The sequence below is a fragment of the Schistocerca piceifrons genome, chromosome 2 (assembly GCF_021461385.2).
Source record: "Schistocerca piceifrons isolate TAMUIC-IGC-003096 chromosome 2, iqSchPice1.1, whole genome shotgun sequence".
Classification (NCBI taxonomy): Eukaryota; Metazoa; Arthropoda; class Insecta; order Orthoptera; family Acrididae; genus Schistocerca; species Schistocerca piceifrons.
Genome location: NC_060139.1, coordinates 435,358,133 through 435,502,311, shown reverse-complemented (window position 1 = coordinate 435,502,311; position 144,179 = coordinate 435,358,133). Strand labels below are relative to the sequence as shown.

Here is a 144,179-nt window from a genome sequence, read left to right as displayed (position 1 = left end):
GCTCGGATGCGTCGGATACGTCATGGGATATCATCGATGAGATCATGGAACCAGCCTTGGTCGAAACTGTACCACTCTTCAATAGCGATTCGGCGTAAGACGCGCAGCGTACGTGATCGTCGTCGATGTCCAAAAACAGCTCGTTTCAATCGAGCCCTGACGTGGTTCAAATGGCTCTGAGCGCTATGGGTCTTAACTTCTAAGGTCACCAGTCCCCTAGAACTTAGAATTACTTAAACCTAACTAACCTAAGGACATCACACACATCCACGCCCGAATCAGGATTCGAACCTGCGACAGTAGCGGTCGCGGGGTTCCAAACTGTAGCTCCTAGAACCGCTCGGCCACCACGGCGGGCGCCCTGACATGTCCGATTGGGTTCATGCCTGGGGAATAGACGGATACTCCGATCTGGCTGGTAATCCCATAATGTTAAAGAAACGTGTTCACGAGAACACAACGGTGAGCACGCGAATTATCATTCATAAAAACGAAATTCTCACCAAAATGTTGGCAGTACAGTAGCACTGTTGGTTTTTGAATCTCTTCCCTGTACCGTAGAGCTGTTAGATTTTCCTCAGCAATCACGAGAGGTGTATGGTGGCACCATGTAATGGCACCCCAGAACATCAGTCCAAATGTGTGTGAAATCTTATGGGACTTAACTGCTAAGGTCATCAGTCCCTAAGCTTACACACTACTTAACCTAAATCATCTAAGGACAAGCACACACACCCATGCTCGAGGGAGGACCAGCCGCACAGTCCGTGACTGTAGCGCCTAGACCGCTCGGCTAATCCCGCGCGGCAACATCAGTCCACCACGAACTTGTTACAAATGTGTGACACAGATTTGGAGGCGTCTGATAGTACAGCACTGTCTCCAAACACGTTGTCTGTATCATATGGTACAACACACGTCGATTATCCTTGGGGGTCCGCTCTGTACAGCTTCTTGCCCATCTGTAACGGAGCCCATGGTGTTGTGGTGTACGACGTAATGCTCTCCGTTGTCTTCGAAAATGGAGGTTTATGTCATGCAATCGTCTACTAATAGTTTGACGGGATACGTCATGTCCTGTAGCCTCTTCAAATGTTGTATTCAGTTCTGGAGCACTCAGCCCACGGTTACTTTGACTCAAAAGTCATAGATATCGATGGGTCGTGTGCAAAAATGGTTGAAATGGCTCTGAGCACTATGGGACTTATCATCTGAGGTCATCAATCCCCTAGGACTTAGAACTACTTAAACCTAACTAACCTAAGGACATCACACACATCCATGCCCGAGGCAGGAATTGAACCTGCGACCGTAGTAGTCGCGCGATTGCGGACTAAAGCGCCTAGAACCGCTCGGTCACCACAGCCAGCTGGATCATTTGCACCTGTCGAACGTGGACAGCCTGTGCAGTGTAAATCCTCTACTCCACTTGTCAATTGGAACTTATTCCGTGTCCGTGCCACATTACTCGGACTACGGCGCACACATCGAACAGCTTCCCTGGTTGACAAGCCTTCTAATATATAACGTCATGATGACGACTCAATCACTGGTCGCGACTGTCTTTCATGACATGATGGATGTTAACTCTACTGTTCCACAGACAGCTCTAATGTGTCACTACTAGCGAGTAGGATGTTTTTGTAGGTTCTGGACCACTAGACCAATCTTATAAAAAATAAAAAATTACTCGTTATCACTCGCAATTTTTTATTTTCCATAAGATTGATCTAATGATCCAGAAGCTACAAAAACATCCTACTATCCCTTTTACCTAATAACAATATAATATAATATAATAATAACTGTAATAAAAAATCATTTATCTTGCATACATTTCCCATAGGTGAATGTAATGTAAATAAATAAATTAGGTAATTAACTATTATCTTTTAAAAAAGCACTTTTATAACATTTTCTTAGACCCAAAATATGTCCTATTTTCGATTTTTGTGAAAAAATTTTTTTAAAAAATTATATTAAAGAATAAGTATATATAATTATTTACTTTCTGCTTTACCAGCCATAAGATTATTATGAGCTGTTGTTTGTAAATGGTTTTAGAAAGGAAGATTTATTTACAGATCTACCACATTTACAAGTAACAATTAATTAAAATGTATTAGTTAACAAAAGTCAATTTTAGTAAAATTATAACTGGACAACAAAAAATGGACTACAAATTATAATAAACAAACGATTTATCTAAAATACAACACAGTCTATCTAAAATATAATACAATTGGTAGCACAATAACATGTATTGGTTAACAAAATTAACTTTCAGTAGAATATAAATGGTCAAGAAAAAATGGACAACAATAAGAAAAAAAATGAATCAGTTAACACAGATAAATTATATTGTTAATGTAAGTAAAATGTATTAGTAACAGTGGTATATTTTAGTAAATTATAAATGGACAACAAAAAGTGGACAACAACAAGAAAATAAAAAATGAATTAGTTAACACAGATAAATTGCATTGTTAATGTAAGTAAAATGCATTAGTTAACAAAAATAAATTTTAGTACATTATAAATGGGCAACAAAAAAATGGACAACGATAAGAAAATAAAAAATGAATTAGTTAACAAGGTAAATTGTATTGTTTATGTAAGTAAATTGTATAAGTTAACAAAAGTAAATTTTAGTAAATTATAAATGGACAACAAAAAATGGACAACACTATTATTTTTATATGCATTAAATGGAGAACATATAGCAAAACAAATGTGCTAAATGCTGTACAGTTAAAGACATTACAGAATATGGAACTAAGTTAAATAAACCAAGATCAATTTGTAAAAAGTGTATAAATAGTGATCAACTTAATAGATGTTGTTCAAATAGAAAAATCAAGAAAGATAACACATTGAACAGTACAAATTATGTAAAAAATGTGCTAAATGCGACACAGTAAAAAGTGTAACGGAATATGGAAAAAAATTAGGTAAACCTAGATCAATTTGTAAACAATGTTTAAATAATGATAGTATTAGCAGATATTCTATTAAATTGGCTAATATGCAGAATAGTATGGACGAAATGCAGGACAGAACACAACAAAATTAACAAAATTGTATGGACAACAAAGAACAAAATGAACAAAATTGTATGGACAACAAAGAACCAAATTGTATGGACAACAAAGAACAAAATGAACAAAATTGTATGGACAACAAAGAACAACTTAAACCTGTCCAATTTATTTATTTATTTATTTATTGATGCATTTATTTTACCTGGAAAGATTAGGGCCTTCAGGCCCTCTCTTACACCTAACCAGGCATACTCAGATTGAGTAAATTTCAGTTTCTACAGAACGTTAAGGACATATAACATGTTATACAGTATTAATGTTAAAGAAAAAAATAGAGATTATAACAGTAGTACAATGATAATTATAACAATCAAAAAATAATTATAACAATCACTAATAATAATATTAGTAATGACTATGTATATGAAAGTAAACATATTTTTCTTTTATGAATGTCAGTCCTATTGCTAGTTGGGAATTTTCTCGTTATATTCTTGCAGCTTGTGAGTTATTCTCATCTAGCAGAGACATAAGACGACAGAATGGGGTGAAAGAGATATAGAAGAGGTAGATAGGTTAGAGGAAGAGAAATAGTATGGTAAAATTCGAAGCTATAATGGAGAGGAGAAAGAAAGAGATGAGAGGGGCACAACAGTGGTGGCTATACTGTCCCTAATACGTAAGTTTTGAGTTGCCTCTTGAATGTTGAGTAGTTCTGGATAAGACGCAGATCACAGGGGAGTGCGTTCCATAGTCGTATGGCTGAGATGGAGAATGACACGGAGAAAGATTTTGTGTTATGTAAAGGTACAGCCAAGATGCTAGATGTATCCGATTATGGTATTGCGGTTGTGGAATGATGATAGGTGTTTAATGTGAGAAGATAAGTATTGGGGGCACCAGTGGCTAAGAAATCGATGAAGTAAGCACATCGTGTGGAGATTGCGTGCCTTATGTGGGCGTATTCAACCTAGCTGGGAGTATGAAGGACTGATATGATCATACAAATGTATATTGCTCACGTATCTAAAGCAAGCATTCATCACTAGCTCGAGGCATCTCGAATTTTCACTATTTGTGCCATGTTGAACTACATCACAGTAGTAAAGATTAGGCAAGACTAGTGTGCCATGTTGAACTACATCACAGTAGTAAAGATTAGGCAAGACTAGTGTTTGGACTAACTTTTGTTTAATATGGGTTGGAAATATTTTTCTAAATTTTTGAAATGCATGTAGGGAGGAGAGCGATTTCCGACAAGCTGCGACTGTTTGTTCTTCCCAGTTTAGGTGTTCATCCAAGATTATTCCAAGGTCTTTTACTGTTTTTTGGTATGGGAGTTGGGTAACATTGAGGAGTATTTGAGGGACTGTTTCGCGAAAGTACCGGCTGATTAACTTTGGATGAGATATAAGTATGACCTGGGATTTCTTGGGGTTTAGTTTCAGACCTAGGTATGTGCCCATCGAGAAACAGAGCAAAGATCTGCGTTCATACTCGCTATTGCGTCAGCAGTTTTCTTGGGGCTTGCACTTATGTACAGTTGGATGTCGTCGGCATATAGATGGTAGTTGCAGGTGTGAATCACTGAGGAAATTACGTTAATGTACAGTGAGAAGAGTAATGGACCAAGGACAGAGCCTTGCGAAACTCCAGAGCGCACGTTTCTCCATGATGACTTTTCCGACCCACAAATGACTTGTTGACTTCTGTTTTTGAGGTAGCTGTCGAACCAGTGTATTGCGCTGTTCGAGAAATTCAGCTGCTTCCTTTTAATTAGTAATATATCAAAGTCAACTGTATCAAAAGCCTTGCTAAAGTCAAGCTATGTTAGGATGGTAGGTTCTCGTCTGTCCATAGCATGTTTAATGTCATCAGTTACTTTGATTAATGCAGTTGCTGTACTATGGTGCTTTCAAAAGCCTGACTGATATTTGTCATGGATGTTATGAGTTTTGAGGTAATCCGTCAGCTGTTCATGGACGATGTATTCTAGGGCTTTAGATATTGCAGGTAGTATTCTGATCGGCCTGTAGTCACCTGGCGCCTTAGGGTTTTCAGTCTTGGGTATAGGTTGAATTAAACTTTGCTTCCACTCAGTAGGATATGTACTACTGACAAGAGACAGGTTGAAGATGTCTGTGATAACTGGAGTAATAGTGTCTACGATGTTCTTAATCATGCCAATGCTCACTCCATTATTTCCTACTGCCTCAGAAGAGATTCTCATAATTGCCTTGTGTACTGTGCTGGTAGTGACATGTTTTAGGAAAAACTTGTCTCTCGAGTGATTGATATCTTGGGGCTGGTAATTTGTCGCTGTGTGGCAGTTTCAGCTGTTGAGAAGAAATCGTTTAATTCTTCTGCAGACGCTTGATAAACAGCGTCAGATCTTCGCTTCCCTATACTGAAACTGCGCAGCTTTTTCCACAGTGCAGCAGGTTTTGATATGCTACATACGACAGAGCGGGTATGTATGATTTTGGCATTCCTCACGCTTTGCTTGGTTCTGTTTCGGAGTTTCCTATAAGCTTCGTACGCCTCGGGAGTTGGGTAACGCTTGAAGGCCCTATGTGCAGCATCACGTTTATTGATCAACTGGCGTAATGCAGTGGTGAGCCACGGAGCGGGAGCTCTCTTTACCTTGACAGTGCGCTGAGGAGCATGTTTATCATAAAGTGCAATAATTTTGCGACATAATTCCCGAATTTTTCCGTCTAAAGTCGGTTCATTGCTTATATCATGACAAGGGATGTCTGAGCAATCCTTTTGAAGAGCGTCATGGTTAACATTTTTTAGGTTTCTGTAGGTTACCAAGTGAGATTTTTCTTTGGTAGTATACACTGAGTAATTTAAGAATGTCACGTCATGAGCAGAGAGTCCCGGAGCGGATGTCTGATTGGCGCGAATTATTTTATCTGTTCGCTTTGTTGCTATTATATCTATGAGTGTATGGCTGCGTGGCATGTGATGAGTTGGGTCCAGCGGTGTTAAACTCATATCATTGGAGTGGAACAGTCTCCTTAGTTTTTCTGCAGAGGGAGATTTTAACTGTAAGGCGATGTTTGTGTCGCCCATAATGATTATGTGTTCATGCAGTGTCACGAGCGAGCACAGGGCAGACTGAAACGAGGACATTGCACCGACGTTTGGAGGTTTATAGATTTCTCCAATTAGCAGTTTCTGATTTGATGCATTTATTTCGAAAAACAAGAACTCTGATTCTCCTTCGCCCTTTGCATCCGATGTGCATAGTACAATAGGTCTCAGATCAGAGCGAACATAGGCACCCACACCACCCCCGCGTTGTGTTTCACGATCTGCCCTTAGGAGAGAGTAACCAGTGATTCGGATAGCGTCGGAAGAAATGTTTGGTTTCAACCAAGTTTCAGAGACGAGGATAATATGGAACAGCAATTGGCAGAACAGGTCACAGAACTCGTCGAAGTGAGCCGTTAGCGACTGTGCGTTCGCGTGGGCCACAAAGAGCCCACTGCCAGAAGCGGTCCGTCCCATTGTGGCCGCCTGTAGGACTGAGCGCACTCCGTTTACCTGCTGGTCGGAAGAGGGACAAAAGCTGGATTTCATGGGGAAGACATATTTACAGGTGTGCCCAAGGTCGTGACTGACTCAAGCATCTGTGGGCTAAAGGTGAAACACAGGCTGGAGGTATCGGAGAAGGGAGCGAAAAGAAAGATGGAAAGTGGTAGTAGTGGTTACGAAAATACGAAGACGTATTAAAAAGGCAAAAAAGTATATATTTAAATAAATACATCTGTATCCTTAATTATGTAAATGAATACATCTGTTTCCTTAGTTATATAAACAAATACATCTGTTTACTTAGTTGTATAAACAAATACATCTTTAGGTATAATTAACTTACTTAGTTATATAAACAAATACATCTGTTTCCTTAGTTACGTAAAACTCAAAGATAATTGTATACAACAACAATAAATTAAACACAGAAAATATACCAGATTGTTATTGGTTGGAAGAAGAAATTAAAAATAAAAATGTAGATATAAATTACAAGATTAAAGTTAAACTAGATAAAATTAAAACAACACCAACTAAGAATAAGGAAAGACTTATGTTTGTCGTTTAATCTATATTTATCTAAACCCGGTAAATTGCTGGGTTTAACTTATAATGAAAAAAGAACAATATTTGTAGACAAATACATCTGTTTCCTTAGTTATGTAAACAAATACATCTGTTTACTTATTTACATAAACAAATGCATCTGTTTCCTTAGTTATGTAAACACAAAGATAATTGTATACAATAACTACAAACATTAAATAAATTAAACATAGAAAATATACCAGATTGTTATTGTTCCAATTATTGGTTGGAAGAAGAAGTTAAAAATAAAAATATAGATCTAAATTACAACATTAAAGTTAAACTAGATAAAGTTACAATAACACCAAGAAAACATAAAGAAAGATTAGTGTTTTTTGTCTAATTTTTATGTACATGTTACAAATCGTTGGTCATTGACCGACAATTAATTTGTTAAATTTTTAATGAATCTATTTTAATTGTTTTGAATTTATCTGAAATAACTATATTATTCTGTTTAAAATAGTCTATCATTAATGGTGGATATTTGTAATTAAGTCCAACTAAACTTGCTATGTATTTGCAGATATAATAATTTTCAAAAATATAACAAGGTCGAATTAAATTTCCATCTTCTGCACAATAGATATGGTAAACATTATATGCTAAATAACTAAATAATAACAGATACCATTCTTTTTCTATAGTTTTCTTAGTTATGTAAATGAATACATCTGTTTCCCAAGGAGCAACATCTTTAGGAATAATTAATTTGTCCATTTAATCTAAATAAAGATTATTTAGAAAAAGTAAAATATGAAGATGTTAAAATATTATTAGGAAATCTTAGACCGTCGAATTTGGACATATTAAAAGGCAATTAAAAATACGTTATTTTTATTAATGAATCTGGATTATATTCTTTAATTTTAAAATCAATCTTTCTCCAACTATTTAAAAATCTCTAGTAGTAAATGAAAGAAGACAGAAATGCTAAAATTATAGATCTATTTTTTCAAAATGAAATGCATTACCAAGAAACAAGAGAAAAATTAAATAGTTTATTAGATGAAGAATACCAAATAGAAAGTTTAGATTTAGTTTTACTTAAAAATGGTTGTGCAAAAATTACAGTTTATGACAAACAAAAAGATGCTTTTGTAGAATTAAAAGATTTAAATAAACAAAGTAGAAACAAATATATAAACAAGATTCATAAAGCAATTAATAAATGTTATTTGGAAGAAAACGATTTGGATTGTAGTGAAGAAAGCGATGAAGATGTCGATAAATATTATAAAGATTATTTTCCACATAAAGAAGTTGTAAAAGAACACAATGGTGGACGAATTTACAGAAGACGGTTTTAAATTTTATAGTGCTACAAAAAATTTTATATATTTTGCGATATTTCAGGTAGTTCGTTATAATTATTTGTCTATTTAAATGCATGCTATGCAATAGCAGTCTTTATTATAATAAATTTTTAATGATGTTGGAGGAAAATAACGATAAATAAATATGAATTTGTTTATATAACTAAGTCAATTAATTATTTATTTATATAACTAAGGAAACAGATGTATTCATTTACATAATTAAGGATACAGATGTATTTATTTAAATATATACTTTTTTGCTTTTTTAATAGGTCTAAATTGGACCGGTTTAAATTTTCTAATAATTTTTTTATTATCTTCATCAATATGTTTAAAAGCTTTATGTGTTAGATTATATTCCAAAATCTCAACAATAAATTTTGTAACATTTTTAGTTTAATATCTTTACATTGGATTTGTTCATTTTCTGTTAGACAGCTGGGAATTATACCACAACAAAAAAACCTAGATTTAGGTAATCTATTTTAGTATTTTATTTTCTGGCATTCTTAATTTTCTACAATCTCTACAAATTGATAGTATCTTTCCATGATTCCTTGCAAAACAATCTAAATTCTTTTTAATATTACATAAATTGCATATTTTTAAACTGTTGTTGTCCATACAATTTTGTTCATTTTGTTCTTTGTTGTCCAAACAATTTTGTTAATTTTGTTGTGTTCTGTCCTGCATTTCTTCCATACTATTCTGCATATTAGCCATTTTAACAAAATATCTGCTAATACTATCATTATTTAAAAATTGCTTACAAATTGATCTGGGTTTACCTAATTTTTTCTATATTCTGTTACACTTTTTACTGTGTCGCATTTAGTACATTTTTTACATCGTTTGTACTGTTCAATGTGTTATCTTTCTTCATTTTTTGTTTGAACAATATGTATTAAGTTGAACATTATTTATACACTTTTTACAAATTGATCTTGGTTTATCTAACTTAGTTCCATATTCTGTAATGTCTTTAACTGTACAGCATTTAGCACATTTGTTTTGCTCTATGTTCCCCATTTAATGCATATAAAAATAATAGTGTTGTCCATTTATAATTTACTAAAATTTACTTTTGTTAACTTATACAGTTTACTTACATTAACAATACAATTTACCTTGTTAACTAATTCATTTTTAGTTTTCTTTTTGTTGTCCATTTTTTGTTGCCCATTTATAATATAATAAAATTTACTTTTGTTAACCAATGCATTTTACTTACTTTAACAATGCAATTTATCTGTGTTAACTAATTCATTTTTTATTTTCTTGTTGTTATCCATTTTTTGTTGTCCATTTATAATTTACTAAAATTTACCACTGTTAACTAATACATTTTACTTACATTAACAATATAACTTATCTGTGTTAACTAATTCATTTTTTATTTTCTTATTGTTGTCCATTTTTTGTTGTCCATTTATAATGTACTAAAATTTACCATTGTTAACTAATGCATTTTACTTATATTAACAATACAATTTACCTTATTTAACTGATTCATTTTTATTTTTTATTGTTGTCCATTTTTTGTCATCCATTTATAATTTACTAAAATTTAATTTTGTTAACTAATGGATTTTTCAAACATAAACAATACAATTTACCTTATTAGCTTATTCATTTTTTATTTTCTTATTGTGTTCCATTTTTTTTGTCCATTTATATTTTACTAAAATTTAATTTTGTTAACTAATACATGTTATTGTGCTACCGATTGTATTATATTTTAGATAAATCGTATTGTATTTTAGATAATTCGTTTGTTTATTATAATTTGTTGTCCATTTTTTGTTGTCCAGTTATAATTTTACTAACATTTACTTTTGTTAACTAATACATTTTAATTAATTGTTACTTGTAAATGTGGTAGAACTGTAAATAAATCTTCCTTCAAAAACCATTTACAAACAACAGCTCATAATAATCTTATGTCTGCTAAAGTGGAAAGTAAATAATTATATATACTTATTCTTTAATGTAATTTTTTAAAAATACGTTTTTCACAAAAGTAGAATAGGACATTTTTTGGGGCTAAGAAAATGTTGTAAAAAATGCTTTTTTAAAAATAATAGTTAATTACCTAATTTATTTATTTATATTACATTCACCTATGGGAAATGTATGCATGATAAATGTTTTATTACAGTTATTTTTATATTATTATATATTATTATTAGGTAAAAGGGATAGTAGGATGTTTTTGTAGGTTCTGGATCATTAGATCAATCTTATCGAGAATAAAAAATTGTGAGTGATAATGAGTAATTTTTTATAAGATTAGTCTAGTGGTCCAGAACCTACAAAAACATCCTACTCTAGTGCTTTACTTTCAGCAGAAACACTGCAATCCATTTGAGTAAGGCATTCTACCCGTAGGTAGCGTTCATGTTAACTATGTTTATATTTACAGAAAATGTCAGTGATGACTTTCAAATTAGTGCTGGAACAGTCACAAAGCCAGTAGACCCGAACGAATTATGAGGGTGACGCAACACTTTTGTTGATGTTTGCATTTAGATAAAATCTATTCAGTACCTTAACAGTGGCCTTACACAGCAGTGACTATGTACCATCCTTACAGCATCTGCCGAGTACACAGAAGAAAGGGAACTGTTGTTTAGTACTGAAAAAGAGAGACGATGGAAATATGCTTATGAAGAACCGCTTCCTATAGGATCGCTGTAGCTGTATTACTCTTTATTTGAAACAGTGTTATTTGATTTCCACCCAAAAGAGTGTTCTGTCTCCAACCTGTAGAAAAAGTCCAGAAACATCACACAGCATGTAAATTTAGTTCCCTGTCACCAGTGCATTGTGAACAAGTTGTTACTAGCGTTTGAGAGTGACTTTGTTATGTTACCAGCCGACGACACATTAGATGCACTTGTCGTATAGATAATTTGTCGCTGTTTGGTATGTTAAATAGTTTTTAAACAATTACCATTACACTTGTTTTATGCAAAATGTTTTTGAACTGTGGTTTTTAGTGTTGAGAAAGACTATGACTGTAAACTGTCCTTTATTACATACTCGTCAGAAAAGAAGAAATTGTGTACCTTACAATATTACGCAAAAATTACGTGAATCTACAGGATTCTAGTTCTAACGTTCTTGACAATTTGGCCGAGTATAACGCAACTTTTATGCTTATAATGTGAAAGATTTCAGATTTTTTGGAAGTTTCCCTCAGAACAACTACTCTCCATAGTTTTTAAATTGGGAAAAAATATTATAATCAGGATGCTACTAAACAAACTGCCTTCTTACATTAACATCACAAGGCAAATCGGCTGTAACCTGAAGAGTCTAACGTTAATGGATCTTCATTAATTTGCCGCCAAGGTTACAGAAGGGTTTCATGGGAATAAAGTATGGGGAACATTCCATACTAGGACAGAAAAGTCTAATTTAGACATAGAAACCATCAGTGACGCCAATGGACCTCACAAACATGCACTCCTGAAGCACTTACTGAAATCAGTAATATCTCAGGATTTACTCACCAGCTTTCTCGATATGGAGAACCAGATATTCTATCCCTTAGCCTTACACTTCATGTATGAAGGGATTTGTGCTCTTCAAAAGTGTAGATCGCAGCCCCAGCAACGTTGAAATAACCCTGACTTCAGGACGAAGGATCAACGGTAACCCTTCACTAGGATGCTGGACACAGCTCTAAATGTAACGTGCATCAGAACAACAGTAAACAATCAACGTTAATACAACCAAAGAGTTGTCTGGCTGAAACATTCATATACTGTGTATGTAGCGCTAGACAAGTATTACTAAAATTAGAATTGAAACTGGATATAGCTCAAGTTCTGTTGGTAATTTGTCAGAATCGGTCGCGGCTGTCTTTTCGCCGTATTGCCACAGTATCAACATATACTACATGAACAGAAAATTAAGAACTTTCAGCCTGCACATGCATGCTTAGTCAGTTTGTGTTTCAAGGGTCACTTGCGTGCTGTGTTGTAACAATGGGAAACAAGTCAATTCAAAGGCTATTAGATGAATTCGTGTTTAATTTTGATCGCATGCAGATAGTTCACACAACACGAAAAGTTGCTTAATTTAGTAAAATAAGTAAATATATCTTCTTTATTAATAAATAAGGGGCGAAATCCTCAATAAAATGTCTGCTGTGGAACAAAACAGAGGTCCAGAAGGAGCATCGGTAACTTACTTTTAAATGTTGATTTGCCTTCTGTAATATATTTTATGCCATTGAGCAACTGTTCAAAAATTTTTGAAGTGACATTGTTCTTAGGTAAAGACAATTGAAATTAATTTAATGGATACTATTTTCTCTTATAATACTGTAGCCTAATAAGTAACCTCAATAGTTTTTAAAAAGTTAACAATCTTTTACATAGAAAACTTCTTGGGGGATTATAAGCTCTGAAATATTGCGACTGAAATACCTAACAGCTTAAAAAGGTCTTTTCATAATGACCATAGGCGAACGCTTTGTATTATTGTTATTATTATTTTGACTTCTGTGAAATGAGACCAGTTTGTCTTAAATACACCTTTCTGAAAATGCAATTTCGTAGCGCGTTGTTAAATACGGATTAAATATCTGAATGAATGCTGATTTGTTCTTCTCCAGTATTTACGGTGATATGATGTTCAAACAAGGCTGAAATGCTTCCTTTTTAAAAGCCCCTAAATTTTTGCTTCTCTTAGATTAAATTTTCAACACTGTACAACATAAGAAAAAATATTTAAGTTTTCGTCTTTCTTATAAACTAGTCTTCATGGTTTAACTTTATAATAAGTATTGTAACTCTTCATGTGCAGAACTGAAAATACTACAAGAATTGTAGAGTGAGAATATTTTCTAGAAACTGCTTTCCTAGGTACTTGACATACAAACTGGGATAGCGTGAGTGTAATTCTGCCTCAGAAAGACTCTTACTTTTTTAATCGCATTTTATACGTTTAAACCCATCGTTTGCGTTAATTTTCGAATGGAGGTTGATAATCTCCTTACAGTTACTTGTCTACATAGTCGCTAGACATTTGTCATAGCATTGTATCAGCATTCCAATATCCTCTTCACAGAAGGCAGCCGCCTGTGCTTTCCGCCCATTGTGTACGCTTTTCTACAGCCTGTTGTCTGTGTCAAAAAGTTGTCTTCATAGCCAGCAGTTCATGTGAGCAGAGATGAAACTCAGGATGAGCCAATTACGGGCTTTGTTGTAAGTGATCAAACACATCCCATCGAAAATGTTGCAGGAGTATCTTCATTACCCCTGCAGAGTGCGGCCGAGAATTGTCATGAAGAACGAAACGCGTGACAGTTATGTCATGTGGGCTGCAAGACATCAGGCGAAATCTCTTACCAGGCCATCATACTTGGCGGGAGACACTATTTTCTAGGCATCTTTAAGCTTTCACTGTGCGTTCAAAATTGAAAAAAAGTTATGTGCCGTTATCGACGAGCATACTAGACACACTCCCCAACACACCTGTGCAAAACTTCATCGAATTTTCACAGTGGTTTTCATTTGGGAATAGATCGGAATTTACTTTCCGAATAGCCCTCGTATTAACTCCTCCGCTATCGTTTATCTTTTAATACAGTTTAACTGTAGTATAGTTTTAACTTTTTTTCGAAACTACCCTGAATTAGCGATGCACTACATATTTCAGAAATGACATATTAGAGAATAGCTCTTTAGTATTTTACTGGAAAACCCACCAACTCCTTATGAGCTATTATTTTAAGAGAATTTATAATTTTCTTACAATGAGAAGGGGAATGGATCAGAATTTCAGGTTACTTAAGTATATACAAGTTTCTCCCTCAATGTTCTTTTTTTTTTTTAACTACTTGATTCTGTTGGCCCTACTACACCTAAGAAAAGTTTTAATAGGTACTGTTTATAAGTTCCATTTAAGCCCTTCGGGCTGGTAGTATAAGAGATCGTTATATTGATGATCAGAGTTTGTGGTAGCGGAATCAAAAACTACGGGAAATAATTCGCACACACAATGGCCATTTGGATCTGAAAATTCATTTAAACTGTATTTTATTTTACTAGTCACACTACCTTAGTTTTCTCTTTACCTTTATATGAAAATGAGAGAATGAAAGTGAGATTGTTTTGGGTTGTAGAAAAGATAGGACTAATCAGTAATGACTAGATGGTAGTGGTTTTGCCAGGGGAAATCTGTGGGCGAGTTTGAGCAGAGAGGTATGCAGAGGTTTCACAATGCATCGATAGTTCAGAGGGGGTCAGGAAGCAAAGCCAATGGAGGACATCTTCCCCTCAGTGCTTCAAACTATAAGACGTTGGCCCTGGGGTGCGCCATTTTTAGGCACTGAGTAACTGGAGGAACCGGCCGGAGTGGCCGAGCGGTTCTGGGCGCTACAGTCTGGAACCGCGCGACCGCTACGGTGGCAGGTTCGAATCCTGCCTCGGCCATGGATGTGTGTGATGCCCTTAGGTTAGTTAGGTTTAATTAGTTCTAAGTTCTAGGCGACTGATGACCTCAAAAGTTAAGTCCCATAGTGCTCAGAGCCGTTTGAACCATTAACTGGAGGACCGAGAGTGCGGATGGCTCTGCGTCGGGTGTACTGGTATGGTAACAAAATTAGGTGAAAATGTGATATATTGCCTCGGAACACGTTCAAAACGTATTATTTAAGTCAACATGGATAGGGAAATGCTCGAGGACGTGGTAATATTCGTGTTACAACAATTTAGACGATTGTAATACTGTAGCCACGGCAGTGTGGTGCTAGCTCTCAGCGTGGCACTTCTGTATTTGGAAATCAGTAGTTAAAAATTTTTCAGTTAAGGGAGCGGGTAAAGTGATTCATTCCTACGAATAGTTTTATAATTGTTACTTGGTTTTGATGATCTTTTCCTTGTGCAGTAGTGCTGAGTGCACTTCGGGCTGAACATATAAACAAGCTTTAAGCCATAAATTTTCAGTGTCACAGACTATTATCCACTGCTAATAATAACATACGTTTGAAGGTTAATCCTAATAGTTTAACGGTATCAATTTTAAAATGTAGTGGACTTTCTTTGTGACTCAATGAATAATGGTTTCACTCCTGGTTGTAGCGGGGGCTAACTTGAAAAATCGCTGTATTTATGTAAGGGCATTTTTTTGGAACAGATATAGACAGACCTGAGATAATTATACGGTATTATTTTGCGAATTTGGGATCGTTTCTTTGTACTAGCTTTTCAACCATGTGTTTCGCGACAAGTTTGGAAGCCAGTTTTCAGTAGTCAGTAATCACTTGTTTACTAATGTCCAGTCATTGCTAAGGAAAAGAATAGCCCAGAGAGTGTAATTTTATTGATTGTTGGTGATTATTTCTCGTATTTTCCTTGTGATAGGTGACGGTATCACATGGTCTGCCCCGTGTAGCTACATACGCTCTGTGAACTGCACAGAGGTTCAGAATGCAATATTAGTTCAGTGAATATCAGAATCGTTATACTTTGGCTACGCAGTCATTATTGTGAGGCGAATTTTGCTTGAATTCTGAGTGCTTGAATTTCAGTTTAATTTCAAAATCGTGGAGGTAGTTCACATAAGGCAGAATTTTGTAATGCTTGTGTCAATGAAATTCGATAGATCACCATAGTAAATTTTCTAAGAATAGTACGCACACGTAACGCAAATTAGCTATTTTTAACATGACTCACGAGAGTAATCGTACAGCCAATTCATGTTTGAATACTTTCTCTCAAGTAATTACTAAACTTAAATTCCATGCAGTTTCTTGCTAATGCAGTCAAGAATAGTTTTCCATTAGTTCATGTCCTCTTTAATCATTCAAGTAGCACGAAAGAATTTTGAGTGCAGTTACGTTGTAATGAGATCTGACAGTCAGAGCCGTGCTCTGCTGACCTCCGATACTCAATCTCCCCACTGCCAGTGACAGTCAGATCGCAGTAGTTAATAGAGAGAGTATCTTGGATGACAGGGAGAACTGTATGTTGTGAGACGAGATTATTTCTGTTATACGAAACCTTCCCGCTACCTAGCAGTGTGACAATCGTTTAGTAGCCCTAGGACTCCAAGATTAATCCAACTGGGATTGCAGAAGTAAGAGTTCAACTTTGAATGGGAGAAAATGATTGACAATTTGAGAAATAAATTCTGTGGTGCTTTTGATGAAGGAAGCCTTTATTCATTCCGAGCCAAAGTAAATTACAGTAACTGATTGTGTCTGATTAAGAAAGATAATTAAATAACTAAGAAAATTAAGGCCAGAATGATAAAGAATCATAAAAATTTATGGACAAAAGCAAATCTCTACTCCCCCCCACCATACTGATTGTGCTGGCTGATGACAGTGTCAGACAGAGTTATCCGTTGTGTATTATTTCAATTAATCTGATTGATGAAAGTTAATCAGTATTATTCATTTAATTAGGCCATAACTGGAAAGATATGTCCTTTGGTTACTAGCTGTAGCATGCAGTCAGAGGCACTTCAGGCTATAACCATCGAGAACTATTAACAAATTAGACAGACAAGTGCCCGTAGTTAATATGCATCAAGCCCAGGCTCAGTAGTAACAGATGATAAAATCATATAAGAAAGTAGCGCTGAGTTTCCAAAGTTATTAAAAATATCTGCGCTCCCTTAATAATCCCTTTCGATTCTTTCAGTTCAAATAAAAACACTTTTAACATGTTTCTTGTATACTCTGTTTACCCTTGACTCTATTATCTGAATTATTAATTCCTGATATAAAATGCACATGTCTAGAATTTTTGATGCATATCTAAATATATTCAAGTAAGTTTTACAAGATCCTTTAGATGTTTACATGTTACAAACTTCTCTTTACGTTTTGAAATGTGCTCTGATTCTACTAATTACTGGCATTTTGTTACAGTCAAATTTCCTCTCAATTCGTCTCTTATCGACAGAACCCATTTTCTTCCAGAGTTATTAATGGTGTCTTTATACTGTGCGCTAACAAGTTGTGTATACTAACCTTTTTTTATCTGTTACAGATAAGTCAATGACACTGTTCGCTGTTTCAACGAACGATTCTGTGTTAGCCTACCCATGTACTGAATACATTCAGATAGTTTCATATTGATCCATAATAATTTGTTACTGAGCGGTGGACTCGCATTAGGCCGTGCTGATGCTAGTTTGTTTCTGTAGTGTCCCTAAAGGTAAAAGGTAAAAGTTCTGGGATGGTTTTTTTCAAGAAGGACATGGCCAGTTTCTTTATCCATCCTAGTCTTATCCCAGTTTGCGCTCAGCTTTCAACGACTGCGATGTCGACAGGACGTTAAGCGATAACCTTCCTTCCTTTTACGTTTTAAATTTTCCCTACATATTTGTTGTAATTTATTAATAATAGAGGTATGCAACCTCTCCCCCCCCCCCCTCCACTCTTCCTCACAACCAAGCGCACAAAACAGAGGGTGGAGGAAGAGGGATGGGAAGAAGGAGAGGGGGAGAAGAAAACTTTCATTTGATTTAAAGTGTTGTGAAATGATGCTTCAGTCAGAAACGATTGTATATTTTACACTGTGGCCATACTGACGACAAAATCGAGTGATAGCATGATGGCTTGTTGTGAAACCTCTCATCACCTCTCTCGAGAAACAGTTAAAGTTCTAACGGTAGACAAGCATCTAACTCGTCACCTGAAAAATGACTGGTCATAAGATAAAATGCCAAAACGTTGAGACGGCAGGGGTGAGTTTCCATCAGTGAAGATGTTGCGCGTTGTAGGTGAAACAAAACACACTTTACCAAAACAGGCGTATTCTTACGTTGTCCTGATATAAAGGGCGTTAGGAAATTTCCGTTACAGACTTCTAGGATTTGTAGAGCGGTGTCAGTACATAATATTTTGGATAGGAACCCATGACCGGAAACGTACAGTTTCAATTCAGGTATTTAACTTATCCACTTCTGCTTGAGGAACTGAATTACCCACGACGCAGTACAATTATCAGGCAACAATTCGAAAGGAAACTTACGAAACATCCATTTATCACGTAAAGACATTTTTTAGACTCTTAAATGTTACCTGTTTGCATTATTCCAAAACAAAAAATAACACAGCATCCTGTACGTACAGTACAATACTAATGCGTTACAACAGAAGCTTGATGTGGCGACCACCAACGGTGTTAGGTGTTACAGACATTGTACATGGTACAGTCACTCCATCCCACCTGGTGTCTTTTCAGTTTATAGTGTAGTGGCCAGAACTCGCGCCACCAGATCTTCTCCCGTCTCTACAGGAGTCTCGTAAATTAAACTTTGCATACGACCCCTCAAGATGTAGTCCGTAGGAATTAAATCGGGCGATCGCGGCGGATCCATCTTTCGCCACATCGTCGGCTGAGATGTCTCCGAACCGCACGTAGGTAGTGAGACAGTGCTGAAACCACATTTCCTGAGTGGCACAGCTTTCAAGAACGGGTCCAATACGTTTTGTAGCATGGATTAATTAGCTTGAGTGGAAGGAGGTATGGTCCTGTCACGTGACCGACCAGGAGCAAGGCAGAGGTTAAATGACATCAGATGATGTCTACCCTACTGCACACCAGAATAAGCAACTCCGAGACTTTTCTCTTTCCCTCAGCAGACATGGATGCGTTACACATCTGAACTGAAACCGTCGTAGAACGGCAACAGTACGTTTACAGAAATGGGTTCCTATTCAAAATATTATGTACTCTTTCCCCCGTGTTCCCGCACACCCTGAACAACAACCCTTGTCGCTACACGTGCGTCTGTTAAAACACAGGCGCCACGCCATTGGTTCGGCAGCTTTGTGCGCATGCGTTTTTCTGTTCGAGAGGCCTGACTGTAATAGATTTCGTTACTTTACCTAACATGAGCCAGACACAGATCGAATCCACGTGGCAATTTAACGACCGTCCGTCTGGTACAACGGCCAGTCTGAGAGGAGTTTTTAGACGGTTTTCGACGGTCGTTAAGGCAAATACTGGTCTGGTCCATGGTCTCCGCCTCAGAAAAGACGATATGCAAACAGTGAAATAGCGACAAGACACAGAAGAAAATGTACACAATTGACAGACAGATGACGTAGACCACTTCCTTTCGTTACGTTACCTTGACGACTTTGGTGTCAGGAAGAGCATCCGTCCACAGAGTTGAAATAAAAGTCCTAGATCAGGAAATCAACGCACCCCGCACGATGGGTTGAACTCTAGGAGAGGGAGAGCCAATATCTAAACGGCTAACCTCGTACACAGTGCACAGTCCCTGTTGCAGGTTCCCTACGTAACGCCATTCAGCGGCAACAAAAATTGGCTTTTCAGTATTTCATACATTATTGAACGAATTTAAAAATTTAAAATGCTCTCATAATCAATTCGTTAACGGGCACAATCTTATGTTAAAAGTTTAATATCTTAAGGCAAGTATTGTAGTTAGTGACTATATGTATATCTAGAGGGAGAGTAACTTACAGCGCGAAAATTACCCAGGCTATATTCATGCAGTGCTTGAGAATAAGAGCACGTAGCATCTTCGAACAAACTTTATACATAATTTCAAACATTTACGAAACCTTACCTCGTTGGCGTTCCCCTCAAAATGATGAAAGAAAAGTAGTTTCTTTCTTACTATATTTTCACTCTTTATGCAACAAAACTTCAGCATCATTACGTCTTTATCCCTAACTCTATTCGAAACACATTTTCTAGACTGTATCCACTTGTAATACTGAATGTACCTGCAAAATTATATCGATGCAAGATACGTAATTCAGGAGATATGACTGAGATACGTGGAAAACTTCTTTTGCTTAAAAAGGAGCAAAAGTTACTTAGGCTATATTGCACTTAGTGACCTCCAGCAAACTTTAAAATTAATCTGAAACATTTCCTAAATTTTTTCCCTTAACTAGTTAACGTCAGATATGTAACAAATTACAAGTTTGTAAAGTAATCAGAAGTTCTTTTTCATAGAAGGGAGTGGAGTGTATACTGGTATAGTACTAATACATAAAATTGCCACAGCAGCACACTGCCGTAGTGGCGTGCCTTGAACGTAAACATCAGGTTACCCAAACCAGGATTTAACAACTGTTTCACATCCGCGGTGAGTCTGTTTCTGTAGCAACGGAAGGGAGATCGGGGTTCAACGTTGCAATATACGCAGGGCTGGGCCCCTGCTACTCCTGTTTCCGGCACGACGTGCACGCCGTTCGTCACTCCGCGGGCGCTCCTCCTTCTGAGGCAAACAGTTACGTCTCTCGCCAATACTTCCTGTGTTTGTTTTCGGTGCTGATTGTGAATATTCTGTTCATAGGCCCAACACTGACAAGCACCACCAGGGACCGCAACCATCGCACACAGTCAGCGTGCATAGCAACAACGAGGGCGCTACTTTCGCGGACTATTTTACGACCGTGGATCACGTGAGCCTCGCAGAACTCGGGGGTATTCCTCCGCTGCGGTGTACTTAAGCTGCAGCCCACATTACAGTGGCCTTTGTATGCGACACTCACTTTCCATTCATCCATTCAATATTTTAATTAATTACCGAGTGAACCTTTTGTATTTTAACTTATGCAACTGATGATCTGTCTTTTTATTGCATAAAACATTTCTTTTGTCGTCCACCATGCCCAACTTTTATATTATATTTTTAAGATTTTCCTCTCATGTCGGTGAAGAGCGGAAAATTGTGTCTTCTGACAGCCTTCACCCAGCCCATACGGAGGAGGGGGGGGGAGGTGGGGGGGGGGGGAGATGACGATATAACAATAAGTAACTCCAGCGACCGGTTGCTGTCGCAGCTTCGCTCCAGGCTACTCCCGCCGGTCGCTTACGGCGTCACATCTGTTGGGGTACAGTCCACTCTGCACCTCACAGCATCGCTCCGCTGCGTCGCCCAGAAGCCATCGGTACTCTTTACGGGCTCCAGTGCTACGGTGTAGTTGTACAGCAGGGATTACGTCACGATCTACGTCGCGACCAAGACCACGGAAAACTTTTGGTATTGCTACGTTCACTGGGCCGTGCGTGGCTCGTGTTCGTGCCATATCTCATTTGACATCCTGTTTTTACTGTACTACCACCTCGTTATGTTAATTTCAATTACTGGTGTCACTGAGTTGCCGCCTTGCCTGCCCGTAAGCGGCAGCAGCGGCACTTATCGATATAAGCCCTGGCGTATTACCTTTGCTGACAGCTATTACTTCCCGGTTGTCGTGTGTTCGGAGTTAGTTCGGATCTGCCAGTGAGTTGGGAGGCGCTAGCAGTGCAGTTCTGACCTGGCAGTGTTTGACTTAGGACGCGGCAGAAGTTCAGTTGGGGCGCTGCTGCAGTGACGTCCGGACAGCCAAGAATCGCCCTACGGTTGCTGATACATATCACCTGAGTGAGGACCACGTTTGTTGGTCGTCGGTCGGTGGTCTTGTCGGACGACGTGTGTGTTAGCCGGCGATCGCTTATGGGATGCCTGCGTGTGCCGACTCGTGATTCGTCCTTGATATTTCACAGCCGCTGCCGTTAGTATTGTCTAGTTCTTTGTGCAAGTGTTCGTGAAACTGTGTGTAGCTTCTGATGTCGACGGCTCAGTTATTTTAGTGCTGTCTCTGTGGTGATGTGTGGGAGTCGGTCGGTTGGTGTGGAGCAGCGAGGAAATCTCCGCGGGGCATAGTTTGGCCGGGCCCGCTGGTGGTCTCTACGCAGTGTCGGAGTGTGTGGGGCTGTTCCCATTGCTACGAGGTCCGTGGCTCACCGACCCTGCACACGAAAGTTGAGTACGGATTTAATTTACCAGCAAGTCAAGACTGTTCACATTGTGAAGTTTGGTTCTCGTTGTTGGCTGTTGGGGCATTCCCGCGAGCAACAACGTGTGTGTTCTATTTGGCTAAGGTTTAGCCACCGTCCAGTGGAGTCTAACTGTATTTGGTTATTTGCAATTTAAGTGCACCAGCGGAATGTTCTGCCTTGTGGCCGTTAACGTTCCGGTTACTTGCCCTGGACGTTGACGTAAATGTCCTCTCCTCTCCGTGTTGTCGCTGTCCAGCACGATGTGTAGTTCGACAGCATAATGTATGCTTGTTTGTGGTCGTTCATGCCTTTTACATTGGCATTGAACTCCCAGTTGTGTGCTGGTCGAGTGGAGCGCAAGATACCTTGTCGGTGGGTAAGTTGACTGTCTATTGGTTGGGTTGTCGTCGAATCGAGAATGGTTGGACCGGCTGCCTGTCTCACCTAAGTGAACGTTAGTATTTCAAGTGCCGGCCGACCCCCGAAACTACTTTCTGTGGTGTATATTTGTATGGCTCATAGCCGATAGTTTTGAATTAATGTTGAATTGTTTTTAGCCATGTTTTAAGTCATGGGCCTTCAGCCACTTTAAAATTAAAGTTCCTTGCTTTTCAAATGTTAGATTATTTGGGCCTTCAGCCTGATTAAAATATTGTTTAAATATAAAGCCTTGGGCCTTATGCCTACTAAAATTATTTTAGTTGAGTTTTAAGACATAGGCCTTCAGCCATTTTAAAATTAAAATTCTTTGGTTGTCAAGTGTTAGATTGTTTGGGCCTTCAGCCTAATTTAAGATAAGTCCTTGTTTAAATTTATTTTATCTTGAGTTTTAAGTCATGGGGCCTTCAGCCGTTTTTAAATTAAGGTTGCTATTTTTCAAGTGTTAGATTTTTGGGCCTTCAGCAAAATTATAGAACTTACTTAACGTTAGGCCTTCTGCCTTCTAAATATTCCTTTTGGCGTCTGAATTTTGAGTTAATGGCTTTTACTCTTTTTTTATATAAATTGAAGTGGTTGTGCCCTTAAGGCATAAGATGGTGTGGCGTATTCAGCCGATAACTAAGTTCAAGAATTTGTACTGTAATGTTTGGTCAAATAAATAAAGTTATGTGTGTTCGAGTGTAACTGACAGCCGCTCATTTCGACCCCTTTCCACAATTCCAACTACCTGTCCTGTCCTGCGGGTTTAGCAGGGTGTCTCATTCACGTTGATCAAGGACAATCAGTTTTGTTATTCTCTTATGTGAAACTTTACTTTTCGGTGGTGAGACTGCACTAAATATTGTCAAACTAACCCTGGACCCATCAGCCATCGCGTGCAACACAGACTGACATAACAATGCAGCAGGGCATACAGAAGCGCATAACAAACATCCCATGGACGAATGGACGACAGATCATTAGAGATGGAGTTGGGATTTGAAGCAGGATGGAAAAGGGCACTAGATGTCTCAGAAACCATTCCTGCATTTGCTTTGAGCATTTCAGGGAAATCACGGAAAACCATCCATTAGAATGGCCCAATGATGAATTGAAACCTAGTTCTCCTGCATGTGAGTCCAGTGTTTTACCACTACGCCACATCAGGTGGTACTCCCAGTCTGCGATAAACACCTGTCAAGTATTTGACCATCCAGTTCATACCAGAAGAAAATGTAGTAAGATAGGAACGATCTCTCCAACTCTGCGGCGCTTAAGAGCTTATGTTACACATCGTGACTGTAGTTATGTGGGTGTGCGAAGTTTAGTCCACAGTAGGTCTTAAGATGTATTCTGTCACTTAGTGCCTTATTCACATTTGGCTACGTTTAATAGATGTGAAAGACGCCAACTTGCATCGTGGTTTGGATGCCACAAATTGCAAGGCCCCCTACAACTGAAGAGCTAAGGGGATTGGAAAATCAGAAGAAGACAATAGCATACCATCTCCAGTATTAAAGCACTGTGATGTTCAGACCCACCTCCGGGTTGGAGACATTTTTATATTTTACAACTTTGTATTTTATGATAAAAAACTGGCTGTTCTACAAAATGTTACATTGGAAAGTAGCAATTTATGCTGCCTTTGTCTCTTATGCCTTCAGCAAATTGTAGTCTCAGAGATACTGATCATTTTGCATCTGTGCTTTCAGTATGTTGCTATTTTCATAAAGTTGTGATTTCTACACATATCATTGAAACATTGTGGCATTGTTCCAGAAACACTGACACTCTGCTTAATGATTTATTTCCACTTAATCTTTTTGATCTGTATTTTATCAGATTAAATGTTCAAGTTCCAAGACAACCCTTATAAATAGTAGCAGGATGGCTTAGCGAGGAAGCCCCAGTCATTTTACCTTGTAAAAATAATTTACGCTGCACTCAACGTATCCCTTTGAAACCACACATGAAGCCATTTACTCAAAGTATCACCTGGCAGTTTCTCATGTGAATCGTTTCACATATGCATGGTTTTTCTCGCCGTAGAAAATCATATTTCTTACAACTGAGAGGAGCCGTATGAAAATAAGTAACGTCGGGCGATAGGAAGGCTACACAAGAACTTTGAATCTTGCTGCAAGTAAATATCCAGCATAAATGTTTAAATGATATATTGCTGTGTTGTATTTGTGGAAGGCCATGCCTCCAGTAGTCTCCAACTTTGACAAATCATTTTATGCCTCTGCACATGCCATGTCAAGCTTAGTGCAGCAACGTTTCGCGGACTAATTCCTGAGGAAAATCAAGATTCCATAGGAAATGAGGCACAAGCTCAGTGAGAGATGGGTTTTGGGAGAGAGCGAGAGAGGAGAAACCTGCCATCTTTAAAGAACCACTCTAGTACTCACCTGAAGTAACTTCACATTTTACTATTGTATTTACAAAGAGGAAAACGAAATTTTCTATTTTTAAACGTTTCCTTGTGTCACTGAAGATAAGCTTCATTTGGTGTAGAATCCACAACGAAGAGAAAGCTTTCTCATAGTAATGTGGTTCAAATGGCTCTGAGCACTATGGGACTTCTGAGGTCATCAGTCCCCTAGAACTTAGAACTACTTAAACCTAGCTAACCTAAGGACATCACACACATCCATGCCCGAGGCAGGATTCGAACCTGCGACCGTAGCGGTCGCGCGGTTCCAGACTGCAGCGCCTAGAACCGCTCGGCCACCACGGCCGGCTAGTAATGTGGTCTTGCAACATTTAGTATATTGGAGGTGTTGACAAGCTCAACAAATACCTCTGTCTAGTAGTGTCGCACATATCAATCGTCCTCCATTAGTTCGCATTATGCAATAACATTTCGTCCATCATCATTTGAGTACAGCAGGTAAACTGAGTAAACTTTTTCTGAAACATAGCAGTTTAAAAGGACACTTAAGGAGATTTTGGTTGCCGAACCCTTCTAGCTCACTGATAAATTTGTTATGAGAAACAATTTACGTATCAGTATTAAAAATAACTCAAAATGGGCGTACCACTAAATATCCAACCGTTGCGTATCTTAACATGACCCAATATTCAGTTTTATTTTGACGATGCTCTCATGCAATGAAGAAGGAATTGTCTCATCGTGCACCGCATGTATATACATTTGTATGTATCAGGTTTTGTATTCATTTTAAAATGAAAATACGTCTACATTTTTGACATATTTAACATCATTGATGATCATTTCATTAGAAAACCATGGAAAGAAGATTAGCATATTACTTCAGACAAGCGACGTTTCGAACCCTCTGCTAGGATCTTCTACGGGACCTTGTGCTGTGCTGTGCTCAATCTACAGTGGATATCACAAGAAACTGAATAAGATGCCAGCAGAGGGGCGAAGCGTCAATTGTTTGAAGAAATATGACGCGGTCTAACAAACCAGAAGATTTTAATTCAGTAATAACGGCCAAGAAAACCTGCAGGTTTATACTAACATATTATTTCTTTTGTAAATGTTGTTGTTGTTACTGCTGCTGCTGTCTTCAGTCCGAAGAGCAGTACACATACACACACTAGTCTACACTGAGCAAGTCTTTACCGCTGCCTAACTATTGCAACCTACATTTTCTTGGATGTGCTTATTATAGCCAAACCTTGGTCTCCCTCTACAAAGTTTACTCCTACACTTCTCTTCATTACCAAATTAATTATTTGTTGATGCAGTAGGACATGTCCTATGTACACGCCTCACCGTTTATTTAAATTGTTACACGAAGCTCTTTTCTGTCCAGTGGGATTAACTATGTCACCGTTAATTACTCGACGTGGAAACTTAATCTTCAGTGTTCTTCTGTAATAGTAGGTTTCAAATTTTATCTTCTACCCTACTCTTATTAGTCATGGTCCATGTTTCACTTGCGCACGTAGCTCTAGAGCCTAGAGAAATACTTTCAACAAAGACTTTCTAACGAATTAATATCAGATATTACCAAGTGTTTGTTTTTCAGAATTGCCAGTCTTGCTATTACCAGCGTCCACTTTGTATCTGCATTACTTCCGTCATCGTCAGTTATTTGCTGCCCTTACAGCTAAACAGTTTGTAATGATTATACTGAATGTGTTTCGTAAGTAAGAGTGCTGATTGAGATGGCTTCCCGCAGGTGAGCTGTGTTTCATATGCGCGTTGCAGTAGTTGGATCGATGTTATCATGTGGATACTACCGATGCTTTTGATTAAATTGTCAGTGATCATCTACCATAGTCAAATATTAGGCTCCATGGCACGTTTCCCTGGTCTTATCAGATCTTTCCTGTGGCCTAATCGATATTTGTAACCTTTCACAGGAACCCAACTCAGCTGTAGTCATTCCAACCCTTTCTGTATGCGCTTTATCAAATACACTATATTTAATACTCTGGGTATTTCTTTGGTCTTTATCTTATCTTGTCTAGAAAATTAACAACTCGAAGAAAACTCATTTCAGTGGATTTGGCTTCCGAAGCTTTTGGTTTCGCAAATGTCCTGGTTACACGAATGCTTCCTTATAGCAGAGAAAGTACCTCATAGTCGACGCCAACAATGCGAGTTAACTAAGCCTTCTAATAGAATGAGGTGGTTCATTGGTCATGAAATGAGTGTTACGTAAAATTGAGTATGGCCAGCAACAGCTGGATACAGTCTTTAATTCCAACAAATGACAATCACGAACAGAAAATCGTATCATGCGTTGAAAAAATAACTACTAGTTAATTAATGACATAACAGTAAAATGTTGTTCTTGCACGTGAAATCGCGGTTCATCTAGGTCACTGACATTGTTTTCTCTTATTAAGAGCTGTCGGCGGACCAAAACCCACAGCATCACAGGGAATGCGGCTGTGCACGCACATTAACAGCGCCGGCAGTTATTTTCGGTGGTAGCGCCTACTTGCTGAGGCGCTCGTACAGCCTGTCCCAGAAGGCCATGCGCTCGCCGAAGAGCTCCTTGGCCACGCTGAGGCCGCTGTTGTCGATGCGCAGGTAGGACGGCGCGCGCTCGCTGAAAGCCGGCCACGTCACGCCCAGGTCGCCCCCTTTGTCCGGCGTTGGGTTTCTGTAAAAAGATTAGCACGCTACCTGTTACAGAATGCTCACGCTCCTCCAGTGTTCTTGACAGCAAGAAATGTTGATGCAAAAGAAAGCATCTGAAAGTCAGGACTTATTTAGCGTAACACAACTGCAGATGCAAGGGGCAGCGAGGGGAGCGTCATAATGGCGATGGCCGAACCTTCTAATCCCCGCCCCTATCCTCAAAAATAAAAGGTTTTACATAATCAGTTTCAAACTTCACGACTAACATGCGTCAAGTAAAGTAACCTAAAAACTAGGTTTCGGAAAACACAAGGAATTCTAGAAATTACGAGCTACGTTTCAGAAAGGGTAGTTTTCAGTTGTTTGGGCATGCGCGAATGCATAGGCTTGTGGCCTGACTGACTGGAGAGAACGTACCAGACACGTAAAGATGCACTTTCACAGTCTGGCCAAACGTGGTGTCAAACCAAAACCCGACATAATTTGTGAATCCACAGGTAGAACTACAGCACTCCCACTTCTTCACCAGCCTTGTAAACGATCCATGGATCCGAGCCTGTCATGAGAGCAGGTCGTAAGTAAAGTACACCAGAGCAAGTAGCAAACAATACCTTCCCTGCGCGATAACAATGTGTATGTTACTGACGACAGCGACGCTAAAGAAGTGTTACTAGACACGGTTTTCCGAAATTCCTTCACAAAATAAAACAAAGTAAAAATTCCATAATTGGAATAAAGGACGACTGCCAATATGAATAACTTAGATATCTTCAGAGTAGCGATGCACCTTAAAACACTTAAAAAGGCAAGGTCGCTGCTCCCATATTACTAACGTCGACTTGCAGTAGGATTTTGAAAAATATACTGTGCTCCAATATTATGAATTATCTCGAAGAAAACGCTTTATTGACAAACAGCCAACACCGGTACAGAATATGTCGTTCTTGTGAAACACAACTATCTCTTTATTTTCACTAAATAATGAGTGCTAACAACAGGGGACGTCAAATTGTTTCCATAGTTTTAGGTTTCCAGAAGCCTTTTTGTCAAAAGTCATAAACGAATTCTAATCAAACTGCGTGCCTATTGAGTATCGTCTCAACAGAAGTGATATCTGGCGTTCCCCACGTAAGTGTTACAGGCCCTCAGCTGTACCTGATCAACACTTAGGAAACAATCTGAGTAGTCGTCTTAGACTGTTTGCAAATGATGCAGCCATCTATCGTCTTGTAAAATCATCAGATGATCAAAACGAATTGGAAAATGATTTAGACAAACTATCTATGAGATGCAAAAAGTGGCAGTTTACTCTAAATAAAGAAAAGTGTGAAGTCATCCACTTGAATACTAAAATGAATCCGCTAAATTTCGGTTACACGATAAATCACACAAATCAAAACGCTGTAAGCTAAAATAATTAATTATGGACTACAATTACGTATAACTTAAATTAGAACGATGCCATAGATAATGTTGTGGAGAATGCAAATCAAAGACTGCGATTTATTGGTAGAATAGAGACTGCTTATACAACGCTTGTCCGCCCTCTTCTGGAGTACTGCTTTGCTGTGTGGGATCTGTATCAGATATGACTGATCGAGGACATAGCAAAAGTTCAAAAAAGGACAGCTCGTTGTGTATTATCGCGAAATAGGGGAGAGAGTGCCACAGCTACGATACGCGAATTGGTGTGACAGTCATTAAAGCAAAGGTGTTTTTCGTTGCGCCAAGAACTCCTTATCAAATTTTAGTTACAAACTGTCTCCTCAGAGTGTTAAAATATTTTCTTCGTGCGCACCTACACACGGGGAAATTATCATCATAACAAAATAAGAAAAATCAGAACTCGTAAGGAGAGATTTAAGTGTTCGTTTTTCCAGGGCGTTGATGAGAGTGGAACGGTAGAGAAGTAGCTTGTAGGTGGTTAGGTAAACCCTCTGCCAGGTACTTAATCGTGAACTACGCAGTAATCATATAGATGCAGACGTAGATAAGGTAACATGCATGCATTTACTCTCAATTACAGTACTACTCACACGGTGAATCCCTCTGCAAGAACTTCACTGTACTTTCGCGAACAGTACAGCTCTTTACATGTTTTGAGTAAAAGTGTGTACCCTATTTACACTATTCATGTGTCAGGTCAACCATTACACTATTAGGTACAGGACAGAAATGGGATCTTGTCGCTAGCATCGGCGACTGCCCAGGAAACTTCTGGATATAAGCGTAGAAAAAATGCAAAAGCATCGTTGACTGGCTACCGATAAAAATGTGTCTGCAAGTGAAAAAGACGGAGCTTATTGTGATAACATAGTTTTCGAAAGTACCCAAATTCTGAACTTTGTAAATTCATGCTTGATTAGGCAAAGTACAGTAACTCAGAAGTGTCGTCTGAGCTTGCAGAATGGTGCTATTTACATGTAAGTACATTTGTTCCAGATTGAAAATAGCTTTGGTGTTACGCAGAGTGAACACTGAGTACAAGAAGGTGTAATGGGGCACCCTCTAACACTACCTTATATATATATATATATATATATATATATATATATATATATATATATATATATATATATATATATATATATATAGAAGTAGCCGATACCAGGATTAATCCCAAATCTGGTATAGGTGAACATAGTCGTCTGTTTCCCTACTAGAATTTCGTTTTATTTTGTGCACGATGTGTTATACTTCAGGCTAAAACGTATAAAAAGAAATTAATTTGTTATTAATTAATTTGTTATTACTCTGTACGTACAGCTATAATTACTTTTCTTTTAGAAATATTTGAAATTACGAAATTTGTGGCATACTTAAAATTCATATTATTAATTGTACACTATAATGCTAATTATTACATTTATTTCTGGATTCATTAACAAAATAATGATTTGGCCTAGTAAAGATTCTTCTTCTGTCAAGAAAGTATGTAAACTCTTTTGCTTTTTAAACTCTTTGGAATATTGTGAGTACCGCAGAATGTTGGGAGCATTGGGCATGCCTCTGATGGAAACGTACGTATAATTTTGTTCACAACAATGTAATTGATGGTTTTATGAAAGTGGAGATTGTAAAGTCAGTGCGATATAGAAGAATGGAATGAAATAAAAGAAATCATAGCAACAGGTAGATCTTCATCAGTTATTTAGTCATCAGGAACCCACAACGTTAAGTTAAAATTTCAGCATTAAGAATGTACCCCTACACGCAAGAAGTGGAACCAACAACAAGAAGAGAAAATGAAGATAAACTGAAAGTTTCTCTTGTGTGTATCTTGTGTGTATCTTACTCCTCTCAAAGTGTTTGAAACTAATGAAGACACAAAGAAAAATTTAATAGTTATGCGTGTGAGGATAATATTAAAAAGGGCATTCAAGATGGAATGAAGCATGTAGGAGAAAATGTTACGGCATAAATATGCATGGGTGCTCATTCTGTCTGTGCTACAAGGTATGGTTATATGTATCGTTTCCAGCATACGAAAATAGTTCTGTATAACATCCACAAAAGCGTCGAGCATTCGGGAACTGTGGAAGGTTTCCCTACTATGGAGGACAACGACTACGGCGAACGCTATAAATTATCCATCTACAGCTCCTGTACCAAACTCAGTAAATTACAAATACTTCTACAGTCCTTAGGCACCGAAATTTTAAGCATGAGCTAGACAGGAGTTTGCGGAATTACCGCATAATTAGGAAGGGGAAATACAGTGAAATATTTTATTAAGGATGGAATAATATTGGTCAGAATGTCACTCAGTGCGTTTACCGTGTTGGAGAAATAAAAAGAAATAATATAGAGTTCATACGAAAAAGTCATTGTTTCTTTTAAGAATATTTATGAATTTTTAGGGATATTTCCACTCAAGTAAAAAGTATTAATTTATTACAGCCTTTCTGTTTTTTGCATTACATTTCTTTGAGAATTTTATTTCTGCCTGAATATATTTTACGCATCAAATTCTGTACTTAATATGTCATAAGGCACTGAATGCAGACACTCTTGTTACTTGTGAAGGCCAAATACTTTGGAATAGAGACATAGCAATAATAAAGAATGTAATACGGGACTCCATTGAAAGATGGGTTGGATCTACTCAGCTATAATATGTACACTGCCCTTTATTCACAAAATTTATTTCTCATCAATAGCTGTCTTCTTGGTAGTCGCATAGGGTGACAATTATTGAACCATATGAAATAAAATTATCATAACTTCTCAACGGTTTGCCTTAGGACGTTCAAACGACAAGTAAAATTGGCGGATTTGGGGGACTGAGAATCCACATTTCGCGATCGAGAAATCTCTTGACCCTCAACGGGTGACTGTGTGGTGTGCAATTTCCCGTCACGGAATAATCGATGCGATATTCCTTGATGGCAGGGTGACTACAAAATGGTACGTGAAAGTTTTGAAAGATGATTTCATCCCCATTATCCAAAGTGACCCTGATTTCGACAAGATGTTGTTCATGTAAGACGGAGCTCGACTCCATCGAAGCAGGAGAGTATTTGAAGTCCTGGAGAAGCACTCTGAGGACCGCATTCTGGCTTTGGGGTACCCAGAGGCCACTGGCATGGGTCTCGATTGTTCACCATAGTCTCCGGATCTGAACACGTGCAACTCCTTTTTGTGGGGCTATATTAAAGACAAGCTGTGCAGTAATAACCCAAAAACTATTGCTGAACAGAAAAAAGCCATTCAGGAGGTCATCGACGGCATCGTTGTTCCCAGACTTCCGCGGGTTATGCAGAATTTCGCTATGAGTCTGCGTCACATCATTGTTAATGATGGCAGGCATATAGAACATTTCATAATCTAAATCCGGATATCTGTAGTGAAGTTTACATGCTGAATAAAGTGTGAATGTAGTTTGTAACTAATTTACTTTTTTTCATATAGTTGAATATTGTTACCCTGTATATTGTTACATGGCCCATTTCGGAATTGCTAGACTCTATCAATAGGCCTGTCAGTAGATGTTTTCATTGTGTCTGCAATACAAAAGATTTTCTGTGCAAGCTATCAACTGATTACGTACTGCTTGCCGGTAGCATACGTTCAGAAATCTCCAGGAAAGTGACTTGCGGGAAGGTATTTCCATGTTTAGACACGCCATCCGCTTATCGCGTACTTCTAAATATGAGCCGGAGGTTTTGTACAAAATGTGTCCCTTAAGGTAACTTTTCGACTATGACCCAGTTTTTACTGATTATTAATATTATAGCATCCACGGTTAAGAGCTCCGTTCACTGTTCTTTATTTGTGAAAGATTTTTACATTTTCCGCTATTTTTCCAGCGTCTCTGGAACTATTAATTAAGACCAGAAAATGTATTATTTTACTAACTGTTCAAATCATATTTTTAATTTTCCTTGACGTTAATGGAATGAACCTGCATTAAATTATGTGATGCTGAAGAAATTAGATTTGGAAATGAGACACTAAAAGTAGTAGATGAGTTTCTTTATTTGGACATCGAAATAACTGATGATGATCGAAGCGGAGAGAACACAAATTTCAGACTGGCTATAGTAAGAAAAGCATTACTGGAAAAGAGGAATTTGTTAACATCTAATATAAATTTTAGCGTTATGAAGTCTTTTCTAAATGTCCTTGTTTGGAAAGTAGGCTGGTATGAAACTGAAATGTGGACGATAAGCGGTTCAAATAAGATGAGAATAGAAGTTTTTGAAATGTGGTGCTACAGAAGACTGCGAAGAATTAGATGGATAGATCGAATGAATAATGAGGAGGTACTGAATCGAATTTGGGAAAAAAGGAAATCTATGGCATAACCTGACTGAAAGAAGATGTCAGTTGATAAGGTATGTCCTGAGGCTAGAAAGAATCACAATGAAGGGAAGTGTGGGGTAAATTTGTACAGGGAGACCAAGAGATGAATACAGTAATCGGTTCAAACGCGTGTAGAGTGCAGTAGTTACTCAGAGATGAAGAGGTTTCACATAATGGAGCTTAAAATTCAAGGCACGATTTACAGTGTCAAAGAGTCACTGAGATTTCTAGGCCACACATGAGACGATAAATGTATTTGTCTGTCACACGTGAGGTATATGAAGACACTAACGTTTTAAAGTATGTTAGCCACAAAAGGTGAGGAGGAAGTCGAACATGCTTGTTGTAGTTTCATCAAACCATTGTACGACCCAAATCTTTGTGTACTCAGTCATCCTGTCTGAAGATCCTTGGTGAACTCCAATACAAGGAGTCAGGTTAACCATGGGAGCTCTGAGGACGAGACCTATACTCAGCCTCTGTGTTTAGGCTAGGGAGTCACCACTTTTCCTCGGACGTCACATACTCTTGGTAAGACAAGTATACAAACTTTTTTCCTCTCTCTCTCTCTCTCTCTCTCTCTCTCTACCTCCCTCCCCCCTCTCTCTCTATCCACCCTCACTCCCTCCCCCCCCTCTCTCTCTCTCTTTCTCTCCCTCTCTCTCTAACACACACACAAACATAAAACACACACATACGCAGTGATTTTGGCCGGAGATATTTGCTACAAAGTGTCTGCCAGTAATAGAAACTCGACAATGAACTGTTTTGACTGCACATAAACACTGGGATACATAGTGCAAATGTCACTTATTAAAAATATGAATACTTATACGAAATTAATACTGTGTGAATAAAATAATAGCATAGAAAACAATGTAGGTTGTGCTATGTTCTGCCGAAACGTCGGGTACTACCAAAATATTTTTTTTTCTCCCCAATCAGATATCTGTCTTCTCTACGTAAGGATATGCCATTCAGAAAGGTCATGAACAGTCTCACCTAAGATCTAATCATGTTAGTTGTCAAGAGTCTCCTTCAGTCTTTGCAATGGTCCAATATGATGCATAAACCTCATAAACTTATTTTGGACACCAAGCAAGAAACGGAAAAAACAATACAACTGGCCAACAAGAAAAATTTTTGTGGGTAAGCGCCACATAGGAATGATATTCAATTAACATTTGACGGACTAGCAGAAGCTATGACGTTTCCACAAGTACATGTTTTCGAACTATCACGAACTGAAATTAACATCTTTAAAAAACGAGCTTTTTTAGATGTGGAAAGCAGGTGGAATCAAACTAAGATTATAGGATGTAAAATTTACTCAAAAGTACAAGCAGATATTCCCCGAAAACCTTGATTTACTTCATTTAAAGGAAGAAGAAGACAAATACCATAGCTAAAAAGGATAAAATTCAACCATAGTTCAGCTTCTAGCCATATATGAATCAAGTTTATTTGGTCCCAATATTGTGAGGGTTCTTGGATATCAATCGGAATTTTAAGCCATTCGCTTTTCCTGCACGCTGTATGACAACTACAAACATATCTATTGATCATTATACTAACATCTGATAATGAACTACAAACTGCTCTCCACTATTAGCTATCCACTAACATTATGAGTGTACATAAAACATTATCTAAATTTTTGTGTGAATTTAATATATTTGTTCAAACAAAACTGAAGTATACGCATGAAATTAAAGCGTAATTTGTGTTAAGAGCTCTTGTAATATGTAGACGGATGTATGGTCAATATGACTAAACACCAAAATAAATAAATAATGAGATACATAGATACTTGTATCAAGAGCAAGGAAGGTACCCTGTTTTGGCGAAGTTGGTCCACAGCTTTGTCAGGTTCGCAATGGTTTTGCTTTCTGCTGATGTGGGCTCAGCGGCGACGTCGAACAGAGAGGACCGGAACAGGTAGAACACGTCGTCCCCGTGGCACGCACCTGCAGCACAGTCACCAAGTTGTATACATTCGATTGTTTCAAGGAAGTAAACAAAAAGATTCCATACCTTTGCAATATGTACTCGTAAAAGATTACACAAATAAGAAACAGTACAAATCGCTAAAGAATCAAATATTATTTCTGCAATATTACTGGTAATCTGTTCAGAAAGAAGCCGAAGATATTGGCGGAGAAATTAAAAGTAACCAATTTATACATGATAGTTTTTTGTGGAAGGCAATTTAAAAATCAAAACGTCATTTTAGTCAACACAGGAAGCTATTAAGCAGGACTCTGAGGCGATCGAGAATGTGGAAGCAGTCCTTCATAGTACCAGATTGCTCATCAAGATATCTGTAGCAATTTCGTCAAATAATATGAATTTGAAATTGTCGATTGTTTGTTATACGCACTTTCTCTCATGCATTGTGACAATTCTGCAGATTTTATTCTCGAGTTCAACGACTTGTGGGCACCCACATTTGTTAATTATTGTCCAGCATCTTCGACGTAATAGACATGAAGCTGCACCCAATTCGCCTTGTGACTGAATTCACAGTATTGTATACAGCCACACTTGATAAATCGCCTTGAGAGCCGAAACAAGTAGCGTTTACAATAAAAGTGCTGCTGCTACTGACATTTTATTCAATTCAACTCAAATTTGTTTCACCTGTTTGCTACTTGCAGAAAAGACAAAAAACGCAGCTTGACTCTAGACGACGTGAAGATGGAGGTCATTGTGTCTACATAGACTTTTTAGAACGAGTACATTTCTTCGTCTCTGAAGTTAGTCATTTCTTGATCCACGGTGCCACATGTGAACTGCAACACAAGGGAAGTGCCACGTGGCATCGACATCTGGCTACATGATAGCGCTGCTTCTGGGTACAAGCTGCCGATTCGCGGTTGCCTGCCAGTCACTTGCTGCATTAACAAAGGCAATAATCGTCGTGCAGCCATCCCACCGCACGTTACTTACGTTTGAAATGTCCACTGAAGCTCATCAAAATGACTTGTCATGTGACATCCGAAATGGGGTGGTGCATACGGAAGATCATCCCCAGGAAACAGCAGTTTAATCCTCCCGAAGAGGATTGAAGCAAAACGGTCGAAACGTCGGGTTTAACATTGGCGTTAGTTTCAAAATGACGTAGCCCAATGCCCAAAAGGATCTTTTTTTTTCAAATTCACACAGGTTGTGGAAGCCTTCGCACTTATACAAGCGGAGATATTTCGACAACAAAGAGGTAAACAAAATTTTCTTGAAAATTATTTCATAGAAATCTGCAGGTGGAGTGTCATCCAGCTACCCATCACAAAAGATTTATCAGTTTATCAACGTGTAAGTGATGTCGATAAATAAAACAGAGTCCACAAAAAGTCCACTTAAAGTGCAAGAGGTCTGATCAAGTAAAATTAGCATATCGATAAGTACTTTAACTGTAAGAAAATATAGAGGTTCTTAAAAAGTTACAAGTTGAGATAAATCCGAGCTACAAATCAGCTTTCCACTGAATAAGAAAGTATTCACTGGTCAAATAAATTGTTGGATGACATCGTCGGCAACCACTGATGTTTCGACAGGAAAACGTAGCAAGTAAGCGCTGTGCAAGCGAATTTAAAACCTCGGTGTTCAGAGGAACTCGGAAAATACACGTACAAACACACATATTGCAAACAAAAGCGCCATCACAAACCAAAGATGACCGACGTCAGAAGTTATCAATATTGAATTTAATAAACAACGCTTTTTGACAAGGGAGGGAACAGGATTCCAAAAAGAATTTAAACAAAAACACCATGTCTCTTCTGTTTATAAGGTTACTTGCTAATTAAAATTCAACAAATTCCTTAATAACACTATCCCAGTAGCTAGAAGTACATGCCAGAATCCCCGTGTTGTTGTATTCCATAGGATGACGAGAGCCAAGACAATGTTCTACAATAGCGAACTTGCACGGCTGTTGTAAGTGTGTGTGCTGCTTATGCTCAGTACACCGGTTCTCCGCAAACCTTATAGTCTGACCAATTATGACGCGCCACAACTGCAAGGACCCACCTTACACAAACAAAGATCACCGTTTGCGGGACCTAAAAGGGCCCTGATCTTAGATGGTGGTCGAAAAATACACTCGCATCATATTTACGCAAAACACGACCAATCCTGTTCAAAATTTTTCCTGTGGCCATATACTTTGGTGCCACTTCCGTATTATCATCACTTACCCGGTGCATAGTTGGTGGATATGCAACGTACGTCTGATATGTCTTTCACTATAACTATTGTGATTAAAGGTGACTGCGAGATGGGCTATACAGGCAGGCAAATTCTCAGGCTTCGAAATGACATGGGCCCTGCGAACCAATGTACGAAGTATCCCCTGACGTTCAGCTGGATGGTGACAACTATCAGCCTGCATATACAAGTCACTGTGAGTAGGCTTCCTGTAAACGGCATGCCCCAACTACCATCCACCTTCCTCCTGACAAACACATCAAGGAAGGGAAGGCGGCCATCCTCTTCCAAATCCAACATGAAACAAATATTTGGGTGAATAGAATTAAGATGTTCTAAAAATCGTTCAAATTCTCACTGCCATGAAGCCAAACAACAGAAGTATCACCGACACCAAGCCAAGTTCCTCAAAATCTTAGAGGAGGAGGAGATTAGTGTTTAACATCCCATCGAAAACGAGGCCCTTATAGACGGAGCAAAACCTCGGATTAGGGAAGGATGGGTAAAGAAAGCGGCCGTGTTCTTTCGAATGAGCCATCGCGGCATTTGCATTAAACGATTTAGGGAAATCAGAGAAAACATAAGTCAGTAGGGCCGGACGCGGGTTTGAACCGTCGTCTACCCGAATGGGAGTGCAGTGCGAAACCACTGCGCTGCCACGCTTGCTACTCGAACTCTTGCATAAAAAAAAATTGGTAATAATAGGTGACAACGGGCTTCCCATCGCAACTCCAACTCTCTGCTCGTAGAACTGGCCAATGAATAAAAAGTTGGTGAAAGTCAACACGTGTCGAAAGAGGATCGTTAATTCAGCACCAAACCTAACATCTATCAACCGTAACGAATCAGAGGAGCACCTACTAGAATATCAGAGGTATTCAAACGCATTCCCTCTAACTGGCGTAATAAATCCACCGAGTTCTTAATGTGGTGCTCACACCGACCTACTGTGTGTGTGTGAAATCTTATGGGACTTAACTGCTAAGGTCATCAGTCCCTAAGCTTACACACTACTTCACCTAAATTATCCTAAGGACAAACACACACACCCATGCCCGAGGGAGGACTCGCACCTCCGCCGGGACCAGCCGCACAGTCCATGACTGCAGCGCCTGAGACCACTCGGCTAATCCCGCGCGGCGACCTACTGTAGGGTTCAACAGAGTAGCAAGGTGTTTTGCTACATGACATGTCGGAGCGACAATGTTACAATCGGACGAAAAGGGACTTCTTTCTTGTAGTTCTTAAGGAGGCCATACAAGCTAGAGGGGACAGCACAATAAGAATTAAGACTCTTGGTAGTCTCCTGCGATAAGAAACTTTTCTTCAGGAGGCTGTTAGTCTTCCTCTCAACATTTTTTGTGTGGTCAGCACCGACCCTTCGATACGCTGAATCAGACTGTAAACACTGCAGCGTTTGAACATAATTCTATTTGTCCGAAACAACGGTATCATTGCCCTTGTCCTCAGGTAAAATAACAATATGCAGCTCAGCCCTAAGTGAACGTTAAACAGTCTTCTCAGCGGCTGCGATTACTCTTTACATGCCCCAGTCAGCACACGACATGGCTCCCTCCTAGCCTCCTAGCATCCTAGCCTCCTCCAGGAGGTAGTTTCAAAACAGTGAGTTAAACAGAACTAATGAAATCAACCATTGGAAAGCGCACGGATAAAGTTATGTCGTCAAAAGCTTTCTCCGTGATCTTTATCACAGAACCTCGAGATATAGTATTATCACAGAGCCTCAAGATACAGTATTAGACCCCAAGCCACGGTCTCTCAAAGGATTTATTGCTGAGAAATTGTTATAATGGATAACATGTGGCGTTCATATTGACTGCTATCCTAGGTAACTTTAGTATCCACCAAAGATTCATATTCTCCGTACATCCAGAGTATCTATATGGAGGATAGGTCTAAAGATATTCGAGCTCTATTCCATCAATGCAACTTGCTCCTGTGGAGGGCGCCACCATTGACGTGGCCATATCACGTGAAACCCGTTCACTGACGCGACACTGTTAGTAAACACTGCAGCCCTGCACTTTTCTGGTAGTTCTCGCTGTTATACGAGGCCTTTGATAAACAAATTGGTAGCAAAGTGATTGATCTTGCCACCTTTACATTTTACGATTCGGGCCGCTCCCTGGAATGTTTGTGCATGTTTAAAGCGATTTACGCTACACTCTGGCTAGTTGCCGCTTTATAAGCTCCGCCGTCACCAACAATAAGAACCGCCTCTTTGTTTTAGTGGTCTCTGCGTCATTGTCAGTGCAAGTGATCATAAACTGTGTCCTACTTATACTGTGTAGGATAGGAAATTGGCGTGGAGGGCTTTTGCACCGTGCAGCTGTTCATTCTGAAGCATTAATTCCGAGTACCTGGATATGGCAGCAGCAGCTGCAGCTGGAACAGCAGCGATAACTGCCTAAATGGCAAGAGCGAGAAAACAAGTAGGAATTCCAACAGCAACAGTAGGAATTATTGTTACAGCTACTGCAAAACCAACAAGTCTGCAACTGCAGCATCAATACCCCCATCCAATCATTCACTTACTTCTATGAGGCAAACAGATCGAGCCCTATTTGTACCTGGATCAGTTCACCAATGTGTGAATGTAATCAAGAAGAGCGGACAATTGAACATTTAGTCCAACGCTGTCCACTTCATTCATACCCTGGAATTCCCGATGACTTGTTCACTCTCACACCCAGCTTAATTAACTGGTTGAAAAACACGGACCTCAAGGTTTAATCTTGTCTTATATCATATGTATATTGTATTAAATCATTTGCACTTATATCAACTGTATACTGTATAAAATCACCGTACGATTAAATAAAAATAAATAAATGAGGCAAACGAGAGTTGGATGGACTTTTTACGTTGTTTTGTTCTTCACTGAAAGGCAAGTCACATAACTGACACTGAACGCCACTACAATCTTACAGCCTTCTGCTAATAATTGTACGAAGTGATGCAAAAACTATACCCATGCTCAGACCCCAGAAGTTAGAGCTCCACTGATGTTTGTGGTTTACTGACTATTGTGGTCATCAAACCCACGTAGTTGCAAGTTACAACTAGGATCGATTTTAATCGATGTGTTCAGCAATATAAGCAAACATTGCAACATGGGCTGCTTGCTTGTAACGCTTAGCATCCATTTGTTGTTCTTCCTGTAAGTACTGTTGCGTATAGTATATGAAATCGTTCAGGTCCAGCCTTGAGCGACATGCTAAAATTGCCGTTGTGTTCTACGATGAACTAATGAGTCAGTCACCTTCGTCATCCAGTATATGCAGCAACCGATTGTCCAGTAGTACGGTGAAGCAGGATTCCGTAATTAGAGCAACGGTTAGTGGTCCACTGCCCTCATCATTGGTAGGCGCACCAAACACAATTACTTTGTTCACTGTCGGCGTGTCCCACAGCGAGTGGAAAATGTTTCCTTCCTCTTGCTGTCAGAAAAATATCAGAAAAGCTAGCACAGCAACGTCCCTGCCCATTCTGTGCCGTCCACATACTTTGTGTGCTGCAAGTCGGGTCATCAAGCAAGTGCTTGCTTTGACTGGTGAGCGACAAGAACGACAGCTGCCAGCATGCTGCATGCTGTCTTGGCGGTGCCAGTAGCAACAGCAGACGGGATGCAGAAGCTCGTGCTGCAGCTGGAAATTATCGTAACAGTGGCAGAATTCCACTTGGACACGGAGGCAGCCATGTCTTTCATTAATGTGGAGACGTACTGGAGTACTGGCTCGTCAGATCTGCAGTATCATTAGTGTAGGGAGATGACGTACAGTGGAAAGTCGATCCAATTGCAGTGTCAGATAGTGGTCCAAACTAAGTATAAAAATGTCACTTGGCAACCTACCCTGCTGGTAGTAAACACTTGGGCATCTAATAACATTAATTATGTCTTAGACCCTCTTGCGCTTTTCGGTGTCCAAATTCAAGACCAAGGGAATCTAGTCTCAACCACAATTTCATTCGGAGAACTTGTTATGTTAGGTGCCCAATATAAGCAATGGTTTGTATCAACATTAGATTGTGCAACAGGGTTTCAAGTCTATGTATTCTTGAAGAAAACCAGCGCCAAGTTTTGTAGAGTACCTCCAGAGTCTTTCACTACAAGATAAGCGGACGTAGTAAGATTAAAAAGTACGGAAGTAATATCCCCAATTACGACAAACCAGTGGGCAATGGTATTAGGAATTCAAATGCGCCACTTCGAATTTCTGATCATGTAAGTCTACCGTTAATGCTTAAGCTAATGTAGATCTGTATCCAACGGACTTATTGTCAAAACCAACTACGGGTATCATTCTTCCAAAATGGCCTTTCTGATGCGTATTTTCAGTCACTTGTAGATGATTTAGTGATTTATATGTCATTCGACGTATACAGGGCGAAGAAAAACTGCCGCACATGGAAATCGTCCAGATTCAAGACAAAAGTTTGTCTAGCAAACTCAGATCGGGTGCATTTTGAAAATGCATGTGTAAAAGCGAGAAGCTGACAACAGTGTCACACCATGCAGCGCATAGCAACCTACAGAGGATCGTGTATCATCCCGCGCTATCGTACCACCCGCTGTAGTTCACTGAGCAGCCCGCTGGGTCATCAAATCTACTTCCACCATGAAGCTATGGTTTCAATCCTCGTCAGGTTCATTTTATACTTTTTAGATGTCCGTTCCCTAGTTCTCGTCGTTTTCAAGCAGGGCATCACTTTGTCACATGACAATAGCGTATCACATGAGAGTGGGTTCCATTCCATGGCATGTATGTGTCTACTAACCGCGCGGTGCACGGCCATTACTGGTCCTGTCTAGTTCATGTAAAGCGGCTTCACGATGGAGTACACAAACGATGAATAAGTCGATATGCATGGTGCATCCGATACCCAAGCAGCAGCTGCTGCTGCTGCTCATACGCATACTGCACAGTACCCTCAAATATCCCATCCCGATACGAATGTTTTTCGTCGCCTGGAGCAATGCCCTCGGGAAACCGGTAATCTTTTTCCGCAATTCGTCCAAGGATTAGACTACTCCACAAACAGAGGACGTTATTCTTGAAACCGTTCGGCGATGCCCCCGTGACATCGAAAGACAATCCCAGGTATCTCGAAGACTGGTTGTTAAAGTGTTTCACAATGAAGAACCGCATCCACATCATTACAATTTAACTCAACACCATCAGGCAGAAGACGGCCTTCGACGAGTACAGCTTCGTGAAAGGCTTTTGTACTAAGTGGAAGAAACGAACATTTTATAAATAATGCGATGTGCTTTGACGAAGCTAGCTTCACTCGTGAAGGTATTTTCAACACAACCACATGTCACCCGTGAACTTGGCTTTCAGGCACGTTTTGGCCTAAACGTGTGGGCTGGAATCATGGGAGGAGTGCTTGCAGGCCCTTACCTATTGCTGTATAAGCTAAATGCGCCACTGTATCGTACAGTACTTTGTAACACTTAGCCTGACGAATTAGAAAAGTTCCTCTTGGTGTTCGGCGACAGCTATGGTTTCAGCATGATGGTTCACGACCGTACTTTGGAATGAATGAGGTAACTATTTAAATGAAGCTTTTCCAGTGAAATTGATTGGTCGTGGAGGTCCAGCGTTCTGGCCTCCACGTTCCCGGATTTTCATTCACTAGATTTTTATTTGTAGGGACACTTAAAAGGATCAAGTTTATAGTACTCTACTCACGGATGGACACGATCCAATAGCTTGCGTGCATGCCACGTCGGCGTTGATGGATGCAGGTATGCTGCGTAGGGTCCAGCAAAGTGTGATCCAGTGAGTGGCGAAGTGTTTGCAAATGCAAGGTGATCGCTTTGAATATCTTCTCTAAAGTGAACTTTGCTCGTATGTGTAGGTACCGGCTCTGTGAAGTTAAGACTGGACGTCAAACGTACAGAATGGGATTATTGTGCGTAGTGTATCTTATTCTTTTGTGTTTCTTGTACCTCGTTCGATACAACCGTTGTTACTGTAGGCACTATCATTTTCTGTTCGCTTTGTGTCATGGAGGAAACAAAGTGGTCGTTTAAGTCTGTAAGAAGTTCGCGTTACGTTTTAATGTTTGAATAAAGGAGACAGTAACAGAAAGAAATACACAAAATAACGCTTTTAGGAGGTGTAAATCAGATACAGTTTGATACTTTAATTGAAAAAAAAAGTTTATGCATATCCATTCTCCACAGCAGTGCCTCGCCTCAAAGAGCCAATGGGACAGCAACGGCAGAGCGGAGGGTTCATGTTACCTGTTCTGGCTACGCTGCAGGCAGTTGCAGAGTGGCCAGAGCCTCGTTTTGAAAGTCGCGCTTTTATTAAACCTATTGACAGGATTAGATTTCGCTAGGTACACTTTTGAATAGAACTGGAATGAGGAATTGCGTAACGACCGTCAAGTGGGGCCTTTTTTCTTCATCCTGTCTGGTTATAACGGAATGTTATTTGGGGTCGCGAACATACATAGAGCAGCTCATCCAAATATCATCGGTTGTGTTAATTATTTAGATAAGTTGCTAATTACTGGGGCCACATGGGAACAGTGCCTTCCAAATCCACAGATGTTGTCTGTACAACTTCGAGCCCATGGTCTGTGTTGTCACCTCGATATTTATTAAGTGCTGACCGTTTCTTGCCCACACATAATCATATAGGCACAATCAGTAACTTACCATCTCCTAAGAACCTCAAGGAACAACCGTTGTTCATGGGCAAACTAATTATTATGGAAATTCCTTCCCAAAAAGGTACATATTTCCTACGCGCTAAATCAAATGCGTAAAGAAGGAATTAAATTTTTGTGGTCAGAGGCGCGCCAAAGAATTTTCATGCAACTTAAAAAGTGCTTTTGGTGGGCCCCTTGCTTAGCAACGTTCAAGTTAAGCAAACACCTAACACTAGCCACTCATGTCTCATATTGCAGAATTTTTATAGTGCTGCCTCCCCGCCTATAACACAAAGCATTAAATATGGAACAAGGAAATTATTTGAATACCGAGAAAGAGGCGTTGGCTATCATACACGGCGTCGAAAATTTCCACGTATATCTTTGTAATAAGTTTCACAGTATCACCGATCACAAGCCCCTTATTTCGTTACTCACTCCTCAGTCTAAACTTCCCGATACGACGGCGCACCCGTTGCACCGGAGGGAGTCGTTCCTAAGTAACTATAACTACTAGATCAATTATAGACCCACCACAAAGCACTCAAATGCGGACGCGCATTCCCACTTGCCGTATAGCCAAGATGCAGAGTCTGACAGACGTGAAGTGCTGAGTTTTGCTTTAGAACCCAGCAGTGATACATCCTCGACGATCACCCTATTATGGCATACAAGTAGCAGCAGAAAGAGGCTATGATCCTCTGAGGGTGTTGTCTACTGTATGTGGTGTTGGCCAGACCAACTGCCTAAGGGGGCAGACTCGGCATGGCGCTCATATTTTGCATTAGGGCACCGGCTTAACGTGACAGACGGTACATGGTAATGCAAGCTTTCTCGGCGAAACTCGGTGAGGAAATTTTCTCGGTATATCATCCGAGTCAAGGTGTTGTTCTGCGGCAATGTATCAACAAATTTCTTACCCATCTTCTGGCGAAGTGTGAGATTCATGTCCATTGTGTCTTTATAGCTGCTGGATCACTGGCTCTTCTATCTCGCCTGCAACGGCTGTGCCAATCGCACACCTCCGGAAAGAGTGGGGCGGACGCACAGGAGGGCCCGGGCGTCGCGTCCTGGCGCTGCCTGTCTGCTCATCTGATGCCTCTGTCATCTTCCATCAAAACGCTCTTGGCGTATTCTTGCCACCACCACATCCCATGCGGAGCTCAGCTGGAAATCGCTATCCCAGCTGACAAGATCACATAGCGCTGCAGACGAGGCAAAGGAGCCAGTGATACAGCAGCTATAAAGGCACGCAGTAGACGTGAACCTCGCACTTTGCCTGAAGATGACTAGTAAGAAACTTGTCGAGAAGTTGCCGCAGAACGACGTCTTGGCTGACAACCTGAGAAAACTTCATCATCAATGATAGTGTCTTGTTGAATCTGAATGCCGGATGGTAATTGCACCCACTCTTCGCCCCTGCAACAGAAGCTTCTCCATGTTGCACGTTGGGGACTGTGCAGAATGAAGGCAGCAGCGTGGCGTCATGTGTACTGGCCCAGTGTGAACGCCACCATTGGATCTTTGGTCTTGAGCTGCCAGGTCTGCGCCCACAATCAGCCCCGGTACTGCGTTTCAACCCTTGGCCATACACTGCCACCCTTGACAAAGGGTACACACCGATTTCGTTGGGCGATCTTGAGGAGCAATGCGATTGTTGGTTGTCGACGTCCTCTCTGACTTTCCATATGTGGGATCGATGGCCACTACCACCACTGCAGCTACAATCCGTATCTTCTCCACCATATTTGTAACAGAAGAGGCGTCTCCCAACCTGGTTTCTGACAACAATCTCAGTTCACGACATCTGCATTTCAGGATCTGTATAGAGCACCAGACCACAGACCCTATCTATGCAGCATCCAGTGTAGAAGCCGAGTGTATGGGCAGCACCTTCAAACTGCAGATGCGCAATATAATGACGACATCCGACTACAGGTAAGCGTTCACCAGTTTCGACGTGGTGGTCCACTTCAGTAAATGGACGTAGTCTGGCTGAAATTTTACATGCGCTCCCACCCCACACCATTTTCAACCTGCTGTACACGATACAGGGGGCTCACCACCCACGCACACAGCCATATTTCTAAGTGAGCTCCTACATCTGGGTTCGTACTTTACACCAGGATCGCTGGGGGGCTCATGGTGTTATAATTGGCAAGAGGGGGCGGCAATTGTTTGATGTTGCGACTGGCTGGGAGCAAATGGTCAGGCATTACAATCAGCTCCAGGAGGTGCAACAAGGCATACCACCTCCCCCCCTTCGCCCTCCTTCCTCCTCAATTGCCGACAGGATATGCTTTACTTAACCATGCCAGGGACAACAATCTGGCTACCACCGCTACAGCTCTCTTCCCCATTTTTAGCCGCCGATAGGACGTTGACAGTGACAAGTAATGGGAGCTGATTGCAGTGCTCATGGAAACCGAACCATTGTCCCTATCTGAACCACAGCTGGCAGCCATTCCCCTTTTGGCAGTACCAAGCGGCGCCCCTGAACCGCCAATCAGCTGACAATTCCACAGACAGCGTTGACTGCCAGTCTGTTCCACCAGTCTCTGTGTCACTACCAGAGAGAGTGATCATAAACTGTTTTCTGTCTCAAACTGTTTTATGTTCCGGGCAATAGCAGCTGTTAAAGACGCGATATTAGGAAGAACTCCAATTACAGCTGGTAAAATTGTTGTTTACTAAAACACAACTGGTTTCGTGGCTTAAAGCCACGTCATCAGGTCCAATAACGTTAAAAGATCATAGTCATACCCATCGCTCCTAGTCAAAATTTACTATTCAGATCATATCGTCAATACTTTGGCGAGCGAAAGGTAAAGAAGACGTACTCCATTCTTTAAAATTTGCATGCATCACTGTGACAGTAGGACAGTTCGGCGTAGGACAAGGCAAAAGTGGCCCTCACGAACGACAAAGATGCACAACTGGCATCTTTAGTGTTGATGAGTATCTAAAACACTCAAAGTAACCAGATTTTTCACGAACAATAACTACTGCAGAGCTTCAGCCAAACTGGAACCCAGATCTTCTGGGCTTGGTATTGGAGCGTCATACACCAAGGGCTTCAGCTCCCCTACAAAAAAAAAGCCTTAGGAGTTCAGCAACACATCTATAGCAATGTGTTGAAATAACACCATCTCTGAAAGTCAGTAGCATCAAAACCTTCATCGAAATGTTGTGGGGAAATGGTGCACGTGTGAAATTTTTGTAACATAAAAACTATTTGAAACTTCCTGGCAGATTAAAACTGTGTGCCCGACCGAGACTCGAACTCGGGACCTTTGCCTTTCGCGGGCAAGTGCTCTACCAACTGAGCTACCGAAGCACGACTCACGCCCCGTACTCACAGCTTTACTTCTGCCAGTACCTCGTCTCCTACCTTCCAAACTTTACAGAAGCTCTCCTGCCGACTGGCAGAAGTAAAGCTGTGAGTACCGGGCGTGAGTCGTGCTTCGGTAGCTCAGTTGGTAGAGCACTTGCCCGCGAAAGGCAAGGGTCCCGAGTTCGAGTCTCGGTCGGGCACACAGTTTTAATCTGCCAGGAAGTTTCATATCAGCGCACACTCCGCTGCAGAGTGAAAATCTCATTCTGATAAAAACTATTTCCTTCTGTATAGCCGGCCGAAGTGGCCGTGCGGTTAACGGCGCTGCAGTCTGGAACCGCAAGACCGCTACGGTCGCAGGTTCGAATCCTGCCTCGGGCATGGATGTTTGTGATGTCCTTAGGTTAGTTAGGTTTAACTAGTTCTAAGTTCTAGGGGACTAATGACCTCAGCAGTTGAGTCCCATAGTGCTCAGAGCCATTTGAACCTTCTGTATATTCAAACACCGTAAAATATTTTATACATAGTTTTTTACATCATGTACTGAGTGTCTCTCCTAACAATCGGCAGGCGCATTTTGTCTGGTGTTTTGGAACATATTACAATTTCGTTTTTGCATTGTGTAGGTGGAGTCACCCTGAAAAGTTGCTGCTATTCACGTATTTCGTGCGACGCCCAGTATCAACTGAAAGTGTCAGTTTGTCTCCCATTATAAAAAAAATTATTTTTGAATCGGAATTTAACTTTCTCATTCCATAGAGCGCTACAAAATTAGTCTAGGCCGATGTTTGTTTTATCGTTATTAAAAGGAACAGTAAAACACGAAGAATAAACAGCAGTCCAGCAGCGACTCAGAAGCTATGCATGCTTGGTGGCAGCAGTCAGCGAGCGTCAGGGCTGTGCTGTCGCTCCTGGAGTACTGGTTGTTGTTAGAGTTTTACTGACACTTTTAATCATATCGATAAAACAAATATTGCACTAGACTAATCTCGAACTACTCTATCGAACAGGCGCATAAAGTTTCGCACAAAATTCAATTTATTTGTAACAGGAAATAAACCGAAGCTCTCCGTCGACACTGGGCGCTGCATGAAAGAGGTGATGAGCACTATTTATTTGGGCTGACTCCAGCTACGCAACACAGAAACGAAATTGCAAATATCTGCTGATACACCAGAGGAAAATGCGACAACTCTTAGCAGAGACGCCCTATACAAATATCACAATGTATGTGTGTGTGTCTGGGATTCCCTTCGAAACCCTTGGATCGATTTCAGACAATTTTGGCACAGAAATGGCAGGCATCAAAAGTATCAGCACTGTGGCGTTTATAACCTCCTAGCTCCAATAGGAGCGGAAATAAGGGCAAAAATGTGTTTTTTCAGCTCCAGCAGGTGCAGGGGAACAGTATCAGCCAGCCAAATCAACCTGCTTTGTTGGGCAGCCTTCATGTCTGGGGAAATAAATTGTTTTCCAGGTATCGACATGTCGGCTGTTCTGCATATCAGGTGTGTTGTCTTAAAGTAGTATTAGTCTGCTTTATCGACCTGCTTTGGATGGTGTCCTATGCACAAGGTGCCAGTAAATTATTTTCGACTTCCTGAAGTGTTGCCTGCACTGCACAGCAGATGTGTTGTGGGAGTATTATCGGCCTGCATTATTGAAATGTATTGCAGGGACTACATGTGTCAGTGAGCATGGCCGGGGACAGGTCGAGATGAGTAGAGGAGGGGATGGATAGAGCGAGGGTGAGGAGGAAATGGGATGAGAGTGGGGAGGAGGGTAGCATACATGAGGCGGGTATAAGGTGTAGACAGGTAGTGGGCAGGTGGAAAAGGAAGAGGGGAAGCTGAGATGGACAGACACAGGGGGAGAGGGAAGCAGACACAGGAGGAGCAGAGTAAGATATGATTGGAGAGAGGAGACAGAGGACATAGACAAAGAGAGTGTAGAGGAGGAGATGGAGAGACAGAGTGTTGAGGAGGAGATGGACAGTTGGAATGTCAGAGGACAAGGTAAACACACAGGCAGGGGGGAGGAAGGTGTAGGCACTGAGAGGAGGCAAGAGGAGAAATGTTCACTTATGTTTCAAATACATAGACGAGTGAAGCTGTAGGAAGAGTGCCAGTATATAACAATAAAAACACTGATGGAAAGAAATCAAAATTAATTGATGTAAAGTAATGAACTATTGGGAATAAATTTGTCTAGGTAGCATATTTAAGTGAGTAACGTTGCAAGATTACATGTTAATGTAAGCGCGAGATAAGCCATTACAAATGTAAAATGCTGATACGTTAATAACAGCTGTAACCGCCAGAAAGTTGATTGCAGCTTACAAACGTGCATGCATTATCCTGCGCAGATGCCTAATGTCAGTTTGTAGAATAGAGCTCCATACCTGTAGCACTTGCTCGATCAATACAGGGGCAGTTAATGCTGATTGTGGATGACATTGGAGTTGTCGTCCAATGGTATCCCTTATATCCTCGACTGGAGACAGATTTGGTGATTGAGCAAGCCAAGATAAAATGTTGACACACTATAGAGGATGTTGGGTTACATGATGGAAAACATCCCCTGGAATACTGTTCATGAACGGCAGCACAACAGGTCGAATCACCAGATTAATGTACAAATTTGCAATCAGGGTTCGTGGGATAACCATGAGAGTGTTCCTGATGTCATATGAAATCGCACACCAGACCATAACTCGACGTCTGGGCCCACTGTGTTTAATACACAGACAGTTTGGTTGCAGGCCCTCAATTGGCGTCCTTCTAACTAACACACGGCCACCACTGTCTCCGAGACAGAAATCGTCTTTCATCAGAAAACGTAATGACTTCCACCCTACCCTCCAACAATGAGCTCTCTCTTGACAACACTGAAGTCACAAATTGCAGTGACCTGGTGTCAGTGGACTGCACTCTACAGCGCGTCTGTCTCGGAGCTTTCTTGAAGTCACCAAATTGTAATATTTTGTTGTGCCGCTGTGGTGCCAACTGCAGATGCAGTACGATGCACCAGAGCTACACGCCGAACAGAATGATCTTCCCTCTCGGTAGTGCCACGTGGCCGTCCGGAGCCCGGGCTCCTAGCGATCGTAAATTCCCGTGATTACCGCTGCCAGCAATCATGTACAGTGAGTACATTCCTGCCAAGTCTTTCTGCAGTACTACAGAAGGAATATCCAGTTTATAGTAATCATATTAGACGATATCATTCAAACTCAGAGAGGTGCTGATAATGGCGTCCTTTTCATTTTAAAGGCATTCTTGACTAACTTCAGTTAACCACGCCCAATCTCAAAGGTAACTAACGCTGCGACCGTTAAAGCGTGTATTTAAAGCAAACCTGATTTGCATCCTCATGGTGGCGCTACTAGCGCCACTCTTATGCGCCTGGCGCGAAATATGAGCAGACAACATCTTTCAGATAAAGAGAGTCCACCTGCTTAGCTGAGTGGTAACGTACATGCCTTCCATGCAGCGGGTCCGGGTTCCATTCCCGGCCGGCTTGGAGATTTTCTCCGTCCGTGGACTGGGTGTTACGTTGTCCTCATCATCACTTACGTGCAAGTCGCCCAATGTGGCGTCACTTGAAGCAAGACTTGCAACCGAACTTTCCCGGCCGACATTGCCACACCACCATTTCTTTTTCAGATGTTGAAACACGCCTAGCAACTTCCGTTTATGTCACACACCTTCGTTTTGGTGTTGCGATTTTTTTACGTCAGTGTATATGATTAAACTATTAGACGAATTTTCATGGGGTTTTCACAGGTAATTTGAACATAACATGTGGCAACACGGAGGCTTAATTTCATCAAAACAGAAACACGGAAAAAAATATCGTAATCTAAAATTTTCTCTAAAATCGTCTGCTTACTCAGTGACGAACGCATTTTCGAATGTTTATGTCAGTGGCACAGTTATGCCCCGCAACCCCATCTCCACAAATCCAAACTAACTCCGAATTTAGTTCCGTTGCTTCAGACAGTTATTTGTTTACACTGAGGTACGATTTATTATTTTATTAACCGGTCTCGCGGTCTGCGTGGCAAATTGCAAAGCACAGTACAAGTAAAACCTACCGTATTGAGCCACAAGTAAACAAGTATAAGCTTCAGAATTGCATCACCAGCAATAAATAACCTACGTGTACTTTCTTAAATAATGTCTATAAACAAATAAGAAGGAACACAAGAACGGAAACACAAAATTTGAACAGCTATTGCTTGGTTACAGCGAGGTAAATAATTTTGTAACTTCTACGCATTTCTTCGCCCCTTGTGGACTGAATACTTCGTCGACTAATCCGAAAGGATAGGAGCGCTACTTCAGTTGAACTGGCAAAAGCAAGCAGGTGGCAACCAGCTCATCTGTTGTTAGGAAAAGACACTGTGCAATGAGTATGAAGGCTAAAGCTGTCAATAAGCCATTTTATTTGCTTCAGAGAGGAAAAAGAAACTGGCATAAGCCAGACTTCCCACAAACTGAACATAAGAACAGAGGAGAATTGTGATATTTTCAGATGATAGCCGATTTTTCATGATGAGTGACAGACCACAGCTCGTCAGGAGTGAAGCTAGTGACAGGATGGATCCTGACTGCGTTGTGCGAACCATGAAGGATGCTCTATCGGTAATGGTGTGAGGAGCAATGACATACCGAGGCGTTGGAACGTTGTACTTTGTTCAAAGAACATTGAACGGTGATCAATACGAAGTAGTGATTCGGCGCCCTCTGATGTTCATTGCACACGACGCTTTTCCTGATGCGCAATGGATTTTCCAACAGGATCTGGTTCCATGTCACATATCAAAAAAGTAAGTACTCCTTATTTTATCTGTGTAATACAATTTACAAGGTTACCACTTTTTCATGGCCAGGAAGTTCGCCAAATCTTATTCCAATTAAGAATTTGTGGCGACAGGTTGGGAAAGGGTTTCAGAAGAAAAAGCCTGCAACAAAACCGGAGCTGTTGGAGATGACTGTGAAAGTGTGGCAGCATGAAACTGACGTCAGTACCATCAGAAAATTGATAGGCTCCTTGCCTGACAGAGTGAAGGCTGTTTAAAGGGCACCGGGGTCCAGTAAAATACTAAGAACTTTTAAAGTATGACTGCTACATAACGCACTTGTGATACACAGTATTTTATGCTTAACCAAATTAAATGGAAATTTCATTAAAATATTTAATATTAGTTTTAACTTCGATATCATCAGTGACATGAAATGTCATTGTACAAATATGTACGTCCTGTTAGATATTTCCTTGAATTAAAATGTTAGAAACAATCATGTCCTTCATTATGATGTCCTTCTCACTCGTAGACTGTCCATTTTTAATAAATATTTGAAATTTCAAATACGAATTGGATTTTAGAAGTCTTGTACCAAAATTCTCGAAATTCTATAGGGACGTGCAGTTCTTTAGAACAGTAGTGTAACAGCAAAACTAAAAATAAGAATATATTTATCTAACAGAAATGAGTAAAATATGTGAGAAAATACGTAATGCCACGAATAAGTTTTGTTATTTAAAATAAAACAAATTCTAAATTACACTATAACCTACTACATTATGTCAATATGCACTTAAACGTACCAGAAATACGAGAAGTGTATTAAGAAGGTACTTTTTACACCACTTAATTTTTATTTTGGAAGTGTTTGATGCGCTAACAAAAATTGTTTCTGGCATATATGTTTACTAAAATTCTCATTTTTACTGAAATTACTAAGGTATCAAAATGGTTCTGAGCACTATGGGACTTAACAGCTGAGGTCATCAGTCCCCTAGAACTTAGAACTACTTAAACCTAACTAACCTAAGGACATCACACACATCCATGCCCGAGGCAGGATTTGAACCTGTGACCGTAGCGGTCGCGCGGTTCGAGACTGAAGCGCCTAGAACCGCTCAGCCACACCGGCCGGCCACTAAAGTATCCTACCTTCTGAAGCACAGTGAACAACTATGTACTTCTCCAAATTCTCTGCAGTCATAGAATGTTGCAGATCACGAAGAACGTTTTGTAGGTGGAAAACGATGTCTCCCCATTACAGAATGCTGATAGTCCAAATTTTGGGAGATTAAATATTTCTAGCCTGGAGAGCTATCTGCTGGAGCGTCTTCTTCTCCCTCCCCCCCCCCACCCTCCCCTCCTCTCCCCCCTCCCCGCACCCTCTGAGGAGACTATAGATAGTAGTACAAGTCGAGTAGCCTGAATTTCTTGCCAAAACAGCGTCAAACTTACTAACTACCCTCTGCTCAATACTACTTCTAATTTCATTCAGCTTGCATTTGACGTTCTTAACAATTCCTGACGATTTCTGGAAAGACAACGCGAGATATTCTAATTCTTTAATGCTGTTGAAAAAGAAGCCGAAACTGCTATTGATGTACGCCAGAGAATTTTCGACTTCAGGATCAGTGAAAGCGTTATGTGCCTCTCGCACTGTTATCAAAGTTTATCTCGGAAATGAATTAGTCGCAGATTTCATGATTTGAAACTATTAAGCATACAAACCAACAGCTTCAGTGTTTCCACCTAAAGGACACGTAGGCTTAGGAGGCAATGTTATGCTTGACAGCAGCGACACACGATGCTCGGCTTTGAGAAAAACTTGAGCATCCGAATACATAACAATAATATTTCTTCTTTAATTTCCTCAGACCACAGCACTTTTAAGACTGTCATTCACAAAACAAGTTACTTTTGAATTATTTGAGCGTGTCAACACTTTACAGGGTAAGCCGAGTTTGGCGACAGTGGGATTACTAAGGACACAACCGCATACGTCTGTTGTTTCGCTGATGGTTCCTTATACAGCGCTGCACAGAGCCTACCGGAAACAAAAATCTAAACAGTTGTTCGCCCATGTCGATTCATCAGGATTCTGTTGCCTACAGTATTTTTGTAGAAAATACACTTCCACTGGCGATTAAATTCCACAGACAGGAACATTACGGAGCATATCTGGGATGCTTTGCAACGTGCTGTTCATAAGAGATCTCCACCCCCTCTTACTCCTAAAGATTTATGGACAGCCCTACAAGATTCATGGTGTCAGTTCTCTGCAGCACTTCAGACATTAGTCGAGTCTATGCCACGTTGTATTGCCGCACTTCTGCGTGCTCGCGGGGGCCTTACACGGTATTGGGCAGGTGTACCAGTTTCTTTGACTCTTCAGTGTATAAACGGCCAGGCTCTAATTATACGTATTCCTGCTTACTTCGCTGAAGTGCGAGTGTGGTGTAAAGTAGAAAGACGTTCTGCACCATTAAAGCTTTGAGTCGTGCTGTAAGTTGTACTCGCTAGGTCAGTTAGAGAGAGGTAAGGATACAGATTCTTTTCCCAGTCTGACATACAGTTAGACTTTTTCACAAAGTTTCATTTTCTTCTATGTTCCCCACACACTACGGCACTACGGGAAAAGTGACAGCATAGACACTGTAATTCTCGAAATGCGATACAAAGATTGGATTACCTGCTAACTTTTCTGCCTTTGCTATCCTCTTCATGTGATTCAGCTCTCCGTCAGCGGAGAAGAGATAGAGGTACACGTTTTGCGTCTGCTTAGAGTGAATCCTGGCTGTCTTTATCACGGGATAGTTGAAAGCCAAATCGCCACGGATCTGAAAATAAAATATGTTGTGAGAAAAAGTTAACCATCGTGCCAACAGGAATTAAAATGAATCTTATATCGAAATTAATGAAATATACCACCGATGCTTGTCTGGCATAAACATCCGTGAGTTAATGTTATGCACTCATTAACAGCCACTGGTGGTTTACTAATTTAATCAGAATCGTCACAAACCGGAGGTGCACCGCATTTCTGTGCTAACTCCAGGGTAAGGGCTGGCCACACGATCCGTCACTAAGCTACTTACCAGTTTGTAACCAAAGCAGTTGTAAATTACTAGTTTTATTTGACGTATAAACATGAGCAACAGACCCGTCGTATACGAGCGACAAGCTTATAAACACATGTGACTCACGTATTGAGTTCGACCCTCCATTAAGATGAATTGAAATGATTGACTTTGTCCATGGTTTTGTCAGTACTGAAACTCAGTAGATTTTCTGTAAATAATTTTGATGTTTTAAAACTCAGCGACTAGTAATGGGAAATGCTATTTCGAGCACAGGACAATAGAGTTTCGTGTACGAATTGGATTGGATTGTTTGGGGGAAGAGACCAAACATCGAAGTCATACGTCTCATCGGATTAGGGAAGGACGGGGAAGGAAGTCGGCCGTGCCCTTTCAACAGAACCATCCCGACATTTGCCTGGGGCGAATTAGGAAAATCACGGAAAACCTAAAACAGGATGGGCGGACATGGGATTGAACCGTCGTCCTCCGGAACGCGAGTCCAGTGTGCTAACCACTGCGCCACTTCGCTCGGTGATTGCGTGTACGTTAATGTCACAAGCGTCAGAGTCAAGCCTTGCTCAAGATCACACTCCCTCTACCACTCCCCCTGCCCACCTAACCCTCTTTTGCTGTACGTGATAGTAATGTTCCCATAGTAGCTATGCCACTGTTCCAGCATCAAGGATTTGTGATTGTTACGTTACAACAGCTATTGTATGCCTTCTGTATGAGAGATCTTTATTTCTCAGCTAGCATTCCTAATAATTTCATGTAAGTACGTGTTCTGACAAGTTGCTCTAGGGCATACAGTAAATATGAATTTATGTAGCTTCTTCCTTAATGATCGAAGATTGTAGAGATTGCACATTTTTCATGCACTTTGGGGTGAAAATTGTCTTATGCTTGCAAAAGTTCAGTGCTATTTGTGGATGGTCTTATTCTACAAGGAACTCACATTCAGTGCTGTGATTGTATCATATCAATTCTTGCACAGTAAAGAGATACTTTTAAGAGTTCTACTGGGTAGCACCATAGCTTCCGTTATAAAATTCTTGGAGCATCAGATTTTTTTCTACTTCAATACCAGCAAGGAACAATCCACACCTACACTCTCAGAAAATAAGAAAAGGGCTCACCACGAAGGAATTACCCGAATGGCACGGAAATTGGCTGCAAAATTTGATGATTTATTCAAGAGAAAGGGCTTCACAAATTGAGCAAGTCAATAACGCTATAGTAGAAAAGGTTCAGATGGCTCTGAGCACTATGGGACCTAACATCTGAGGTCATCAGTCCCCTAGAACTTAGAACTACTTAAACCTAACTAACCTAAGGACAGCACACACATCCATGCCCGAGGCAGGATTCGAACCTGCGACCGTAGCGGTCGCGCGGTTCCAGACTGCAGCGCCTAAAACCAATCGGCAACACCGGCCGGCGCGTTGGTAGACATATGGCTCTTATGCAAACAGTTATTCGGCTTGCCATTGACTGACAGAGTTGCTGGATATCCTACCGAGGGATATCGTGCCAAATTATGTCCAATTGGTGCGTTAGATCGTCAAAATACCGAGATGTTTGGACGACCTTGCCCATAATGCTCCAAACATTCTCAACTCGGCAGAGATCTGGCGACCTTAATGGATAAGGTAGGGTTCAGCAAGAACGTGGGAGGTCATTATCTTGCTGAAATGTAAGCCCAAGATGGCTTGCCAGGAAGGACAACAGAACGGGGCGTAGAATATCGTCGACGTACCACTGTGCTTGCTGTAAGGATTCTGTGGGTCACAATCAGAGGGTCATACTATGCAAAGAAATAGCACCCCAGACCATCGCTCCTGATCGTCGGGCTGTATGGCGAGTGACAGTCGTGTTGGTATCCCAGCGCAGTCCGTGGCGTCTTCAGACACGCCTTCGGACTGGAATTTCATTGGCTGGACTAGAACTGTCTTCCGTGATGAGCCTCGCTTCGAACTGAGCACTAATGGCTAACGTTTGGGGTATTATGGGCAGGGTCCTCCAACCAGTTGAACGATTTTCCACGATATTTCTGAGGGGAACATCCACCAACTCTGTCGATCAATGGCAAGCCGAATAACTGCTGGCATAAGGGCCAGAAGTGGACCAAAGCTTTACTGACTTCCTCATTTTGTGAATCGATTGCTCTTGAACAAATTATCCAGTTTTTCTAAAATTGTAATCATGTGTTTGTTTGTGTATGTACATCACATCTACCGATTTCCGTACCCATCGAATAATTCCATCTTGGTGCGTATTTCTTTTTTGTCTTAGAGTGTGATCGAAATATGTTAACTGATGAAGGCTCTTATGATGACTACTCGCATCAGTTACACTCAGTTATTTAGTTATTCAGATGATACGCTGATTACGATGATTGGTGGTTTCATCAAAACTTACCAAACGATATCATTTTGCCATTTCTTTTGAAGAACTATTGTATCATGTCATGAAGGTCTTGTTTACAGACATTATGCAACTGTGTAGTTGTTGCCCTTTTGATACTGGGAATTCTCGCATGGTTTACTATTCCTTGGTGGACAAACATATATCATTACATAAATTGTGTTCTGCTAGGAGACTGCTCTATTCTCGGCTGTCGTGTATTGCCTAGCTCCCAACCACCGCAGGTGTCAGCCCTTTCAGTAGGCTAGTAACTTAAAGGCAGGAGATCGCAACCCAAGCAACCGTCACAGTACAGGGTGGCGCTACGTTCGCCGTATGCAGCGCTATCGTCAGCACTAGCTCACCTCGGCGAGTCACGTGCCACCACTAAGCTTTCCTGGCTTTCTCTTTAGGCAGTTGACAACGCAAGTTCACACTTCACGGCTCTCTGGACTTAACGCCAATCGCACAAGCAATCTCTCAATCAGAGTTCTATTTTCTGAGCGTGCAATACACTCCGGCCTTCACACTGGCCATACCCACGACCCACCAGAGCCAATGAAAACGCTCAACCCGTCCAAACTGCCAAGTCATCGCAAGCATATCAAACGTGGACTACGTCCATATACGAAGATTTCCTGGCTACGTCACTGATACCGTATTTGGACAGACCAGTACACCTTGGTTCAAATGGCTCTGAGCACTATGGGACTTAACATCTGAGGTCATCAGTCCCCTAGAACTTAGAACTACTTAAACCTAACTAACCTAAGGACATCACACACACATTCATGCCCGAGGCAGGATTCGAACCGGCGACCGTAGCGGACACGCGGTTCCAGACTGTAGTACACCTTGTATCTTATGAGAAACTGTTACGGTGTGTTGAGTCACTCTCATATCAGATCTGGACGAGGTTTTAGTTGTGTTACTACATTTCTGAAGCTCCTTTATGTTGAACTCTTACTCGAGCTATTGTGTTAATGAAGTTTCAGTTTTCTGTGGCTGCCTGAGTACATATATTTCTTTCATTTTGTTGCGAGTGTTGCGCGGGTTTTGAAAAGTTAGATGCTTGTACTATTAAGTGAGAATGAATCTGATGCATTTCGCTTGTCAATGATTGGAGAATATTTTATGTGAATCAACACCTGACGTTATTTTTTTCCATTTTTTGCATTTTTTGGAGTGAATAAATGTGGATTCACGCATACTCATGACTAAAAGGATGCCTGAACTGCCATTAACTCAGCTTTTACAGTTGCAATGGAAATATATACAACAGTTGCTCCAGGGTATTTCCCAACAGGTTTAGCTACATTGTACAGTGGCAGCACCACTACAAGCATCAGGTGTGTTGGCACAGCTTTTGCCACAAGTGCAGCTCTTTCGGCGCAATTCCGATCTCCTTCGATGGCAGCTCGCCTGTCCCGATGCAGCCTCGTCCATCCACGGACGGAGCAGCATCTTTCTTAGGAGTACAACGATGCCTGGTATTTGTAGCCTGTAACATTTCCTCAAGGCCTCTGCATTCGACATGGTTGTATCCTGGCCTACGCAGTCTTTGTGTCTCTGGAACCTCAGTACTTCCTCGTCTCCAGCACCTCTTCAGGCTTTAGCACCACTAACATCTGGAGCTAACGACCCCCCTGCTAACCCGCCTTCAGTGAACCTTTTCCTTCGCTCCCTGTGCACTCGGCACTTGCCCGGTCCATGAATTCTCCAGTCTGGCCAATGGTGGCATCGCTTTTCTCTCTTTTGACTCCACTAACCGCCACTTGTCCCTGACACCCAGGGCACCCTTGGCTGCACCTGCCTTTCCACACATCGCCCTAGCTCAGCTCACATCCTTGGTGCCTCATTCCTCTGCTGGGCCTCTTCCTTTCCAAATGTGGGTTCCGATCGCCGCATTCTCTTGGTTTCTTCTCTGATAGGTGATTCACAGAGCATGGCGCGCTTTTTACAGATCCGCTCTCTGTGTCTGTTCCTGGACGGCTCTGATCGTGATTGTATCCTGTGGTCTCTCGAGCCTTCTGTTCTGTGCAGAGTGCTTGCTATTTTTCGTCTGGTCACCTTTCACAGGACACCAGCAGGACTCCATTTCTGTTCTCCTGCTTGGCAATGCCAGGACATACCGCCTTTGGTGACATCCGGTCGTTCTTTTCTCGACTATGACTTCAAACATTTCTCATTTTCCAGGTTCGCTCCTTCCTGTTCTCATCTGAGTGGACCTCTCTCTCTTCAAGGCTACCTCTGTGCAGTGGGCATCTAGCACCAATTCTAGATCCAGGTCTCTGCCGCCACCAAAGCCAACTCTTGAATCTGCCGTCCCACTCCAGGAGACCTGCTCTTCTCCACGATGGTGCTGACACCTCTCTACTGGGGTAGAATAAATGCGGAATCCTCAGCTGTCATCTACTTTACACATGCCAACGAGTTGGCTCCAGCATCTCCTGCGCAGGAAAGAGGAATGCTGTCGCCTACAGCCTAATACTAAAGACACAGTGGTGCAGGCTTTCGAGTCCTTCCAGTATGCCAGCAACCCAACTGCAGGAGATAACACCTCAGCAGCCACCTGGTACCAGGTGGTGTAACGTTTGCCATATGTAACATTGCTATCATTGGCACTAGCTTGCCTCCGTGAGTCATGTTCCACCACAAAGCTTTCCCGGTATTCTTCTGCCGGACAGCTTAGTAGGACCCTGCCTGGCTGCTTTCCAGGCAGTCAACATTGGAAATTCACAAAGAACGGTTCTCTGGACTTAGTGACGACCGTGCAAGTGGTCCCTCAATCAGAGTTCCACTCGCCAAGCATGTAGTATACTCTGGTCTTTACGCCAGCCACATCCATGACCAACAGTCGGAATCTACTGCCCCACATATCACGTCCAAAGCACCGAGTCATTGTGAGTGTATCAGACAGGCACTATGTCAGTGATCCCCTGTTCGGACAGGCAAGTATACTTAACACAGTGACCGTAGTTAGCATAAACAATACAACCCATACCTTCTAAGAAACTGGTATGATGTATTGTGTTATTCTCGTATTACATTTGGACGATTGTTTAGAGGTGCTGTTTCTTAAGCTTCTTCATGTTGAACTTGCTTGATGTGTTGTGTTAATAAAGTTTCATTGTTCTGTGGCGACCTGAGCTGATTTATTCATTAGCAGCGTGCAACAGACACAACGGAATTTAACAGAAACTATCACAGTTTTGCTATTTGAAGAGTTGTGAAGTGGGGTTTTGTGAACCTTGAAAGCTTAAAAATAATATAGATTCCTGTATACGTGACATTCAGGTGGACTTGTAGCATAATTCCTCTTCAAGTTACAGAAATATCTAGATATTTTTCACCACAGTTGCGACATGCCTGCATGTCGTAAGAAGGTTATTTCGTTCTAGTATTGTGTTCCAAAATGTCATTATGCTCAGCTCTCATTTGGTACATGGTTCAGTTTCTTGGTAGTGACATCACTGACTGTTTTGACACCACCCAAGCAATCAGCTTGTGTCACTAAGCACAAAATGACGTACAATCAAACATCTTATTCTGTTTTCATTACGCAGTGATTGGTGACCCTGTGGAATCCTCCTGCAAAACATTAGGATAAGTTGTTTTCGTATTGTTGGAAGCTTCAGTCCTAGAAACTAACATGAAAAACATTCTGCAATACAAGTTTTAAATGTGCCTTCGAGTTGGTGACAATCTCTTTCACAAGCACAATTATACAAAACACGGAATACAGTATACAGCTAACTCTGACATCGGGTCTATAACTGTCTCTCTCTCTCTCTATTTTTAAAATGAAAGTAACTATTAATGCAATATTAACTTAGTGGGACTATAACTAACTTCAAAGAACACTAAGAAACAAGAGGCCCATAACTTCGCATAGTGTGCCGTAGCCTCAAGTGTGTTGTGTCATAGCTTGTAGTGGCCATCTGTCAATACACAGTATGTGCCGTCTAAGGAAAAAAAAAACACGCATCATGAAGGGATTATCCGAATGGGATGGAAATCGGTAGATGTGATGTTCATGTACTGACAAACAAATGATGACAGTTTCAGAAAAAGTAGATCGTTTAATCAAGTAGATCATTTAATCAAAAGAAAGTTCGCAAATCGAGCAAGTCAGTAACGCATTGCTCCAGCTCTGGCCCTTAAGCAAGCAATTATTCGCCTTGGCACTGATTGATACAGTTGTTTTATATTCTCCTAAGGGATATCATGCCAAATTATGTCCAATTGGCACATTAGATCTGCGCCCTTCAGATGCAGTTACAAAAAGCAAAGGAAGAACTAGATAGGTTGAGAGGGTGAAGGGTGGTGGGGAATGGGAACTGGCAGCTGGCAAGAAGGCAACTGGGAAGAGGAGGTATTCAGACTTTATACTTTGCATATATGCAATAGATTTGACCAGCTGTCAGAGTTGAGTGGAGAGGAGCCTCATGTAGCTGTAGTGTAGGGAACATGCAACAGTCCTCAGCAGTTAGGAGGCCTAGACCAGTTGCAAAGCCTAACAGAGAAAAGAAGGTTCTGCTGCTAGGTAGTTCGCATGGCAGAGGTAGGGGCTAGCAATTGCAGGAAGTGTTGGGGAATGAACACCAGGCCACCAGCATTGTTGGAAGCCTCGTGCAGGATTGGCTCAGATGACTGAAAACATAGGGGAATTAAGTAGGAATTTTACGAAAGAGGATCAGGTAGTAATTGTAGGTGGAGCTGGGAAAAGTCTTGATAGGGATGGGAAGTAAGATGTAGGTGGTGACTTGGTAAAGATAGCTACTCAAATTGATGACACTAATGCGCACTTCGTGCAGCCGTTTCAGCATCATGATCGGTCTCGTCTTAATGTTGCTGTTAGGCGTGTTGTCATGGGGCTGGATGATGATGATGATGTTTGGTTTGTGGGGCGCTCAACTGTGCGGTCAACCGCCCGTACGAAGACCCAATTTTTTTCAAACTCCAATTTTTTACATAGTCCATTCTAGCCGGAATGATGATGATGATGATGATGATGAAATCATGAGGACAACGCAAACACCCAGTCCATGGGCAGGGAAAATCCCCAACCCGTCCGGGAATCGAACCCAGGATCCTGTGATCCAGTAGCATCAATGCTATCCACAAGACCACAATCAAGGGGCTGGAGAAGCCACTGACGGCAGAGGGCATGTGGCACACATTGCAGTAGTGCCAGTTGAGTCTATCAATAGATCGCGTTTCATTAGGCATGACCTGCTCATCAGTAGGTGTGGGAAGGGATGGTTGGCAAATCTTATAGATGACAGCGTAGTGGGCGGTTGTGGGATCACTCATGGGAAAATTCCTGTAGTAGTTGGTGTTAGAGGTGCACCTTTTGATTGAAGGCAGCTGATAGGTATCGCTGCTTAAAGCAAGCCCCTCTAATATAGGAATCACCTTCAAAGGAGGCCAGATATCCAAGTAGTGAAGGAATTACCATATTTCATCAAAATATAAGAGGTATTAGAGATAACGTTAGTCAACTGCTTATAAAAATGGTTCAAATGGCGCTGAGCACTATGGGACTTAACATCTGAGGTCATCAGCCCCTAGAACTTAGAACTACTTAAACCTAACTAACCTAAGGACATCATCATTTTTTATCTGTACATGTACATCACATCTGCTGATTTCCGTTCCATTCGGATAATTTCTTCGTGGTATATCGCTTTTTTGGTATAGAGAAGGAAATCGGTCGACATGAACACATGCCTGCAGTGATATCCTATTCTACCAAGAAACGGTGTGGCAAGTAAGTCTGCGACCTAAATATTTGAGAACAGGTGATTAGAATAGGTGCATTTCTTATTTCGGCATTTGTGCGCCTTCTCAGTCGTCGGGACAGAAGGAATGAGTTAACATACGGAGAAGAGCACTAGACCGTGTAAGATCTGCTCATGCCGTCTCTTTGTTCCCCACACAAGAAAAATAACGTCGATCTTACAGCTCGTCAACTGAGACATCAGTTTCAAGGAGGAAGTAATGCTTAAATGTGTAGTCGACACCACGGGACAGAGCAGGAAGAAAGTTATCAGAGGACGCTCAGCAGTTAGTATTACTCCTCACAGTCTCTGTTTCTGAATGAAATTACTCTCTTCTCACAGGTTCTGTTTCCAAATCAAATGGACTATTTCATTAGTCTAAACTGTACCTAACTATCAGCCATATTGTAATTTTTTACCATTCGATCCTTTATCAAAGGATGAATTCCACAAAATATGATTACGAACTCAAATATAAATCACATAATGCACATGAATAACTTTTGTTGGACGAGAGCACTTATATATTCAAGATTATGGTTTTAGAAGGTATTAATCCAGTGGAATTCGTGACTCCAGGTTTGGATACATGATAATCCAGTCCCTTTTGCGGAGATGGAGCACGGCCATTGCCACTCTAAAGACAGAAGTGTTTGTGGGAACTTAAGGCGGAAGATGTGTGTTTTAGTAAGTTTGTACAGACAATAGCTGGTCTTCACTGTAAGTACCGGAGACACGGTAGCATTTTCAGGAGGAGGAGGCCAGAATCGTAAAAGGTGTAGATGCGCAGTGAAGGAGGGACATCTCGAGTGAGTGACAAACTAACGTCAGAGTATTAAGACAGCTTACTTGGAACCGAAAGTGGTGGTCCAGTGGAAAACACCAAAGCGTTTGTCAGGAGGAGCGGAATTCAAATCTCAGTAATATCACGTAGACTAAAATGCTGCTCTTGTGTAGCTTGACGTGAAAGCTGCTTAGCTCCTTCAATCTAATCTCTGCCAGTTCCTTGCTGTTCCATCCTACATTTTAAAAATGTTGCGCCTAATCTAGCTACCAATAGGTTTTGAAATACTAGTAATAAAAGACGGTTCAACAGACGCGGCCAGTTTTATTTACATAAAAAGAAGAAATACGGAATCAGCATGTTTTTAGCGTAATGATACTTACGTTAACATACGGCCCCAAGTTATCAGAAGATACGGGCTCGTCACCGTAGTAGAAGTTTTTCATCTCACGACAGAGGGCAATGCGGTCCTCCTTGCGGCCGTTGAAGTCCTGGGGGACCAGCCGCTGGAAGCTCATGTCGAGGTTCGCCGTGGCGTTGATGACATTACGGACGTTCTCTGTGAATGAAGTGTTTCTATAATTATTTGCATTTCTTGAGAAAACTAGCAGTTAATTTAGTACGTAGCACACGGCTGATGCAAGATGAGTGACGGAGGTAATGTCCATCAGTCCATAGGTCACTTGGTTCGTGCTTCAGCAGCGAAAACGATACAGAGCTGATAGGACAATACATGCATTGCCTCTCCGACTAGAAGTGGCTGTATCAAGATAACTGCCATCTTCTTCCCAGCCCAGCTGCAGGAAAATGTCATACAACTTCTACCCTGAAATCGAATCGAAATATTTCAAATTATTTTGAAGCCATTTTGACTATTTTTCAACCGTGACTGCCTCAGAAAATATGTAAAAGTTTTTAACTACCGCTACCAGTCACAAAATTTGTTAACTAATGTATTATTTATTGTGCGGCATGTTTCGAGGGTATACCTCATCGTCAGGCTATATGACATCACAAAAACAACTTTACGATAGGATGATGCAGATATTAAACAGTCTTTTCACAAATGCTGTGGTTATCTTTGTTCTTATGGCGTGGCAGTCTCGTTGTGATGAGCTGAGGTGTTTCCATTTCTGTGGCTCTCGTGGCTTTCTTGATCACTGCTCACAAATTTTCACACACGTACCAGTAACTTGGAAACACGATCACAAAAACAAATATGTGATTTGTCTACCAATGGAGTTAGATAAGCACAACTGTAACGCTTTCGTACTTACTGAATGTATCTTTAATAAGATGCGCCGCTCTTTTTTGTATCTTCTCTAAATCATCTATAATTCATATCTGGTACAAATCCCAGACTGACAAGCAGTATTCGATTATTAGTCTAACGAAGATCTTGCAAGCTGCCTCCTTTGTGCGTGGACAACACTTCCTGAGGACTCTTCAAGTTATGGTCAGTATGGCTTCTGCTTCTCTACGATTAGTTTTATATGGTCGTTCCATCTTAAATTTCTCCGTCGAACACCCCCCAGATAGTTAATGCATGTGACTACTTCCAGCAATCCTTCAGATATTACGTGACCATATAATAATGTGTCTTTTTGCCTATTAATGTGCAAATCCGTTACTTTTGTTTCTGTTGGGGGTCAATTACAAATCCTTGCACTTAAGGTCGTTCCTCCACAGGTCTTCCACCACTTCCCAACAACGTTTTAGTGTCGCTACATCTCTGTGTACAACAGCGACATAACGCAAACAGCCTCATGGTACTTCTGACATTATCCATTAGGTCACAATATTTAAAGGGGAAACGGTGGTAGCAAAAATCTCAGAGGTCTTGACAGATTTACTTCAGATTTTTACACGATACTCTAATAAACATTCGGCCGGACGTAGACAACTTATTTCCAAACAACAATGCGATTTTCCCGAAAAAACCGACTGCGAGAAAGAAAATGCAGTACCGTGATATGACAATGTGCTGCAGCGCGTGTGTCCAAGAGTCTGCCAGTACAGCTCTTCAAACGCCTTTGCGACACTCTCCCGCGGGTCAAACAACCCTGTGACCATTCACGCAGCCCTTCTCTACATGCGTTCCATATCCCCCGTTAGTCCTGTTTGGTACAGGATCCACCCACTTGGTCAGTGTTCTATGTTGGGTGCACGTGTGATTTGCTCTGTAGACTGAGTGTACTTCCCCAGTATTCTACCCACAAATCGAAATATGCCACCTGCTTTACCCACTACTAACCCTACGTGACCAGTGTGTCTCATATCTCTACAAATGTTACACCCAAACATTTGTATGAGTTGACCGATTCCAACTGTGACTCAGTGACAATATAGTCGTAAGACACTGTTATTTTTCTTCGTTTTGCAAAGCGCAAAATTTTACGTTCCTAGACATTTAACGAAAGCCGCCAATCTTTGCACCACTTTCAAATCTTATCAAAATTTGACTGGATGTTTAAGCAGCTTCATTCAGAAAGTATTTTAAAAAGTCCGAGGTCACCATAAATAATGTTCGCGATGTCATTGACATGTAACATGAATGGAAAGGGCCGCAAAACGCTTCCCAGAGGCAAACCCGAAGTTAACTTTACGTCTGTCGATGACTCCAGTAAAATAAGCATAATCTGATGCGTCCTCCCTATCAGTCCAATCACAAATTTCATGTGATAACCCGTACGACAGTACTTTTGATAATAGTCGTAGAAGTGGTACTGAGTCCAATGCTTTTCAGAATTCAAGAAATACTGCATCTATCTGACTGCCTTGATCCAAAGCTTTCAGTAAGTCAAGTGAAAAAAGTGTGAGTTCGGTTCCACTTGATCGATGTTTTCGGAATCCGTGCTGGCTTCCATGAAGAAAGTCATTGTGTTCGAACTACCTCGTTATATTTGAGCTCAGAATATAATCTAAGATTATGCAACAAATCGATTTCAGTGACACTGGACGGTAATTTTGAGGATCACTTTTACTACTCTTGCTGTAAAAGGGGGTGTCCTACGCTTCCTTCCAACGACTGGGCGCGGTTTCTTGCTCGAAGGACCTACGACAGATTATACATAAAAAGGGGTGTCTCAGCCACAAATACAGTATAGAATTTGATCTGGATTCCATCGGGCCCTGGAGCTTTGTTCAATTTTAACGATTTCAGATGTTTCCCAATACCACTGACATTAACACTTATTTCACTCCTCCTTTCAGTGGTACGAGGATTAAATTGGGACAATTGTCCTGGGTTTTCCTTTGTAAACGAACATTTGAAAATAGAGTTACGCATTTCAGCTTTTGCTTTGCTACCCTCAATTTCATTTCCTGTCTCATTCGCTAGATACTGGACACTGAATCTGGTGCCACTAACAGTCTTTACATACGACCAGAATTTCTTTATGTATTGTTAGAGGTCATCTGTAATATCCTGTTACAGTAGTCCTTGAAGGCTTCATGCATTGCTCTCTAGTCACCTAAAAGCGTTTCATTCAGCATCTCGCTATTGACAGCTACGCCTTGCTATGCAGTAATTTCCGTTTCTTTACAATGACTGTATACGATGGAGGGTCCCTCCCACTATAAACTGTTCTACTGGCCACGTATCTATCCAGTGCATGCTCCACTATTCTTTGAAATTAGAGTCATAGTGACTGTACATGTCACGTCCTGTGCTAAAAGGTTAAGTTTCCTCCTTGTGATATGATACTACTGTACTTTATGAAGTTTATTTACTAAATATCTCTTTCTACTTGCTTTTTTTTACCTTTATACTTTGGTTTTGCAACAATCGCGTCATGATCATTGATACCAGTTTTGATGTTGACATTGACAATGACGTCAGATCTATTTGTTGCCATTAGACCTAATATTTCCATCATGAGTGGGATCCGAGTTCTGTGCTCTAAGGAGTTATCAGAGAGAGTATTTAGTAATGTTTCACAATGTGTCTTGTTACATCTATCACTAGAAAAACTTTAATTTTCGCAACTGAATGTTGGTTGATTTAAGTTTCAGATGATTACTTGGGAACCTATGTACGAGTACAAGCGAACTGAGGATTTCTCTAAGGTTTTCTGCCATATCAGCAAGTGAGTCTGGCGGACGATACAAGGACCTAACTGCAATTCTGTGCCCTCTCCTGATACAGACTCTTTCCCAAACAATCTCGCATGTTGTTTCAATTTTTGTCGCTACGGATTTGAGTGTTTTGTCTGCTGCGACGAAGACATGACATCAGTTTCCCATTAGCTTAACCTTTCGCTAAACACTTAAATTTTCTCCAGAAATCTTATGTGCTATCAACTTCAGGTTTTAACCAGATTTCTGTAACTAGTATCATGTGAGCTTCACTGCTTTTCAGGAGCGCTTCAAACTCTGCCAATTTGTTGCGATACCTTCGGCACTTTACCGTTGGGATTTTAGTATTCTCACCTGTGGGAGGCATTTCTTTCGATCTTACACTGATACTTCTGGGTTTCCCACAGCTATCGTTATCTAGACAGGATGGAGAATCGTCTAATCTGAAAAACTCTTTTGTGGAAATTGGAAATTTGTGGTAAGGTCTTATGGGACCTAACTGCTGAGGTCATCGGTCCCTAAGCTTACACACTATTTAATCTAACTTAAACGAACTTAAGCTAAGGACGACACACACACACACACACACACACACACACACACACACACCCATGCCCGAGGGATGACTCGAACGTCCGACGTGGGGGAGCCGCGCGGACCGTGACAAGACGCCTAACACCACGCGGCTACCCCGCGTGGCAAACCCTTGTGTGCACCCCACACACAGTCAGCTACCTGGGTGCACATTGACCCATTTAGGTCGACCCTACAGTTTTCAATCCTACGGCGCAAGTCCAGGAGGTCGCAGCCTAGCTTCTCACAGAACCTTCGAAGTCTCTGGGTCAATCCTTCCACTTGACCCAGAACCAGTCAGCTTAGTACTGTAAGATACACCTCTCTTGTGAAAGCTCTTTGCTTACCATGTTTTGAGTTATGGTAGTATGGGCCAAAACAAGACTTAATGAACTTACCCTTTGAGATTTCTCAGCCAACAATACCATACGACATTTACATTTAATTATTCCATAAACTGCGAGCCCCTCAAAAGATGCATAATGGGCGATTCATAGTTACCTGCTCTTTCCTCAGACAACTTTCTGTATGCTTAACAATGCCACATTCTGTGTTGGAATTACATCCAAGTTAACTTCACTGTTTATTACCATTTATCGCAGCAAACTGTAGCACAGATGTTACTGAAAACTGGATGAAGGCGGTATGAACACCCTCTTTTACCCACTCAAGCCACAAACGTAAATTAGAGTTTACCTTCCCGTTGACGATGTGGTCATTAGAGACTGAGCAAATCTACATCTAAAAGTACCCATTTGACGTGAATGAGGAAGGGAAAATGCCTGTCTAGTTGACAAAGGTCGTCTCGGCAGCGTTTGCCTTAACTGCGCAGTCACATACACTGGACTACGCGGCTTTCAGACTAGTTTGTGATGGAATGAAAATGAAGGCACTTATGCAATTTCTCTGATGCGGTCCATTCTCCACAGAATTCTGGATGATAGTTAGAGAGACAGCCTCCGTATTAAACTTCTCAGTGCTTAGTAGTGGAAGTATTGATAGTATAAAGCCAGCCTGTTATGTCAGCGCTGTAAACACTATCGATAAATCTGCTGAATCTGCTGAAGTAGTCACATGATAGTAATTAAACGATACGTCAATCACTCTTGCCTGCAAAAATTAACACTCTAATGGAAAACACTGGTTATAAACGTACTCGACATGTTCCATTAAGTTGTAACAGTTGCTACATTAAAAAATTTCCCACAGGCGTTGCATTTTTCTAAAACATTGTGTTATCACAAGAAAATGGTTTCACTTCGTAAATATATATCGATAACATTACAGCTTGCTGTAATGAGAGGCTAACATGTAGAAAGGCGGCTTGCTACACTTCGGAAAAGGTGGAATTTGATTACAGGCGTAAGGGATTACCACGGGAAATAGCAACTTCTTTGGAATAATCGTAGACTGGGATGTTATAGCAAGGAGCATAACATTGCGGATAATAATATGGATAGCGTTTGATTTATTTACCGTAAGTGCATTGTCAATGCTTCATTGCCCGCCACAGAAAGCGTCTCTCACTCTTGAAACTGTTCAGAGCGTTTAATTTTGAGCCATTGACTTGAGAAATCTGTTTGAGAGTACTGTTGAAGCGAATGGGAGGATGACGTCTCTCTTCATCTCAACGTGCTTCCCATGTGTTAGGGCGCTTTACGTAAGAGATCAATTTACGTTTTTGGGTTTCTAATAGGCAACTGTAGCACTGAAGATGCAGCTGCCCTTTAAAAATTCCGTTCGAGAATAAAATACACGATTAAAAGGCAGTACACGAATTCAATTTTTAGATTTTCAAACTTACGTTTCACTTTTACATCTACATCTACATCTACATCCATACTCCGCAAGCCACCTGACGGTGTGTGGCGGAGGGTACCTTGAGTACCTCTATCGGTTCTCCCTTCTATTCCAGTCTCGTATTGTTCGTGAAAAGAAGGATTGTCGGTATGCCTCTGTGTGGGCTCTAATCTCTCTGATTTTATCCTCATGGTCTCTTCGCGAGATATACGTAGGAGGGAGCAATATACTGCTTGACTCTTCGGTGAAGGTATATTCTCGAAACTTCAACAAAAGCCCGTACCGAGCTACTGAGCGTCTTTCCTCCAGAGTCTTCCACTGGAGTTTATCTATCATCTCCGTAACGCTTTCTTGATTACTAAATGATCCTGTAACGAAGGGCGCTGCTCTCCGTTGGATCTTTTCTATCTCTTCTATCAACCCTATCTGGTACGGATCCCACACTGCTGAGCAGTATTCAAGCAGTGGGCGAACAAGCGTACTGTAACCTACTTCCTTTGTTTTCGGATTGCATTTCCTTAGGATTCTTCCAATGAATCTCAGTCTGGCATCTGCTTTACCGACGATCAACTTTATATGATCGTTCCATTTTAAATCACTCCTAATGCGTACTCCCAGATAATTTATGGAATTAACTGCTTCCAGTTGCTGACCTGCTATATTGTAGCTAAATGATGAGGGATCTTTCTTTCTATGTATTCGCAGCACATTACACTTGTCTACATTGAGATTCAGTTGCCATTCCCTGCACCATGCGTCAATTCGCTGCAGATCCTCCTGCATTTCAGTACTTTTGTTGCTAACACGGAAGAAAAGTCTAAACGGAGATCCTGTTATCCAAATATCTTGCTTTAAAATACTTATATAGTGAAGTAGTTAAAAAGCTGTAGAGGTGAAAGTAGTGAAATAGAGGTCAGAATAGTCCAGTTCCCAGTTCAATACGAAAAATAACAAACGGTAAATGATCAGTCTGAGTTCTACCTCCATCGCACATGTCAGTTTTTCTCTGCATGTCCATCTTTTCAGAGATGGTTGCTGGACGCAGCTGTTCAATACAAGATGTCTAATGCAACGTCTTTCAGTCGTCAAGTTTCGAAACTTATTTTATTTGGCTACCAGTTTCGACGATTTTCTGCCGACGGCAAATGATGGTTGAAGTGGTCGCTATAGCAAGCAGTACTTCTGGCCAGTGTTTTGACCATAACCGAGGTGGAATCTTCCTACACGTCGATCAAGGGCCTGAAGATGGCGAAATAAATCGCCGAAACTGATAGCCAAATAAAATAAGTTTCGAAACTAGACGGCTCATTGGACATGCTGCCAGTTACTCCACTGTCTGCCGGACAGCTCAGACACGGGCACTTACTGACGAGGAAGACGGCGCCTTCTAGGGCGGTGACGCCGGTGAGCAGCGGCACGCGGTGGGCCCTGCCGGCGCGCAGCAGCTCGGCGGGCGGCTTCGTCAGGAAGGCGCCCCCCTCCGCGTCTGGCGGCTCCACCGTCATCACGAACGGGACCACCGTGCGCTCCTTGTCCTGCACGTGCGACACACGCAGCTGTTACACTGATCGCAGGATGCGCGAAAACATACACTAGCACTTCTAAAGTAACTGCATAACCACTAGAAATTTCACACAACTTCTCCAAAGGCGTGATGCAGAAAACTACGAGATGGTAGACAAAAGTTACCCTAATATACCACAGAAGAGCTAAAGAAATTGGTACACCTGCCTGATATCGTGCAGGGCCCCGCACGCAGAAATGCTACTACACGATTTGGCATGGACTCGACTAATGTCCGAAGTAGCGCTGGAGGGAATTGACACACTGAATCTTGCAGGGCTGTCCAGAAATCCGTAAGAGTACAGGGGAGGGAGGGGGGGGGGGAGGGCTCTTATGAACGCCACGTTGCAAGGCATCCTAGATATGCTCAATAATACTCACGTCTGGGGAGTTTGGTGACCAGCGGAAGTATTTAAACTCAGAAGAGCGTTCCTGAAGCCACTCCGTAGCGATTCTCGGCGTCTGGGGTGTCGCATTGTCCTACTCGAATTGCCCAAGTCTGTCGGAATGCACGATGGACGTTAATGTATGCAGGTGATCAGAGGGGATGCTTACGTAAGTGTCTCTTGTCACAGTCGTATCTAGACGTATCAGGGGTCCCACATCACTCCAACTGCATTCGCCCCACACCATTACAGAGCTTCTACCAGCTTGAACAGTCCCCTGCTGACATTCAGGGTCCATGGACTCATGAGGTTGTCTCTATACCCGTACCCCACCTTCCGCTCGATACAATTTGAAACGAGACTCGTCCCACCAGGCAACATGTTTTCAGTCATCAACAGTCCAATGTCGGTGTTGACGGGCCCAGACGAGGCGCAAAGCTTTGTGTCGTGCAATCATCAAGGGTACACGAGTGGGCCTTTTGCTCCGAAAGCCCATATCGATGATGTTTCTTTGAATGGTTCGCACGCTGACACTTGTCGATGGCCCAGCACTGAAATCTGCAGCAGTTTGCGGGAGGGTTGCACTTCTGTCACGTTGAACGATTCTCTTCAGTCGTCGTTGGTCCCGTTCTTGCATGATCTTTTTCCGGTCGCAGCTATGTCGGATATTTGATGCTTTACAGGATTCCTGATATTCACGGCACACTCATGAAATGGTCGTACGGGAAAATTCTCACTTCATCACTACCTCGGAGATGCTGTGCCCCATCGCTCGTGCGCCGACTATAACACTACCTTCAAACTTACTGAAGGAGGGACGTCGATGAAATTGACCAAAAATGTCAAGTTTCGATTTATTTTTTCCTTGTTAATACAACTTATGGACAATAAGTTCCCAACGTTTCAATGTTGAAATCGCATCCGAAGTACCTGAAAATTAATTAAAAGTGTGACGCGGCCTCCCTGCCACAGGCACGTTTTGAAACAGCACTTCAATATCAGCTCAGTCAACAACGATTCTGTGTATTACTTTCAACCAAACGTGTGCAGGATACATCTAGAAGGCCGTGATACATACCCATGGGTTTTGTAGATCATCTTTGACCGATCCTACACTTCTCAAAAAGTGCGTTCATGGCAAAACCTAAAATCCAAATGAGTCTCTAAATTCACTCATATGGAAACGATGCCCTAAAAACACATTTGCATCTGGTACAGTTGTCAGAATTGCATTGTATTTAATGATGGGAACGTCGGGAGGATGAATGTATTAGAAAGAATGGGCTTCAAGATAGGAAATTTTACTCATCCTGAGAAAAATAGATTTACAGTGCGTGTCTGCAGCTGAAAAGTCAGTTGAAGATCTGGTAAAGGAAAGAAGACAGACTACAAGAAACTAGAAGAGAAACCTTGAAAGGTAAGACGACCCAGAGCACAAATGTGGTGCCCTCTGAAAAAGTGACATAAGAAAAAAAGTTAGACTGAACTTTAAGTTGCGTTTCCGGGAAAATTTGTTTTTTAAAATTTATGTACCTTTTCCTCAGATTCTATTAATGCTAGAATTATGGAATTCTGTACACATATTTCTGAAAACCTAATAAACTGTGTCTCAAGAGCAAATTTTTAAGTTCTGATTGCAAGCTGAGAGAAGGGGGCAAAGTGCTTGGAATTTTGTATGAATTTAAAATTGTACTTGTGGAATTACAATTAAAAAATTATGAATATTCTCCTATTTGACCTGTTCCAAAAACCTCATGAGGGAAGCTTACAACATAGAAAGAGATGAAACAGAGAAATTTTTGTAGAAATCTCTTGAATACTTTCTGAGAAAAAGGAACATACATTATTTTTTGAAAATAATCAAAGGATTTTATATGTAAATGCGTTACTTTCATGTAAAGCGTGGTACAAAATTTCATTGCCATATCTCCAAAACTGTGGATTTGGTGCATTTTTGAAATAGTGTGTGTTTTTCATCAACGTCCCCCCTTGATGACCTGCCGTTGTAGCAGCAGTAACCGATGTAACAACTGCGCCAGACAGTTGTTTATATAGCCGTTGTCGACCGCAGCGCCGTATTCTTCCTTTTCACATATCTCTGTATTTGAATATGCCTCAGTGTATTTAAAATAATACGCCTTACCCACACCTTAAGCGGTCCCCAGAAGGTCAATAATATTGTGCAATATTATTGACGTACTCCGTAGGCAACTCAGTAATTTTGTCAACTGTATTTTAAATAATATTGGGCAATGCAATAATGCTGTGATTCGGACGATAAAGCCGCTGCTGTTGCGATAATTGCTCCACTTTGTTGGAAGCAGAAAAAAAAGTGGATGAAAAATTGATTCAAGGAACATCAAAGACAAATTACGGAAACTGGTTGATAGATTGAAGTTGAAGGAAAAAATGAAATATTATCATAACTTCTTGTGTGTTTATGGTCTAACATTTGATACTCTACTGGAATTGGCGTCCCTACGTATGAGGACTGCCCCCTCCCTTCCTGGATAAATTTCTGCAGGCACGTAGAATGAGAGACGCAATTCCACCAAGTGAGCGAGTATCTATTACGCTACGATACCTTGCTAATGACACTTATTTCGAATACTTGAAATTTACAAGTGCAGGTTCACCTTCCAGTATTTGAGACATACCCATGGGAACATGCCGTGCAATAAAGCATGTGCTTAAGGATTACGTACAGGGTGGCAGCCAGTCAAGGAACATTTTAGAGAATTGGTTTAAGAAATTTATTTCAAAGACCCAGCGAAATCTTTACAAGTTTTCTCCCAGAGCAACTTCGGCTGTGCCTACGTGACACAAGTTGCCTGCTTTTCAGAACCGAGGCAGCTCTGTCAAGTTAAGCTGCTGGTAAGAGACGCCCTCAGCCCTGTGCTGAAACTGACAGCGAATTCATGCCAATGGTTTTAGTCAATAGCAATTCACGCCATTGGTTTTAGCCAGTAGCGTGGGTGGGATACACGTCACGTGTGTAGACTCTGGAGGATTCTGCATTGAAGAACATAGTTGCCTCGCTCTCTTGTGATCCAGACCTCGAGCGGGACAGACGTCTTTCTTGGGAGGCAGAGCCGTCCACCAACATAAGTTGACATGAACCGCCTCCCCATCCTTTGCCCGCATACTTAGTTGTTCGGCATCCTAGACTGGCCTAAACCAGGGAACTTCCAACCCTAGGCGCGCGCCCTTTGTATACCGTACACTGAAACACATTTTCTTTATTTTACCTAATTTCCTGCTCTGTCGTTCAACGGCAGCCCTGGATACCCACGTACAAGTCGTGATCGTTCAACCTCCTGTACATCGTCGTCGCAAGCCGAATCCAACGACCCTTGCCCCTCCCCCCTTCCTTGCCCATGTGCAGTTATATTCGGGTAAATGATGTATACACAGAGACAAATATTTAGACATACTTTTGTTAATAACTTTGCACTAATTAAATATTTTAGAAACATCTTCCTTCGTAACCGTTCCCTATTTTTCTGGACAACAAATAATACGATCCATCATTCTTCTTAACACTACTGTTATATACTCATATCACCTAACATCCCACAAAGCGAACAATGATTTATACATTTCGGTGCACTCGAAAAACAATGCTCTTCCATCTTATTTTGAACTTACTTTGCACATTAAAAAAACCCCTAAAGTAGCGTAATGTCCTTGCTATATTCAGCATGCGAGAGACTGTCAAGAATATTGTCAATAGTGCCCATAGATGGCACAGTATTCCCAAAGCTTTTAATGTTTTCAATATTGTTGCACAATCTCTCAGTCTCACTCGTAGACGGTCAATATTTTTGTACGTCAGGAAAATATTGTCAGCACCATCGACCGTGCAAGGCAGTGGACGTCAAACGTTTTAAAGAGCCAACAATTTTGGGGTGGCATCTCGTACCGCACATGTTCCGATCTTATTATTAAATGGTAACCTAGACAAGTTAGCACGTTATGAGCCCCCAGCAGACTGGCTATAGTAAGGGAGCGATAAGTTGCCCTGCCGGCACCACCTGGACCACTCCGTGTCGACTGTCCTCTTGTTACAGAATGCTGCCACCCTCAACGACCGCTAAGTTGTGACACTGTAATTGCGTGAAGAAGTGTTATGTTGTGTGAGCTGATGATCAGCTGCTTAGTAATGGTAATTTTACTTATTTTTAAATTCATTATGCGATATGAGAAAAGATCAAAAATATTTACTAAATGTTTTGAATGTGTTTTTTGCTTCTAGTCATCGTGTTTTATTACAACAGCCTTAATTTAATTTCATGTTCTTTGCTTGAGATATGAACCAAATTTGAAGATGACTGTCTCTACAATGCGCATTCACGATTGCATGGTACTTCTGTTTGAAATTTATTTCATGGTGGCTGATCGGTACAAGGCACTAATGGCCATGAGTTATCACTGCAGAAGATAAACAATAAAACAGTCCCCGTCACAAATCCTCAACGCCGCAGTGGCCGCGCTACTTACCCCTCTTCTCCTGAGGTAAGCGACTATCTTTACTTAGTCGACATAAAAGGTTTCTGGGTATGGTTCCGCGTCATAATGCAAAAAAAAAAAAAAACTACTGCTGCTGGAGAAAAACCAACATTTCGGCCACGATTGCAGCGGTCTTCTTCTGGGCCGCTGCAATCGTGGCTAAAACGTTGGTTTTTCTCCAGCTGCAGAAGTAGTTTTTTTTTTTTTTTTTACGCCGTTAAGAAGCTCTTAATGTTAGCTTTCGTTTTCGCATTCGTCTGTTATTTCCTGCAGGCCTAGTGTTATAAAATACGGCTGAGAACCGCGGGCCGCACGAGTGCGTGTGGCCCGTGGGCTGCAGTTTGACCTCTTTAGTATGCACCACCATCTTCAAAGTAGTCCCCTTGAGGGCGAAGACACTGCCTGACAAGAAAGCGAAACACCCAAACTGGGAGGAGGAAATACATCTACATCCATACTCCTCAAGCCACCTGACGGTGGGTGGCGGAGGGTACTTTGAGTACCTCTATCGGTTCTCCCTTCTATTCCAGTCTCGTTTTGCTCGTGGAAAGAAAGATTGTTGGTATGCCTCTGTGTGGGCCCTAATCTCTCTGATTTTATCCTTAGGGTTTCTTCGCGAGATATACGTAGGCGGGAGCAATATACTGCTTGACTCCTTGGTGAAGGTATGTTCTAGAGATTTCACGGGTTGAGAGCGTATGTGATACTAGGTCAGTGATTACAATATTGGGGCAAATTGGTAAGGAACTTGGCAGTAGGAGCCCACTTATCAGTATGACACAGCTCCTCCTTGCCTTGTATTGATGCACTGATTCGGTTGCGATTGATGTCATGAAGCTACTGTGTACTCTATTGAGGCAAGCTGACACACAACTGTTGCGACTGGTCCTTGATATCCTTCCTGAATATTGGCGCAGGGACAGATTTGACGTTCGAGCTGGTCCCACACATGTTCTATTGGCTACAGATCTGGAGATTTTGCTAGCCACAGGAGCACCTCAACATCACAGAGACACGTGCCATGTATGGGTGAGCGTTGTCCTATTAAACAATGGAGCCACAATACTGTCACATGAGAGGTAACCCATGAGAACGCATGATGTCTGTGGCGTACCGTTGTTTCGTCAGAGTGTCCTCTAGGGCCAGTGACCTGAACTCAACACCCGATGTTTTCCCACACCTCGATGACAGGAGTGCCACACGTGTGCCTCTTCAAAACGTTGGATAAATGGGACTTCCCACAAGTCGCCACACTACTCGCCGGCGATGGTTATCCGGGGTAGTGAAGAACTGTGACGCCATTCTTCAGCTGTCCATGCTACCCAGTCACGGTATCATTCCAAACGCAGCCGTCTGATAACGGTAATTCCCCAGTCCCCCTCCTTCTATGCTGCAGGATGACAGAGATATGTTGCAGGGAGTCCATTACTTGTTCTCGGATGGAAGGCGCAGATGCAAAGAGTTTACGATGTCTACGTGCACAATACGACGGTCGTCCGTTGAGATGATCAGGCGTGGTATACTGGAACCTTGACGACGGATGCGCCAGCCCTCACGTTTCCAAGCAGTCCGACAGCGGGTCACTTGTCACATCTGAATGCCCCATAAATCTGAATACTGTACGATTCGCCCAGCCAGCAAAATTGAGGCCCACAATTTGGATCTTTTCAAATTCTATCAGGTGCTGATAAGGTCGTCTCATATGAGTGCACGGCATCTCCTTGTGCTTTGCATGATCACCCAAAATCTCAGGCTGTTCACGGCCTTATACAGCATACATTACCAGGGCTGCTAGATAGCAACTCTAATCATTTACATACATGTCGATGGTGTGCACTTGTACGAAGTTACATTGATATTCCATTATACAGGGTGAAAAGTATTTAAACCGACGAGCTCTGGGAGGTTGTAGGGGACATCAAAACAAATATTTTTCCCTAATGTCATTTTTTCCTATGAGGAGTTTTTAAACCGGTAGAGGAAGATTTCTCTGGTGGCAAATTGATGAAACCAACAAACAGTTTTCCATTTTTCTTTTTTATGACCAAGAGACAATACATTAACACAACCCAATTTCAATTACATTAGAATTTCAAAAATGCCTCCATTGACACGTAAACAAAGGTTACACCGTCGGATCATGTTCTGTCTGACACGAGCAAAAACCCCAGGAGTATCCTGAATTGTTCCTGCTGCTGCTACTATCTGGGCAAACAGTTCCTCTTCTGGTGCAACAGGAGTTGCGTAAAGAAGGTTGCGCATCTATCCCCACACAAAAAACTCTAGAGGGGACATATCTGGGGATCGAGCATGCCATGTTACAAGACCACCTCTACTAATCCACGTTTCTAGGAACCGTCGGTCCAGGAATCGACGCACATGAGGACTGAAATGTGCCGGCGCCCCGTCATGTTTGAACCACATGCTTTGTCTTTTAGGGAGCGGGACGTCTTCCAGCTGTTCTGGCAATGCTCTGGCGAGAAAATTGTAATAGTATCTGCCATTTAATGGTCTAGGTAGCAGATACGGCCCAATTAAACAGTCCCCAAAAACACCGACCCACACATTAACGAAGAACCGCACTTGATGAGAGGTAGCAACTGTGGCATGTGGGTTATCCTCACTCCAAACATGCGAATTGTGCATGTTGAAGACTCCATCACGTCAGAACGTTGCTTCATCGGTAAACAACACAGAGGATGGAAATGTAGGATGCATTTCACACTGTTACAGGTACCACTGCGAAAACTGTGCTCTGGGTGGATAATCAACTGGTTCCAGGTTGTGGACACGCTGTAAGTGAAATGGACGTAACAATTGCTCTCGAAGGACTGTTCTTACACTCGTCTGATTCGTCCGCATGTTACGTGCAATTGCAAGAGCGCTGATTGATGGATCTCGTTCCACATGCTGCAAGACAGCTTCCTCAAATTGCAGCGTTCTTACCGTGCGACGGCGTCCCTGTCCAGGTAATCTGCTAAATGACGCGGTTTCACGCAGACGTTGGTACACAGCAGCAAAGGTCGTATGATGTGGGATACGGCGATTAGGATATTGTTGTTGATCAACCCGCTGTGCAGCTCGTCCGTTGTGGTGCGCTACGTAGTACGCACCAACCATATCAGTGTACTCACCCCAGGTGTATCGCTCCATTAGTAAACAGAGACAACGCACTGCTACACAGGTGGACAGCAGTTGCCTACAACTGACGAGCGTAATATGCCCTCTAACAACTGAAGAGCATAATACGGCCTCCACCGGTTTAAATAATCCTCATAGGAAAACGTGACATTAGGGAAAAATATTTGTTTTGATGTCCCCTGCAACCTTCCAGAGTTTGCCGGTTTAAATACTTTTCACCCTGTATCTTCTGGGTATTCTACTTTTTTCATCAGGCATTGTACATCGACCCCAAACGCTTTTGTCACTTTTGAAATGCGTCCTGAAGGTTTTTCTCTACTAGGACGTTTAGTACCCTCTGCGATTCCACTTGATTCTCTTCCACTGTATCAAATTTTCACCCCTTCGATTTGACTCTCATCTTGAGGAAGAGGAAGAGGCCAGGGGGATCAGTTCGGTGAGTGAAGAACAAGTGTAACCTTGCTTTTGCTAAAAAGATTCACGAGTAATGTAGGCCGTACGCGGATATGCATTATCATGATAGAGTAGCCAGTAGCTCGTACGCCACTTCTGTGAAAGTTTTCTCTTCATCTCTTTTTACAAACGTCTTAGAACAACGCGACTGAACTCTCGATTGATCAGCTGACCAGGAGAGGCGAACTCTTTATGTACAATCCCGGTAGTATAAAAAAATTAACGCTTTGACTTGTCGAACTTTTTCGGGCCGAGGTGAAGGAGGACTCCTCCGTTTCGACAATTGCGACATAGTTTGAGGGGCATAGACATAACGTTAGCTTTCTTCAACGGTGACAACCTCCGAAAGATAGTTTCAATCACTTTGAAGCAATCGTTTAAGTTCCTTACAGACTTCGAAGTAATGCTGTTTTCGAACGTCTTGATCAGTCGTTTTACAAACTTCTGCGCTATCCTTCTAATGTTCAGTTCTGACAGAACACATTCACATTCAGTATAACGTCCCGCACCGCGTCCGCAAAACCCTTAGCGTCATCCGCCCGTTCCATATCCGCATCTGCAGATATCTGAGCGTATCCACGACAAAAAAAAAAAAAAAAAAAAAAAAAAAAAAAACAAAAAAAACTAATCAGTCTTGGTGGCAGGAAAGTCGTTTTGAATTTCGAAGTTGCGTGTGGAAATAGATTTCTCGAGACAACATAGTTCCTCATTGATGTGAGAGCCAGTGACTGCCATGGGGCAGACAGAAGCTCTCCGGAGCGCTCGCTGCAGCGGCTCGGACAACGTGTGCTGTGGGCGCTACGAGTTATGGGGTCGGCGATCAAGGCAGGTGCGGCCGACACATCAGAAGACTTCACTTAGCCTGCCCATTTGACCGTTCAAAGCAAGCGACAATGCTCTGAAGTGTGCCTACACATCAGATTGTTCACAGGGAGCTACAGTGCTCCACAAGCTGAACAGCCTGTTTTATAAAAAATATATATATTCATGTTAAAAGTCATGCGTGTTAGAAGTCCAGGTAGGCACTTGATAGATTATCATCATTTATTTTCCTAATGTTCCAAAATCTGATTTTGAAGTTAAATGTTCTCATGGCGATTAATAAAAATACTAAATGTACTTGGGGAAGACATTTTTAAAATGGTCTCAGAAAAATTATTACATCTTTCAACATTTTTTTTCTCATCTCAGTCGATTAACTGTCTTGATTTATCTCAGACAATTGGAACTTCGAACAACTTCGAATTAATTGGCTCAAACATGTTTAGTTTTCTGTATCGTCGTGTGTCCACATCTCCTTCCAGGCAGTACTGGGGATGAGATCTTTTATAAAAAGTTGCGGCAGCTCGGCAAGACTATTAATTTCTATACGTTATTCTTCTTATCATTGGTATTTTCTCGAGTCATGTGCTCCAACACGGTACTGAGAATGTACACTGAGCGCGGCAGTCTCTTACATTAACGAAGTGCTGATGGTTGTACAGTGTTTGGACTTCTGTCGGCAACCAACACACAACGTTTCGTATAGTGCCGTAAATCGAACGAGCGTAATATATTTATCAGTTCTCCAGTTTTTGTTAATCTCGATATCGGAATCTCTGGTGCACATCATACAACAGTCAAGTTTTCCTTCTTCACTGTTAATGTAACGAGTAGTCACTCTCATGTAGTTTATTTTACAATATGAATTACTGCAAGGATCAGCTGATAACGTTCGTCTTTCATATCTGAAAGCATTCCTCAACTCTCTAGAAACAGCTACACTTAAGCGATTGGCTGTTTCCTTCAAATTTTTGCAAATGGCGGTTGTATGAAGTATCAGTTTCTTGGCACACACTGCACCGTACTTGGCCCGCACATCAACAAGGAACTGCATCGTCTCGAGACATCCATTTCCACACACAACTGCAAAAACTAAAATGTGTTTCTTGACACGACTGATGAGACTTTTTGTCTAAGCTACTTTCAAATTCGGCAGGCCTTCAGGAACTTTTACGTTTCTCTTAGTATTGAAAGAAGTAATTATGCTACCTTTTAGATCCTGAAACTCTTGTTTTGACAAATTTTAAGCCCCACTTTCGTGTCTGGTGTAAGAATACACTTTCTTTACACACAAGACACTACTCTTTCATTTTCTCACAGCACTCAAATACATAATCAAATTTTTTCCCAATAGATTATTTCTATTTGGCTTCTAACATTAACGTGAAATCACCTAGTCTCACCTAATATGATATTATTATGCCCATGGCATGGCTTTTATTGAACCACTCTCCCTTGTGTCTAACCTGACACATTTGTTACCTACACAGGCCCAAAGGCTTTAAGTTTTCAGCTCACATAACAACAGACGTGTGGTGGCGATCCATGTAATGTCGTTCACTGATCACAGGTAACACAACTTGTCGAAAAGCGTATAATAACGATGATATTGTGCTTTAATTTTTAACTACATAGCTGTTGTTACTGTGTAAATCCTCACATACAGTCCGTGCACGATACGGTGGCAATGTGCAGTGACCAATTTTCGTCCAAAGCGCTGGGTGAGTATGTCATTTGTTTGTTCGTAAGGCCGACAGGTGTCAGCCGCCTTGTGGCCAGTCGGCGTTGACAGAATCGAGGCGTACGCCCTGGAATCCTTCTCAAACGAGTTTACAGGAACTATTCGGTAAAAATATTTCATTTTTGCTTTACTTATAGCTTTTCATGTCAGCTTCATGGTGATGTGTCCATCATTTCGTTAATGGTCATAGTTATTGTAATATTTACGTGGAAGTAAGACACCGTGCGAAATTCTGAAAAGGTTGCAATGAAAAATAGAGATCGCTATGATTTTGCGTTTGGTGCATATTACATAACATGTTGCTGTGTATGAAATTTAGCTAACATAGTGAATTTTTCTTTAGACAATCTGTCACTAATATTGAAAAAACTGATCTGACATAGCACACTAATTTGCGATAGCGCCGCGCCAGCGGTAAAGCCAGAGTGAAATATCCATAACATCCCTCATATTTCGAAACGGTTTCAGGTATCGAAATGAGATTTTAGCAAACGATAGCACACAAAGAGGAGAGTATTTTACAATATAATTATTATGCAAAACTTTATTATATAACGTGTTATTCCACTAACTACAGACCTTTTTGATGAAAGAATGTAGTTTTTAAGGGCTGTCGATAGCTTGTGAAACGAGAAAAGCTATGGGTTATGGAATACCATAAGTGAAGACATTACACGTTTATTTGTACCGAAGATGTGTTTTTTCATAAGCTCTTGACCTTCCTCTTCCTCAGTTCTTCACTCAATAAACTTAATAAACGACTGTTTCAAAATTCTCTTGAAATTGTGTCTGCACAACATGTTAGTGAGGTGAAACTGTGTAAACTCCGCTGTGTTTTGGTAAAAGAAACAAATTTTAACATGTAATCCAGAGAAATGTGTAGACTGTACTCAAATTTCGTCACTCATGGCGCGTCTCTGAAAGTTACAAATGGTTAACAAGCCAGGCGAAACTAAATCGCTGCGTTTTCGGAGGAATTCTTTTTAGATGCTAATCAAAGCAGAGGTGACAGGTCTGTTTGAATGGTCACTATGCAAGTGCGAGCGTAGGCTTCAGTTTAGAAAGGTATTTCCCCTCCAACACCCCGCCTTTCTCCTACAACGTCTGTTCCCTAACCCCTAACACCATCACTGTCCCCACGCCTGCCCTGTCGTCTGCACATATACCGGCCACGGTATTCGGTGCGCACTCTAGCCCAAGGATGTTCGTAACAGTGTAGACCTCTAAAAATAACGTATTACCAAAGAATTGTTGAAGTGTTGGATGGTCTACCACGATCTTGCAGAATCAGAACCCTAACTTTCTGAACATTTTTTGGTTCAGTGCCAACCGATGTATCAGTCGATGATGACCCATTTTGGAAAGGCTCATTATATCAGCCTATGTCTGAGCTAAATCGTTGTCTCCAAAAGTTTGCTTCGGAATTTGGTGCATTTTACTCAAGTGCAGAACAAAACTTTATACAGATGCATTGTTCCTTCAGACTAGCCTTCCCAAAACGGAAAGTTCACAACAAGTTGACAGCAGAAATCTGATCACCCACACCTAACCAAAGCACTCAATTTGCAGCCACCTGCCACTCTCATACAAGGACGATGTATAGAAAGAGACATTTTGTTACTCTTAACCATTTGCGCACATAATTCAAATATCATGAACTTTTGAGTGCAAAGAACTGTATAACAGAGATTTAGGGACATTGATGATGAATGCATGAGTCAGAGTTGAAATTGGTACCTTTACAGATTTCTTAGCCTCTTCCTGTTTGCCTATTGAGGTTACAAGCGGCCTTGCTAAAGTTATTCAGGAGGAATGGCGTGAAATGAGCATAACACAAAAAAAGCTTATTTAAACGACACCCACTCTCTTTAATTTCCATTCACATTCATCCAAGCAGTCAATCTGTAAAGGCTGACAAAATTTCAGAGGTTGTTCAGGAATCTTTTCTGAGTATTTTGGAATAAGGGACTATGGTCTCCTTTGGCTCGTTGCAGAGTAAATGAATTTCGTTTAATTTCTGATCATAATTTGTCATAGCATCTGCAAAAATGTAAATATCCTGTGACTTTGTTAGCTTGGAAATCTCGCAGTCTGGGTTCAGCTGCCTGTCAGAAAGGTTCTTCATCATCTGCATGCATTGGGTAATTTCCTCGCAGATATGTACGAGTTGTATGGGTATGTGTGGAGTGTAGATGAGTGTAATGGATGTGTGAATAGTGTAGCGTAACGTTTTGGTTGTGTGGCAACGATGAGATAAGGGGCAGAGTGAAATTCAGTGTCAGCACATAGTCTACTCCTCTCGAATAACATCCAAGGAGTGAGGAGGGTTGAAGGGGGCACTCAGCTTAACGTCCAAATCCGACAGACAAATGTCAAAATTAACACTGTCACGCTCTCTCACTTCAAGAGACTTGAGACATTCGAAAATGTAACGTACTCAAGTGTAGTCGCACACTTAAGTGGAAACAATTTACTTGGCGTTTCACAGTTTGGATTCCAGAAGGATTGTTAGCCTAAGAATGCTATTTGTACATTCAGTCATCAAGTACAACTAGCCTTAAATAACAAATATTACCAGCTGGTATTTTTTGTGATCTTTCCAAGGCATTTGCTTGTGTGGATCATGATTTTATGGAATCGATGGCTTTACATGCAGCTGATTTGAATCATTCTTGATTAACGGAATGCAAAAGGTTTGGCTGAATAATTCTAACAATGCCGGAAAGTAGGAAACTTTATTGTCTGAGGGAAAAAAAATCGCAACAGGAGTGCCACAAGGGTCAATTTTGGATCCACCCCTATCCCTTACATATGTGAATGATCTTATGTTTAACATCCAACAAGCAACAGTGATGCTTTTTGCAGATAGTACTAGTGTTATAATAACTCTCATTAGAGAGAAAGCAACAAAAGAAATGGTAAATGATATTTTCCAAAGAATTATTAAGTGGTTCTGTCATAATGGACTTCCTAAATTTTGAAAAAAATACTCTACATGTAGTTCTGTACAACAAATAGAATCATACCAACAATTGATGTAGCACATAAGCTGGAAGGAGTAAGTTGGGTACAATGCTCCAAATTTTTGGGTCTACATATTGATGAAAACTTGAACTCGAAGAAGCATACTACTGAGATCCTCAAACAGTTAAGTTCAGCTACTTCTGTTCTTCACACCATTGCTAATCTTGGAAACAAACGTATCAATATTTTGACAAATATGGCATATTTTCACACAGTAACGTCGTACAGAATATTTTTCTGGGGTAACTAATCACTTAGAATGTATAAACTGTGCAAAAACGAGCAGTAAGAGTAATATGTGGTATTCAACCTCCGACGTCACGTGGCTGCCCCTTTAATGGGCTAGGCACAGTAGATAGATTCGCTAGTCCAACTTGTCATAAATAATCCATCAAAATTTCAGAAGAACAATGGTGTTCATACCTACAGCAGTAGAGGGAAAAATGACTTTTATTACCCAATTTTAAATCTGGCAGTGGTTCAGAAATGAGTTCAATATGCAGCAACAAAAATTTTTGTTCATCTACCCAGTAACATAAAATGTCTGACAAGTAGCAAAGCAGGTTTACATCCAATATAAAATCATTTCTCCTGGATAGCTCCTTCTGTTCCTCTGATGAATTTCTACATACTAACTGGTATCCAGTAAAAGAAAATTAACTGTAGTTGCATGAGTAGAACTGAAAGTAATAACATGTTCATTGATGTTAACACTAATCTTTTATACATATCCTGTAAACTGATTCGTTCTACATCATCTCGATAAAAGAAACCTTCAAATGGTCCATGGAATATGTAAATAACAAACAATGCGTTTTGTTGTTGATGGTAAAGGTTAAGACGCTCGTATAAGAATGAAATAAGTTGCTTCCATAATTTTTTGTTTTCAAGGTCAACATGGGTTGTCCGGTTGCATGAATGTGCGGCGCAGTTATTTGTTATGAGGTGTGGGACGGGGCGGGTGGGCTGGGCGGGGGGAGGGAGGGAAGGAATGAGGGAGTGTACTCACCTCTGGCGCGAGCGCGTGGCGCATGTCCTCAACGAAGGCCTTGGCGGGGAACTCCATCAAGTACATGAGCACCTCCTCAGAACTGCGCGTGCGCAGTCCCAAGTGCTCGGCCAGCACGAACGTACGTTCCGGCACGGCGGTCGAGAAGGCGGCGGGCACCAGCGTACTGCCGCTCATGGCGATGACGCGCTGGAACAGGCCTGCAGCCGTCGCTGCTCAGCAAAACGTTCTCTACCCTCTAGTGAGACCAGAGATCTTCATACTTATCGTAAAATTAAATTACAGTATAGCAGGCAACGTGTGAAAAAATGCGGGCATCAGTTTCTAGGGTGGTGGAAGGATCGGGGGGCTGCTGTTCAGAAGCTGTGTGAGCCGCTCACTCATTCTCGAAACAGAAATAACACTGTAGTTCATGAGATAGCTGCAAACTTATCATCAGTAAATACACTCTTTGAGATTCTGACGCTGGGAGGAGTCATCATCAGTGTTCTGCCAAAACGCAGGTTTTCACTTGGTAGTTCTCCAGGCTGTCTGGTCTTCTGCCATCCTCTTCAGGTCTGCATAATTTCCTCTTCCTTTTATGTCGTCTATCATCTTGCATGTCCTTCTTCCTTTCAGTCTTCTCCCACAAACCAATCCTTCCAAAGCATCTGCTAGAAGCACTCCCTTCTCAATGAATATCCCAACCACTTCTTTTTCCTTTCTCTTACAACCTACAGCAGATATCTTCCCTCGCCAACCCTTTCCAATACTCTTTCATTACTCAACCTTTCCATCCAGCTTATTCTCTCCGTTCTCCTCCACATCCACATCTCAAACGCTTCTAAACATTTTTCATCCTCTCGTCTCAGCGTCCATGTTTCTGCCCCATATAGTGCCACACTCCACACAAAAGATTTGCCAAGCCTTTTATTTAGACCTTTATCTAATTTGCCACATAAGAGTCTCCTCTTTCTGTTGAATGCCTCCTTCGCTATGACAATTCGAGTTTTCACTTCCTGGTAACATCTCCAGTCTTCAGTTATTGTGCTTCCAAGATATTTAAATGCACTTACTTGGGTAACGGTAGATTGTCCTATTTTAATATTGGACAGTTTGCGTCTTTTTCGGATGACCATACTCTTTGTTTCTGCTGTGTTTATTTCCATCCCGTATTCCACCTAAGCTTCATTCAGATCTTTCAGCATGTTATTCACTGTCCGCTCACTTTCTGCCACTAATACTATGTCATCAGCAAATCTTACACATTCTGTACTCTTTCCACCAATACTTATTCCTCTTTTCCCATATAAGCCTTTCACAATAATCTCTTTAAGGTATGTGTTAAAGAGCAGTGGGGAAAGGCAACAACCTTGTCTAACACCTTGTCCAATGCTGCTTCCTTCTGACATTACATTTCCAGTCCTTCTCCTTACTTTTCGGTGTAAATATAGATTCTGTATCAGTCGTCTCTCTTTCCAATCTACTTTTTTCCTCTTCAAAATATCCATCAGCTTGTTCCACTGAAATCTGTCAAAATCCTTTTCTAAGTCTATAAAAACAGCGAAGATTTCTCTACCAATTTCCATATATCTTTCTCCTATAGTTCTTAACAGGCCAATAGCATCGCTTGTTTCTTTTTCTCTTCTAAATACGAACTGCTCCTCTGCAATCCCATATAGCTTTCTATTCAACACTCTCCGCAAGACTTTAGCTGCATCAGAAATGAGACTGATGGTCCGATGCTCTTCACATTTTCTAGTGCTTCTCTTTTCCTCTATTGGTATAATAACTACTCGCTGTTGAGAGGAATGTCGTTACACGTATTGCCAAATGCACTGAGGTTGACGGACATCATTTTGAGCATTTATTGCATTAATGTGGTATTTACAGGTAATCACGCTGTAACAGCATGAATTCTCAGAAATGATAAGTTCACAAAGGTACATGTATCACATTGGAACAACCAAAACAAAATGTTCAAACGTACGTACGTTGTGTATTTTAATTTAAAAAACCTACCTGTTACCAACTGTTCGTCTAAAATTGTGACCCGTATGTTTGTGACTATTACAGCGCCATCTATCACAAACCGAAAAAAGTGGTCCAACTAAAACACTCATTTCTTTACGTACTACACGAATGTGTAATAAAAAATGGGGGTTTCTATTTTTAAAAAACGCATATGATATCCGTTTGACCTATGGCAGCGCCATCTAGTGGGCCAACCGTAACGCCATCTGGTTTCCCACTTCAAGCTAGACGAGTTTCGTGCTTCGTAGTTTTTTCGTTTGACCCTTATTTCGTGAGATATTTGGCGCGGTCACTATCAATGGACCACCCTGTGTAATGTATCTAAAAAGTCTGTTTTAAAATGTACTAAAATATGTTGCCCTGATATTTAAAAATGTATCGTGCTTTACCCAGCTCTTTACAGAGACCGTGTAGTGCCGTGTTGCCCTTACTTACCTCTAGACATGGGTGACAACATATGAGCATGACAAGACCACGCTCCCGCGTCTTGGCCGAAGATGGTGACGTTTTTGGGGTCACCGCCGAAATTAGCGATGTGCTCCTTGACCCAGCGGAGAGCCATCACCTGGTCCTTGAGGCCCATGTTACCAGGAATCACGTTGTCTCCCGTACTCATGAAACCTGCCAACATTTCAGGTTACAGTTGTTCATGAGACATGAACATTTTGCTGCCTATAGTTTACTTGGTTGTAGTATACGCCGACTGAACAAAGAAAAAATTATGCACCCCGAACACAATCGGATGTCAACGTAACTTCATTCACAAACACACGATAGGCGAGTGTGTGAATGATTGAAGTTGTAGTTCTCTGTGGCAGGTATAACGGTAATCAGACAATCTGAAATGGGTTTCATTGTGGGTCGCCATTTGGCCAGTTGGTAGATTCGTGCAGTCTCCAGATTTGCAGGGCATGTGTATGTGACATTAACTCGATGTTGACAAGCACTGAAACCTGATGGCAGGCATACTCGTCGTCAAGATTGAGGTCGACCTCGTATCGTAACCCTTTCTCGTCTGCCCCTGCTATCAGAGATCAAATAACTGACTCCCTGCGACATTCTGTATCAATCCACTAGCAGTAGTCGTAACGCGACAACGCAAACAGCTGCGTTTGGATTGGTGCCGTAGCCGGGAAGCATTGAGTGTTGAAATGTCGTCACAGTGTTTTTAGCGATGAATCACAGGTGACGATCGGTGACCTGGTGAAAGGTCCCACTCTTCCAATGTTTTGGAGAGACGTAGCTGTGTTACTGCTGGCATCACGGTGAGGGGATCCATCGCGTATGACTTCAAGCTACACCTGATGGTGATGGAGGGAACTCTGACAGCACAAAGGTATGTCTCACACATCCTGCGTCATCACACTTTACCTATCATGCGACGTTATCATGGAGCCATTTTCCAACAGGACAATGCTCGTCCACACATGGCACATGTCTGTATGAGCTGTCTGCTTGGTGATGAGGTACTCCCACAACTACAGGCCCGTCCAGAGTGAACAACTGTGGGACCAACCCGGCGTCAACTCCGTCCCAACGCCGATATGCAGGATATCAAGGACGAGCAGAAGGCCAGCTTGCTTCAGGAGTGGATAAAACGGCTTTATGGCACCTTTCCACACGAATCAGTGCATGCATCCAGGACAAAAGGGGTCTACCATCATGGTGATAAGTGAGCTCATACTGCCGGGTTCATCATAAATTTTGCTCCGTTTTGTAATCATTCCAGTAACATGACATACCCTCTCAACCCATGAATTTTCATGCAGTTTCCTCCTCTCTTTCTCAGTCCTTCACCTTTTTTGTCAGACATTGTAATTCGTAGAAGCAACCTTCTCGCAAGATACTTGGTTAGCATCCGTTCCAACGTTCAATGAACACCATTGCCCGTAAGCAAAGTCAATAAACAAAGAATGTAAAACGCAGTGATGTGTTCACACAAGTGCTGTCAGATGCGAAAATCGTTAACATGTGCTAATTTTAACCGTCAGGATGATTAAATAATGAAAGGATACGCTGAAGAAGCAGCTTATACAACACACCCGATCATAGTCTGTCTATTACGTAGCTAATTTCATTTTACGAAAATAAGCGGTAAACTTTTTTCTAATAAACAGATCGCGCATTTAAACAGACCAAAAAGTAGCCATACAAGCAAGCATTGACTGCAACATCTCCACTGAGCGGCAGCAGAAATACGAGGGCTCCGCACATTTGCTGCTCAGGAATAAGTTACTCTCTCCGCCTGGAACGCACAGAGCGTCTCGAGTGCGGCACAAGCGGTGTGTGCGGCGGGCGCTGTGAGAGAGCTACTAATGCTGTGGAGGTGTGATCCGAGGATTCACAAATGCTCCGGTCCGTTTAGCAATGGTATGCCGGTTTTAACCGATCTATACAACTTAGGAGCGCCATTGGGCACTTTATTGGGTAATGAATGGCTAGGTGGCTCAGTGGTCCAGGCTGAAAGGAACACGCTAAGGCGCAATATACACACACTTCAAAAAAAGTTTTGCATCGCCCCGATTCCCAGAACTCCTGAAGACAGGCGTTGACTGTGGACATTGTATCACAGACACAGTCCCCCTCACTCTTCAGAGACGTCACTAAACCCGCCCACAGATGCAAACAACGTAGTGTCTATTAGACGGAGGGAGTCCGACAGCCAATCACTCCCAGGCATTCAACCGGCAAAAAGGTACACGGCTCACGATGTCTGTGGTTCAACCATGCCTAGACGGTCTGTACCTCAGTTCAATTGTGTCCACATTGTTACTTTGTTCCTGGAAGGGCTCTCAACAAGGAAAGTGAGCAGGCGTCTCGGAGTGAACAGAAGCGATGTTGTTCGGATATGGAGGAGATACAGAGAGACAGGAACTGTCGATGACACGCCTCGCTCAGGCCGCCCAAGGGCTACTACTGCAGTGGATGCCCGCTGCCTACAGATTATGACTCGCAGGAATCCTGACAGCAACGCCACCATGTTGAATAATGCTTTTTGTGCAGCCACAAGACGTCATATTACGACTCAAACCGTGCGCAATAAGCTGCATGATACGCAACTTCCCATACTTATACATTGAAGGATTACTTAGCTGAAACAGAGTACGGGTTTGATAAAAAATGTTATACAAATAAATAATAATCATGATTATAAAATGTCCAACATTCGACGTAACACCTTCACTTCATATTTTTTTCCTTCTGTTTTTCCTTTCTAGAAATACTTACCCCCAAGCTATGGTTCAAATGGCTCTGAGCACTATGGGACTCAACTGCTGAGGTCATTAGTCCCCTAGAACTTAGAACTAGTTAAACCTAACTAACCTAAGGACATCACAAACATCCATGCCCGAGGCAGGATTCGAACCTGTGACCGTAGCGGTCTTGCGGTTCCAGACTGCAGCGCCTTTAACCGCACGGCCACTTCGGCCGGCCCCAAGCTATGCATGGCACAATACCAACACCTCTTCCTCTTTCTGAGCTCTAAATCTCACTCATTATGGAGGGATGCTGACTCAGTTTTTTAGGCTAGCAAATGGGAAGTTGCGGTATAGAAAATGGCCCAGAGATCACGTGTGTGTGTGTGTGTGTGTGTGTGTGTGTGTGTGTGTGTGTGTGTGTTTGTGTGTATCTGTAGTAAGTGAATTATTATGAAACAGTATGTGTATAGTGTGTGCAGTGACTGATAGTGAGATATGAGTGAACAATGTGGCATTACATTATTTAATAAGGTATTTGTAAAAAAAAGTATTGTATACCAGGAGTAAATCTAATGATTTGCTCTAACTAGAAGTCTGTAAATATATGTATATAAGAATTAGCTTATTTTAAATTATTCTAAATTTGTAAATACTTTGACATGTCCTATATCCTTGTAAAAAGAGATCTGCGGATGAATAAAGCTACTACTGCTACTACTGCAACTCCACTCCCGACGTCGATGCCGAGGTCCATCTTTGCAACCACGACACCATGCAGCGCGGTACAGATGAGCCCAACAACATGCCGAATGGACTGCTCAATATTGGCATCACGTTCACTTCACCGATGAGTGTCGCATATGTCTTCAATCAGACAATCGTCGGAGACGTGTTTGGAGGCAACCCGGTCAGAACGTCTTAGACACACTTTCCAACGAGTGCAGCAAGGTGGAGGTTCCCTGCTGTTTGGGGGTGGCATTATGTGGGGCCGACGTACGCCGCTGGTGGTCATGGAAGGCGCCGGTAACGGCTGTACGATCCGTGAATGCCACCCTCCGACTGATAGCGCAACCACGTCGGCAGCATATTGGCGAGGCATTCGTCTTCATGGACGACAATTCGCGCCCCCATCGTGCACATCTTGTGAATGACTTCCTTCAGGATAACATCGTTCGACTAGAGTGGCCAGCATGTTCTCCAGACATGAACCCTACTGAACATGCCTGGGATAGATTGAAAACGGCTGTTCATGGACGACGTGACCCACCAACCACTCTGAGGGAACTGCACCGAATCGCCGTTGAGGAGTGGGACAATCTGGACCAACAGTACCTTGATGAACTTGTGGATAGTATGCCACGACGAATACAGGCATGCATCAATGCAAAAGGACGTGCTATTGGGTATTGGAGGTACCGGTGTGTACAGCAATCTGGACCACCACTTCTGAAGGTCTCGCTGTATGGTGGTACAACATGCAATGTGTGGTTTTCATGAGCAATAAAAAGGGCGGAAATGACGTTTATGTTGATCTCTATTCCAATTTTCTGTACAGATTGCGGAACTCTCGGAACCGAGGTGATGCAAAACTTTTTTTGATGTGTGTATATATACTCTTTTTACCGACGTGCATACACAGTCTGTGATATCTTCTCGCCAGATCTCGACTGCAGTGTGTGTGCATTGTGGAAGAATTGACTCCGTCGTACATAATGAAGTGAAAGTGTGCAATGCAGTTTTATGGACGTATATCACGCAGAAACTATAGTTCGAGTCACAAACGAGGGCAGTCGAGTTTAAGCTTGTTCTACGCACCTGTGTCACGTACTCTCCTACACCCAATGAGCGTTCAGTTTGTTAAATGTGATCGTAGTGAGTAGTTTAGAGAATTTCGATACCATTTGTTACGAGTTGTGATCCCTGATTGTGGTGGTGAGTGATGAAACTAGCGATAAAGGTAGCGAGAGACATAATTTGTACCCTATACGCTTTCTTCAAGTGGAAATCAAGTGCATGCGCGTACCGCAACTGTTGCTTAGGATATTCAACGTTGCTATCCTTGTCCGTGCGTCGACATGCGCAAACCGCCATCGTTCGTGGATCGGACTTTAGCACTCCTTGACCGGACAACCAGCTGTCATTTAACCACTCGAGAGCAGCTTCGACCAGACAAACTCAGATTTCCGAGGAAAACAAGACTGCCATATGAATAATTGGACACACAGCAACGTATATAATACAAAATAGATTACAAAGCCAAAGGTATCGTGTTCGATCCCCGGTCAATCTTAGGCGTTTTAGTTGTGACTTTTCACTTTATTCACCTCTGTGATTCTTGTTGTGAAAAATCTGAGCAGCATCGTGGTTCAGAATCCACGTGAAACTATAGTTCCTCCTATAACTGAGTGGGTAAGTCAGTTCAAAGGTCGAAGGAAGGGAACGGCATACCACTCCAACAAACCATGCCTAGTAAAAACACTGTGGTGTGTTGCAGAGGCAACGGAAAAAGCATGCCAAGTTCAGAAGAACGCGAAATCCCGATGATTGGCTAAAATTTACAGACGCGCGAAATTTGGCACGGACTTCAATGCGAGATGCCTTTAATAGGTTCCACAACGAAACATTGTCTCGAAATTTGGTAGAAAATCCGAAGAAATTCTGGTCGTATGTAAAGTACACAAGCGGCAAGACGCAGTCAATACCTTCGCTGCGCAGTGCCGATGGTACTGTTACCGACGACTGTGCCGCTAAAGCGGAGTTACTGAACGCAGTTTTCCGAAATTCCTTCACCAGGGAAGATGAATGGAATATTCCAGAATTTGAAACACGAACAGCTGCTAGCATGAGTTTCTTAGAAGTAGATACCTTAGGGGTGGCGAAGCAACTCAAATCGCTTGATACGGGCAAGTCTTCAGGTCCAGATTGTATACCGATTAGGTTCCTTTCAGATTACGCTGATACAGTAGCTCCCTACTTAGCAATCATATACAACCGCTCGCTCACCGATAGATCTGTACCTACAGATTGGAAAATTGCGCAGGTCGCACCAGTGTTTAAGAAGGGTAGTAGGAGTAATCCATCGAACTACAGACCTATATCATTGACGTCGGTTTGCAGTAGGGTTTTGGAGCATATACTGTATTCAAACATTATGAATCACCTCGAAGGGAACGATCTATTGATACGTAATCAGCATGGTTTCAGAAAACATCGTTCTTGTGCAACGCAGCTAGCTCTTTATTCGCAGGGGATCTCAAGTTGATTCCGTATTTCTAGATTTCCGGAAAGCTTTTGACACCGTTCCTCACAAGCGACTTCTAATCAAGCTGCGGGCCTATGGGGTATCGTCTCAGTTGTGCGACTGGATTCGTGATTTCCTGTCAGGAAGGTCGCAGTTCGTAGTAATAGACGGCAAATCATCGAGTAAAACTGAAGTGATATCAGGTGTTCCCCAGGGAAGCGTCCTGGGACCTCTGCTGTTCCTGATCTATATAAATGACCTGGGTGACAATCTGAGCAGTTCTCATAGGTTTTTCGCAGATGATGCTGTAATTTACCGTCTAGTAAGGTCATCCGAAGACCAGTATCAGTTGCAAAGCGATTTGGAAAAGATTGCTGTATGGTGTGGCAGGTGGCAGTTGACGCTAAATAACGAAACGTGTGAGGTGATCCACATGAGTTCCAAAAGAAATCCGTTGGAATTCGATTACTCGATAAATAGTACAATTCTCAAGGCTATCAATTCAACTAAGTACCTGGGTGTTAAAATTACGAACAACTTCATTTGGAAAGACCACATAGATAATATTGTGGGGAAGGCGAGCCAAAGGTTGCGTTTCATAGGCAGGACACTTAGAAGATGCAACAAGTCCACTAAAGAGACAGCTTACACTACACTCGTTCGTCCTCTGTTAGAATATTGCTGCGCGGTGTGGGATCCTTACCAGGTGGGATTGACGGAGGACATCAAAAGGGTGCAAAAAAGTGCAGCTCGTTTTGTATTATCACGTAATAGGGGAGAGAGTGTGGCAGATATGATACGCGAATTGGGATGGAAGTCATTAAAGCAAAGACATTTTTCGTAGCGGCGAGATCTATTTACGAAATTTCAGTCACCAACTTTCTCTTCCGAATGCGAAAATATTTTGTTGAGCCCAACCTACATAGGTAGGAATGATCATCAAAATAAAATAAGAAAAATCAGAGCCCGAACAGAAAGGTTTAGGAGTTCGTTTTTCCCGCGCGCTGTTCGGGAGTGGAATGGTAGAGAGATAGTATGATTGTGGTTCGACGAAACCTCTGCCAAGCATTTAAATGTGAATTGCAGAGTAGTCATGTAGATGTAGATGTGTTCAAAATAATCTTCGAATTGATGAATGCTTTACTTGTTTTGAGATAATATCGTACGGGTCTCCTCTCTTATCTCAGTGACACGCGCGTACACACGCACAAACTCATACACACACACATCAAATGTGCGCGAAATTTAGCAGAAGTACAGCACACTGGAAAATCATAGAGACGTTCTTGCCTACGTACCAAGAACGCCGAGGCGGTAGTTGAAGGTGACGACGACGACGCCGTGCTCCACCAGGTACTCCGGACCGTGGATGTCTGCGTTGCCACTGCCACTGAAGAAGCCGCCGCCGTGGATCCACACCATCACGGGCATCGAACCCTTGGGAGGCTGGCGTGCACAGAAAGTAATAAACGATCATGTCTGCGACAAGCAATATTTGAAAAGTATTAAATGAAGTTCATACCAAAACATCTTCTGTCGGTATTTTTTATGATCTGTCCAAGGCAGTTAGTAACTACCGATACTTAGCTATTAACATTGTAAATTGATACGAGTGAAAGCCATGTGTGAGATAAACGAGAATGTACTGTTAAGAGTCGCTACTATCTCCAGTACGAAATATTTTGCTAGTTAGTACAAATGTATTATAGATGTAAACTTTTCGTTCGAAGTCCCATCTAATTGGCCTCAAATTTCACCTATGGTCCGTTCTTGGGTAATGAGATACACGCATGTTGGGGCACCTGCACGTTTTGCTGCTGACGTGAGGCGACATCTGACGGACTAATGTGCTGCAATACGGGTAAGGCAGCGGCTGTAAGGTGGCCGACCAGATCACGTGACCTCAGTCCTCAGATCTCAAAAGTGTACAGCAGCTTCGCTGATACGCTTCAAGAACTTCAGCAGCGCGTTGTACAGTCTTTTCAAGTTTTACGAGGTGACCAAGCGCTGTTTGAAATAATTCATTACTCACTGTAGAGATGGAGTACAGTGCCGGCCGGTGTGGCCGAGCGGTTCTAGGCGCTTCAGTCTGCAAGCGCGCGACCGCTACGGTCGCAGGTTCGAATCTTGCCTCGGTCATGGATGTGTGTGATGTCGTTAGGTTAGGTTTAAGTAGTTCTAAGTTCTTTGGGACTGATGATCGCAGGTGTTAAGTCCCATAGTGCTCAGAGCCATTTGAACCATTTGGAGTATGCAGGAACACCTCTTTCTGCTGGCATGACTGTACAGTACATTGTAACACATAACGTACTCACGTAGTACTGTATTTCTTGTTGAGATGGGACACGGGTGAAAATCTCAATTGATCGAAAAGTTTAGATTTCAAATTTTCGCCTAACTCACGTGCGTATTTCTTGTTCTTATACTGTACTTCACTTCCCCGCGCACACACAATTGACTCCAACCTTCCTTGTGGATTAACGATGTGGTTTGTAGGGATTCTTTCCAGTCAAATTACTGATGCTACATTCATTTATTATGTTTAACATGCTGCCATTTCATTTTACACTTATTGCCGCCACTTCATAATTATTCCTTATTTATGCACGTGGTGTATTTGGACAGTAAATTTTGGCGCGGAAAGTAAAATTTTTCATTGAGCTGAAACGGGATTTCGGTCCTCATCATCGTTTGTGCTCGCCATTCCTTCCGAAAGATAATCATCATGTTCATAACTCTGAGTGCTGCTTTAGAGGGATTTGCAAAATTAATCCTGTTACTGAGATCGAATTTGATGCATTCATTATTGATGGCTTCAGCGGTCAGGATTTCATTTTCTCTTGCATTCGCATTTTAATGGAACCGGCGGTCTACGCGGAAGAAAAAAGACTAAGGGCCCTACGGTGCTACAAGCTGTTCTCAGATATAGATCATGCCTACAAAAGCGAATTAGTGTTTAAACAATTCTTAGTGTTGCTGATTACTTCTTAGTACAAATACCTGTGTTGCTTAGTAGAAATATTACATCTTGCCACGAGCTCAGTTCCTCCCAAAATATCACAACTAACTCTAGAAAAAATTTATCTTCTTGTGAATAACGTCTTGGTGCAGCACTACAAATAGCATATTGAGTGTGAGTGTAGTGCCATTTTCTCCAGTGTGCAAAAACTTTTTGAGCTAAGCTGGCTTCAATATATATGAGTGGTAATCAAATGAAAACGAGACAGATGGAAAAAAGTAAGTAAATTGTTTATTATTTCAAAAGTAATCATCTTAACTGTTAATATATTTATCCCACTGTGGACAAGATAGTCAGTGCCTTCGAGGAAAAATGTTTGCGGCTGCCTACGAAACCACGGCTGTACCCAGACGTGTACCCCTTCGTCCGAAGCAAATCAACGGCTACGAAGGTCTTTCTTTAGGGTTTCAAAAACATGGAAATCGACTAGTACTATATGAAGGATGTGTAAAGGCTTCCAAGTGAAACTACTGCTGAGTAGTCGAAACAACCTTCGCTACACGTGGACGGCCATTATCCTGCAACACAGTGATGCCCTCCGTTAACATTCCTGGGCGTCTGTACTTGATGGCTCGCTTCAGTTTTTGCAAAGTGTGCACGTACCGATGTGCGTTAATTGTGGCGCCGTGTTCCAGAAAGTCAACCAGCAGTCGAAGAAAAAGATCATCGAAAACATGCGACACCAATTCGTCTTATTAATGGAAATGGAAATTTATGGCCCCTTGCCCCTCTTGTAGAAGGAAGCTATTTCGTCGTAGTGATCACTACAACTTTCGTCCCCAGCAATTTCTGTATAAAAATTGGCGCTGCGAACCCGCGACGTGGCAACATGAGCTGTCTTAAGGAGTAAAGTGCCCGGTAATATTTTCCTAAAACACAGTTTTTCTGTCTGGACAGAATTGTGAACGTAGTCACTTCTCAAAGAAGGTAACCTGTTTGCTCCCCACTTGTGTGTTGAATTGAAAACTCTTGGACTCCGACCAAAGTACGACCATCCTGGTGGATTGTGCTTATGCATACATTTTAAAATGGCTTCACACCGACAGCTATTTAGTAAACGAAAGAGAATAAAGAGAACTCTTGATACATACACTGAAAGTCAGTGAGATACGGGGGTCACTCCAAAAGAAATGCACACTATTTTTTTTAATCCATCTTTTATTCTACATGTTTGAAAGTTTTACAGTGTGTAGATACATGCTTTAGGAACAATATTTTCATTTCTCCACATAATTTCCATCCCTCTCAACTGCCTTACGCCATCTTGGAACCAGCGCCTGTATACCAACCTGCTGGAGCCACTATTTGGCAGTGTGCACAAGGGAGTCATCATCTTCAAACCTTGTTCCACGAAGAGAGTCTTTCAGTTTCCCAAAGAGATGATAGTCACATGGAGTCAGGTCAGGACTGTAACGCAGGTGTTTCAGTGTTGCCCATCCGAGTTTTGTGATCGCTTCCATGGTTTTTTTGACTGACGTGTGGCCGTGCATCGTCGTGCAACAGCAAAACATCCTGCTTTTGCCGATGTGGTTGAACACGACTCAGTCGAGCTTGAAGTTTCTTCAGTGTCGTCACATATGCATCAGAATTTATGGTGGTTCCACTTGGCATGATGTCCACAAGCAAGAGTCCTTCGGAATCGAAAAACACCGTAGCCATAACTTTTACAGCAGAAGGTGTGGTTTTGAATTTATTTTCTTGGGTGAATTTGCATGATGCCACTCCATTGATTGCCTCTTCGTCTCTGGTGAAAAATGATGGAGCCATGTTTCATCACCTGTCACAATTCTTCCAAGAAATTCATCTCCACCATTCTCGTACTGTTCCAAAAGTTCGCTGCCTACCGTTTTTCTTGTTTCTTTGTGAGACACTGTCAACATCCTGGGAACCCACCTGGCACAAACCTTTTTTAACACCAACACTTTCAGTATTCTGCAAACAGTCCCTTCCTCTATCACAACGTAGCGTGACAATTCGTTCACTGTGATGCGTCTGTCAGCAGTCACCAATTCGTTAACTCTCTGCACATTGTCTGGAGTGTGCGCAGTACGAGGACTGCCGCTGCGAGGACAATCCTGAATATTGCCGTGCGCGCTTTCAACACATAACCTGCTTGCCCACCGGCTAACTGTACTGCGATCGACAGCAGCATCTCCATACAACTTTTTAACCTCTTGTGGATGTTTCCCACTGTCTCGTTTTCACAGCGCAGGAATTCTATGACAGGACGTTGCTTCTGACGAACGTCAAGTGTAGCAGCCATCTTGAAGACATGATGTGACGGCGCCACTCACGGGAACAGGTTGAACTAAGTTTGAAAACAAGCGGGAAGGATGTATCTACACACTGTAAAACTTTCACATATGCAGAATGAGAACTGTATTTGTACAAAAATAGTGTGCATTTCTTTTGGAGTGACCCTCGTAAAATGTTATCAATCTGTTAAATGTTGTCAAATAAGTAGGAAATCGGAAGCATGTGTCTAAAGAAATTAGTTTGCAGCATTTAAACAATGTTTTCTTGCTTTGTAGTTAATCATTTTAAAGTATTTCGGACGCTTTCACTATACTGGTAATACGTACACATTTCTCACCCTAGAGTGTCATTCCGTCGCTGCTTACATGAAAATTATTGAGGCTTTCATGTCGACTTGTTGACATATTGGCTCAATGACGTAGCGGAGAACAACAGCGGTAATGATCACTGAAAGACGTTCAGACGCGAGAGGTATGTACAGGTTGTCCCTTTCTCTTGATGTATCGGCCGGTGTTTGCAAAACACTGCTCGCTGCGTCTGTCATGTGGCGTCCTTTGTCGACAAAAACGTCTGTTTGTTTCTCGTTAGAAGCAAAATGATTTTAAAAGCGGCGTTTTACGTGTCCGTTTGACAGAGCGGTCCCACACTAGTCGAGAGTGAAATACCTTTTATCAGTGTGTATTAACAGAAACAGTAAGTCGCGAAGAATATCACTCAGCAGCGCTCCTTCACAGCAGCAGGTGTCAGTGTAGGACAGAACTCTACTCACTCGGTGCTGAAGTACTGGTTATTCTTTGTGGTTTATTGTCCCTGTTAACACACACCGATAAAATAGATGTCGCACTAGACTAAAGTGGGACCGCTCTATCAAATTATTTGTGGTTTACTATCATTGTTAATACTCGTCGATCAAACTAATATCGCACTAGGCTACTTTGGGACAGCTCTATCGAATGGACACGTAAAATAGCGCTTTAAAACTAATTTGGTCATAACGGGAAACAAACCAACTCATTTCGTCGACATTGGTCGTCGCATGAAAGACGTGGCGAGCAATATTTGCATGGGCTGACTGCAGCTACACTGCGCAGGAACGAAACCGCAAATATCTGACGAAACACCAAAGAAAATGCGGCTGACGACTCTTGGGAAAGACACCCGGTATACTTTCTGGCCGTGGGCTCGACTCCAGTCCACCACCAACATTAGAGGGCGAATCTTCGACGACGCCGACCATTCGTGCTGGCCAAACATCAGAAAAATCACTGAACAAATGTCGGACGAAGATACGGAGGTCAAAGGCAATAGCTTATACCGTTTCTTGTAGCATCAACTTGCCTTGCCTCCTCCAACATCATGGTGTTCCTTCCCCCGAGAAATTGGACGCCCCACCCTGAAGAGTCACGCCACACAGCGCGCGGCCCTTACGTTTGGCGTGTAGACGTTGAGGTAGAGGCAGTCCTCGTCGCCCTCCAGCCTGCCGGTGTAGAGGTTCACCTGCGGCGCCACCGGACCCTCCTCCGTCGCGTTCCGGATGCTCGTCCACTTCTCGGCAGGCTGCGGCGGCTGAAACACCAGCGCAACCACTCACTCAGCTACAACCTGAGCCTGCTATACAATGTGAACGCAAACAACAACAGGCTTACAGTATGCAGTTCATTCTCTTCAAGTGATCTCATATCTAACAACATTTTCTGCCTCTCTACAGGTGTCTTTACTATAGCACCCCTTTACCAACTCAGGGAAACGAGAAACTAGTGTTATAGGCGAACATGCAAAAGACATAAATAACATTCATTGAACCCACTTCTTTCTGTCGAGAACATAAACCGATGCCGTTTCTTTGTTTTGCATGTGGGGTGTATCATAAAGATTTCTTCACCACTTCGAAAATATAAAATATTCTACTTGGGGCATCGGAAAACAATGTCGCATTTGCGCTTGTTGATGTTCGTTTCTCATTTATCAGCTCGTTGTGTACTTCAAAGTCGCACCAAATACATTTTAAGGTTAGAGTGACTTGTTTAGTCGTAAATAATTAAACTTTTGTGCAATTTATGGTGAATTTCTCAGCGAAATACCAGAAGAGGTACATATCCGGGCGACATTGTATGCTTTTTGAGTTTTACAAGAGTAGTAACGCAACAGTTGCTACCAAAGCATTTGCGATGATTGTCCAAGTCCATTGCACGTTCTTAAATGCCAAAGATGGTTTACTAAGTTCAGATCCACCAGTTCTGATCGTTTTGACTCGTATAGATCAGTAAAACCAACAACTGTAAACAATGACATGTTAAGAGCGAAAGCGGAAGAAAATCCGTATCGGACAATCGAGGGACTGTCGAACACTCTTAACCAATCTTGATCGACCATCCAACAACATTTGCAGCAGATTGGTAAAGACAAGCAAAGCTAACCGATCCACCACATACAACTTATTGCTTCTGCAGCACAATACAGAAGCGTTTTTTGTTCGCTTCGTCACTGGAGATGAAAAATGGATCATCTATGATAATCCAAAACGCAAAAAGCAGTGGCTCTCTTCAAATGAATTTTCACGAAGTACAGCTGAGAGAAATTTTCACTCCATAAAGGCGCTTTTGTATGTTTGGTGGAGTATTCGCGGGATCGTTCATTCTAAAGTGCTAAAACCTGGACGAACTGACAATGCAGAACCTTACTGTGAACAACTTAATCAATTAAACGAATCTTGAATTGAAACGTGACCAGCAACAGTCAACTGAAAAGGCGTTACTCGGTAACATGATAACGCAATACTGCTTTGCACAAGATGAACCCTGGAAAAATTAATGAACTGGAGGTGGAAGGTATCGGCTCACCCACCATATTCGTTCGATATTGCATGATAGGGTTTCCATTTATTCCGATCGCTACAACATTTTAAAAGTCGAAAAAAAAGTCCAAAATGCCATCTTCAGATATTTCGCTCCAAAACGAAATTTTTGCAGAAGGTTGATGATAACGAGGGTGATTACGTCAGTTACTAAAACTAAAAGCTTGTTAACAATTTATCTGTTTAAATTTAATGTGGAGAATTTGTACCTACGAATATATGTTTCCTGGTCGGCGTTTCAATCTAGTGACTGTTTCTAGAATCATATGAAGGAATGCAGCCGGCCTGTGTGGCCGTGCGGTTCTAGGCGCTACAGTCTGGAACCACGTGACCGCTACGGTCGCAGGTTAGAATCCTGCCTCGGGCATGGATGTGTGTGATGTCCTTAGGTTAGTTAGGTTTAAGTAGTTTTAAGTTCTAGGGGACTGATGACGACAGATGTTGAGTCCCATAGTGCTCAGAGCCATTTGAACCATTTGAAGGAATGCATGATAAAAGTTTCCGTAAGCAGTTTCCGACATTTTATTTTTTCTTTGTTGTTGTGTAATATGAGGTTGTGTTCTCTGTAACCTTTGTAATTATTTAAGTGATGAATAAAATATTAAAGCTATTTGAAGAATACTGTTTATCTTTCAGTTACAGAGTTTTACGGTGAATAAAATTAAGTACACTTTTAGAACTAGTTACATGGACAGTTAAGCCGTACTTAGTCGATCGTGCATAATTTTTTACCTTGAAACGGAAGAAGACCTTGTTAAAAAAAACTAAGTTTCTTTAGTCGATTAACAATTTTCCTTGTCTGGAAATTGGAAATTTGTGTTAGTTGCCAATAATTTCTACTTCCAAATGGTTTTAACTTGTAACTTATTTTTTATAGTTCTTCTTCTTAGTTTGATTGTACTTACTGACTATTGGTACGTAGTAGGACAATTATGTAACAGATAGATTATTAAATACAATAGTGACCGGAGTTTATCGACTGCAGTACTTTTAAATTTGAACAGAATATTTGATCTTAGTTGCGTGACTATGTTGAACATCGCAGCGGTTTTTCACATTCGGAAAAACTTTACTTCTCCTCATTACCTTATTTATCCCCGCAAGAGACGACAGAACACATCAAGTAAGTGCTAGAATTTCAAAACGGAATAAGAAAATATGTTAAAGATCTGTTACAGGACTAGCGGCTAAAGTCTGAAAAGTTTTCAAAGGTACAACATTCGCCCCTCATAATTTTTTTGTTCGTTCCCAGATACCTGTTTGAAGTCCCTGGGCCACTGTACCATTAGCTCTCCGCTGGACGTCCTAATCAAAAGTGGCAGAACTCATTGATAGTGTGGAGTGCAGTGCGGTAATTCGTGTTCTTCGTTTGAAGGGGAACAACGCTACAACAGTCCACATGCAACTGATACAGGAACAAACCAACATCATATGACCCAGTGGTAAGGTGGAGGTCAAACAAGTGAGAATGACAAAGGAATAAGTGGCGGACCATTTCTCTGTCAAGTATCGGGAATCACGAGAAAAGAGGGAGTCCTGTTGCTCAAGGATCGCCTCATCACGATAGATACGACTGTGAAAATAAGTCATGGATCAGTTTTCAGCTTTTTGTACGGCATCCTTTTACTTACAAAGATCGCCCTTTACGCCGAACGGAAGCGGGTGCGGAAATCTTATAGCTCTCTCAGTCCGGTCCTGACGACTTGTATAGCCGCGTAATCACGATGGGCAAGTGCTGGGTTTACTACCATGACCAAGAAACAAAGTAGCTAAGAGAACAGTAGCAAATGCGTATTTATCACCGACGAAAAAGGCAAAGACCAAACCATTATTGGACAGAGTGACGCTGGGTGTTCCTTGGGACTGAAATGGAATGATGCTAACAGACACAGCACCGTACCACCGAAATCTCCTGATGAGATTACGGAAGGAGATTACGGAGGGTAGTCAAGACGAAACGTCGCAGAAAGCTGTCTGTTATGCTCCACGGTTATGCAGTCATTAGGTTGGGGGTTGATTGGTACAGCGTTGTTGGATGTCCTCCTGGTGGATGTCGTTCCAAATTCTGTCCAACTGAAGCGTTAGGTCGTCAAAATCCCGAACTGGTTGCGTGGCACTGCCCATAATGCTGCAAACGTTCTCACTTGAGGAGAGATCCGACGACCTTTTTGCCTAAGGTGGGGTTTGGCAAGCGTGAAGAAAAGCAGTAGAAACCTTCGCCGTGTGCGGGCGAGCATTATCTTGCTGAAAAGTAAGCCCAGAATGACTTGCCGTGAAGGCAACAAAAGGTGGCGTAGAGTATCGCCGACATACCACTGTATTGTAAGGGTGCCGCGGATGATATCCCAAGGGATCCTGCTATGAAATGGCAGCCCACATTATTACTCTTCGATGTCGGATCGTATGGCGGGCGACAATAAGCTTGGTGTCTCACCACACTGCGTGGCATCTCAAGACACGTCTTCGCTCGTTGTCGGTGCTCAGTTCGAAACAGGACTGATGACTAAACACAATTCTACTCCAATCAGTCTGATTACAGGCCGAAGACGAGTCTGGAGAAGCTCCAGGCAGTGGGAAGATACAAAAGTGAACGCCCTAGACAGCGGTTGAATACCAAGCTGACTGTCATCTGCCATATGCCGCGACAACCAGACAACCAGGAGTGGTAATCTGGGGTACTACTGCATTTCATAGCACGAGCCCTTTCATCCGCCGCACCCTTAAAACATAGCTGCACGTCGACGATATTCTACGCCCGTGTTGTTGTTGTTCTTGACAGGCAATACTGGGCTTACATTTCAGCAAGATAATGCCTGCCCCCCTACCCCCCACCCCCCACCCCCGACACACACACATGGCGAGAGCTTCAACTGCTTAACTTTTTGCTTGCCAAACCCTACGTTGGTCAGCAAGGTCTTCGGATCTCTCGCCAATTGAGAACGTTTGGAGTATTATGGGCAGAGACCTCCAACCAGCTAGGCTTTCTGACAATCTAACGAGCCAATTGGATGGACTGTGGCATGAAATTCCTCTCGAGAACATGCAACAACTCTGTCAACCAATGCCAAGCCGAATAAGTGCTTTAATAAGGCCCACAGCTGGACCAATGGGGTATTGCCTTGCTCAATTTGTGAAGCTTTTATCTTGAATAAATTGCACAATTTTTCTGAAATTGTGATTATTGGTTTTCTGTACACGTTCATCACATCTACCGACTTCCGTCCCATTTGGATAATTCTTTCGTGGTGCGTCTTTTTTTTTCTTAGAGTGTGTGTACAGAAGAACTAACACCAGCACAAAGCTTCCTGGTCCCACCCTGATAAGTTTTTAGGATTTAATTAAAATTTAGTCAATCATAAATGAAGAACATTGTTAAAGTTGTTTGGTGTTGCTGAAGCAGGACTAATGATCGTTCCCATAACTTTTATTACAGTTTTCACGTTTGTGAAAAAAAAGCATATTATCTTTGAGCGCCAGTACTCACAGCGCTATAATAAGAATCGTTATTTCAAAATCATCCAGGATTTTGTATTGGCTATTCAGAACATTGCACCCATTTCACTCCAGTGATAGCGAACACGCCTATGTGTAGTGGAATGCACGTGATGCAGTACGAAAGATACGTTATACATGCCACCAATATAAATAAAACTATTCATGGGCAACGAGTATGAAAAACTACTGATTAGATGAATAAGAGGAGGAACACGTTTTAATAACCCGAAAACTGGAAGTTTCGCGGTCTGATGAGGCTCGACGGGTGCCGACGTTATGTCATCACTACTATTCGTCGGAAGCAAACGGAAGTTAGGAAACGTACTAGCAGACGAAGGTCGCCGAATGACTTTCGACTAGTCGCCTTGGTAAGTGGAGTAGTTACATGTGACACAACTAGAAGTGGAGTATGACTTTGTTGTAGGCACATTTGTTTCGAGCATTCAGTTGACAGCCAATGATCGTGAATGGATAAAAGTAACAGATGACTCAAGAACTGATTTGATGGCCAACAACATCGTCAGTTACAGTGGCAGTGGGTCTGGAACATTTCAGTGCCTGGAAGCGAGTTGCCTGATTAGATTAATCACACTTCCTGTTAAGATTACGTTAGTTGTCGTATCAGGATACGCTTTTTTTTCCACGAGAATGCCTATTTTACACAATGCGCCACATGCACTGGTCTCACGTCCAGGAAGATGGTGATGCAAATCCCCGTACGTTCATCCAAAGTCTGCATTTCCCGTGTTTCCCAAATCTTTATGGCAAACAATGGAATGATCCCTTTGAGAGAAAACATGGCTGAATTCCTTTCACACTTTCAGGGTATACTCTGTATCTATGATCTCATTGTCGACGTACAATAAACCAACTTCCTCCTTCCTGCACTAATCGAAAATTCGATTTTCCTTTTATATGCTCATGTGATCGCATACCCGACAGAAATTTATTTACGTCTAATGAGATTTCACTGCCTCATGACAGAACGAAGACCAATATGACGTGAACAAAAGTATTTGCTTTATTTTGCAATAGTTACACTACTTGCAGCAACAGACGATTTTTTTAAAATATTTCACTAGAGCGATCCTTGAACGAATGAACCAGCTAGAAAGACGGGGCAAAACGTCAAGCTGCTGAAAATAAATCTCGTTGTGAAAATATCATTTACATTTCTAGACATCAAAATTGCAAAGTCAGGAAGGCTGCACGCAACAAACGTCAAATAGGCATGAAGTGTACAACTTGCTTGGAGATGAAGCTGATTAGCATTTCAACGCAACTGGACGGATTACGAGGGCGTACTGAAATGTAATGCCTCCGAATTGTTTTATGTGATACCTCTTCAAACTTTTTAAATAAAACAAACATTATTAAGATTCTACATATTTATTCTTGATGTCTACATATTTATTTCTCAGCGTAGACATCCTGGCAATGAACATATTTCTCCCAACGAATACTAATTTGTTGAGACCGTCGCTGTAGAACTCGTGACTTTGTTGAACCTCGCCTCTGCTTGCAACGCTTGATTGTTATTACAGTGAAGTCTTGGAAGGTGGTGTTTAAGTTTTGGAAACGGATGAAAATGTGATGGGGCCAAGTCGAGACTGTACGGAGGATAATCGGTGATAGTGAGCCCAAGGCGACAGATTGTTGCAGATGTCGCAGTGGTCGTGTGTGGTCTGGCGTTGTCATGCTGAAGGAGAGCGTGCTCCATGTATGGACCAACTCTTCGAATTCGAAGCTCTATTGCAGCACTCTGTTTCTCACGTACCGACATCTTTATGTTAGACATCGCCACATTATACCGCTGCAACTCGGAGCCCTCTAGCGGCAGAGGACTGCGAATACGTAGACATGAAGAATGAGAGGTGTGGAATATTAATAACATTTATTTTATTTAAAAAGTTTAACAATTTTCACATCGAAAATTCGGAGACATTATTTTTCAGCGCGCCCTCGTATAGCAGTCAGTAGCAGGGCCATCTACATTCTGTGTATATGGAAAGGTTCCTGAGCGGGTCTCTCATTAAGAAATCGCTTTTGATTGCTCGTTGTTTGTGAGGAGAACCTGTTATACCTCGTCTAAAGAGGAAATCGTCTACGACTATGTATCGATAGTGGAAGGATGACGGTTTATCGAGACTATTCGCATTGGTCTTACTCGCAAATCGGTGGGTTCAGTACAGCCATACTCGAGGTCAAGCAAGGTACCAACCACCCCAAGCATCCAGCAGCCCAGGAGAATGAGACGTTGTTCGTTCGACAGAATTCTACAGCCACGTCACATATCAGTAGTCAGGGCCTGCGAGATTTACAGGCCCTGTGGCGTGCACCACAGCACGTGATATTACAGGTCTTACGAATTGCAGCGAACGTCTCATGCGGGAACGAGTTTCTATTTTAGACCTGATTAATACTTCATACCTGCTCATGATAGTACATGACAATGTTAATTATTTAGCGGGTACCTGTCCACTGAGATATTGATTTTCCGCCTGGTCCCAGTCTTTAATGGGTACCTTTCCATTGAGACTGTGATTTCCCTCCTGGCTCTGGACGCAGCCGAGCGTTCGCGATGTGTGTCGGACAGGGCAACTAGTGTGACGTAACAAGTTTTTTGTGGGGCCTGTATTTTTCGTAGGTCCCGCCATGAGCCCGGGAAAGAGCTTATCTGCAGCAAAAAATGTATCCACAGAACAGTTTGGCGACGTCTTGATCATTCTTGAGCATCAGCTGTCAATAAGGTGGCCATTTCTGCGGCTTTCCTTGGCGCGGCAGGAATGAGAGGCGAGCCGAGAGTCGTTCGCTGGACGCCAACACTAGACACAGGAGTGGCGCCAGCACGTCCTCTTTTTCAGACGAGTGCAAGTTGTAAAAAACCTTGTAAAAATGACTAGACACCGAGGGCGCTGCAAGTGCAGGCTGGTTTGAACCTTCTGCTGGACGCCATTGTAGCGGTAAGAGTCTGGAAGATGAATGTACGGTTGCTTGCAAGGACATAAATAGAAAATTATGTATTTATTGGTACACATATACAGTATTCGTTAGTCGTAACTGTACTGCCTACACATTCCAGTGTACGTGAAGAAGAATGGTGAAAAGCAGTGCAGTGTTTAACTGCAAGAATGAATTTGGGAAAGGAACCAATATGCGAGGGCGTGCTGAAAAGTAACGCCTCCGAATATTTTGTGTAAAAGCTCTTAGTTACGTTACACACCGCTATGTTACACGGTGCAATTCGATACCCTTTAGCAGCAGAGGACTGCAAATTTGTAGATACGAAGAATAAAAATGTAGAATGTTAATAACGTTTGATTTATTTAAAAATCCTTAAGAGTTTTCACATAAAAAACTCTTCTGGACGCCCTCGTAATCTTCCACACTACGTGAATATGTACATGTGTTTTATATCGGAGACTTTCAGCCATAGCATTATATTTTCAACAGGGGTATGTCACTCACTTTACATTCTTTTCTTTTCACAGTAGATGTTATTTTTGGGAGTACTGGTCGACATGATGGTCAGAACTTTTCATTTTGTGGTACTGAAAAGTAGCTCAAATGTAGGTGATAACATCACACAGTGAGGTATGAGCATTCACCAGTATGCAGCGTATGGCACAGACCGGCAATAACGCTGTGTGCCAGATATAGAAAAAATCATTTGTAGCCAAGTACATTTCACTTCATAAATTAGGAGCACTAATCGATGAAATTCAAAAATTCTTGCTTATGCTGACGTAAGAAGCTGGAATTGGTTGGAACAAACAGTTATGGCAAATTTCTTATATTACGTGAAAAAAAGATCGGTAAGTAGTGAGTGGTTGCATTTTGTTCATAAATTAAATTATTAAGTTGTAGTTATAGACTTAAATGAGACATTATGTTATTGACAAAACTGAAACGAAAATGTGTTATAACCAAGGGCGGGTAAGTTTTCCACCACAAAGACCGAAGAGGTGTCTTAAAAATTGTCACTGTTCACAGTAGAGCACTTGCAGGACTGTGGGGCCTTTTCCCGGGTACAGTTCGCGATGGTCGTATCCATATGGGGAGTCTCCGAGGAGAACGGATTTTGCCAGACTGTATTCGTCATCATCGTTATTAGTCCAGCACCTAGCGTAATGGTACGGGGTGCCATTGACTGTACAACACGACCACCTCTGTTTCACATAGGCGGTCATTTGGACAGCAGGCGTTACATTTCTGATGGGTCAAGGGCAGCGGCTGGGCCCAATCTGTGAAGCGTCCGCGACCATATCTTTCAATAGAACAGCGCAAGACCATGTGTTGCCCGTGCTGTTCTGATCTGTCTCGATACAGATTCTGAGCAGTCACGACACAATGGGTGTTTCACGCTTTTCCCTGGGCAGCAGTTTCTCCAGTTATCTCACCCAGTGAAAACGCCTAGTCAACTGCTGCAGTGTTAGAAGCGCGCTTGCAGCCAATACGATTGTTGAACTTTGGTAGAGAGTCGAAGGAGAATGGAATGACGTACCGCACCTGTCATCCAACATCAGTTCAAACCGATGTAAAACGAGTTGGGGCCATTCTATCTGACAAACGTGGTAGTCATATGCACTAACTTTCTCTCCCCGTGTACATCCAGATCACTTACAAACCTAATAACGTTTTCTTCATAACCTACTGTATACGTATAAAAAACATTTTTTTTATTCTTTACCCTTCGTAGTGTTGCAGCTTTTAGTGGCCAGCAGTCTATGTTGATCTGTAAAAGTTAAATTACACTGTAGGAAATACTACAACAGGCCACAAGCATTTTACTGCACCATTACTAGTATGATTTCTTGACAAGTTTTACATTTATTTGCTAAAATATAACAGAGTTTATATGATTACATAATTTTCAAAAGATGTTACATTTGTGTACTAAAATATATAAAGTTTTTGTGATTACGTAGTTTATTATTATAATTTATTATTTAAATTTTATGGCCTTCATTGGACCACTCTAGCCAACTTTATACAAAGAATTTTTCAGTTTCCTGTCAGCCTAATACTTCTTCATTCTCTCGGATCTCGTCCTTCTTCATCGGAAATCATTCTTCCTATTGTCTGTTTGTTGATTCTCGTTTGCAGTCTGGTTTGTTTGTCTGTGAGTTTCCTGATTTTGTCAGTTTTGTTTCTTAGGTCTTCCAATGTAATCTGTAGCTCATCCAAATCTTCCTTGATTTCTGTAATCCACTTAATGTTGCACTTACTATTCCACAATTTTTCTATTATTCTCCTGATGATCCTGTTGTCTGGTGTTCTGATTAGATGTCCGAAAAATGAAATGCGTTTCTTCCTGATTGTACTCATTACCGGTTCTATTACCTTGTAGACTCTTTCATTTGTAGCTACTCTCCAGTATCCATCTTTGTCGTACGATTTGTCGATGCACGTTCTGATGATTCTTCTCTCCATTTTGATTATTTGTCCTTTTGATCAGTGTTAGTTGTTTTGAAGATGGCTTTACTTGCGTATATTATTTCTGGTTGAGTGATTGTTTCGTAGTGTTTTAATTTTGTTGCTATTGACAGGCTCTTTTTGTTGTAGGTGTTCTTGGGGATATATTGTGCTGTAGATAATTTGCTTATTCTGTCATGCCATGTTAGCTTTTCATTGAGGTTGTATGTTATGATTTCTCCCAAATATTTAATTTTATCTACAATTTTGATTTCTTGGTTTCCTATGGCAATTTTGTTTATGAGTGGTGGGTCAGTTAACATGATGACTGTTTTTTCAAAGGATATTCCAAGACCAACTTTTTGTGCTATTTCATGTAGTGAGATAACTTGTTGTTTGGTTTCCTGAATACTGTTGGACAAGAAAGCAAGGTCATCAGCAAATCCTAGACAATTTAAACTTATGTTGTCTTTGGGTCTTCCAATTTGGATGTTCTTTGGGTTAGTCTTGCACCATGCCCTCATAATGTATTCTAAAGCACAGTTGAACACCAGGGGTTCCAAGCAATCTCCTTGTCTTAAACCTATTTTTATGATGTATGGCTCACAGAGTTCCCCCCTGAACTTGACTTTCGATACGGTGTTGGTTAAGGTGAGTTCTATCAATTTGATTAATTTTGTATGGAGCCCGCAATTTCTTAAGATTTTTAAGATTGAAGGTCTGTGGATACTTAGTTTAAAAAAGATTTCACATTTAAATAAGCTCTGTACATTGTACGTACCTCATGAAACACTCTCCTTTACGTATTATAAGAGAGAGAATTTTGATTCTCTTTTCCGATTTATGCTAATACATGAGCTAAACCAAATACAAGATGGCCCATACATTTGTTTACATCGGCTGCTAATTTCATGGGCCAAAGAACATGATATTGTTCAGGTATCTTATACTTCTGGAGCTACTGCAAAGATACTTCCCCGTAGTACACATCATTTTAGAATTACACATTGAATTATTCAACTGCTGGTAATGGCCAATGAAGAATACGGTATTCGCTCTTTCAGTTAATATTTCTAAGTTTTCAAATCATAAAAGTAGTACGAAATTTTGGAGGGAAATATGGTTGCTTAATTCTAGTTGATCATTCAAGATACAGTCACGTTAAGTATGATTGTGGTTGTATATTTCTAATTCTTCTAACAAAATCCTTTGTACTCCTTTTTCCTCTAAAATATGTAAAGGAGAGATTGTCATGCAGTAATTATAATGTATAGAGCTTGTATAGAAAGTAAGACTTTTTGTAAACTACGTAATCAACAAAAAATTTTATAAATCTTGCCAAGAAGTCATCACCACTCTCTGACGATGGGATCAGGCCCGAAACTAGTAATGGTACAATAAAATCATTTCTATAAAACTTGTAGATGGCTGCAGTATTTCCTACAATGTAATTTACGAAAACATCTGCGGTGTTCTCCAGCAACAATGAATACAGGGTGTTACAAAAAGATACTGCCAAACTTTCAGGAAACATTCCTCACACACAGAGAAAGAAAATATGTTATATGGACATGTGTCCGGAAACGCTTACTTTCCTTGTTAGAACTCATTTTATTACTTCTCTTCAAATCACATTAATCATGGAATGGAAACACACAGCAACAGAACGTACCAGCGTGACTTCAAACACTTTGTTACAGGAAATGTTTAAAATGTCCTCCGTTAGCGAGGATACATGCATCCACCCTCCGTCGCATGGAATCCCTGATGAACTGATGCAGCCCTGGAGAATGGCGTATTTTATCACAGCCGTCCACAATACGAACACGAAGAGTCTCTACATTTGGTACCGGGGTTGCGCAGACAAGAGCTTTCAAATGCCCCCATAAATTAAAGTCAAGAGGGTTGAGGCAGGAGAGCGTGGAGGCCATGGAACTGGTCCGCCTCTACCAATCCATCGGTCACCGAATCTGTTGTTGAGAAGCGTACGAACACTTCGACTGAAATGTGCAGGAGCGCCATCGTGCATGAATCACATGTTGTGTCGTACTTGTAAAGGCACATGTTCTAGCAGCACAGATAGAGTATCCCGTATGAAATCATGATAACGTGCTCCATTGAGCGTAGGTGGAAGAACATGGGGCCCAATCAAGACATCACCAACAATGCCTGCCCAAACGTTCACAGAAAATCTGTGTTGATGACGTGATTGCACAATTGCGTGCGGATTCTTGCCAGCCCACACATGTTGATTGTGAACATTTACAATTTGATCACGTTGGAATGAAGCCTCATCCGTAAAGAGAACATTTGCACTGAAATGAGGATTGACACTTTGATGGATGAACCATTCGCAGAAGTGCACCCGTGGAGGCCAATCAGCTGCTGATAGTGCCTGCACACGCTGTACATGGTACGGAAACAACTGGTTCCCCCGTAGCACTCTCCATACAGTGACGTGGTCAACGTTACCTTGTACAGCAGCAACTTCTCTGACGCTGACCTTAGGGTTATCGTCAACTGCACGAAGAATTGCCTCGTCCATTGCAGGTATCCTCGTCGTTCTAGGTCTTCCCCAGTCGCGAGTCATAGGCTGGAATGTTCCGCGCTCCCTAAGACGCCGGTCAATTGCTTCGAACATCTTCCTGTCGGGACACCTTCGTTCCGGAAATCTGTCTCGATTCAAACGTACCGCGCCACGGCTATTGCCCCGTGCTAATCCATACATCAAATGGGCATCTTCCAACTCCGCATTTGTAAACATTGCACTGACTGCAAAATCACTTTCGTGATGAACACTAACCTGTTGATGCTACGTACTGATGTGCTTGGTGCTAGTCTCTATAGAGCAATGAGTCCCATGTGAACACAAGCACCGAAGTCAACATTACCTTCCTTTAATTGGGCCAACTGGCGGTGAATCGAGGAAGTACAGTACGTACTGACGAAACAAAAATGAGCTCTAGCATGGAAATTAAGCGTTTCCGGACACATGTCCACATAACATCTTTTCTTTATTTGTGTGTGAGGAATGTTTCCTGAAAGTTTGGCCGTACCTTTTTGTAACACCCTGTATAATAATATAAAATTTAAGTTCAAGTAGCCTAAAGTACAGGATTCCACGAATAAAAGTGAGCTCAACTATCAGTCGTGCCGATAAGCTGCCTGTGGCGTTTTTAACTCTTTGATCTGTTGGTCCACGCCGGTATCGCTTTATCGCCGGCAGCGTTGTCTGTCCTTTCAGCGCCTCAGTTTTATCTTATCTCGAGACTGCCAGTTGACAAAGTATTTACAACCGTAAAGCTGATCCGCAGAAAGTGGCAACAGCTGTCATCTGCTTAATCTGGTCGGTATTTAAGAGGCATCTCTCAAGCAGATAATATTTACTGGACCAAACAGATAAGTGTCTCCTGTGGACACTACGGATGCGTTGCTCTGTAAAACGAATCGCAAAAGATATTGTACGCCAGTATTGTAGAATTCGCCATAGGTAGAGATCTTCTGTAAAATTTAAACCATTTTGAAAGTGCTATGCAAAACTGATAGAAACTAATAAGAGCTAAGTATATTGGTTTAGCGGAGAGGGGGTTTCACTAGCTACCATATTCGTTGATACAACCAAGGTTGCTGGCTTTAGTTTAGGTTCGCTGAATTTCCCTTTTCTGCTTGCAGGAGCACTCAGTATTACTATGCAGTATCTTCCTTCTGGGGTTACACGATAAACATTTTGTGCTGGTATATCATGTTGTTGATGGAAATTGCTCTGTCAAACGAGGCATTAAACTCTGCGGTGCCCTTGGCGGTAAGTAGCCTGTGTGCTTGCCCTTCGTTTCATCCAGAACAACACATCACACAACAGAAGTAAACATTTGAGACTTCGTAACAGGATGCAGGAATTTAACGTCATAGGCAACACTTGCCCAAAGCTTATTTCCTTAATTTACTTTTAAGTAATACATTTTTAAAACCAGCTCATTGCTCGGAATATATACCAAATTTACTACCACAATTAACGATAGCGCTTCGACAGATCTTTTAAGAAATCATTGTGCTCTGAATCTAAAGCTTTTTAACTGAAGGAAAAGAAGTTCGATGAAACAGATATGACTTATGATACAATTTCTACTGGTTCAGTCATTAACTAGCACGAAACGTTTCGGCAGCATGCTGTCATCATCGAGAATATTAGAGTTACATTATATTAATCAGATTAATGTTTTGTGTATGTATCTGTAATGCACCTGCATGCTGCCGAAACGTGTCGTGCTAATTAAATATTAGTGAAAAATGACTGAATCAGAATAAATTATTCCATAAATTTACACTAATGTCGTGTATCTCAAACATTTCCATATTACAAGGATAAATTTAATTTTAAATATGTATGATTGTTTGTCTTTGGTGATATTACACTTTCCACACACTGGAGTGCTGGCAACTGGCGAAAGGTGTATTGCCTAATCGTAGATGTAAACGGAGATATAGTTGACACAGCAAAGTTCCGACTTAGCAAACAAAAAAAAGTTTCATTTATGTGATGGACTGACCTCTCTCCATAGACGCGGATTTTGTGAGCATTAACCTTGCTATTGATTTCTTCAGAAGGAAGAATTTCCTAGAAAATGGATTTGGCCATATTTTCTAACACAGGAACACTGACAATATTTTGTGAAATTGGAAATCTACAACATGCTATGTTCTACACTCCGAGAGCATTCTGCTTCTGGCAGTAAGCATCCGATAGTTAGCAGTTTGGCTCCTGGTTCTCGCTACTCCCAAGAAAGGGGAAATTCGACATTCCTATGTGTTCGCTCTTTTGTGGAAACAATAAGCTGCACGACAGCGTTTAACACTGGGGTCCCAGTACAGTAGACCAAGTTCTTCTTTTACAGAGTATGTATAGTGAGAATGTTAATACTGCAGGGGCGATTAACTGAAGTAGCCCTCCACAGTACTGTTTCTGGGAATGCTTGTCTACCTTATGGGAGAAAGACACAACGAAGCATTTTTGTTAGACTAGGAGTCAAATGAATTGGTATTTCGTATGCAGGGTCTAGCTGTTGAAGCCGTTTCATCAGCAGCAGGACGGAGTGCCAGAGAAGAACCTCTGGTCTTATCTTGCATCCAGCTTTAAAATATAAAAAATACCTGACAGACGGAATGTGTCGAAAATCACATTCTCTGAAAACTCCTTCCCAAGTGTTTCAACTCTTGCTACGACAGAATATGCCAGCCTCTGTAGTGCAGCTCAGCTCCTTTGAGTCAAGTAGGTACTGTCCTTTATGAAACCTTCGGGAGTGTTTTAAATCAACGCACACGTCAAAACTCCTGTCTGGCTGGTATCGCGCTCCTCGACATACTCTGTGGTTGCAAAGTAGGGCCGCGCGGGATTAGCCGAGCCGTCTAAGGCGCTGCAGTCATGGACTGTGCGGCTGGTCCCGGCGGAGGCTCGAGTCCTCCCTCGGGCATGGGTGTGTGTGTTTGTCGTTAGGATAATTTAGGTTAAGTAGTGTGTAAGCTTAGGGACTGATGACTTTAGCAGTTAAGTCCCATAGATTTCACACACATTTGAACATTTTTGCCAAGTAGGAGAGTGCAAAGATGGATCTCAACAGGATTTATCCATTGTTTGGATATCAGTCCTCATCTACAGCACTCAAGTCCAAGTAAAACTCTTCTGCATATCGGGTGGCTTGAGCAAATGAGCGACAGCAACAGCAAGTTGAAAACCTGTAGCTAGAGGAACGAAATACCTCGCATAGGGGGCGGTACCTTCAGATTCACCTAGAACGGTTAGTGTCGAGGGCACTGAATCGCACATGTGTCCAACACACGTTTTAGAACTGACTCAAGCTTTTGAAATGTAACTTCTGTCGCTCGTTCTGAAGAACATAAAATGAGCTGTGTTTGGTGTACGAGATTAATTTCTTTTTCTGTCCATTTTATGTAATTTATTTATTTTCTCGGGACCGGTGGAGTCAAAGCGACGCGATTTTTGAGCGAGACTCTAATTATATGTATCACCGATTATGGCTAAAAACAATAATGTAAACTATAACTCTACGACAGAAATATGTAACACATGAAGCCAAAGGCTCTACACCACTATTAGAAATTCCTGTCCAGAATAAAAGGAATGTGTTAACCGATACCTTTCAATTTAAGTCTGATATCAGATTTATTAGTCATATGTCCCAGTTCAGGCTGCAGAAGAATGCACACTTGTTGTGCAAGAGATAAAGAAGCGATACTGAGGTACAGATATGTTTCTTCTCGAGTGTATTCGGAGTGAAAACAACAGTTCATATTCAGTGAAGTGAGATCGTAAACGATAAACTTCATCAGCGACACACATAGTTAGAATTTGCAAACGCTTGTATAAGCGTCCACAAGAAATATGCGAGGTGATACTTAAAAATGTGACATGGTAGATAACAGAGAGACAATAAACGAAGTGTTCAAGCATTAGTTTCTGAGTGTTAGTAGCTATAGCGATTATTCTCATACTAAGTACAAATGAATTCAGTTTCGCCACAAAATCCTCGATTATAATACCGCCAAGGAAATTTTTCTTTTGTCGTCGGTACTAAGATAAATAATATTCGCTTTCGCTGACAGTAAGTGTATTGAAGCAATGAGCTCCTCACTTTTAGGAGACTTCTTTCCAGTAACTATGTACAGTGATTCGAGAATGATGTACAGTGAGCTTTATTGCAGCTGAGGGACAAACTATAAACTGCAACCCAAGAGATGCTACTCACTGGCGTATTTGTTAATTTCTTTTTACACTGCACGACTCGTCTTTCGCAATCATGCGTGTGTTATCTACAAATACAATCGCTTTATTAATCATCTTGTCATGTTTAGTGGCAATTCATTAATGTATATTTAAGAATTAACCGTAATGTCTCCTTCATAGCTTAGAGGTCAGTACGTTTGACTGCCAAGTGGAGGACCGGGGCTCAGTTCCTGGTACTAGAAGGGATTTTCCCTTGGTGTGAGGACTGGAACGGCGCACGCTCAGCCTTGTAAAGCCAACTGAGTAGCTACTTAAGTCGGGAGCAGCGGCTAAAAATGTCTGGAAAATGGACACCGCCTGGGAAAGTCACGTGCTGACACCATCGCCCTTAATACCACAGGCGAATGATGCGGTATAGCAGAAGATACTACGGCGGCTGGTCGGCGTCACGTGGTCCTCTGGGCCTGATCGGGAGTTCAGTTCCTGTTTTATATCAGCCAAAACGCTATGACCACTGCTCACCGAGAGAGTAAATGTCGCCTGATGACGATGTGGGCGTGTGACGTAGTTAGGAAAGCATATAAGCCCAGCACAAACGAATGTGAAATCATTCTAGTGACGACACGGGACACGAATGCGGAAATCCAGTGACATAATCGACTTTGACAAAGAGAAGATTGCTTTGCCGCGGTGTTTGAGAGCAAGCATGTTGGAAACGGCGAAGATAGCCTGCAAAAATAGTGGTTTAAGGACGCTGAAACCACGAGCCGGAGGCCAGATGTTGGTTTTTCAAACATGTTATCAGAATGTCGTGGTCTGAGGTTCGTCAGCTCAGTAAAACAGGATAGACGGTGATCTGTGGTAAATCTGACAGAAACGTACACCGCTAGTGCAGCTACATTTCTGAGCATACCGTTCAGCGCACAGTACTGAACTTGGAGCTCTGCGGCAGACGATGTCTACGTGTCTGCGTATTGACCCCACGACATCGTCAGTAACCACTGCGTTAGGCGTGCAGTCTTCTAGATGTGACCGTACGTCAATGGAGACGTCTTCCCTGGCCGGCTGAATCACCTGTATTTGTTACCCGTGGTCGATGGTGGTGTCTGGAGTAGCTCAACATCCAGGCGAAAGGCTGCTGGTATCTCGAACCGTGCCCTTTGGGGCAGTATTATGCTACGGGACCTGTGGTAGTAACCACAAAAGCGTAATGATAGCTGTGTACTACATGAACGTTATTGTGGATTAGCGGCACCCCTTGATGCTTGATGGCTTCCCCAGCGTCTAGCAGGAGAACTGACCATACTACGAGGCCAGAATGGATCTACAGTGGTTTCAGGAGCGTGATACTGAGTACACGTTAACGCCCATTTGAGCCCTATGGAACATACCTGGGACACTGTCGCGCATCAGGTTCGCGCCCATATAGCACTGGCCCGAATTTGTGGACGTATCCGCAATTAAGCAGTTGGTCATTACACCGCTTTTCTCTCCTAAGAGTGATCACGCACATTTTCTCAGGTGTTTCAGTAGATATTTGGAGTTTCGTTTTTGCATTGTTAACTGGAGTCAATCCAAACAAATACACTTCATCACGTCTTTCATACGACGCCCATAGTCGACGGAAAGCGAATACGTAGAAAGAAAGATCCTTTATCATTTAGTTAAAATATAGCAGGTCAGCAACTGGAAGCAGTTATTCCATAAATTATCTGGGAGTAGGCATTAGGAGTGATTTAAAATGGAATGATCATATAAAGTTGATCGCCGGTAAAGCAGATGCCAGCCTGAGATTCATTGGAAGAATCCAAAGGAAATGGAATCCGAAAACAAAGGAAGTTGGCTACAGTACACTTGTTCGCCCACTGCTTGAATACTGCTCACCAGTGTGGGATCCGTACCAGATAGGGTTGATAGAAGAGATAGAGAAGATCCAACGGAGAGCAGCGCACTTAGTTACAGGATCATTTAGTAATCGCGAAAGCGTGACGGAGATGATAGATAAACTCCAGTGGAAGACTCTGCAGGAGAGACGCTCAGTAGCTGGGTACGGGCTTTTGTTGAAGTTTCGAGAACATTCCTTCACCGAGGAGTCAAGCAATATATTGCTCCCTCCTACGTATATCTCGCGAAGAGACCATGAGGATAAAATCAGAGAGATTAGAGCCCACACAGAGGCATACCGAAAATCTTTCTTTCCACGAACAGTACGAGACTGGAATAGAAGAGAGAACCGATAGAAGTACTCAAACTACTCTGCGCCACACACCGACAGGTGGCTTGCGGAGTATGGATGTCGATGTAGATGTAGAAAGCGTCGTATTGTTTCCCTTTACAAACAAAATGTCTTTTAAATACTAATTTTACGTGCGCATGCGATAGAGCAGTCCCAGATTCGTCTAGTGCGATATTTGTATGAATAGGAACAGTAAAACTCGAAGAATAAACAACAGTCCACCAGTGACTCAGTAGCGCTGCATGCTTGGCAGTGGGCGTCAGCGCAGGCCAGGGCACTTCGGTCGCTGCTGAAGTGCTGCGTATTCTTCGATTTTTACTGTCCCTGTTGATACAAATATCGCACTAGACTAATCTGGGATCGCTCTGTCAATGGGTACGTAAAATTTCGCTTTTAAAATCTTCTTGTTTTTTGCAGGAAAGAAACCGTCGCTTTCTGTCGACACTGTCGTCGCATGAAAGACACGATGAGCTGTATCTGTTTGGGCTGATCCAGCTACACAATGCGGAAACGAAATTGCAAACATCCGCTGAAACACCAGAGGAAATACGCCTGACGGCTCGCAGGAGAGACGCCCTGTACAGCGTGCTTAAAAGTATTTGCATTGAATGTCTAAGGGTGATAGACCACCTCATGGGGAAATATTTGTTAGAGACCAATTTTGTTACTGACCAAATGTTCGCTGACGCTTCCCGCCATCCTGGATATACTCCTGTGAGGCATCAGGATGTAGACGCTATGCAGTGCGCGTACGCAAGTTCTGTTGTCTATAAAAAAAAGTTACCTTCTCCGTGTGAAAGGGTGGTAGGCCAGGCCTTGAATCGCTTCTAAAATACTTTTCTCCGCCTAAAGACACTCATTTTTAAGGGTTGCTAATTGGAAATGGCTCACTTTACTGGGGTAGCTCATATACAGATGCAGCACACCTGGTTAGTACAACCTACTAGTTCGATGATCTCCCAGGGCTGACGAATCTAATAAAATGGCACCTAGCATCATTGAGGAACATCAGTGAACATTTTATCTCCGACAGAAGTTGTTCCCAATGGCGTCATTTATCACTCCTAGATGTTTGTTTCCAATACTTTGAAACGCCACGGACATGTTCACTGAGGTGACATGAGTCATGGGATACCACCTAATGTCGTGTCGGCCATCCTTTTGCCCAGGGTAGTGCAGCAATCCGACGTGGCATGGGCTCAACAAGTCGTTGGAAGTTCCTGCAGAAATATTGAGCCATACTCCCTCTACGAACTGACCTCTCTATTATGGTCCACAAATGTTCTATGGTATTCACGTAAAGCGATATGGCTGGTCATTCGCTCGAACTGTCCGCAACGTTCTTCAAACCAATAGCGAAAAATTGTGGCCTGGTCGAACGACATCATTGTTTGAGAACGTGAAGCCCATGAATGGCTACAAATGTTCTCCGAGTAGCCGAACGTAACATTTTCCAGTCAACAATCGGTTCAGTAGGAGTAGACGACCCAGTCCATTCCATGTAAACACAGCGCACGCCATTATGGAGTCTCTACCAACTTGCACAGCGGCTTGTTGACAACTTGACTCCATGGCTTCGTGGTGTTTGTACAACACTGGAGCCTAGTATCAGCTCTTACCAACTTAAATCGGGACTCATCTGACTGGGTAACGTTTTTCAGTCCAACTAATATGGTCACAAGCCCAGAAGGGGATGGGGGGGCTGCATCCGAAGTCGTGCTCTTAGCAAAGGCACTCGTCGGTCGTCAGCTGACATTGCCTAATAGCACCAGGTTTCGCTGCACTGTCCTAACGGATACGGTCGTCGTGCGTTCCATATTGATATCTACGGCTATTTCACGCAGTGTTGCTTGTCTGTTAACACCGACAACTCTACACAAATGACGCTGCTCTCGCTCGCTAAAATGCTGCTCTCGGTCATTAAGTGAAGGCCGTTCGGCACTGCGTTGTATGTGGTGAGAGGTAATGCCTGAATTGTGGTGTTCTCGACACACTCTTGACGCTATGGAACTCGGAATATTGAATCCCTTAACTGTTTCCGAAATAGAATGTCCCATGCATCTAACTCTAACTACCATTCAGCGTTCAAAGTCTGTTAATTCCCGTCGTGCGCCCATAATCACGTCGAAAACCTTTCAAAGTGAATCGCGTAAGTATATCAAAAAAAAGTTTGCATCACATCGGTTCCGAGAGTTCCGGAACCTGTACTGAAAATTGGAATAGAGATCAACATAAACGTCATTTCCGATCTTTTTATTGCTCATGAAAACCACACATTGCATGTTGTACCACCATACATCGAGACCTTCAGAGGTGGTCCAGATTGCTGTACACACCGATACGTCTAATACCCAGTAGCATGTCCTCTTGCACTGATACATGCCTGTATTCGTCGTGGCATACTATCCACAAGTTCATCAAGGCACTGTTGGTCTAGATTGTCCCACTCTTCAACAGCTATTCGGCGTAGATCCCTCAGAGTGGTTGGTGGGTCACGTCGTCCATAAATAGTCCTTTTCAAACTAACCCAGACATGTTCATGTCTGGAGAACTTGCTGGCCACTCTAATCGAGCGATGTTGTTATCCTGAAGGAAGTCATTCACAAGATGTGCACGATGGGGGCACAGCCGACACGGTGCCTTCCATGACCACCAGCGGCGTACGTCGGCCCCACATTATGCCGCTCCAAAACAGCAGGGAAACTCCACTTTGCTTCATTCGCTGGACAGTGTGTCTAAGGCGTTCAGCCTGACCGGGATGCCTCCAAACACGTCTCCGATGATTGCCTGGTTGAAGGCATATGGGACACTCATCGGTGAAGAGAACGTGATGCCAATCCTGAGCGGTCCATTCGACATGTTGTTGGGCCCATCTGTACCGCGCTGCGTGGTTCTGTGGTTGCAAAGATGGACCACGCCATGGATGTCGGGAGTGAAGTTGCGCATCATGCTGCTTATTGTCACAGTTTGAGTCGTAATACGACGTCCTGTGGCTGCACGAAAAGCATTATTCAGCGTATTGGCGTTGTTGCCAGGGTCCCTCCGAGCCATAATCCGTCGGTAATCCACTGCAGTAGTAGCCCTTGGGCGGCCTGAGCGAGCCATGTCATCTACAGTTCCTGCCCATCTGTATCTCTTCCATGTTCGAGCAACAGCGCTTTGGTTCACTCCAAGACACCTGAACACTTCCCTTGCTGAGAGCCCTTCCTGGCACAAAGCAACAATGTGGACACCATCGAACCGCGGTATTGACCATCTAGGCATGGTTGAACTGCAGACAACACGAGCTGGGTGCATCGTTCGTGGTGGAATGACTTTAACTGATCGACTGTCGGACCACCTCTGTCTAAAAGGCGCTGCTCATACTTGGTTGTTTACATCTTTGAGCGGGTTTAGTGACATGATATATATATATATATATATATATATATATATATATATATATATATATATATATATATCGTGTCTCACCCAACTCTGCCACCTCAAATATCTCTGGAACAGCAATAGATATTCAAAACGGTTTCCACCAACATGAACGTACGGCAGGGACTTAGGAAACCAGTACTATGCGAAATGTTAAAACGTAAACAAATGCTATTTTCAGTGCAAACTTGTGTATCTTTTAAATGGACACCCCCTATTATTTCGTATGCAATCAATAGCAAGAAAAATTACAAAAATAATGGGGTTGGTTGCATCGCAATACGTCAATTACATCCCTAGAAATTGCGAAGCGAAGTTGACGCTTGAAATAAATGAAGCACACAGCTAGCGCACTCCCTGACACTCAAGCATGCACCTCACGCTGCCTGTGTTAAGAGGATCACACAATGGGAAGGTATGCACTATCCACAAAAATAAACAAGTAACACGTCCAACGCAAAGTTACGTTTTCCAAATTGTAAATGCATGTTTATGTTAGCGAAATGACAACTAGAGCTACAATTAGAGATAATGTGGTGTCACCCCCAGACACCACACTTGCTAGGTGGTAGTTTTAAATCAGCCGCGGTCCATTAGTACATGTCGGACCCGCGTGTCGCCACTGTGTGATCGCAGACCGAGCGCCACCACAAGGCAGGTCTCGAGATACGGACTAGACTCGCCCCAGTTGTACGGACGACGTAGCTAGCGACTACACTGACGAAGCCTCGCTCATTTGCAGAGCAGATAGCTAGAATAGCCTTCAGCTAAGTCAATGGCCACGACCTAGCAAGGCGCCATTAGTAACATTGCATGTATCTAAAGAGTCTCACTTGTATCGCCACAATCTCCAGATGTACCAAAAGGATGGATTAAAGTTAAGTATTCCAGAAGCTACGTACTTTTCTTTATAGCATTCATTACGTCTCCTGTTTCAGACCTCATGCATCCGGCTTTAGCTTAGCGCGTGCCTTTCGGCTTCCTCTCATTGTGTCTAGGCTGTCTTGCCTAGACACAACAGATAGCACACTTGAATTCACTTTGCTAAGCACTTTTACTAGTGCCCTGTTGCTCACAGAAACTGTATTGTTGTGCATTACATCCAGCATAGAAAATACACCCAAACCTTGACCAATGAAACTGCGGCACGTAAATATATTTTCGAAGTGCCGTCCGTTTGCATCAATAGACGTTTGCAGGCGGGTAACGAGAGAGTATTGCACAGATTGTAGAGTTTCTACGGATATTGCCGCACACGCCGCAGTAATACGATGTTTCATATCCTCTACTGTCGTTGGGGGTTCTTGATACACTGTGTCTCTCACTGCGCCTCAGAGAAAGAAGTCCAATGGCGTCAAGTCGGGGGGCTGTGCCGGCCATCGCACAGTACCTCCCCGCCCCATCCATCTATTTGGAAATGTCGCATCTAGAACGTCTCTGGCAACTTTTGCATTGTGTGCGAGGCATCCATCATGTTGGCACCACAGAGTTTCCAATCCTAGATCTCGCACGAGGAGCGCTAGTGTGTATCGAAGAAATGATGCATATCGCTGTCCATTCAATGTTCCACGGTAAAAACAGGGACCTACAATACAGTTAGCAATGATACCGCACCAAACATTGACACTCCACTGTCGCTGACGAGTAACTTGGCGAATCCAGTGGGGATTTCGCACGGACCAGTAGATCATGTTCCGCAGATTCACATTGCCATGATGTGTAAATGAAGCCTCGTCCGTAAACAACGTATTGCTTAGGAATACTGGATTACCTTGCCACTACTGAAGTGCAAAACGACAGAATGCAATGCGAGATCCAAAGTCATTCCCGTACAGTTCTTGGTGCAGTAAGATATGGAACGGATGGAACTGATGCCGATGCAAGATGCTGCACACACTACTGTGGCTTATTCCTACACCTCGTCCAATTTCTCGTACACCCACCTGAGGATTGCCTGCTACAGCAGCCAGAACAGCAATTTCGTTTCCATTGCCAGTCGCTGGCGTTATACGTCGACGTTTTGTGCGAACCCAGCTTCCTGTTTCCTTGAGTGTCTTGCAGATATTGCCAGTGGTTCGACGTGACGGACACCGCCGATCTGGGCAGCGTTCAGCATACAGTGTCACAGCTGCGGTTGCATTTCTGTGACATTCACCAGAAGTTAAAATAATATCTAGTTTTTCTTCATTACTGAAGGCGGGAATATCGACTAGATGACGGCAAATGTAACAAGTCACAAGAAAACAGGTTTTAATGTGGCAACGTATGTGACTTACGTTACGGTATGAGAGCAATAGAGAAGACCAGGCCGGCCGGGGTGGCCGAGCGGTTCTAGGCGCTACAGTCTGGAACCGCGCGACTGCTACGGTCGCAGGTTCGAATCCTGCCTCGGGCATGGATGTGTGTGATGTCCTTAGGTTAGTTAGGTTTAAGTAGTTCTAAGTTCTAGGGGACTGATGACCACAGAAGTTAAGTCCCATAGTGCTCAGAGCCATTTGAACCAGAAGACCAGATTAGGAGACACTTGTACACTGAAGGTAGAGCGTGCTGTGGTGATATTGGTATGTTTACGGCAGGGTACAGGTGGCAGTGCAAACAACCCCTGCTCTGAGCACAGTATTACGTGCGTTGCATTACGTCAGAAACTGTGACGCCATTGCTATCCTTTACAAGTCACATATTTCAGAACTTATGAGATTTAGAAACTTGAAACCAAGTGTGTTACCACTAACTGTACCTTTAGTTGTCGTTTAGCAACAATAAACATTATGCGCAGGACATCCATCATTTTGAAAGCGCATTATTTGACACATTATAAGAGGTGGACCGGTTCAAGTAAGGTACAGCTCAAGAAGGGGCTAAATTATGCCCCATTAGGAATGCCATCAGTGAAATATGGGTCAATGATGTGTTGTCATACAATACCACACCATACATTAACACTCCACTGACGTAGTACGTCAATCACATCACAATTATCGGCAGCGTGAGGTGCACGCTTGAGTGTCAGGACGTGCGCTAGCTGTGCACTTCCTTTATTTCAAGCGCCAACTTCGCTTCGCAATTTCTCGTGATGTAATTGACGTACTGTGATGCAACCGACGCCATTATTTTTTTGATTTTTCATGTTATTGTTTGCATACAAAATAATAAGGGGTGTCCATTTAAAATACAGAAATTTGTGTTGAAAAAAGTATTTGTTTACGTTTCAAAATGTCGCATAGTATTTGATTTCCTAAGCCCCTGCCGTACGTTCATGCCGGTGAAACCCGTTTTTGAATATCTATTGTTGTTCCAGAGATATTTGAGGTGGCAGAGTTAGGTGAGACACAGGGTGTCTCACCTAAGGGTTTTGCAAGTATGATGTATGATGCGAGCATTGGTTCCATCGATGCTTGCGAAGAAATAGTAATACCCTTGCTGGTAGACTGTGCCCGCAGGCGCCTGGCTCGGACAATATGGCAGATAGCGTATCAGTTTCAAATTAGAAACGACTAACTTAGCTAGTAGCAGTCCTGGAAAGAAGAGTGAGAAAGTGTGGTAGTTCGTGTTACCAAAAAAAACTCATTAATACTGCCATTTATGAATTATTAGTGTGCGCCTCTGCGTTCTCTTGTAGGAAAAAACTGTAGGTACTATTGTTAGTTGGTTAGTTGTCATTTCCGGCAAAAAAAAAAGTGTTGCGGTGTTATTCACATACCTATCATAAGTTATGGTTTAGTGTTCGACTCTGTGCGCGACTCTGTGAGCAGATGCTAGTGTGAACTATTAAAGGCTGCAACAGCTTCTTCGGACTTGTTTCCAGAACCGATTTAGTTTATCCCCGATTAAAACTGACAATGTCTGCCACAGTACTGTAGCAACGCACTTGTAAAATACCGCCTACATGCAGTCCGCCTCCGCAGCTGTGTGGCCAGCGCGGCCGACTGGCATGCGGAGAACCCCGAGCTCAATTCCCCGAACTGCCAGGGATTTTTCCTTCGTGAGAGCGCTGGAACGGGGAGCACTATGGACCTGCTTGACCGAGTGGAAGCGGTTCCATGGTCAAGGAAGCCGACAATGACTGGCGGATCACATCAGATCTCTCTCTGTACATACTCCGCAAGTCACCGTACGGTGTGTGGCGGAGGGTATCCAGTGCCGCAGCTAATCAGTTTCTTTACTGTTCCACTCGCAAACAGAGCGAGGGAAAACCGCCTGTCTCTGTGCGTCCGTACAAGCCCTCATTTCTCGTATCTTATCATCGTGATCCTTACGCGAAATCTATGTTGGCGGCAGTAGAACTGTTCTGCACTCAGCTTCAAATGCTGGTTCTCCAAACTGTCTCAATAGTATTCGTCGAAAAGAGCGTCGTCTTCCCTCCAAGGATTCCCATTTAAGTTCTCAAAGCATCTCCATAACATCTGCGTGTTCTGCGAACCTACTGGTAACAAATTTAGCAACCCGCCTTTGAATTCCTTCGATGTCCTTCTTTAAACAGACGTGGTATTGATGCCAAACGCTGGCAAGAGTAGGTCACACTAGTGTGCTACCTGTAGCCTCGTTCACAGATGAACGACGTTTCCCCACAATTCTCCGAAGAAACGAAAGTCGACTATTCGCCCTCCCTACTAACTGTAAGACTCTCACCTGCTCGTTCCATTCCTTATATCTTTGCAACGTTGTGCCCAAACATTTAAACGACGTGACTGTGTCCAGCGGGACACTACTTAAGCTGTACTCGAACGTTGTAGGTTTGTTTATCCTACTCATGCTGATTAAATGACATTTTTGTACATTTTCTACATTTAGAGCCACCTGCCATTCATTACACCAAGTAAAATTTTCTCTAAGTCATCTTGTATCATCCTCCTCAACTTCGACACGTTGCCGTTAACCACATCATCATCAGCAAACAACCGCAGATTTCTGGCCACGCTGTCCACCAGATCATTTAAGTGTATAAAAAATAATAGCAGCCCCGTCACACTTCCCTGGGGCACTCCTCACGACACCGTTGTCTCTGATGAACACGCACCGTCGACGACAACATACTTGTTTCTATTACTCGAGTAGTCTTCGAACGCCTCACATATCTGAGAACCTTTTCCATATACTCGTATCTTCGCTAATGTCTGCAGTGGGGCACCGTGTGAATTGCTTTTCGGAAGCTGTTGCCCTTCATCCATAATACGCCGTATATCATGTCAAGGAAAGGCGATTCTTTCTAAAACCGTGCTGATAATGGGACAGAAGTTTTTCCCTCTCTAAAAAATTTAGTGCATTCGAACTCAGAATGTGGTCAAGGACTCTGCAGCAAGCCGACGTTAGTAATAATGGTCTGTAATATTGCGAGTCTGTTCTTTTGGCTTTCTTACATACATGAGTCACCTGTCCCTTTTTCCAGTCGCCTGGGACTTCGAGCTTGATGGGAGATTTGCGATAAATGTAAGCTAAGTAAGGGCCGGTGCCGTAGAGTACTCTTCGTTAAACCGAATTGGGATACTATCCGGATCTGGCGACTGCTTTTTAGCCATGAGTTGTTTCTCTACGATGACGCCATTCTCAGAATCTGACACGGCGGTCGATCGGGCCCTATTGGCCGTTCTAGGGCCAGAACGCGGAACTTTATACGTAGGGGAAATCAGTGACTCAAGAAGCGAGCCCTGCGGCACTTTTCGGCTATTCAGCTCCCAGGTCAAAAGGTGGTACTGCGAGTAGGAACGATACAGACCTTGAAACGCAGTTCGCGAACGGGCGGCTTGGCGTACGGGATGCCCTGGAAGGCGCAGTAGACGGCGCCAGAGGGCGCCCTGGCGCGCCGCCCCCGCAGCACGCCCTGCGCCGTGGTGACGGTGAGCGCCGCCCCCGCGCCGCCCAGCGAGCTGGCGCTGGCGCTGCGGCTGAGCGGCGGCCTGTCGTCGCCGGAGGCGCTGGAGGCGGTGCTGGCGCTACGCTCCAGCCGGCGCGCCGCCGCCTCGCCGTTCACCGCCGCCTCCGCGAAGCTCCTCCTGTTGCCGCTCATGCTGCTCGCCGCTGTCTGCCCGCTCCACTGGCGCCTCGGTGCTCCACCTGAGGCTCTGCCTTATCTGCTGGCTGCCGCGCGGTGTCCGCTAAACCGACCGTGATCGCGACACGGCGGCGGGTGTGGCGTCTAACGTGCGCTTATCTTTAATTTATCGCACCTATCTTGTTTGCGCTCCATATTAATTCCTCTATCTATATCCGTTCACCCCTACATGCTTTCAACCTTCGAGTCAACAGTGTGATACGTGTAAACATGCGCACTGTGATGACTAAGCCGTATTGTATGCATTTTCTGTAACGCAGCCGCCCACAAAAATATGTGTACGCTCGGGAATTCCAAACTGAAACACTACCTAGCAGAATATCACCACCCGGCAGCCGTAAACTGTCACCTTTTACTGTTTTTGTTATTCTTTTCTTTGGTAGTAAAACCCTACAGAGTGAAATGCTTTTCCTACACAAAGATAAAAAAAAAATCCTATCGTTTCCTTACTAAACACTGCGCAACATGACTAAGGAATACCAAAATGGAACTGCCTATTCTTTCGGGGGGACAATGGGACGATATTCACTCGAAAACGACAAGAATCTGTCATTTGTGGAAACCGTGAGAGGAAAATTCAAGCTGCGAAACTTTCTGTGTTCCGTCAAGCCTTTAAAATTATGGGAATCATAAAAAGATAAGAATGTAATGGTTTTTCTTGTAAAGAAGTAACTTGCACATTTTTGTAAAAACCTGACTATGAAACTGAAGGAGCAAAGCATCGAAAATCAGAATGTTTCTCGGTGGGGACAGTGTGGCAGAACAGACGCTGGAGAAGGCGTCTAGAACAGAAGAAGGCGGAAGGTAGCCAGACTGGTTGCAACGTCACTCTTACGAGGAGAACACTGTAAGTGCCATCATCCAGTTGCTCAGCTACTTCGCCCAGAGAAAAAAGGGCCAAAATAAGCCAGCAAATGTCTCAACCATTTCTCAGAAAAGTTTTCGAGGTAATTTATATGCCTTTTAGCTCGTAACAAATTTAATCGTAGCGGTGGCGCCTATGGTAGCGTCATGGCTTCAGACTTTTTGGCCCCGTGTTCGAAACCCGATTGTTATTTTAATTTTAATTCTTGTTTTTCATTTATCTATCTATGTCTGTAGAAGACTCCTTTATGAACTTTTTACTATAGACTTAGCAATCAACACAACTTACATGGCTGTCTCAGTCAACTCTCGATACCAGTGCCAAGAAGACACACACTATGTGATCAAAAGTATCCGGACACCCCCAAAAACACATGTTTTTCATATTAGGTACATTGTGCTACCACCTACTGCCAGGTATTCCATATCAGCGACCTCAGTAGTCGTTAGACATCGCGAGAGAGCAGAATGGGGCGCTCTGCGGAACTCACGGACTTCGACCGTGGGTATCACTTGTATCATACGTCTGTACGCGAGATTTCCACACTCTTAAACATCCCTAGGTCCACTGTTTCCGATGAGACAGTGAAGTGGAAACGTGAAGGGGCACGTACAGCACAAAAGCGTACAGGCCGACCTCATCTGTTGATTGACAAAGACCGCCGACAGTTGAAGAGGGTCGTCATGTGTAACAGGCAGACATCTATCGAGACCATCACACAGGAATTCCAAACTGCATAAGGATCCACTGCAGGTACTATGACAGTTATGCGGGAGGTGAGAAAGCTTGGATTTCATGGTCGAGCGGTTGCTCATAAGTCACATATCACGCCGCTAAATGCCAAACGACGACTTGCTTGGTGTAAGGACCGTAAACATTGGACGATTGAACAGTGGAAAAATGTGCGGAATGACGAATCGCGGTAAACAATGTGGCGGTCCGATGGCAGGGTGTGGGTATGGTGAAACTCCGGTGTTCGTCATCTGCCAGCGTATGTAGTGCCAACAATAAAATTCGGAGGCGGTGGTGTTACAGTGTAGCCGTGTTTTTCACGGAAGGGGCTTGCACCCCTTGTTGTTTTGCTTGGCACTATCACAGTACAGGCCTACACTGATGTTTTAAGCACCTTCACCCACTGTTGAAGAGCAATTCTGGGATGGCGATTGCATCTTTCAACACCGTCGAGCACCTGTTCATAATTCACGGAGTGGTTACACGACAATAACGTCCCTCTAATGAACTGGCTTGCTTAGAGTCCTGACCTGAATCCTATAGAACACCTTTGGGATGTTTTGGAACGCCGACTTCGTTCCAGGCCTCACCGATCGACATTGATACCTCTCCTCAGTGCATCACTCCGTGAAGAATGAGCTGCCATTCCCAAGAAACCTTCCAGCACCTGATTGAACGTATGTCTGCGAGAGTGGAAGCTGTCATGAAGGCTAAGGGTGGGCCAACACCGTATTGAATTCTGGCATTACTGATGGAGGGCGCCAAGAACTTGTAAGTCATTTTCAGCCGGGTGTCCGGATTCTTTTGATCACAGGTGTAAAGAAGTAAGTATAGTGATACTTCTTGTAGACTATGACCACCTAGAACAGTAAAAGATAACTTTGTTTACTGCCTTATGTTCTGTTTGCTTAATTAACCTTTTAATTATGCAAAATAGTGCTGGAACACATAACGGTTTACAACATAATTATTTACAGCCTTTTTTGGTTTTGAGTAGATATTAATTATTAACCTCAGTACGCAATATTTCCTGCGTTTTATTCTCATGTTAATTAGGCTCGACTTCTTCTGCGAAGTAGAATCGTGTCTTCTGGTGTCGTCTTCCAGTATTCCTGTAGGAAATGTTATACTCAATGATCGGGTTAATCGGGAGCAGTAGTATGAACGTACGAAATTTTACTGTTCAATTAGTCAGCGTTATACACCAGAGCAAAACATGGGGGCTAGATTGGTCGCAATAGAGGGGAAATGAGAATGATCACTGACGTGCATTTTTTCAGGGACAGGGTGTACAGTTCTACAACCTCGAGAGGTAGCAGAGACTATGAAGCACCAGCTGTTTTTGGAGAATATGGCCTCGTATCGTCAATAACTTTTTGCCAGCGAGGCTTTTTTTTTATCCATCCGTCTTCCGACTGGTTTGATGCACTCGACAACATATTCCTCTCTTGTGCCAACTTTTTCATCCTAGAGTAGCAAACACAACCTACGCCCACTTAACTCTGACCATTGCCTTCTCGCGATGTGATTGTACGATTTCTAAAAATTTCATACTGATGAAGACATCTTTAGAGGTGTCGAAACCTTGGCCAGTGTACTAAACAGTTATTGGCAGTCGGTTGGTTGTGTGATTCCTATGTTACAGCTTTCTCGAAGTCTACAAATGCTATAAACTTACTTTTGCCTTTCCTTAACGTATCTTCTACGAGAAGTCGTAGGTCAATATTGCTTCGCGTGTTCCAACATTTCTCCAGAATCCCAACTAACCTTCCCCGAGGTCAGCTTATACCAGTTTTTCCATTCTTCTGTAAAGAATTCGTATTATTATTTTGCAACCACTAATTATGAAATTGATAGTCTGGTAATTTTCACACCTGTTAGCAACTCTATGTACTCCTTCCAATCTCCTGCTTTCCATTCTTGTGAGGTAAATGCGACTTTATTTTGCTTAGTCCTCTGTATCTTATATTTTTCATATTGATGTATCTGTCTAGTTGGATTTTGGCACTAATACACATTACTGAGAAGCAGCTGGTTGCCCAGATTGAAAACGAAGTGCGTTCAAAAAGCACTATCTTGAAGCCCAGTAATTATTATGACATTATCGGAAATTTGGGACTATCTACAAAATTTGATCAGATGTAGATGTTGCTTACTGGAGGCCACATCTTAAACATGCCACTAAACCTCCCTCTGCATGATACTTTCGGTTCAAATCTTCAAAAAGAATATTAATTAAAAAGAAAGTACTAATACTGTTCACTGGGGACAATGCTATAAAACAGGTATAGGATGTGGTAAAAGTATCTGCACGAAGGGTAAATCCGGATGGGGGTAAAATCAGCAGAGATACGTAAAGGTATCATGGTGAAACCAGAAAAAATCAAAGATGTAACAGTCCTATTACAGAACGACTATGGACTAGGCTGGGTGGACATAAATGAACTTTTATTCTACAAGAATGCCTTGAAACAGCAATCTGGAGATGAACTAGATGAAGATTCTGATGTCGGAGAGGTGCCTGATGAGGCTGAAGAGCAGATCAGTATTTCAGTACAACCGAAAAACCTACCAAAGGCACAAATATCACTTTTTTTTATTTACTCGATAACTGCTTTCAGGCCGCGATTCATTTTCAAACTATTGTTACAGATAGTCAAAATGATGTTTCCGAACATGAGGAATCTGTGTCAGAAATGTATGCGTATTGTAAAATGAAACGAACAGTTACAGCGCAACAGTTACCTTTAAGCACTGTAACTGTTCTTCTGCACATCATAATACACTGAAGAGCCAAAGAAACTGGCAAACCTTCCCAATATCGTGTAGGTCTACGGCGAGCAGCAGAAGTGCCGCAACACGACGTCGCATGGACTCGAGTAATGTCTGAGGTAGTGCTGGAGGGAATTGACACCATGAATCCTGCAGAGCTGACCACAAATCCGTAAGAGTACGAGAGGGTGGAGACTTCTGAGCAGCACGTTGCAAGGCATCCCAGATATGCTCAATAATGTTCTAGTGCGGGGAGGGGGGAGGAGGGAGGGTTGGTGACCAATGGTAGTGTTTAAACTCAAAAAGAGTGTTCCTGGAGCCACTCTGTACCAATTCTGGACGTGTGAGATGTCACATTGTCCTGCTGGAATTGCCCAAGTTCGTCGGAATGTACAATGGACATGACTGGATGGAGGTGATCAGACAGGATACTTACGTACGTGTCACCTGTCAGAGTTGTATTTAGACGTATCAGGGGTCCCATATCACTTTAACTGCACACGCCCCACACCATTACAGAGCCTCCACCAGCTTCAACAGTCCTCTGCTGGCATGCATGGTCCATGGATTCATGAGGTTGTCTCCATATCCGTACACGTCCATCCGCTCGATACAATTCGAAACGAGGATCGTTCGACCAGGCAACATGTTTCCAGTCATCAGCTGTCCAACTTTGGTGCTGTCGGGCCCAGTCGAGGCGTAATGCTTTGTGTCGTGCAGTCATCAAGGGTACACAAGTGGGCTTTAGGCTCCGAAAGCCCATACCAATGATGTTTCGTTGAATGGTTAGCATGATGGCCCAGCATTGAAATCTCCAGCAATTTGCGGAAGAGCTGCACTTCTGTCACGTTGAAGAATTCTCTTCAGTCGTCGGTGCTCCCGTTGTTGCAGGATCTTTTCCCAGCCGCAGCGATGTCGGAGAGTTGATGTTTTAACGGATTCATTATATTCACTATACTCTCATGAAATGATCGTTCGGGAAAATCCTCACTTCATCGATACCTTGAGATGCTACTTCCCATCGCTCGTGCGCGGACTTAACCCCACGTCCAAACTCACTTAAATCTTGATAACCTGCCATTGTACTCGTAGCAGCAGTAACCGATCTAACAACTGTGCCAGACACTTGTTGCCTTATATAGGAGTTGCCGACTACAACGCCGTATTCTGCCTATTTACATATCTCTGTATTTGAATATGCATGCCTATAGCAGTTTCTTTGGCACTTCAGTGTGTGTATACATTTTTGACATGGTTTTTGCATTTTCGGAAACACCATTTTGACTATCTAGTACAACAGTTTAAAGAAAAGGGTCCCAACCCCAAAACTAGAAATTGAGTAAATAAAACAAGTGATATTTGCGACCTTGGCTGGTTTTTCGTTGTACTGATTAACTGACGTTGCTGGCCTACAATTATTCCAGCGTGCTGGAAGCTCATAGATCAGTATTTGATGTAAAAGGTAGTGCTGTCGTAAGGACGTGCTATTTTAACATATGTTGTTGGCAACTGTTCAAAAAAAAATTAGTATGTATGTACGACGATAGCCTTTCTGTTGGTAACTAATAATTTTGTAACAGGCATAAATATTATGAAAAGTCCGTATTATTTTTCATTTGTGCCCATCATTTTAAAATTAAAAACATTTTCAGAAGCCATTGTGTCCCGAACACAGTTTCAAAAGCAGTTATGTTCAGAGCAAAATATTTGTTTTAAATCAAATTATTGTAGTGTGAAAAACCAAGTAATAACAGAGTGACAGTTTTTCCTTGTTTCTGAGAACTTTAGTTACACAAAGATAACAGATTTTGGAAATGGTCGACTCATATCTTGCATATTTTTGTTGGTATTTAATGAGCACGTTACTATGTTGCCAGTAAGTTCATTTAAATGTTGATTGCAAGTGCTACTAAAAACGGCGCTAATTTAAAAGTGGTCAAGAGTGTGTGTCAGTGGACACCACAATTGAAAAGAAAAACAAAAGCTGCTTTTGTCAAGAAGGCATAAATAATTAGTAAAACACTATATAATGAAAATTCGTTGTCATTTCACGTGAGATCACTTGTGCAAGAATAATAGCATACTAATTTACAAATAAACTTTTATTTGTAATTTATTGTAAATAATCTGTGTGTTACCGAATGCTTATAACATTTCTTTTATTTAAATATTATTGCAATATATTAGCTGAGTCCGGTAAGTGTCCAGGTTGAATCGAATCATGGCTGTAGAACTTAAGAACAATGTATATTTGGTAAGGATAGCCTTTAGCCAACGGGAAAGCGGACAGTAGTGGAACACTATGGGAATCAAGTGAAGACTGGGACTTTTCGAATGACGAGCTCAAGGGAACGATTCTGGGTACTGGGATGTTCGTTCTGGAAGAAGGCATACCTGCCTGTTGTGTAAGGTGATATTTGACTGAGTGGGTGATAGACAGAGTATGAGTTTCTACCTGTCATCTCATGTGTGTTAATTTGTAAATTAACATGTTTGAACTCTGAACTGTTTTGAGCTGGTGAATATTTCGTGTATTTGATTACGAAATGAACTTAATTTTTGCGTATCTTTGATAGCTATTTAGTTTGGGGATTTGCTAGCATATTCGTAACGCTCTCAATGTAACTTTACTGCAGTTGATAAGCGTATTTTCTGTCTGAATTTTAAGTGAACGTCATAAACCCACTTCCCTTCTATTTGCGATGTCCTTTCTTGAATAAACATTATTCAACATAATTCTCTGTCGTCTATATCAATCACAGACATTAGAATAGCACCATTGTTAATAAATTATTCACTTAACTTTTATTTTGTATTTCTATATATTTTATTAACTTTCAGTTCTAGCCAACGCACAAACTATTTGACTGCAGGATCACAGTTACAGGTTATTTTTTGCAGCCAATTAGCAGCGGGGCATGAAAGCAGACGCGCGCGGCTCGATACTTTGACTACATCCGTCTATTCTTGTTGAACAGACCCATGCATAGCCATAGGTATACGCCCATCTGGTTCGCTCGTATGGGACGCTATTCGGAGTAGCAACAACACTAGCATTAGCCGTTAGGTACTGTCACACAGTCCACCTAATTTTCGACTTCCTTGTGTGGCACCACGTCGCAAATGCTTCTATTCTCTTCCGTTTCGGTTTTCCCACAGTCGATATTACACTACCATACAATGCTGTGTTCCAAACGTATTGTATCGGAAACTTCTTCCTCAAATTAAGGCTTAGTTTGATACTAACAAATTTCTCTTGGCTAGGAATGCCCTTTTTGCCAGTGCTAGTTTGCTTTTTATGCCCTCCTTGCTCTGTCCGTTATGGGTTATTTTGCAGTCTAGGAAGCACATTTCCTTATCTTCATTTACTTCGTGATCACCGATTCTGATGTTAAGTGTCCCACTGTTCTCATTTTTGCTACTCCTCATTACTTCCACCTTTCTTCGATTTGCTCTCAGTCCATATTCTGCACTGAGTAGACTGTTCATTTCATTCAGCAGCTCATGGAATTATTCTTTACTTTCACTGAGGATAGCATTGTCATCAGCGAATCTTATCGTTGATATTCCTTCACCTTGAATTGTAATTCCACTCCGGCCTGAGTGGCCGTGCGGTTCTAGGCACTACAGTCTGTAGCCGAGCGACCGCTACGGTCGCAGGTTCGAATCCTACCTCGTGCATGGACGTGTGTGATGTCCTTAGATTAGTTAGGTTTAATTATTTCTAAGTTGCAGGCGAGTGATGACCTCAGGAGTTAAGTCGCATAGTGCTCAGAGCCATTTTGTAATTCCACTCTTGAATCGTTCACATGGAATTTTAATTCCGCTCTTGAATCTTTAGTTTATTGTCCTCACTGCTTCTTGAATGCATAGATTGAACTGTAGGGGCGAAGGACTACACCACTGCCTTACACGCTCTTTAATCCGAGTGCTTCGTTCTTGGTCTTCCACTCTTATTGTTCCCTCTTGGTTCTTGTACATATTGTATATTCCCTCCTTTTCTTATAACTTCCCCTATTTTTCTCAGAACCTCGATGATCTTGCACCATTCTACTCCGTCGAACGCTTTTTCAGGTCAACAAATCCTATTAACATGTCTTTATTTTCTTCTTCAGTCTTGCTTTCATTATCAACTGCAACTCGGAACTGCCTCTCTGGCGGCTTTAAGTTCCCTGAAGCCAAACTGATTGTCATCTAACAGGTCCTCCGTTTTCTTTTCTAATCTTCTGTAAATTATTTTTGTCAGCAACTTGGATACATGAGCTGTTACGCTCACTGTGCAGTAACTCTTGCACCTGTCGGCTCTTGCAAGCCTCGAAATTGTGTGGTGGATGTTTAACCGAGTCAGGTGCGATATCACCAGTCTCATACATTCTACACACCACCTGAATCTAGGACCTTTGCGATAAGACATTTAACCAACATTTTATCAATACATAGTTTTCCGGCGTACCACTGACTCATGTTTTGTACACCGCATAATATTTCTTTGAGGCAAATGCTTGATTGTGTCGACGATGTCGAGTTGTTGCCTCTGTCTTTTTCTCTATAGTTACTTTATCCTCTTCGCTCCACAGGTGTCAGGGTGGGAGGGACGGGGCTGTCAGCGGTGGCAATTCACCACCCTTCAATCAAACGTTTTTGAAACAGCAAAAAAATTTTTAAATCGCGTTCAAATTTTTTCCAAAAATAACACAAAGATGTCGAGTTGTTTGAAAGATAAAATGTTAATTGCTTAAAAAATTGTACCCAGGGAAGGACTGAAGTGCTGAATTTATGCAGACCGCCAGAGGTAAGGGTATTTCGGGCTCGCAGGTTTTTGAATGTGTGTAGTTTGGGTTTTATCTTGGTGGATATTTCGCGAGGGGTATGGGAGGGTAGTGAGGGAGACATTCCAAACCAATCCTCAGGATGAGGTAGAGGGGAGTGGTGAGGACAGGAACCCTGAGAAACGAGGAGAGGCGCGTTCTTTTAGATTCGATAGGACTGGGATAAATCTGCCAAGATTAAAAGTTTTTCGGGAGAAGATATGTAGAAAATTGACTTTAAGGAATGTTGTGAGATTTATAAAATGTAATACGGCGGCAGATCGGAGAGCAATATGTTGATCAGATCCGTCGGATAAACTTCAAGTCACTTTTTCGCTTGGTAAAGCCAAAAAATTCACAATGTGAGTAGCTAGTTCGAACTCTCATTGTTCAGAAGCGTAGCGACATAAACAGAACCAAGCGCTAGTGTAACAGGAGGCAAGGGTTTATTTCACCATGTAAACGGAAATGTCCCTCCCTGAAAAGGAGATGTGGGGCTAGATGATTCCAGATGGCGTAACTTCCAGGTCGATCATTCGAATGTTCCATCCGTGATAATTTCCTATAATGTGAAACGAATCAGTGTGCTAAAAAAATGTCCTGAGTTAAAACTTGTCCACGAGTTGGCAGTCTGAGTGATTGGTTATTACCTGAAATAGAGGAAGAGTATCAGACCAGAGTCGTAGGAATCACATTAAGGTTTTGGTCGATAGAAAGTCAAGCAGAAATAAAAGAGTCCTGCAGCTAGATTAGAGTCGCAGGAGGGATGTAGGTCAAATGTTACAGGAAAACCTAAGTGTAGAACACCAAGCTCAAGCATCGTAGAACCTGGTGCCAAGTTTACTCAAGTGACAGAGAGACAGTGTTGCTGCGATTGGGAGATAGAGACACGCAAATCATAGCCTGCATCTTTGTGGAAGGGGAGAGGACAGACTAGCTGATCATCTGACAGGAAGTGTCTAGGGGGGGGGGGGGACCTCAAGTAAACAAACCTTTTTAGTTTAGGGTCAGGTTGTAGACACACAGTCTCGAAATAAGTTAGAGGAGACTAGACCATACTATGTGTAACATTTTCCACAAAAGTAAAATTAGTTTCTTTCATTAGAACATTTGGGGCTGAAAAAGAAGGTATATCAGGTTCTAGGTAGTCTAGAAAATGTGTAATATTATGAAGTGGAGATGTTCTGTGCCTCTCTGAACAGGATGGAAACACAGGGATAGAGAAATGAAATATACGGAATTATAGACTAGCAACATTTGCGTGCTAACATGGAATAAGGAGGAGTTGCAGCATGTGTAAAAGTTGGACACATAGCCAAAAATATAAAACAAGCAGATTTTCTGTAGATCAGAACCTAGAAGGATGTGGTTGTCAGTTGTTACTGCAGTACACTTCTTTTGTGATTGTAACATTCTACAAACGTCTTCTATGAAACTTCCAGCTATTTATAAGAAATCTAGAGGCATTCTTGATCAATTTGCCCGAAAAGAAGAAACAGTTAGTAATTTGTCGAGATTGTAATGTAGATTTCTTAAACTATTCTAACAAGAAAAAATAACCGGAATCATTACGTGTCTGTAAATACATAAAACTGTAACCAGTCACTATTTTGAAATAGTTATTTACTATTCCATGAACCTGTTTAATGTGTGAGTATATTATATATTAATATATTTCGACAATGTCTTCGCTTCCCAATATAGTAATACTTAAAAATGGGCAACGTTCTTAGTTATGATTATGCAGTAGAATAAACGATCTATACAGTCAAATGTCAGAATTCTCATTTAAGAAGTATTACATGCCTGTGGTCCTAAACCGTGGTAAAATGATCATTATTTGTCTGTTTCAATCTGATTTCAGTGGTAGATCTTCGACCTCGCCTGCAGAATGATAACAGCAGTTTTATAGTGCTCAGACTGAAATTATTAATATGTACGAAATTGTGTAATTGACCAGATCATGATTCACAATTAATGCAAATAAGTAAAGTAGCACCTTAGCGTCTGAGGCTTGTTCATACAAAGCAGAGTGGCTTATTTATGAGAACAGGATGCAATGTTTTATGAATAAGTTAAAACAGATGGTAAGGGATGACATATATATAAGAATGAGGAATTCAATACATTCCATAGCAAATTTGTGTCAATATTTGAAAGTGACTTTCCTAAAAGATTATCCAAAAATACCACAAAAATAAATAAAAAACAAGTGAGCCATGGACAACTAAAGAGAAATTTCTTGTTTGAGGAAAAGGTGGCAAATTTATATAGGGAGCAGGATAAGTCAAGATCTGACGTTACTTGCTGCTTTCCACAAAAAGTACTTTACTAGTTTAAGGAGGGTCATTAAAATGTCCAGAAAATGCATATCCTGGCAGAAATTAATAATACAGATAATGAGATCAAAACTAAATGGGATATAGTGAAAGGGAGAGAGATCAGTCAGTCACTGTACAAGACATCACAACATTTAACCTCATGATAGTTTTCTAACTGATAATTCAGAAGTTGCAAGTATTTTTAACAGCAGCAAAATAGGCATACATCGTTCAGTTGAAGAAGCAAGAATCTTTGTTAAAATGTCATTCCACAAAAATTTAAGCAATTTGAAGTAGCACCAACATCATTCGCTAGTATTAATAGAATTATTAAAACCGAAAAAAAACATTCGTTGATACGATGTTGGTGGGATAATTCTGAGAAGTTGAGTTAATTTAGTAAGTAATAATCCTAATGATATATGGAACAAGTCACCGATAAAGAGATTTTTTTTCAGGCAGGTTAAAGTATGTAGCTGTTAAAGCAAGGTGAGAAGAAATGCTTACATAAATATTCTCCACTATCGTCACTGATTTTTTTTTCCAAAATATTCGAAAAAGAAATGTACTCAAGAGTAGCCCTAAATGATATCAATGGCAGTCTCAGATTTAAGTTGAAACAGTTTACTTAGCACATCACAATTTGAATTCCAGAAGGGTTGCTGGATTGAGAATGTTATTTATACGTTCACTCACCAGATGTTACAAGCATTAAATAATAAAATATTGCCAGTTGGTATTTTTTGTGACATTTCTGATGCATTTTATTGTGTAGAACACGTTACTTTCTTAGAAATACTTCAGTTTTATGGAACTGATGGTTTCACAAACAACGAGTCTGAATACATACTTAACAAAGAGAATGAAAAAAGTTGTGCTGGTTCTCTGAAAGTAAACTCTACCTTATATTGAGAAAAGGCACTATATTCGATGCAGTACTACAAATAGTCATACCAACAAGTGATGTAGCACAAGAGCAGGAGTCAGTAAG

General features: G+C 41.9%; 1 protein-coding gene across 1 annotated transcript; it reads right to left on the bottom strand.

Annotated features, from left to right (window-relative positions):
• Nucleotides 1–27,610: 27,610 nt before the first annotated feature.
• Nucleotides 27,611–131,645, bottom strand: LOC124775450 (juvenile hormone esterase-like). Its single transcript, XM_047250283.1, has 10 exons — nt 131,355–131,645; nt 102,905–103,042; nt 97,500–97,647; nt 90,196–90,381; nt 87,748–87,959; nt 72,466–72,634; nt 65,033–65,208; nt 55,289–55,436; nt 35,397–35,529; nt 27,611–27,779 (listed from the first exon to the last, which is right to left on the bottom strand). Exons 1-10 carry the CDS (start codon nt 131,643–131,645, stop codon nt 27,611–27,613), a joined length of 1,770 nt encoding a protein of 589 aa, XP_047106239.1.
• Nucleotides 131,646–144,179: the final 12,534 nt, after the last annotated feature.

What these genes read in the sequence shown, in the direction of transcription:
- LOC124775450 (XM_047250283.1), bottom strand. Translation starts at nt 131,645, where the DNA reads ATGAGCGGCAACAGGAGGAGCTTCGCGGAGGCGGCGGTGAACGGCGAG. An exon ending in TTCGCGAACTGCGTTTCAAG is followed by an intron (nt 103,043 to 131,354) that starts GTCTGTATCGTT and finishes CTGGTGTTTCAG; the next exon opens with CCGCCGCAGCCTGCCGAGAA. An exon ending in TCAACGTCTACACGCCAAAC is followed by an intron (nt 97,648 to 102,904) that starts GTAAGGGCCGCG and finishes TGTGCACGCCAG; the next exon opens with CCTCCCAAGGGTTCGATGCC.